At 42.8% G+C, this 136,638-nt stretch overlaps 7 protein-coding genes across 8 annotated transcripts; 2 read left to right on the plus strand and 5 right to left on the minus strand.

Moving 5' to 3' along the window:
• The first annotated feature begins 10,982 nt into the window (after window positions 1-10,982).
• LOC308144511 (uncharacterized protein) lies at window positions 10,983-27,821 on the plus strand. The gene is made up of 9 exons (XM_080515635.1): window positions 10,983-11,000; window positions 14,991-15,096; window positions 19,870-20,088; window positions 20,243-20,383; window positions 23,380-23,535; window positions 23,681-23,838; window positions 26,198-26,332; window positions 27,203-27,335; window positions 27,541-27,821. Exons 2-9 carry the CDS (start codon window positions 14,997-14,999, stop codon window positions 27,765-27,767), a joined length of 1,269 nt encoding a protein of 422 aa, XP_080371761.1. The 5' UTR covers window positions 10,983-11,000; window positions 14,991-14,996; the 3' UTR covers window positions 27,768-27,821.
• Window positions 27,822-31,315: 3,494 nt separating this feature from the next.
• Window positions 31,316-67,401, minus strand: LOC308144883 (chloride channel protein-like; the record flags this gene model as incomplete). Its single annotated transcript, XM_080516140.1, has 24 exons — window positions 31,316-34,312; window positions 36,089-36,175; window positions 37,471-37,575; window positions 38,346-38,390; window positions 41,010-41,092; window positions 42,068-42,155; window positions 42,284-42,376; window positions 44,086-44,177; window positions 44,341-44,474; window positions 44,781-44,994; window positions 46,169-46,279; window positions 48,092-48,161; window positions 53,347-53,502; window positions 56,852-56,936; window positions 57,100-57,201; window positions 57,353-57,437; window positions 58,199-58,324; window positions 59,804-59,882; window positions 60,022-60,099; window positions 60,214-60,347; window positions 60,486-60,614; window positions 60,728-60,859; window positions 61,297-61,600; window positions 67,351-67,401. The coding sequence occupies 24 exons, from the start codon at window positions 67,399-67,401 to the stop codon at window positions 33,737-33,739; spliced, it is 3,159 nt and encodes a 1,052-aa protein (XP_080372266.1). The 3' UTR covers window positions 31,316-33,736.
• Window positions 67,402-68,074: 673 nt separating this feature from the next.
• LOC308144885 (tyrosine-protein kinase STYK1-like) lies at window positions 68,075-78,137 on the plus strand. 2 transcript variants are annotated; one of them, XM_080516142.1, is made up of 10 exons: window positions 68,075-68,266; window positions 70,231-70,277; window positions 73,847-74,107; window positions 74,209-74,445; window positions 74,669-74,850; window positions 75,375-75,455; window positions 75,630-75,844; window positions 76,580-76,620; window positions 76,713-76,809; window positions 77,902-78,137. In XM_080516142.1, the coding sequence occupies exons 2-10, from the start codon at window positions 70,232-70,234 to the stop codon at window positions 78,095-78,097; spliced, it is 1,356 nt and encodes a 451-aa protein (XP_080372268.1). In that variant the 5' UTR covers window positions 68,075-68,266; window position 70,231; the 3' UTR covers window positions 78,098-78,137. The 2 variants fall into 2 exon arrangements, with proteins under 2 accessions (XP_080372268.1, XP_080372269.1); XM_080516143.1 differs by having other exon boundaries at window positions 75,378-75,455.
• Window positions 78,138-81,463: 3,326 nt separating this feature from the next.
• On the minus strand, window positions 81,464-91,239 carry LOC308144884 (polyhomeotic-like protein 1). Its single transcript, XM_080516141.1, has 15 exons — window positions 91,190-91,239; window positions 89,844-89,971; window positions 88,418-88,534; window positions 87,462-87,533; window positions 87,256-87,384; window positions 87,048-87,179; window positions 86,810-86,891; window positions 85,378-86,336; window positions 85,126-85,261; window positions 84,835-85,028; window positions 84,651-84,741; window positions 83,861-83,948; window positions 83,078-83,273; window positions 81,902-82,142; window positions 81,464-81,635 (listed from the first exon to the last, which is right to left on the minus strand). Exons 2-15 carry the CDS (start codon window positions 89,964-89,966, stop codon window positions 81,484-81,486), a joined length of 2,712 nt encoding a protein of 903 aa, XP_080372267.1. The 5' UTR covers window positions 89,967-89,971; window positions 91,190-91,239; the 3' UTR covers window positions 81,464-81,483.
• A 7,692-nt stretch (window positions 91,240-98,931) lies between these two features.
• On the minus strand, window positions 98,932-107,504 carry LOC308144666 (solute carrier family 2, facilitated glucose transporter member 1-like; the record flags this gene model as incomplete). The annotated part of the gene is made up of 11 exons (XM_080515846.1): window positions 98,932-99,270; window positions 99,904-100,107; window positions 100,964-101,062; window positions 101,171-101,275; window positions 101,365-101,552; window positions 102,477-102,639; window positions 102,975-103,215; window positions 103,916-104,076; window positions 104,571-104,672; window positions 105,371-105,483; window positions 107,309-107,504. 11 exons carry the CDS (start codon window positions 107,502-107,504, stop codon window positions 98,932-98,934), a joined length of 1,911 nt encoding a protein of 636 aa, XP_080371972.1.
• A 2,983-nt stretch (window positions 107,505-110,487) lies between these two features.
• Window positions 110,488-113,627, minus strand: LOC308144890 (cytochrome c oxidase subunit 6B1-like). The gene is made up of 4 exons (XM_080516152.1): window positions 113,534-113,627; window positions 112,434-112,557; window positions 111,478-111,578; window positions 110,488-110,648 (listed from the first exon to the last, which is right to left on the minus strand). The coding sequence occupies exons 2-4, from the start codon at window positions 112,537-112,539 to the stop codon at window positions 110,595-110,597; spliced, it is 261 nt and encodes an 86-aa protein (XP_080372278.1). The 5' UTR covers window positions 112,540-112,557; window positions 113,534-113,627; the 3' UTR covers window positions 110,488-110,594.
• Window positions 113,628-118,654: 5,027 nt separating this feature from the next.
• On the minus strand, window positions 118,655-125,477 carry LOC308144667 (uncharacterized protein; the record flags this gene model as incomplete). The annotated part of the gene is made up of 5 exons (XM_080515847.1): window positions 118,655-118,864; window positions 118,991-119,170; window positions 120,129-120,379; window positions 120,930-121,680; window positions 124,677-125,477. 5 exons carry the CDS (start codon window positions 125,475-125,477, stop codon window positions 118,655-118,657), a joined length of 2,193 nt encoding a protein of 730 aa, XP_080371973.1.
• Between the last annotated feature and the right edge of the window lie 11,161 nt (window positions 125,478-136,638).

The following is a 136,638-nucleotide window of genomic DNA, read 5'->3' on the forward strand; positions in this document are numbered from 1 at the left end:
TTTCATGTGCCAAAACAATACTGAAGTAGTTCATTTCAAACACCAAAGATCACAACACTCGCCGTCTACTGGAAACTCGGGCCAGCATCTCGAGGATCTCCGTCCGACTGAGTCAGTGACGACGGCCATGCTTTGCTTGGCGCTGCGTTACGCAGCAGCTTGTGAGCGGCACAGAGCCGGACAGCAGAGAGTAAACAGAGAGCTTGAAACGACAGCCGGAGTCTCAGAGAGCGGAGCGACAAGGACAAACTGAAACGTCCCAAATAAATGAATAAAATAAATAAACAAGTTTAATTTACCAAACAAACCTGCTAAACTTTGGCCCTGCACTTGTTATCCACAAATCTGGGGAGGGTTACAAAGTTTCCCCAGTCGATCCAAAGTTCTAACTGAGGGTGCAAAAACACACCATTATGGCTTTACAACACTGCTCCTCTGTTTATCTATGTGGCATACTTTAGCCTGACATGGCATGCAAATGTTTAGAAGATGCATGAAGCACAAAGAAGTTGCCCAACATTTATTATTTTTTATGATTTACTGACCCCGGAGATGAAGATGGAGTCACTGTGGTTCATCACCGATGAATAACAAACCAAATATATATTAAATATTAAATAAATATTCCGTTCTTGACACCCATTGAGTTAAAACAGGGTGAAGCTTAAACCTGTTATAGTTGAATGGACCATTACAGTATGCCAAAATGCCAAAAAATTTAATAATAAACGACAAAATAACTAGAAACTGCACTTAGAGAACGAGATATTGTACTTCATGTTCAGTTAACTGGATTTACCTAAAAGATGAATTATGAAATATTATGAAATAATATTTATCTCCACTTAGATGTAGTTTCAAAGTCCACACGTTTTTGCCTTCACACATGACGGAATCAAACCGTTGTTTTGACAGTGCTAACCACTTCTCCACCGTAACGCCTGACAACAGGACTTTATCCTCAGTGAATCGGTGTGGAGGTACTCTGTTGCTTTCAATAATCACTCTGGGATCGGCCTCTCTGTCCATCAGCCTGAAATATTTCAGCATCATCTCCGGCCTTCATGACTCACACCGGTTGTGCCGAAGCTTGGCACGGGTAATGAATCTAATTTTAGCTCAGTGTGTGTGTGTGTGTGTGTGTGTGTGTGTGTGTGTGTGTGTGTGTGTGTGTGTGTGTGTGTGTGTGTGTGTGTGTGAGACACTGGACAGTGTTGTCATTGCCCCCCAGTGATCCCGCTGAAGGCTGCTTCAGTGTGACACACTGTTATCTGCCTGCGTCCATCAGTGTCTGACCCTCAGTGAAACAGCTGGCTGCAGTGTGAAGTGGTGGGTATGTGGAGCAGCGCCTCCCGGTTCGGATGAGGACTCAAGAATCTGGGCTTGTAGATCAGGAAAAGCTGCAGTATTCATTAAAAAAAAAAAAAAAAAAAAAAAGAGCGCTGTGTCATGATACATGCCATGATAGACTTGAGAAGTTCAACCATCCAGAAAGTGTGGTGTTCTGGTGCGTCGTGTCCCAAAAGTGGATCACTGGTCTGTTTTCAGGGGGTTTGCTGGCAGTTGCTGGGAAATAACAGATTAAAAAAATAAAAATAAAAGAATTATTGACTTGTAGTCATATTGTCTCGTAATGTGAGACACTATTTCACCTTGTTGGAGAAAACTCACAAAGTTTGTGGTGACTGAGCATGGCGAAGTTTCAGTATATCAAGGTGACAAGTGACAAATGCATCTTTCATATTGAAACTGAGCATCAGCAGAAATTCAAAAACGCTTCTGGTTTATAAATAAAATACAATTAATTGAATATTTTCTCCTTGAAATCCCAAATTAATGCTTATTTTTTGTCCTTTGTCATTAAACCTAACCAGATCAAAAAGTTGAATATTTTCCTCGATTTGGGAGCAGCTTGTCATTATTACATTATGATGGTTTGTCCTGAAGCCAAACCTGCAGTGGTCTGTAGACATGGAAGGGATTCTTGGCTCATTATTTTGCAACCACAACCCGTTTAAGAGTGAGCTCGCATGAAGATGGATGTGTCTTCCAGCTCCTGATGATTTGTCTCTCTCTGGTTTGTAACCTGCAGATACTGTAGCACCTGATAATCGAATTATCTCAGACTCATTTTGTTTTCCCTCTCTGTCTTTTTCTCTTTGCCTCTGCAGCAGCCGACGCGGTGCCTGTACGGAAAGATGGGGATCAGGTAAAACACTATTATCTTTTTTTTTTTTTTCTTTCCTTTTATCTATTTTCCTGTTTTGTCGGAGGTCGTTGTGAAATCCATCGGTGCCCTCAGCTCTCCATTTTTTATTTACACTCTTCTATTTATACGGCTCTTGCTTTATAGGATTTTTTTTTTTATAGGTGAGGAAGAAGGGATGAAAGAGTCATCTAAACTTACACCTACACTAAAAAACAAAGTGTGATTCAACTCCAAACCTCTGCAAAGTTAAGTTTGAATTGAGTAAAGGGTGATCACAACTTTATGCAGGAGTTAAAAAATGTTGGAACATTGTGAAGTTTGTGGAGTTAGCTGGCTTAATAGTCTCCTTTAGTTGAGTTTTTCTCACTTTAAGTACATATCTGCATTAGCTGATTTGTCAGCACTGTGAGGGTCAGTCTAGTTACAGAAACTCCCTTTACACAGCAAATTTTTGAGTGAAAATGCATACCGTAATTTTTAAAAAACCACACACAAGCGTGCAGAGAACAATATACTATAAACATTAACAATGGAAGAACAGACATTCCTATGTTGCATTTTACCCCGTTTCCACGGAGACAGAATTCCACCTTGGGAGCCATTTCCCCCAAATTTGTGTTTTCAATGGCTCCGAGTAACGTTGTGTCAACACAAAAGTTTTGCATTTTCACTTGGAAACATTGCTGCTGTAAATGAGGCCTGAATGTCAAGTTACAGATACTTTATTATAAGCTTTTCATGACACTGTTTAGTTCTGTTCGTGACAATTATGTTAAAAATATCTTTTTAGTTAATGAGCTCATATCGGATGTTTATTTTAGTCAAGAGAAAATCACCAGTGGAAGAGGAATGTTTCCAACACAAAAGAACAGCTTGGGAGGTTTTTATTTAGTTTTTTTGTTCCGTGCATTAACAGCAGGGACTTCTCGACTGTGAGTCAGTTACCTGACCTCAGTTCAACTGATTATTCATTTTAACGCTAAAAAGCAGACTGAAAGAAAAGAGGAGAATAACTCTGGCAGGGTGTCTGCTGTCTCAGTCTGGAAACATCACCGGGGAGGTGAGTGAGTCACCGGCTTCAGACGGGCCCTGAAATATTAAATACTGGTGGAGTGTTTGTGGTAGCTCAGCGGTGAAGACAGAGTCTCACTACAGATTTTATATATATATATATATATATATATATCCGTTCAAATGCAGTCATTTTGTTAGGAAGGATTCATCTTTGCCAGGTCGCAGGCAGACGGGGTGTTGGGGTTGGTAAAGTGGGGCCACTTGGAGCTGCTCAGTGTGGACTCCACATGGTATACATGATCTGGTGACTCGAAGCTCATAGGGTAGTGAACGATTGCCTGCCTGCAGGTCGCAGGTGAGTGTCGAGGACACATGCTGTCCCCCACGCAGCACTGGAACGGAAAAGTTCAGGCACTAATGTGTGATGACGGTTGGAAGTCGAGTTAGTGGTGTTTCAGAGGAGTCTGGATCAGGGGTGAGCAAATCATTTTACCGATCAGGCCACATGAAAACGAGTACTTCCACTCAGTTCCACAACCACTTGTAATTTTTTCTCACACAGTGAATACAGATCACGAAATGCATGCACCGGGAAAAGACACATTCAAAATGCAAACTAAATCAGCCGTGTTGCATGTTGAATTCACGTTACTTTTCATTTAATTCATGATTTCTCTTGGACTCTAGGCCAGTCGAGCCACATGTGGGTTGTATAGTGTCAATGTCAGTCTGATGATCGTCTGGAGCTGAGGTTTCTCTCATGAGTCAAACGTTTGATAAAATCAAACCGAGACGGAAAAAAATAGCAACTTAACATTTTTTTTTTCTTCCTCCCACAATATGAAGCACAGAAATGGCCAGATGTATAACTTCCCTCAGTATGAAGATTTATGATGCAAAGCAGAACTTCATTTTACATGGTTTGTCAACTCTGAGCAATTCGACGACAAATAGTGCCTCACATCTCGTGGGAAAATAATAAAACTGAGTGAGAATTTATCAGGAGAAAAAAAAAATTGGTGTCACCCTTCAGAGGCTCACTTAAGTGAAATGTGTGTGTGTGCGTGCGCGTGTGTGTGCGTCGTGGCCGGCTGTGCCTGACTGGGTGTGAAGGTGTGTCTGTGTTGATAGTCTCTTACCAAGGCCACAGAGCTGCTCTCCCCGGGGCTCGGGCTATTACCGAGCCATGTATCACTTCTCGGTTCTGGACCCTGGAGAGCGACAGAGCAGCGGAGAGAGTCGGAGGGAGGAAGGCAAAAAACACAGACATCCATCTTATTGTTTCTCCGTCACTGGCTGCTTCTGCTGCTGCTGCTGTTGTTTTTTCCCCCCGGTGCGAGGGCTGAAAGGACGACGTGCACAAGTTTTAGCAACGATGATTAAAAACTTGTTAGTAACTATTAGTCGGATTTGTTCTGCAAAAACAACAGCTTGTTGAGGAGGGAATTTCGATGCCAGAAAGAAATATACATCCGTATGTAAACATACCTTGGTAGACTTAATCATGCATCGCTTTAGTAGTGTTATTTCATGGGTCATATTCATTCATCCACAACTTAAAAGACGATGAGAGTAATAAGAATTAACATATGGAAATGCAGAATTGGGAATCAAACCACAATCTGCTCTAAGAGCCTCAGGGATGATCTCCAGATACAAAGAGCAGAAAACTGATCTTCCTTGTGTGTTGGAAGTTTTTCAGACTCGGTGTCGACATTTGGTGGCCTCAGCATCAACAGCAAAGTTCTTTTTTTCTTTTTTAATCAAGTGCAGCTCATGCCGGGCGCCGATCCCACAGCAGCTCTCAAGCTGTTTGCTCTCACAAACACAACTCCTCTGTGTAATTTACAGACCTGCAGGGGAAGAGGGGCCGGCAGGTGGAGAGGGGATTTCAATGAATATAACACAGGGGCTCAGACGGATGACAAACAACACTGCAACACCGAAAGACAGGAAAAACACTCCTGCACGGCTCAATTACAAAATATATCGGAGAAGATAAAAAATGCATGCAAGACGAACAGCAAATCTTAAGATAAATCAACAGAAGAGGAGTTAGTAGTGTTGAGACGGAAAAAAAAAAGACTGAATCTTTTGCTTGCTTAGGTTCATCTGTTCCAAACAAGGTATTTCACGGGAAATCATCTAAACCACTTCATTTAAAACAGAACAAAAAAAACAACAATATCACCGTGGCAACGGATGAAACATCAGTGGATGACTGATTTCATGATGAAGCTCAAACTGTCTGTGTCTGTACTGTCTGTCTGGAAGCTGTTTTCAGTTTGGAGTAAAAGAATCTTCAAACACATGTCCCAATACCTCTGTGGCTGAAATCAATGCGCTAAATACAATTAATCTCATTTTAAACAGCTCGGGATTACCGGAACCTGAAGGACAGACATGGTCATCCACAAGGGTTTAAATGTGTTTATTCTCTGATGCTGAGCAGACAGAAAGTGACAGCGTAGTTGTCTTTTACACAATTGTGGCTTTGAATCTTTAATTTCACGTACTAAAGTTTCTGACTGTAATATTTTTTTCAGCACTGAGGTGGGCTACTTGTCTTTAAAGATGCTGCATGAATAAAACTGAATTGAAAACTAGTAAATGCAGAAGGCCAGAGATGAGCTCATCCTGCAGGACTCACGTGATGAAAACATCCCGGCGGCATGAGGATCAGTGAAAGGCACATTAGCTGAAACATCAACCCATTTGTGGCTACACTCAAGAGCCTGATCGATACCGAGCGCTCCAAATCAGATCTCCAGTGAGGATGTACGTCTTCAAACACACAGACGCCGCAAAGTGTGTTCGGTCAAAGGACAGAAAACACACAAAGACCCAATTTGGAGTCAACGACAGGACTTGGTTCATCATCGTGACCGTCTCCTCCTTTAAGAGTGTTCTCATTTCACAAAATCCATCTGGACTTCTCCATCTTGTTAGTATTTTTCTGTTAAACCTCCATGATCATGTGTTAAATACATAAAAAACAAATGGAGTTTTGTTGCATTTCCTCTGTTGTTATCAAGTTTGGTACTTTACAGAGTTTCTCATTGCTCAGTTCTAAAAGGTAAACTGGTGAACTTAATTGACCTGTGAAATAGAGAATGAGTGGTTGTTTCTCTGGGATGTCTGTGTTTTGAAGTGGCAATCTGTGCGGGGTGTACACTGCATTTTGCACGGGGCCTGATTTTAGCAAGACTGTATAAAGTGTGTTTAAGTGCATGTGACTGGCAGCCTGTCCAGGGTGGTTTTATACTTGATTAGTTGGTATCGGTTCCAGCAGTCCTGACCCTGAACTGGATAAAGCAGTATGAAAGATGGATGGATGATTTGCATGTTCACACAAACATATGCACATTTGGTATCTACGTATGTTTTCCGGGTGATGAGCTGGGAAATAATGAGCGGCATGACATGCAAACAGGAGTAATTATCTGAATGATTAGCAATATGTTGGATGTCGGCTGTTTGCCCACGTTCACCATGGAGTGATTGAACCGAGCGCTGAGCCTCCAGAATCAAAAAATAGAATGTGACACCATGTAGTTGCAGCTGCGGTTGAGCAGTGATCCATCAACACTACCACACCGTATGTGAAATATAGTTTCTATGCGATATTCTGTCACGATGAGTTCCTTTTCTCTTTGGTTTACGCACCATCGGTGGGTGTTTGATGTTCTGGTGTCGCTTCAGCTTGCAGTTGAAAACTTGTTTGGGTTTTTTATTTTACTACAAAAGTTGCACTTTTTTGTCCACGCTTCGATGAAGCCATGTTTATTTTTTCCTCTTTGCGAGTTTATCTTTTGAATAAATTTTTTTATTTTATTAAATTAAAATAATAAATACGGATTAAAATGAGCCGACTTCACAGTTTAGTGATCTCCTCCTCCTAAATTTATTTTTTGTATTGCATTAGAAATAATCCTAATGCAAATGTTTAAACAGGGTAGTTTTGTAACATATGAATTAGTGCATTTATATGATTTAAAGGCATTAACCTATTTTTATGACAAAAACAAATGTTATAGCCCTTAAAATCCAGAGAAAAATGTACATCGTACAAGAGAGGTAATAGGACACAAATTAAACGTGTGAGGTCGAACAAATGAACATATAATAAGTCTCACAAATGAAATTCGTGGCGAGCCAGATGAGGAAATGACCTCAACAGTTGAGCTGGTGTGCAGCTGATGTGTAATTTGATTTAATTTGTAATCCTAATTGTTCTCAGGCATTGTAAATCACGTTGCATGATGTGCATTTATTTATTAGCGTAAGCCCATTAAAGTATTTTGGAACACACACCCAGTATTCTTCATCCCTGACGGCAAACGTCTGTCACATGCAACCCTGAAGACTTCCTGTTTGAAAATTAGCTTCAACTTGTGTGTGCATGCTTTCATATGTGCAAAGCTGGATCAGGTATATAGTCCACTCAGGTCGACTCCAGCACCCTGCGACAAAACGCTTTATAAAATGCTTGCACGAACAAAGCAACCTGTGTCTGATCTAATGCATGCTGGGAAAACTTTGAGACTACTTTGACCCTGAGGAGGATGAACAGATACTGCAAAGTGACCGCCGGATAAAAGGAAGGCAGTTATTGTGTAAACGCTGGCCTTTAAATCTGTAGAAGTCGTGACTTCGGCACAAAGGGACGGAGTTAAAAAGGCTGTTCACGCTATGGCGTCTGAGTAAATGTGAGTTTTCAGCTGGCTCAGTGCTGCAGCGTCCCTCTTTAACTCGGGGAGACTGCGGGCGGAAGATCAGCTGTTCCACCCTCGGAACGGAAAACATCAGCAGGCACGTTACAGAGCGCCGGCGCCTCATTGTCCATCCTCGGATGACCACGAGCGCTCACACTCCGAGGGGAGCCTCTGAATCCAGATCTTGCGTCCGTTCACGCGGGCCGAGGTAATAATACTCACACGGTCCAAGGACGGAGATGACAGCGCCGCTACCCACTCGTCTGCTCACACACTCCGGCGTTATAAATCATGGCTGAATCCTCCTACGCTCCTCTATCGATCGGTTTGAGTGGGCGAAACACGACCTTGAACCCTGTTGTGTTTGTTTTATCAGAATAATTCAGAGGCTAACACCTACGGTTTTCAGCACCGGAGCGCAAAATGACTATAATTTATCCGCGGAAGGTGGCAAGGTCGTTGATCGATACCCTGGGCCGAGTGATTACAGGTCCAGCTGAAGAGCCTCAAGCCACAAAATGTGATACTCAAGAACGCAGGTCTGGGAATGTCATGGCTGCACATCCACTGCGATGAAATACGCTTCTGAATACATTGTGGTTCACTACTTCATTCAGGGTCGATTATGAAAACCCTCTAAAGTAGCAAGCAACATTTTGAGTTACATGAATAGGTACTGCTAAGATGAAATAACTACTGAGGACATTAACTCTTGCGTTCCTTCTAATAGTCTCTTTAGGTGAAAGCTGTTTTAATGTGCGCTGTATTATCGTGATGTGTGGTCAGTATAATGACCGATTCAGTCGTTCAACCAGTAAAATGATTCTGGCCACTTCCTAAAAGAAATGGATCCGATATATACATTTATTCATGGATGATCATGCTAATCAGTAGATGTTCCAGCTGTGTTTGTGTGTGTCATTATACATGACCTCTGTTTGTAAATTCACCCACGTCTGAAAAAAATTATCATTTAATTGAGGCGTTTGCCCTCCAGTAAACAGGAGTTTAAGGTAACTGTCAAGACTGTAGCTTCAGCTGTTGCTAAGGTAACGGCTGGTAAGACAGCGACAGCAGCTCCCCAACTTTTAATGAGACCGAAGTGACTTGCTCACTTTTAGTGATTAGGATTTATTTATTCAATCAGTTCCCGACAAATTGCTTCATTAATACTTTAAATATCATTTTCATTTTGATTGAGAGAAGCCAGAATCGTGGAGCCTGCTTCAGAATTTTAAATGAAAAGTATAGTTCAGGATAAGACGCCACAGAGTACACTGTGTTGTGACTATTTCTTATTATTTTCATTTACTCTATTAATTATTACAGATTAGCTTCACATTGTTTTACTGATTTATGTAGATTATTGAGGAAAAACTGGGTGATAAAAGTTAAGATTTTTTTTTTTCTTTTTCCCTGATCTGATTAAAATATGTTTCTTTGTCGCGGGGTCTGTCCGAATTAGTCCCGCGGAATCTCTGTGTGGCTTTGTTAAATCCCTCTGCCATGTCTTTGCTGCTTTGTTAGAGCGGGATTATTCCCCTTCCTCATTCACGGGCTTGGGAAAATAAACATCTTCAGACATGAATTTTACATCGATACTGCGGGGGGAAAGTGAAAGGAGCCAGAAGAAAGACTGAATTAATTCCAGCTTTCGGTTTTGTGGTTTCAATTTGCAGAGCGCTTCTCTTATATTTGACACCAGATGAGAAATGTTAATCAGAGCCTTTAACCAAGACGGCCCCAAATTCACATTCATGTAGATCTTGTGGTTTGAGTCTCTTTTCCCAGCAGCTGCTGATTAAATTCTGAATGGATGCAGAAGCGGAGGCCAAGCTTTTCCTCGATGTCTTATCACAGTGGCACACTCCGTTTGGTTTTTATCATGAGCTCAGTCTTTCCAACATCACTAATAACAAGGGGAGAATTTTTTTTTGTCAATATCTGAGAAATACAGTGTAAAAGCTGCACCAGATGAGATTTCTTTTATCTGTATATGTAACTGGTTACATATACATCTCAAAGTCACATTTTCAGTTTAGCTTTTTAATTTATTAGGTGCAACATACTGCATATGTCTGACGACTTCCTTCATCAACACATCCACCTCAGTGGTATCACATTTCACCTCCATTCAATCACTCCAGGCAAACACAGAAGTAAAAACGTCTCCAGCAGATGTTTCTCATGCAAACAGGGTCCAAAGCTCTCAAAACTCACATCCTATTTGTGCATTATTGTTCGAGCACAATTTGAATTATCATGCTTTTTGCAGGATCTTAGTAAATCAGGCTCTGGGAGTGCGTGTGTCTCAGTTTGGCCGCACATCAGATTTTCTGTTGCCCCTGGCAACAAGGTCACAACTGAATGGTATCCCATGGTTACCTAAACAACCTGGTTCGTGGGGCCGTGAGGATGGACAAAGACAACAGGGCAGGAGACAACGTGCAGACACAGCGACACACACACACACACACACACACACACACACACACACACACACACACACACACACACACACACACACACACACACACACACACACACACACACACACACACACACACACACACACACACACACACACACACACACACACACACACACACACACTCGATTACGCAACGTCCACGTTGCAGCTCCCGCTCCACACAAACAACTGGCCCACATGCACACCGTCTCCGAACTCATCTGCTGACTCGGCGCCTTTAAATGCAGATGAAATGTTTCCTAATCTTCGATTCGATGTTGCCATAAAAGACTCACTTTCCACAAAGTGAAAGTTTCATTTGCGTCGTCTCAAACAGAAAACGTCAAGATTAGATTTTTTTTTTTTTTTGCAAGAACAAAAAAGATTTTGCTTCAGTACTTTGAAATTAATGTGAAACTTTACATGATTCTTTAATAAAGTCCAGTTACTTTGTCCCGAAACCTCGTCATCCCCCTTTAAATCTCCACTTTTCTTCCCTCCTTCACTGCACCTCCCTTCACCGTTCTCCCCCCCTTTCTTCTCCCCCTTCCCTCAGCCTGGCTGTACCGAGTTTTCCTGGGAAGGAATCAATGTAAGTCTCCTTGTTTGAATTTATTTTTGCTCTTTCTCTCTTTTTCTCCTCCTGTCACCCCCCCGTCACTCGGGCTACCTGGACTTTATGTACGTAAGTTGACATCCCACTCGTTTATCCGTTCACCTTCTCCCGACACGCTTTCCCCCCTCTTATCTTTCCTCCCCCCTTGCTGCTTCTCTCTCTCTCTCTTTCTCTTATCCCTTTCCTTCTTTCCTCCCCTCCCTAAACTCCTCTCCCCCGTCCGTCTCCTCTCTTGGCCCTCTGCTAATCTACTGTACTGCAAGCTTCATATATACACAGAGCCGCAGATAACAGGCTGTAATAAGCTTATCTTATCCGCGGCTGAAGCCTCCGCACTAGTCCCAGTTCTTTCTTTTTTTTTTTTTTACCGGAAGGATGGAGAGCATCACGGCTCAACTGTTTCTGAACCTTCAGCAGAATTTATTTGCACAATGCACATTTTGGTTCGACTCTGAGCCGCCCGCAGGCAAAGTAATCTCGTGCAAGACACATTTCTGGTTTACGCCGCAGAGGTCTGGAAAAAAAATTATTTTATACAGAGACAATCTCTGACCTGAACACTGAGCAGATTTTAAGGATTGAAGTGAGAAACCCTGGAAGTCGGAGCCATTTGTAGCCAGTCGAAAGTGTTTACTTGGTGTCGGAGCACAAAACAAATAGATAAAAGCACACACCTTGGTATGTCTGTAAACAATCTGTGGTATGATTGTGAACTATGATCTATGAACTAAATCTGTGAACCTCCACTCAGACAGAATTTCTAATAGTCACTCGCTTTTCCATCCGTTTCCTTCATTAGGATCGCATTATTTTAAAAACTATACATTTTCAGCAAATAAGCCAAGAAAACCTTATATTGGAGTTTACAGAACTTTGGATGGCATAGACTACTTTTCTTGAAATAAACAAAAGAACAACCCAGGGTGTCAACCTAATGAGGAGCGTCAATCACATTCTTACACAAAAATTCATAGTTTCTTTACTTGTTTAAATTTGACAAAATATAAACGGCAACTGAGCCACAGATTTAAGTGTTTGCAGCTCTTCTACAGTTATATGGAGTAGAAAAGAAGATGTCAACGGAGGAACTGGGCTCCTCTGCTGTGTGTCTGAGCGCATGAGGAAAATATACTGGCAGATATGAGAGGCTGTAGAAATAAGTGTTGCAGAATCTCAAATAACAAGCCGAGTCCTGAGTTTTAGCTTATGAATGCTGAGTCAGCAAAACAAAGGGAGCTTCCAACAAAGTACCGGAACGTCGATGATCCTCTAAACTTCAACACTGCTTGCGTGGGACATGATCGGTTAAACGGTTTGATTTGTTAGTTTTCTGTGAACTTTCAGCACAGAATCATTCTAGTAATTGCAGCCTCCATCACGCTGTGGTCTCATGTTGGGAGCAAAGCCTCGACGTTGCTCCGGCTCTCTCGTTGGCCCCGTTTTAAAGCTCCACTTCGCTGACCAGCCGGTCGGTAACCCCGTCTGTCTGCTTTGTTTGGCAGAGCAGCGTGGGTTAATGTGAGCAGCGGAGAGCCGACGCTGCTGGGAGCAGTGAGACTCCACAAAGCAGTAAATGAGCCATAAAAAAGTTTAACTACGAGGGAAAGGAGGCTAAAAAAAAAAACGCCTCACAGACGAGTGTGAACAATTTAACCTGACGTTGCATCGCTTTCTTTCATTCATTCCTTGCCATTTTTATTAAAAAAAAAAAAAAAAAAATGCTGATTGATGCACCTTTTATCAGGGATGCTACTGAATATCGAAATATGTTGCTTTTGTATTATTTATGAATCTATAGGATGTTGGACAGTTTATGTGTTAAAAAAAGAAGGAAAAATGCAGTTTTCTGGATTTTTCAGGGGAGCAGATGGATAAATGTGTTGAAAAATATAAGAATAGAGGCACAATGCTTGAATTGTGCAGTGTGCACTGAAAACTGGCATGTCTGTTGTACTGAACTGCATGTATTTAAACTCAAACAATGGAGGAAGATTGGAGCAAAATGACTCTTCGGCTGTACGCAGAGAAAACGCAACACATCACATAGCACTGGGATGACACTCCACTTGCACACCGCAGAGGGATCCGATGGAATCAGTTTGACTTTACAGTGTAATTAATGTGTTTCAAGTCCAAATAGTACATCACATCTGTCTGTGTGGCTGAGTACATTAGCAGGTCTCTGTGTCTGGGTTTGTGTTGGTTTGTCACCAGTTCCTTCTAATCTGTCCGGATTAAACACTCATTTAAATATTGAGGTGGTCTGACTGTGTTTGATGCATCAGTTTAACTTTAGACTAATAAAAGGAAATAGAAACACCTGGAAACATCAGTTTCTTTTACCAATGTAATCATCTAAAGACACAAATTGAGACACTTAAAGAGTTAAAAAAATTTTCCCCACTGTAAACATGGTTTGCTTGAATTCTAGTTTTAGGATTGCAGTTTAGATTTTGTGTTTCTGATGGGATGTTTTTCTATTATGAAGTACATTTTAGATTTATTGCTGTCTTGGTTTGAGTGATTTTTAATCTACTTTCACACTTAAAAACATTCTCAAATGAAATGATCTGCAAGTTTCCATGTAAAAATGTTGTGGGTTGAATTTAGACACATTTTTGGTATCTTTTAGATTCATTCGTATAAATAACAAACACACAAATAATTTTTTTCAGGACTCCGTTTTCGACTATTTCAGTCAGATTTTCGATGAGTTTTCTAATAATTTCAGACTAGTTCTTAACTACCAACCTGATTTAAACCAAAACTGGACTTTTTGATTCGGTTTAGGTTTATTTTAGTTTTAATTGGTTCTTTTATTTAAACAGATGTTAGAATATCTTAGTTTTCCTTCCTTTTATTATTTTCAAAATAGTTTCAGGCTCATTCTTGATGGGGTTCCTCTGAGCATGAACTGTTTACAACTTGGAATTCTGAAACTTTTTTTTTTAACCTTTTTTGCTCATTTAGACAAAGTGCAAACTTTGTTTGTGACTGTACGTCAGCAGGATTTCATCATGACTGAATTTCAAACTATTTCATTATTTATTTTTTGGGAATTTTGGACTATTATCAGACAAGTATCGACATTTTTAGGATGTGTGTGTGTGTGTGTGTGTGTGTGTGTGGTTCCATAACCTGAACAATCACTCTGGTCAAAAACATTTTGGGAGAAATTACAATAATTTGACTTGATGTTTATGGATTGATTTCACTGCCTGTTTTCCACATGAAGTCTCTGTTGTTTAAAGAGATATTTCATTGTCAACGTTTCACTGAGCTGAAGAAGCAGCAGGTGGAAAAATGAAGAAACCTGAGACACTTCAGTTCTTCAGTATCAATACATTTACTTTGATTTCATTAAAAAAAGAAAGGGGGAGAAAATAAAAGAGTAACTGGGTCATTATTTGTTGGAACAATTATCTTATCTAACACACAGGAGGAAAAAAAACGTTTTCCCTCCAAACTGAACCTATACGTTTGTGTGTTCATTGTTTTCTACCCACAATTCACAGCTCTGAACTGCTGCCTCAAGTTTTTCATTATGCTAAACACCAACCTCTCCTATTTAAAACGAATCACCTCTCAAACATTTCCCCCGCATTTAAACTGCAGCTCAATTCACTCCATTTCAATCGCTGATCCCTGTTAGCCATCCACAAAGTGCTCCAATAATTAACCCTCCTTTCTTATTCCCTCCATTACAACCCCCTCTCTCTCCGTTTCCCTCAAACTGTTTCCTGAATCTTGAATCATCTGCTCCCTTCACCTCAATTTCTTTTATTCCATTTTCCCTTTCCTTCATCGACTCCTATTATGTCTTTTTACCCTGGCGCCTCACTATTTTTTTTTGTGTTCCGTTTTATCTCATCTCCACCCTCCTCCTCCTCCTTACATTTCCTGTATCCTTCATCTTTTCTCTTCTCCTCCCCTTCTCTCTCTCTCTCTCACTCTCTCTCTTCTCAGCTGTCCATGGAGGACACGACTTCCATTCTGCCTCGTCTGAAGAGGAAGCCTCCTAACACCTATGGGATCGGTGCCCTGGCTAAGTCCTCTCTGTCAGGTGTGTCAGGTGTGTGTCTGTGCTGCTAGATGGTAAAACAGCCCCCATGTTGCCTCCACATGCTCCGGAGTGGCGGAAGCGAGGGGTGAAGTTGTTGTTGAGCTCTGATGGGGGCTGTAAGTTGTTTCCCCCCCGCCCCCGACTGTGTAAAAAGATCATTTTGGTGGTTTTCTTCTCGTGTGTCACAGCAGTTTGGTTTAGTTCAATTTTAAGGTTTTTACCTTGATTACAGCACTAATGCTGTTTAGAACTAATCTTTTTATTAATGGCCACTACTGTATCTTCCATCTATTTTATTACACTGTTCAGTTCACAACCATTTTAAGTAAGTAGATGCAATTTTTTTTCAGGACTGTGCTTCAAATCTTCTACGTGTCAGTAAGTTAAAGGTAAATATTGTAGCGTTCAAGAAAGAGGACGACTTGCGGTGGCTCTCAATCCAGTGGAAACTCAGCTGCAACTTCAACGGCGACATAAATACAACATTTATATGGTTTCTTGGTTAAATATTGGAAGTTGACAAAAAGAAAAGAAGTAAAAAAGGATGCAAAGAAAAGATGCTTTTGTTGGTGTCATTGAGCCGTTTTTGTCCAGAAAGGACTCAAATGATTATGCACAATAACTCCAGCAAGTTGAAATAACTGACATAAGGACCAACACTGTGACAGGCTTCAGTCACACTGAAAAAGAGCATACTTAAAATATATATAAATATTTAAATGTGGACCTACTGTGACCCTAAAATGGTTTGATTATTCTGTTTATAAGTAATTTGTCTGAAGAACAAAACACTTTGTAGGGGACTTTTCACTCACTACAACTTTAGAAAAATACATGAAAGTGAAGAAAAGTTAACTTTTTTTATTTAAAGTCACTCTTTCTAGTGTGTTTTTTTCCCGAGTTATTGTAAGTCACAGTCAAGTATGGGAGCGCTTCTGATCAAATCTTGAGGCAAATGAAAATTTTTATTTCACAAAATGAATACTTATTTTTCTATTATGTGAGTGCAACACTTTGAGATTTGCTTGTTCCACTTCGCCGTTCAAGTTGACACACTTGAAGAGAATATAAAATGATCTTTTTAAGTTTGTCATGAGCGACAGATTTGATAAATCAAGAGCTTGTCTCAACAGACAACTTCACTCCCGAGCAGGATGAGGAGGAGGTGGAGGTGGAGGTGGAGGAGGAGCTTGGAACCAACATGGCCGCCCCTGTGGGTGCCCCCCCCCCTCCCTTATATATATCACCCCCTACGTTCCCCCCTTTCTCTCTTCCATTGATATCAACTGCAGACGTCAATGACAGACTCACTTCAGAGTCATTGACGGGAATTCAATCAGACCTTTGATTTCAGAGAAACTAAAGTAAGTGAGATTTACTTACTTTGATGAGCCACTGAAGCATCTCCACAGGCGTGTTGGGACCTGCGGTGTGTCGTACTGTCGCAGGGCTGCTGCTGCTGCTGCTGCTGCTGCTGCTGGTGATGGTGGTTTTGGTGGTGTCGTCTGGTATTTGTGGCTATTTCGTGCAACGTCGTGACCAGTGTTGTGCAAGTTAAATTTTAAAAGATCCTATCATCTTGTCTTCTTTCTCTACGAGTTACAGAAAACAACAGCTCGCGACTTGAGAAAGTTATTCTTGAACACTGCAATGTTTTGAAAACAATATCTGTTTACACAGAAACGTTGAAAACAATGTAGTTTTCATGTAGGGCCACCGGGAGGTGCTGTTGGTTGTTTTCGTAATGAAATCACACACACACGTGCTCGCAGAGCTATAAACATTAACGACGGGACGGTGATGTGATAACTTAACTTTTGGCACTTTGGTTTGTTACCAACTAAATTACAACTATGGACTTATTAGTTATCAAAGACCAATAGGCTCATTATTCATGAACAGCTGGAGAGCTGCGGTCTTTCACTTCATGCTCTCTAATTGATAAATTATATTTCATTCGAGAACTGCAAACTTGCAGATTTGACTTCAGCTGAACTTAATGAGTGAAAAAGTAATTAAACTGATTATCCATTTAACTAATCATTACAACAATATATCTATGTGGACATTACTATGAACCCGTTTACATGATGATTGGTTTTGAAACGTAAAACTTTCATTGCATCTTGCGTGTCTGTTTACACGACAACGATGGTCAGAGCCACTGAAAACACACCTTTTTGATAATGGCTCCCAAAGTAGGACTTTTTGAAAACACTCTGACTCAGTCGACTTTTAAAAAAGCGCAAACGCCACTTTCTGGAATCGCTTCGTCTCCGTTGTAGGCAGTGGAAATGCTACTGTGCATGAGCACTACGGCCGCAGTAAATACTTGTTCTGCATATTTGCGAGAAGACCGACAGAACGACGTTTCCCCCAGAGTGCAACAGTCACAACACTGGTCACGACGCCACGCGGCTGGTGCCGTCTGTGTTTCGTGCTTTGTGCTCTGTATCGTTTGACGCCTCAAAGTGTTTGTGTTCGTTTCTGTCGTGTCTGGTGCACTCGTGTAACTTTTCTCTCACTTACCAGTGAATAGAATATGTAGAATATGTATTTGAGACGAGCTGAGACCCCCAACACCCTCCTTCATCATTCATCCCTCATTCTTTCGATTTCTATTTCCATCCCCAATTAGGCTCTGCAGGGAGTGTTTGATTTTCGCATGAGATTGGCTCCCTTTGTCTGAGGGGGGGGGGGGGGGGAGACTGAGTCTATTTATAGCTCAGCCTGTAACTCGCCCCATGGACCGTGGGGGGGAACAATTTCCAAAGTGTCATCTCTGTTTGTTCATGCCTGCTTGATTTTAATTTAATTTTTTTATCGATCAGCCTCTCAGTGCCCGTTTGACTCGGTGAATATTTCCCCGCTTTGAGTCGTATATTTGCATCTTAATTGGGTGGAGACGTGCTGTTGGACAAGGACTACTTTAAACTCGTCTTTAATTATGTGAAGTTTAATGAACCTCTTTTATTGCATTTTCTGGGAGATGACGAATGGCTTTCGTGATTAGCGTGGGCTCGTCGGCGTTTCTCTGGTCCTCCTTTAAGTCGGCAAACTATCGGAGATAAAACTTCAGCTGATCTGATCACTACAGACTCGTTCTGTGGAAGAAAAAAAACCAGCAAATCTCCGGATTTATGTTACGATTTATTATAATTTTGGTAAAAGAAGCATGTTTTTAAAATAATTTATTTATCAAATCCTGTTTTTTTTCCAGACGTGATTCAAAATCAACTCTCTTAGTCAGCATATAAACACAAACGCATACAAACACCATGACAATAACCCCACAATGCACTGAGAGAAGGACTTGAACAAGGAGTTTTCTCACTGTGAGACCAGATAAGAAATAAAGTACATCTGCCAAAAAAAAAAACCAATAGTGAACATATCTGATCATTTAGTCATGTTATTACACACAGAACAAAACTGATTTTTGAGAGAAGGAGGTGTATCTTAAGCTAATTCATACATAATTCATATTAACCAAATTACTGGGTGAAGATTTAAGAGCAAAACACTTTCAGTGGGAGAGTTTAAGATTTGTTTCACCTCAAAATTACTGCGCAGTAATTCAAAGAAATAAAAAATCCATGTTTTAAATAATACGCTTCTACTTATATTGAAACCTGAAAGACTTGCTTGCGCATGAAAACAAATAAACTTGCAAGCTGTTAATGAACCTGAGGCGATTTAGATGTTCTCCAAGTCAAGTGAAACGTATCCAGCCGGGCTCAAAATCTGTATTTGTGGAAACTATTTGGATTTAATCTTCAGTGAGAGCTGCAGCTGCTGGATTAACCTGTCGCCGAGACGTCGCAGGAAGGAAGAATGCGACATGCGGCGTGAATTAGCACACACATACGGCACATAATGAGCCATTCTGAAGTTTTTATGAACGCTTGAATAGGTTCTCATCAGGAACCGGGGCGAAATCTCACACAGAGCATCCCGACACACAACTCATCATCATCCTCATCATCCTCAGCATCTGAGAAGCACGCGGCGATGTGACTGATGTGACGGGAAGATGACATGGCGGCTGCGCTCGTTTTTACATAATCGGCATGCAGTAAATAGCTGACATGAGACAAATTTAGAGAGATTTGATGAGGTTGCTGATGATGTTTACAGCAGATTTTCTACACTGCTTTCACAGAAGCCTAAAAACCGGTTGCGACTTAAAGGCTGGAGATCAGTGTAGTACTGCTGAAGTAACAGGAAACTGGTGCATAATGCATCATTGCTAATTACTAAATATCAAAGCAACTCAAAAAATAAGATTGAAAGTGAAAATAAATAGGATATAAACTTTTTTTTTTACATCAGATGACTGAATCTGATTTAAATTTGATAGCAATAAGTAAAAAGCTATGGAATAATGTAAAGTTAAAACCACAAGTGTCGGGAAGATGTGACAGTTTACAGTAAAAACAAACACTTCAAATAAAAGCCTCTGCATTTATCTTCCCAGCTGGCTATGGCTGAAGGCAGGGGGATATATACACACCTACAGGAAACTTCAAACTATTGAAAAAAAGGTGCAAGTTTGTTGTCATAACCATCAGTCTCAAAACTACCTGAATTCATCCACATGAACACATTATCTTCACTGTCAAATCCTCCGTTATGGTCTCCCGTAGTAAACAGCTCGTCTGCATCACCCACACCCTCATTATCTTTCTACTTCCTTCCCCGAGCCTCGGCAGACGTCCGTAGAGGCCAGAAGGAGTGCTGACACTGTGTGTGTGTTGCTGCGCCCCGCGTATCTCCTTGCAGGTGTGTCTCGCTCCATGAAGGACAAGGTGACCAAGCCCACCGCCATGGCCCAGGGTCGCGTCGCCCACATGATCGAGTGGCAGAGTTGGGGCAAGCCGTCCGCGGGGCCGATGGGGAGCGCCGGCCACACCAACCTGCAACGGGAAAAGGAGAGGAGGCTGGAGAACGACGCCTACAGTGACCTGAGCGACGGCGAGAAGGAGGCTCGCTTCGCCGCAGGTGAGGCCCCGGGTTCACACAGAGTGAGACTGTAAAGATTGAAAGGACCCGGTCTTCTCTTCCCGTTTCACTCTTCCCTTCCAAGTGTCTGAATAAACATGGCGTTCTAGAAGTTGTTTGCTTGCTGCTGCCTCTCATTGCTCTCCGCACGCAGGCATCATGCAGCAGTTTGCGATTTCTGAAGCAACCCTGTTTGGCTGGAACTCGATGGACGGGGAGAGCATGGGCGCCGGCTCCAACCAGGGCAGCGTCGCTCACCTGAGTGAGGTCAACCAGGAGAGCATCACCAGCAGAGGTACCGAAGCTTTACCCAGCGTCAACACACCCCGAAACCTGGGTGAAACTATTTTACTGTTGAAGAGAAATAAGTACAAATCTTTAACACAAGGACAAATCAAGCCAGCCTCCAACTGGTGGTTATGACTCCTACTATGGCGAAGGCCTGTCTCATTCTGACAACTTCTCACTGGCTGGATTAGTTTGATATGGAAAGGAACATCGATTGTTGTGTTGCTTGTGAATGTCCACTTTTTTTTATGCTTGAATGTGTTACTTTAATCGAAAAACAAGACTTTTATTCCTTTTTGTACTGCCACTGATATAGTTCACCACCATCAGTGACAAGCACAGTTAAAAAAAACCCACAAACAACAATACAGATAAATGACCAGATACTTAAAGATAAATGATAAAACGACTGAAGTACATTTTGTCAACAGGAGTACTTTAGCACAATGGCAGCCGAGAATAAAACACACACAAAAAAACAAAACTGTAGTTTTGTTTGACAACTCCAGTTAGGCTTTAAATATGAGCCAACGGCTGATGAGTCATTCATGTTTGTACAGCACAGCAAAGCCAATGTGTACGCAACACCAACACAGTTAAAGCACAGCAGAGACTGCATCCTCACGGCAGACCTGCCAGGAGCATCCGACACGCCTCGCACTCCCTCATATGTCTGTGGACCGCACAGTAAACACGCTCCGGCTCTGCATGGATGAGAAGTCCTGTTAGAAGCTAAAAACAGCCGCTCCGGCCAGCTGTAAAGGACTTTTGGAGGGCGGAGAGGCGAGAGCGGGTGCACAGCTGCACATTTGTGTCCCTCACTCCGACTGGGCACTTGCTCCAAAAACTTTCAAACGACAAATCCACACGACAGCCTGTCGTTCCTGAAATATCAGGACACGCTCTGACGGGCGTGTATATTGCAGAATGTACTCGCCATCTAAATGACAAGCTGTTATCACATGTGTGAAGGTGAAAGGACTCCACTATTTCTTTTAACTCGCATTAATGAAATAAAAACAGTTGGAAGATGAGAACTCGTATTCTGACTTGAGCCTAAGCTGGGAAACTGTTTAGTTTAAGGGCACAAAGGGTGATGAGGCAGAAAGAAGGGACAAGAGCAGTTTTCTGAGGGAAGACTAGAAAACCCCGTCTGACCTCTGTAGTGATTGGAATAAAGCATTAAGCAACACTGTTTTTGTAACACCAATGACAAGTAGTTAACTCATTATTGAAGGAGCAAATCAGGAAGTGGTTACACGATGTTTCAAGTAAAAAAAATAATTTGTTTTTGTGTTTCCATTTCAGAAAAGTTTTGCGTTTCACAACAGAAAAGCTAAAAATGAGTTATGTGGGGGACTCACTTGCAATACCTAAACTGTGTGGAACTCGTTACTTCGATGTAGAGCTGCGGTCTCTCAGCCCACTCACAATCTGTTATGTTTAGTATCAGTGTCATAGCTGATATAGTTGTTTAATTGTTAGTGAACTAACCCAGTCTTCCTGTAACATTACCACAATTAGCTGAACTCAATATATTAATTAGTCATCAGACTGACTCACAGAGCTCAATGCCGCTCGCAGCACAAGGAGCATTTCAAGTAACGTCAGAAAAACTTTCCCAAATAAGAAGTTCAGTCAATAAAACGATGTTTGCTCTTTGTTAACTTCTCCAAGCGATGAGCTGCTCGCATTTAAATCAAACTACCTTTTTAAAGAAGTGTCAATTAACTGTAATCACAAAGTAACTTGTAAATAACTTCCACCACACGACAAAAGTGAACTTTAGAGTACTTGAATATATACATATAGAGCGTGCTGGTTTTACTGAGCCATCTCCTCGCTTGGGAAATGTCTTCTTTTCCCATACTTGCTGGTGTTTAGCAGAGTGCTGTCCAAACCCCGAGGGACCCTGTAGGTTAACACAAGGACTTCGCCCTGCTCTCATTAACACCACCATATGGGCTCTGCTGTGTGCTTCATCCAGCAAGCTACATTAACAAGGTACATCACTAATATAAAACTGCTTAATACTGACATTAGGACTGAAAAGACCTTTTTTGTTACAGAGTTTGAGTATTTTATAACTTTGTGGTTGTAAAAACACTGCAGAAAGGCTTGTCAAGGTTCTATTATATTTATTCAAGGTGCCCTTGGCAACATTTCTGTGCCAGTTTGCATTTTCTCTCTAATTTAGTGTCCTCTCGTAATAAAAAAATCATGCATTTGAAGTTAATTGAGAACCACAAGTTGTGACTTTGTGTGGTTGTTTGTCTCTTTGTCTTTGTCTTTGGAGCCACTGGAAAACCGACCACAGTGGACTGCAACTAACTCGTCTCAACCTCAGTTCGATAAATGGATGAATGGCTTTATGATGCCCTACGTCAGAATGATTCCAGTTTATGTTGCTTCATAGAAGCATAATGAGTAACGTTCAGATTTCAGCAACGCGTTTTCAAAATGATGCTTGTACACCTTTAAAATCTGTGAGCAGCACAATGACATCCCATGCAGTCAGAAGGAGAACTTTATAACTCCACAGAAATAAGTCCAGAGGCAAACCCAGATGTTATCGTGAGGCATCACAGCCAACTGCTCCTCCACCATGCAGCCTCAATCCAACCTGAATGTTTTTCAAACCAAACACAGCCTGGGTTAGAATTTATGCATCTCTTTCTCATGCTAAAAAAACAACAAAGAAAAGAAACATCATCAATGCAGCTGTGCGTGTAATTATCTCTGTCAGGGAAAACAAAAGTGACGAAATTAATGTCCCCATAAAGTACTTGATTCTTGCCTTAAATCTTCACATGACTCAAACAGTCTGATGCATCTTCATCTCTGAGTGAGTCCATCTGTCTGAAGTGGAGCCGAAGAAGCTGAATTTAATAGCACACTTGGTATTTAATTTGTTTTGGTGCCACACACACATTTTTGTTTATCCACATCGCTCCAGTATCCTTCACCATCTTTCCTCCCTTGCGCCCACCGCCTCTGCAACAGACCAGGTGCTCCACCACTCCTCTGCGGACGTCTGGCCTCACACGTACGTCTCACAGGGCCTGTACTGCCTGTCGTCCTCAGACGCCTGGGACCCCATCACCAGCCAGCCCTCGGGTGTGGCCTCGCCTGCCGCAGGCTCCTACATCATGGCTACAGGTCAGCACTCAGGATACGGGTCCATTTTTACCATGGTCACTTTGAGTCTGCTGTTTAATGTCTCTCTGCATCCGCCCAGATCAGTCTTCATGCATTTATTTGATAGTCTACGCAGCTGGTGTGAGAGGTTTTCTCTCCGTTCCAGGTGGCAGCAGTGGAGCAGGCGGTACACCCGGTGAGGGGTACGAGGGGACAGTAGGAGGCTACTTCCAGCAGCATCATCTCGCCCTACAGCAGCAGACTCAACTCCAGCATCTCCAACAGCTTCATCACTACCAGCAGCAGCAGCTCCTGCAGTATCAGGTCTGCCCTACACACACCGTCTATGAGATGTGTGCTGAGGGGGGCTTTCAGATAGCCGGCATTGCCACCTCGGCTTTTACTGTAAACACACAGCAGCAGAGGAGCTGGCAAAGCCGCGAGTGGCAGTGGAGGGAGTCTGGTTGGCGGCTGCTCAGGTGAATGTGCAGGACTGCGCTGCCAGAGTTCCAGAGTGCTCCGGTATCCTTAACCAGCTGCCAAGTTCCTGTGTGTGTGTGTGTGTGTGTGTGTCTGTGTGTGTGTGTATTCATATGGCAGCTGCAAAGACAGAGTTTCAATAACCCAGACAACAAGAGGGCCTGTTTTCAGCAATGTGAAGCTCAAGTGTATTTGAACATGTGCAGTGTGTACATGTACATCCTTTTTAATTGCAGAGAATCCGTACACAATGCACCGTAACACTTCCACAGGATCCCGTTGGATGAACAGTCTGGAAATGAACATTAAATTGCATTGCAGTAAAACCATTTAAATAACAAATTATGGTAATTCCCCTTACTTTTGGCAGCACCACATTATTAAAAAAAAAATTTGTAAAGCTTTCCAGCTACTGAAGCTTGAGTAGACTCAGTATAACAATTCTGATCTAACTTATGACTACATAAGGAAAGACATCCCACTCTATGCAACATTAACATCAGCCTATATCTTCTGTGTTGGTGCTTTTTGTTATTGTTATTACGATGTAACTAAAGCTGAACAGAGCAGACAGCTTAGCTATATGAACAACAATTAGACGGGTTTCAATGAGTGGGACTGTTACGAGTAACAACAGTTTAAGTTTTCCAAGTAACACGTTTTCATTTGCAGTCACAAGTAAAAACCACTTTTGAATCAAATGTTACCTCAGAAACTTACACAACACTGTTCATTTGAAACCATTATTTGTCCTGAAGTAATGCAACACTGGCTTTGTGTTTGGTCATTCTTAGATAAAAAGCCGCCGGTGATGTATCTTTTATCTGTTTAGTGTAGCTTGATGCATCATTCGTGTCCTTATGTGAACCGATTTTCAATTTCAAACTATGATCGCCTCCAGAGGCCAAAGTGTTGTCGATGTCTTCCTGATCAAACAAACAAATTTAATGAATGTGCCATCATAAATTGCTGCAGAAAGCCTGATAACCAGCCATTCATTTGAAAGGAAATGGCAAAAACCAGCCAGGGTTCAGTTCTACCAGCCTTGCCCTTGTGAAGGCGGCATTCGTCTGTGACGTACAGCAAGAAGCAGCTCTGGCCCGTCAATTCTAAATGGGAAACCAGTGTAGCCAGGCAGAGCCTCGACTGACAACTCTGACAGCAGCAAATGGTCTCCCATTTAATCAAAAGACTACATATCTCTCCATTCTGGTCACAAAAAAGCTCAATTTTTCATGGCTTCGTGTCCTGCATGTCAAAGACGTCCTTCTGATGTAAATCAGCTGCTGAGTTTCAGCTCTCAGGCTGCTGGAAGCTTTTCTGCAAATGAAGGGAGTCATGATGAACTATGACACTCGGGGAGTTTTTTTTTTTCAGCTCCGTCGGCTGCTCTTGCATTGGTGCATTCTCAGAGCTCATTAAATAACTGAGGGTTATGAAATAATAACTTGAAAAGGTCAGGGACCGTGTCTTAGAAGAGGTGTACTGAGCCGAGACCACAATGGGAATAAGCTTGTTAGCTTTACTGCGTGTGTGTATAATATGGTTTCCTCTGAGAAGGAGACTATTGGACGTTTCACATCACATTTATTCTAAAGCCTTACCATCAGTCAGTTTTCTGAAGCATCGTACACACAAGCCTGATTCTTTTCACTGCTGTTCTCTTCAGTTTCCTCTCGAACTGATTATGTGAAGATGTATCAGGAGGAGCTGGTAAACTGAAAGACGGTAGAATTTGGGACAAACTTAAATAGTGGATGATTAAAACGCTTTGTCTTTGTTTTGTCATGATGCAGCTTTAACAACGTGCGTGTACTTGTGTGCGGTAGCTTACTGTACCATTGTTGTTCTTTATTAAGCCGCTCAAAATGTCGGGAGCTGTGGGCGTTTTAAATATTCTAGTAGGTGGCGATATTTTTGTTCCTGGAACTGCCGCCTCGCTCACGTCTCCATCCGTCAAGCAGCTAAGCTGCAGCTGACATTAATGGCTGTACAGACAAGTGTAAATGTGAGGAAAATCGGTACTAATGGAACGAGTTGTCCATTCCAATGTCAGCGTGACCTCGAGATGTCACAGCGACGAGACACTCTGAAGACATAAAGCCTTCGGATTACACCTACCACGCTTCAAGAAATGTGGCCGTTCGCCGTTTGATATCCGAGTTTCGTCTTCACTTCTCCCGTTTCTCCACTGTGTCTGCAGACGTTTGACCCCAGGCTACACAGTGCCTCCCATTCTCTCCAAGCCACCCCCAACAGCACCATCCACAGCCTCGGGCCCCCCACTCACCCCCGGCTGGCCGACCTGTGGGGAGCGGCGCAGGTTGAGGCACACCAGGTAGGGGCTCGCCTGCTGAATCCAAATAATGGGATTACTGTGGCTGTAGACGAGATGACGGTGTAATACGTTCTGACAGAACAGATATGACAGTTTGCAAGGACGCAGAGCTGCGTGACTGCATATAGAGTCAGAGGGATAGAGGCTGTCTTCAGTCACACAGTAACTGAGATTAACACGGTCACATCATGAGCATGACGGCATGTCCCTCCCGACTGTGGGAAGTTAAGGGTTTTTTTGTTTGTTTTGTTTTTTTAAATATCAATAATGCTCGCATTGAATTCTTTAGTATTCTGCACCTGAAGAGGCTTCTTTGTGTTGTACATTATGTTTTGACATTCTAATTTTTCTTCCTATGGATGTGGCTTTGTTTATATCAGCAGGCCTAATTAGCACACATCTGTAGAGCAGTGAGTGATGAGCTGCCAGGGAAGCCGGCAAGGTAGGAGACAGGGTGGAGGTCTGCATGGAGCACTGCCAAGAGTCTGCATGACAGCCTGAAGTGGGTTTGATGGAGTTTGAAAACAGACATCTGTAATACAGCCTGGTTTGTCAGAGTGGCATGGCACAAAGTCCGCAAGTTTACAGCTCGAGGCATTTGGATTCAGCATCCGTGTCTGTTGCACCAACCTGAGTGTGTGTCCTTTCTCCTTCAAGCTCCGCGGAGGGAAACCCAACCGGGTGCGGAGAGCAGAGCTCATTTTTCCGTTTGTGCATCTTTCATTCTTCTTTTCTGTTGCCTGTTATCAGGAGTGCTGGAGCTCAAGTGAAGGACTGATGATTTGAAAACGTGCAACTTTGTCGAATTCCCGTCCAGTTTGAAATCGGTGCAGAAGAGCACCGCGAGTCAGTGAACGCATCTGCTTTCAGGTGGAGATCGTCGGGCAGCTGAGTGCACAGATGGCAGACATGGCCGGAGGCGTGGTGGAGACGGTGGCCGAGCCCGAGTCCGAAGGCATCCCTGAGCAGCATGAAGAGGAAGAGGAGGAGCTGACGAAGGCGAGTTCAATCAAAACACTTTCCAGGAATTTCTATGGTTTGCTTTTTTTTTTTTCCCCCCAAGCTGAGACATACAAGATGAAAATGAAGTCTTGACTGTGTTTTAGAAACAATCTTGACTAAACTGAGCTTCTGATTTTCACAAAGCTTCACTTGCATGTGACGAGGAAGGACTTCAGTGTCTGAAACGATCCTTTCTTAACAGGTAGAAGAGGTCACATTAACCCTGGAGCCGGAGCCGTGCTCTCTGACTCCGTCGCCCCTGAAGGAAGACGCCTCCTCGACCAGAGGCTCCAGTCCAGGACTGCCAGCACAGACGGGCGAGTCCAGGGCGGAGAGAATACCGTTCGACGTCACGCCCTGCGTCGTACGGTCGTTGGAAGAGAAGGAGGAGGAGGCGGAGGATGGTCCCATCGTGGTGGTGGCCACCAATTGAACCATGCGATTATGAAAACCTCTGACAATAACGGGAAATGAATACTCCAATAATCAATCCAGTTATTATCCCAAAACCTTCCCTCTCCCAAGTATTTACAGACTCTGAGGCCCAGGAATTCCGGACGACTTGCTCAGATAGAGACGTGGGATGTAATGTACACAAACTTAATGCCAAGAAGCTCTTCTAACCCCAGATTTAGTGCAGGAGATCATGTGGAATATAACATGTGAATACGAACAAGCGACATTCAAGAGGAGAGACTTGAATTCAGTGACTGCTGAAACAAGCTGTGGGAAGACGAGACGGATTAACAAAACGTTTGGACCAAAGAAACCGGACAGGAAGTCAAACGGGCCACAGCCGTCACGGATGGATGTGAAGCTCGGAGTAACTATTTAAAAGAAAGCAAACGGTAGGACAAGGAGGAGAAGAAAGACAGGGTCTATTTTAAAAATTCATTGCAATACAACAAACATGGACACACAGAATTTGCAAATAAGTCAGAGTGTGTGGTTCAGATTGCTCACAGCGTCAGAAGAATTTCATGGAAAATTCCCGCAGGCTCAAGGATAAATACTGGATCAGATTTACAGAATTAGCGTTAAAGAGATTTGAAGGGGGCAAAATCCCAGAACTGGAGCAATCTGAAACAGACACCTGGGCTTGTTGGCAAACACATGATCTGGACACAATCAAAAGAAGTGCATGCTTTTTAACAGTGACCTAGCCCTAACAGTATAACACAGTATACAAAGTAATGGTATATCAAATTGCTTTTTATAATAAATGAAAAAAGGCCAATAAACTGATATGTATTTGTATGAATGTAAGACTGTATGTATGTATAGTATGTATGTTTGTATGAATGTAGCTCCGTTTGTGTGTAAAATATATATAGATATATATATTCTGGGAAACTAACTTCTCTCGATGCTGTTGTGTTCCAACATTGGTGAGGACGACAAACTAAGTTTAGTTACTTGCTGGGTGGCACAGTGGTTCGGTGGTCCGCCTTGTTTTAGCTATGCAAAGGTGGGATTTCAGGGGTACTTCCTCCACAAGTCCAAAGACATGGTTGTTTGATGAATTTGTGCAGCCTTATCTAATGACCACCAGGAATACTCTTAACCTTTGCTCTACAGCCTCGCATCGACTGGTGAGAGGGAAAACAAAGGCCTCGTGCACGGTCGCACAATACGAGGACGCGAACAACACTGATAAGAGTGTTTGTTGATGCGTCGATGTACATCACCGGGGCCATTGCACAGCTACACCTGTTGGCTGTGGTGCAGACTGTTTAACATCACACACACACAAACAGTTGAACCATACAAAAGTACATGAGATCACCTCGCAGACAAGCTAAGTAGTGCAAAGATGATTCCATTCTGTATGCCCGACTGGAGTTTTGTAGTGTACTTGCAGTCAACACTTGCACTGAAACCTTCTGATCCTCGTTGATTAAGCCGAGTGGAATCGAGTCGTCACTGAAATCTGAAGGCAGAAAAGTGGCCTCGTCCATTTGAGAGATATTAACTCTCTTTGGGAAGGATTTCGGTTCATTTTAGTTTGAGAAATTCAGTGCAGAGGCGTGACAAAAGTGTTGGGAAATTTGAGGTGTTACAATTGACCCTGTTTTCCTCATTGAAGATATTCTATCACTAACAAGTTAGAATTCACCTGATTCATCTTCACTCCCACGTTGGAAAAAAAGTATTATTGAAATAATCTATTTTCCCCTTTCTAGTTTTCTTACTTTCATCATTTGATCTTTTGGTGTTAATTCGCTAGAAACCAAGCGGATAACAACAGTCTGGGTTGGCCGTGAAGAGCAAAGACTGGATTAGTTGGAAGAACCAGAGACTGGAGGAGGTTCAGTTCTTCAACATTACGACATCCGTCTCCACCGTCAACCAACTGATTGTGACAAACGCGTCTCGGAATAGATCAAAACTTAATGGAGAAACAGCTCTAACACACTACAACTGGACCTTCTTAGTACGTTTTTTTTTTGTTTTGTTTTATTTTGTTAAAATATAAAGTCACAACTCTAAATAAACAAAAACTGTCAGAATCAGGTTTTTGTCAAAATTTATGAGTGATGCATTTCATTTGTTTCATGATGAACCCAGATTTCAGGATCTTCAGGTGTGTGTAGTTTTTTTTATTTATATATATACGTTATTGATATTAGCTGATGCATGTTACTGGTTTGCATCGTGTCTGGAACACACTGGCTTAAAAGAGGATGTTATATAAATGTTATGAAACATTAAAAAATCTTGAGAGGCCTTTATCATCAGGTTTCCAAAAGATGTTGAGCTGCAGTTGATGGAGGGGACGGTTTGCGCCTGTGATTGAGACCCTGATGCCCTGCTTGATCTGATAATCATCTGTCCTCTATTTGTCTTCCTGTTGTTCAGAGATATCGTCCTTTAATTCCTACAACATGCAAGACACGCATATGATCGAGGCGTTCAACAGAAGATGACACTTGGCTGATGAGGAAATTTATCAAAAACAAATTAAAGCTCCTCTTTCACAGCGGAACAGACAATACTAAAGTGTTATTTATGTAACGTTTAAGGATAAAACAAGTAGGATAGTTTGAGTTTTCTCTAAAAAAAGTGCCTTCAGACATTGTTTTTGGCATTAAATAAATTAAATAGAATTTCAACTATGTGACCACCGTCATAATATCAATACTTATTGTTATACAGTGGTCATGAAGAGTGTTTGTTGTTTTTGCGCTTACCAAATTACTCAAATCAGTTTGTGTTGTAGGTGAAAACTGTGGGAGTGCTGCTAACGCTAGCATGAGCACAATGAGGAACTCTGTTACCATTTTCCTAAACTCCTGCATCCTGGTGCAGAAGGACCTCTTTGTTTGTGGACTATTGCAAGGATGTGAGGCCAAGTTTACGCAACAGTTCATGTGAAACCGCATCGTTTTTGCAATTATGTTTCAGATGTTCAATGTTTCGTTTGAACACAACAAAGTTTTGAAAACAATGTCTGTTTCTATGGGAACAGCAAAAATGCTAAAAGAAATGTGGTTGATCTTCTCTTTTAATGAGCCGTCTGCCAGTTGGTTTCATGGCTGCTAAGATGTAATGATTGAGGGAGACAAGTAGGCAAAATATATTTGGTAAGGTATAAAACAGTTTGCAAATGTGACATGAGGCAAAAAATGTGAACGAAGGAGTAAAATTAATTAAGCAGAGCAACTGTCACAATACTATCATGAGCATGTTATCGATGCTCAACCACCGCTTCATTAGAGGAAATTCAATTTTCATTTACATATCAAAGAAATATTTTATTACTGGAGTTGTATTCTCACTTTACGCATCATCTTTGACGTTTGAGTTCCTAAGCATTTCCGTCCTACCTTGACTGACTTGAGACGAGCCTGCAGATTGAAGTTGTGCCGTTTTCCCTCCGTGCCGGTCGTCCGTTAGAACACCTGGACAAGTCAAGACCACATTTCACTTAACACTTTATTCAACTACACTATTCACAGTTTTACAAAGTTTTGAGACAGCGCTGGGCTCTAGTAAACAGAAATAAATACGGACATAATCCTCAACAAAAACACAACAAAGAAACGCTGCGCACTCAGACCTGTACAGAGCGAAACTCTCCAAACACACACGGACAGGAAGAGAGTTCTAGATCTGGAGGTTTAAAGACTTTGAAGCACCTGAGAAACTGAGTCCAGGAGATGAGAAGGAAAGAGGAAGAGGAGCGAGACGATAGATGAAGATAGAACAGCATTTCAAAATATTGAGTCATCCATCCAAAATTTGTCTTGCAGACAAAAAAGGTGCATGAAACATCAAGTGGGGATTTAACTCTAAAGCAGATTTAACGTTAAAGCTGCACTGAGTAATTTTTTTAATGATAATATTAAAACTATACAAGTTTAAATTGTAAATCATTAGGAAGAAGGTGGAATCCAAACAACTACACATATAGGATCAAATATCAGAGTAAATTTCAACATTTGCAAAAGAATAAATAAAAAAGAACTTGTGTTTTTTATTTATTTGCACACTAAACATCAAACTGTATTTTCAGTTATAAATCTTCATTAAAAGTCAATAAGATTCCCATGAGCAGCGTGGAATCATCATGGCAGGTCTGTGGTAAACAGATGTAATGATGATTGATCGTTCATTACAATAATTGTAATGTAATAATTAAGATAGAATTTAAAATGCCTCACTGTCGTCATATGTCTGTGTCTCAATTTAAGGTGTAAAGGCTTTGTGTGCAACTTGAACAGTACTACTGGTCTAATCTGGGTTGCATCGTTCCGATTATGGGGAGGGGAAAAAAAAAAAAATCTGTGGTTCTGCCGTCGTCAGTCGCCCTTAACTGCACCATCTATCAACTTAACCGTGATGAGATGAGCTCTGAGGCTGCATCCACAAGGTCAGCAGACAATTTGGAGGTCGTTGTGGGGCTCTGGCCAATCTTCCACAGTGGACTGAGCAGCTCCATTAGTCTCCTGCTACCCAGATGGTCTGCTGCCAGTTTAAAAAAAAAAAAAAAAAAAAAAATCAATAGCGCCTGTTCCCCGGCGATAAAAACCCTCTTTTAAAGACAGAAACGATCAGGTAACACCGAGGACTGAAGGGGTTCAGCGAGTTCGCGTTTACTCAGCGCAGAGGTTTTTCCATTGATTTGTGATGTTTTGCTAATAAATGCACAAAGATGGTGGAAAGCGCTGTGGACAGAAATGTAAAGGACGTGAAACTACAGTCAGTCCAGCTTCTGAACAGGTGGAATCTCAAAGAGTCATCGATAAAGAGCTGCAAACCAACACAGCTGCACAATACTGTACAACACACTGTGATGTGTTTCCATTTTTCCATTATGTTCTTTACAGGCGTTGTGGCTTTCACATTTGGTTTGCAGCTTTTGCGCCTTTTGCATTTGTGTAGTGGCTTTAGCCTTTTTGTATTTTCATTCCTGTTGGGCTTTCACGTTTGTGTTACGGCTTTTACACTACCTTTTGTGGCTTTTGCATTCATGTTTTGGCATTTGCGTTTGCTCACTGGCTTTCAGCTTGCAGTGACAGTCTGACAATATGTAGGACCAAAGACAAATGATCTAAACTTTTGAACTAAACTCGGTTGGATATTTTCAGCCTCGCCTTGTATTAAATACTTTTTAGTTTCAGATGTGGAGTCTTGCATTGAAACGAACATGAATTCACCAGTTTTTAATTGCATTATGGTGAAAGAAGAAACTGCTTCCAAATGAAGACAGAGTGAGGACTCCCATCAGCGTTGCAGCCTTGCAGGTTTTTAATTGAACTGCTCTGGCCCAGATGGTTGTCAGCGGGACGGACAGTCGGCTTATAATTGGCGCCGTGTGTGTGTGAAGAGAAGTCAGACCTCGGCTTCAAGGATCGGTAGTGAAACAAACTAACATATTGCAATACGTTGGCAGGCCTGCGACGAGACAATCAGACGGGAGGACATCATCCGTGTTTTCGACCTTCTGATGGAGACTTTTTTGAAACCAGTCACTGGGAAAAGGGTGCGTGTATTATAGTCAGTGTCTCCTCTCGCATGTGTGCAGAATGCAATGCTGTTGCAATGTCGTACACAGATCTCGCATGACTTTCTTTTCATGCCAATAATTACTAATATGATACTCCGGGAACTTTAAATACTTTGGCAACACCCTGTGGATGTGAAACATGACACAATAGAGGAAAAGTATATATAAAAAAACAAAAACAAGCTACGTATACAGAAGTTGCATGAAGGCAAGAGAGGGAGGTAGGGGTGGAGAGTGTGGAGATGGCAGAATCTCAACCACAACAGGTAAATAAGTGTCCAAAGACTGAAGCAACAAATTAAGAACAGAGAAGGAAAAAAAAAAAAATCTCACACTGTTAAAAAAGTTTTCCATTATATAAAAAAAAAACATCACCCTCATTCATGTGTAAGCTAAACCATTGGCTCATCGTCGCTGTCCTCGTCCTCCTCAAGGAGCCCCTGTAGGACCCTCAGAGTGGAGAGGGAGATGGAGGGAGAAGGAGGAGAAGGAGGAGAAGGAGGAGAAGGAGGAGGAGGAGACGGAGGAGGAGTGGTGGATGGGGAAGGGACGGGGGGAGGTGTGGATGAGGGAGGGGGGGTAAGGTTGCTGTTGTAGCTGCAGCTCGGACTGGCAGAGGCTGCCGTGCTGCCGCTTCCCACGCTGCTGCTGCAGCAGCTCGCCTCCCTGGACACGCCCTCGATCCACACCTCCGTCTCATTCAGGTAGTGGTGGTGGTGGAGGTGGTGCGGGTGGAGGTGATGGTGATGGTGGTGGTGGTGGTGGTGGGGGGGCGTGGGAGGTGGGGCCGTGGGCTCGGGAACAATTTGAGGTGAAGGAGGGGAGGTGGAGGATGCAGAGGACGGAGTGGTGGAGGACGAGGGTGGAGGTTTGGAGACGGAGTTGTGGTTGCTGATGTCACGGAAGCTGGCCAGAGGAGGGCGGAGCCGCACCCCGGAGCGCGTGGAGCCCTCGATGGCTTTCTGGAGCTGGAGTGGTGGGGTGAGAAAGGAAAAGGCTAAAGATGGAATGACGGTAAAGATGAGTGAAAGAGAAAAGACACGAGAGAAGGAGACGCCGATGGAAACGGACTGAACAACGTCGACCAAAGACAAAGGGGAACATGAAGAGAGCGCATCGATTATGTTAGGAGAATCAAAAAGCTTTGTTGGAGCCAAAAAAACTATTTCGTCAAGTTCCATTAAAAGCTGAGACAGGAAGGAGAATATTTTTTTGAGACCCATCAAAAATAGATAAATGCCAAGACTTATCTGAGTTTCAACAGTAAGTAATTCCATAATAAGAGGTCTCGATGGACTTGATAACAATTTACATAAAGTCCAGCCAGGTTATTTTTTTATTACAGGAAAATATTCTGTGTCAGTACTGAAGATAAAGATGGTTCTCGATCCACTCCGACACAGTACTGTACCAAAAATCTACATACGTGCATGTTGATATGACGCCCGCAAAAAAGGATGTATGAATCAATCGAGCAAAGAATAATTTTTTTTTCACATTTTAAAACCTTGTTGAATCAATGCTTTTAGCCAAGTATGTTTTCCTGATTTCTTACCAAAACTGTAAATTACTGTACAACCTTTACTCTTGACCACAAATGTTAGTTCCCACTGGTGAATATCCTTATTAAACATTAAATTACAGTGAAAACATTCACTGTGTGAATGTTTTTCATTCACCAGTTTATGACTTTATGACATTCAGAATGTAAAATGCATCATAAATAAAATATAAAATGATTGCTACGTAGATGGAATTTCGCAACACTTTTATTTTTATATTACTTTCATGTGTATTTCGCCGTCGCACATTACTCAAACTTTTTTGAATTCCACACAGACAAAGGTGGATCATGTGATCATATTTTCACTCAATAACTCCCGTCATGAATACACATCAGAGGCCTGCCGGGTGTCGTTTGTCAAGGTTATTTAGGAGCTCATTCTGCTCGTCAGTGCTGGTTAGTGGAGATCCACATCATGTGAAGTACCTTTCAATCAAATGACTTCGCCAACGACGGAAAAAAAAACACTGAAGGAGAGAATCGATCCACGTACAGAAACCTACAACATTATATGCAGACAATCGCACTCCCAAAAGACTTAATAAAACAGGTCACGAAATGTGGGTAATATTTGTGGGAATCACTGGATTGAAAGATTTTATGCCAATATTCTTGGTTAGTTTTTTTTTTCAGTAATGAAATTCTTATTTTTAGGTAAAGTTTATGCTTTAGTGTTCCCTTGCAGATGCTCCTGGTCTTTTGATTCAGGAAATAACAATATGCTTTCAGATTAAGGCCGCTCTTATTGTTAGGAGAGGTCAGGAGAGTGTCTAGACAGTATTTAATGTTGATAGAGTTTGTCTTTGTTGATGTGGATTTTGTGTTGATGGCAACATTTAGCTGAAGTGAAAAAAGGTATTCGAGTGGGAAAAAGTAGGGATGTTTATTAAATACCAGACTCAAATGGTAAATAACCACAATAATATGTTCAGAAGGTTAACATCCACGTTTTATCGACTTCATGTGTTTTATTTAGTCTTTTCTTACAAACAGTACAAACACAAACAATCATAGCGATCAGAAAAGAACTGCAGGCAGGTTTACTCATTGAAGCAGCCTTAATCCCAACAGAACAATCGCTCACACCTTTCCAGTGCAGCTCAACAGCCATTCACAGCGAGGCTCAAGTCAATCTGCCACCAAGTAGACCAAAAAAAAAAAAAAAAAAAAAGCATCTTACCTCTTTCAACGCCACCACCCCCACCAGTTTGCCGATACTGGTCACATAAGCGTGGCTCAGGCCCAGCAGTGAGAACAAGGTGTGGGTCTGCAGAGACAGAGAGAGAGGAGACACTCTTTAAATGACGACGCCCTTTTTGAACCGTCTCTCTTCCTTCAGAGGATTTACAGGCCCTGCGCTGCCCCGTCACCTCTGTCTAGACACGGTGTAACACCGACGGAGGGATGAAAGCGGACGGGCCTCGGAGCTGCAGGTGAACCGCCCCAATTAAAACGTCATTCAGTGCGTTTGCATGGCCCCATGTTCTGTGGGTGATCCAGCCAAGTTCACGCTCAGGATGAGCTCTCCGGGCCTCCTGGCGCATTGTATATGAAGAATGTTTAACACTACAAAAGGCACAGAAATCTAATTTATTCTGCAAATAAAAGAAAAATGGTACACAATGCTTATGAGCGTAACAGATCCATAGCAGAGTGGTTTATTCGACACTCCCAAGGTGGAGAATTCAAACAAGTGGAAACTGTTTTCAAGATTCTGTAGTTTCTCTTTCCTCACCACTACTGTTAATTTATTTGTGCTCACACAAACTTTCCTTGGTCCCATGGGAGAGTTATGGAGAAAAATGTCACAGGAATTGCAAAAAAAAAAAAAGAAAAAGTCCGATCCAGTTTGGAGCATGTGTTTACAAGGAAAGTTGTGCACAAACTCAGAAATTTTTTTTTATGGATGTGACTTTTTCAATGGTAAATATACATCCACATAAAACAGGTATGTCTGACACTTTAGCAACACGAAAAAGGTTTCACACTCTTTTTCTCTCATTTACACACACTCACGCACACTCCCACTCAATCAAGAGCAAAATGAGGTTCAGCGTCTTGTTCAAAGACGTTTGAAGGTGGGAACTGAACAGCAGATCTGCCATCTTTGAGGCGCTTGAGAGCTTTTTCTACATTTATATGTTAATCACCGTGTCCAGAAAGCTCGTTTCTACACTGACTGAGTGAAAGTCGTCATGCAGCCTCATGCATTTGAAATTGTGCCCGATGGTTATAGATCATGAAGGACAAAGAGAGTTATCCACGCAAACAACTTGAAATTAAATTGTTGGATGTTTGGCACAGAATTACAGGAGAAGGTTTTGGCAACGTTTCATCGATCCAGTTTGGAGAGCTTCAGGTAAAGCCAACAGCCCGACCTGCAAACTGAAACACTGACCATGAAACTGCATCCTCTCCCTGAAGAACATTCATAACGTGTGCTGATTGCTTCATTTTGTTTGGTTGAGTGTCACAAGTATAGTGTGCAGCCGCGTTATGGACCCCATAAAGACAGAGATAGAAGAGACACACCCACACACATACGAGCGCCCCTTTTCCAACCTTGTGTAACGACGTTCTCTCCACCAGCTGGAAAGGGGAAGGGTCCACTCGGATCTCATCGATTTCCATCGGCTTGTCCATCTCTGCCTCTTCCCACGCTTTGATCTGCGGCAGCAAATGAAAAACAATGTGGCGGAGGTGAATTCGCTGGCGGAGGTTCAGAGTCGCTCTGCTGCTGGGAAAAGGGAACATTCATCTCTCTCTCTATTCAAGTGCATTTGTGAATTCAGCCGGAGGGAAACACGGAGACTGGAGTCCTATACATATACAGCATATGATTAATTACGTCTGACAGCAGCTGTTACATAAACCATAAACCATAAACACTGGGCTCCGGGTCTGGGTGAAATTCAAGGTGTGAGTACAGTGTGTGTGTGAGGGCGGGCGACCGGCTGCAGCCGAGGAGAGATTTCAGCTGTGAAAAACCTTGAAACACAGCAATGCGTCCTTGCGTGTCACCTCTCTCCCCTCTGAGATTTAGGATGTCTGACACCTTTTAGCCTCTCGATGGATTTTTTACCTACGAGTCTCAGCCTGCCGTGACAGGGGCGGCAGTCTGCTTGAATTTACAGGGGCGATGTGACGGGGCGTTTTTGGAACAGTGCCAGAGAGAGTAAAGGCAGAGCGGAACTGGACGGAACGACACTGTTACAATGTGCTTCACACCCCAAAAAAAATATTGAAAGTTCTGCTCGTCTTCACACGGCAAATGTCACCTTGATTTCAACTGGTAAGCCGGGACTTTTTTGTCCAGTAAGGCTCTGATCAGCAGCTGTGCGAACAGCAGAAATGACAAATTTTGGTATTTCTTCACAGTGCAGCACAAAAAATAATCACGCGTCCATACAAATCATACAAATCCTTCATATCTGTACCTCTTCTGGAGTCATTGTGTCAGAGAGCAGAGGAGGCTGTGGCTCCTGGAGAAAAGACAAGAAATAATCATTTCAATTTGATTCAACACAAAACAAACGATAGCCACGTCGGTAATAAATAGTCTGACACACATATATTAAAGCTAAATAACAAATCTACATGTAAAAGTATTTATTTTATTTCTTCGAAGGGAACAAATTTATTTAGTCTGAATCTGTCAAAAAATCTCAATCGAGTGATTTGCGATTAAGCCCATAAGGCAAACTAGGAATTATTTTTTGGCCTCTGAATGTACATATGATAAAAAGACAATACTAATCACAACTCATCATAGTTTCAAAATCAGACGCCTGTCCAGGATGTAGTCAATACACTAGCTGGAATCAGCGCCGACCCCGAGGTGACCTCAAGTGGGATGAAATAAGTCTGCATTTCAATATACCTCAAGAAAAGTAAATCCTATTTTATTCTCTGATCCACTTTTTTTTTTCCACATTCATCCTTCTCACTCACTTCCTTTCCAGCAGCTTTGGATGCAGCAGCTAAAATTCAGGCCAACTCCTGCTGTGCCCTGTTTGTGTGTTTAATGGTGACACTTCCCACATTCATTCCCTCAGAATACATCATTCAGGAGCGATTTAGCAGCAAAGCTAAGCTAATCAGGACTAAAAACTCGATAAAAGGTTTGGCCGTTTATCTGGTTCAAGAACTAACAAGATGTTGACACGCTTACAGCAGCTACAAAACACTGCAAAGGTCAGTGTTTGACTGCAATCAGCAGAGAAATATCAGCTTCACAGTCGGACTTTGGCCTCAGTTTGGCTCGACTTTGAGTTATTTGCCACCGCGTGTCTATTTGATACTCGCAGCTGTACCAAGTGGAGCTGACGGACAAACAAAGCCAGTGAAGGAATATGATTGAATCCAAAAACATAATGGGAGAATCAGACTGGTAATTCCAGCCGCAGCAGTGGGCACAACAGAAATCAAGTTCTCATCTGGCGAGCGGACAAAGCATATTGCTTATTTCCATTCCTGCAGATGACATGCATTGGTTTCCCAGGGAGCCGCACAGGCCCGCTGCCAGGCGGAATATAATAACCCAACCTCCAGTATCTGGCTTCCCCATTTCCATATGAGAGAGGGGGCTGAAAGAAAGCCGCTCGACTTTGGGGAGTTTGTCGGAGGACGGCGAAGCTGTTGGGTATTCATGCGCCTCTGTCAATCAGATAAGTGTGTACGTACCTGAATAGGAAAGCAGACTGCGTAATGAAAAATCTAATAAATAAAGCTGTGTAAATATTTAAATGCGAGCGGTGCCAGTGCGAAGGTTCGGCTTCGCCAGGATGAGTTAGGCGGCTTTTGGCATTTCAGGACGTCCGCGCTGCTCAGTACACGTCCGACATCTCTAAACAGTTAGAATAAGTGGAGTGGGGTAAAGGCCACAGACGTTTACAAAGATATTAAACACACAGAAATGTTGAAACATTCAAAGATGGAACGAGATTACCAGCATGACATACAAAGCAGCGGTGCAGTCTAAGACTCTCTCTCTACGTCATTTTCAGAGGCAGCGCACTAAAAATCCAGTCTCATTGTACCATAAAGCACTCATTTGAATAAGTCCAATTTAACATTTATTCAGGTCCATTGCCCTGGGAAATCAGATGGGCCTCACCTTTGTCATCTTTTTTAATCTCTTTTGACAGCACATCTTTATGAATTTCCTTTTATTACAGTCATTTCAATTTTTATTTTCTATGTTATGTCTTTACCAATTTTGACTCTGGATTTTGTTAAGTTTTTTAAGACCTAAACACAGAGTTTAATAGATTTTATCATCACTATTGATAACAATAGTAGCAGAATTAATCTGTATTGCACTTTAAAAACAACCACAGCTGAGACGAAGTGCTGTATGACAATAGACTTTAAAACGTAAAAATATAAACTGCGAACTGTAAAAGCAAAAAAAAAGAGAGACTATGATCTATGAACTAATAGATTTTCGAAGTTCATCAGTAAACTTATTTTTATTGTGGTCATGGTTGTCAGAGCTGCTGTAGAAAATCTCGCCAGCTTCTTTCTTTAAACTCCCCAGAAATGAAGAGATCGTATTGATCAGAGATTTGTGGATTATCAACTGTTACAACTGAATAAAGTCGCGCCATCACCTAGATACTGTGAGTTACTGTGTGTTAATGCAGTACAGTAGTATATTTGTCTTCAGATGTTCACTCCTAAGAACAAACAACCAGCAGCGGCTTATAATATGTATTTGCCTTGATGATTCAAACGTGGGTTGATGGTTGATGACTCATTTTCCTGTGATGTGACGAGCTCAGGACAGAATTACCTGTACTCTCCGTGTTGACATTTTAAAGAAATGGCAAATCTCCCACAAATGACATGAGACATCTGCTTTGACCAGCTGGCCACAATAATCTATTGAATCATAAAAGTGCATCGAAATCAACCTGGACAGCAACATTCATGCCAATTGCACATAACGTAATGTTATTGAATTAAATTAGTCTCCTACTACACTGAATAGGCGCGTAGGAGGCAGGGAGGATCCCAGCGTACACACTGCAGTGAATTAGATTGCACGGCGGACACAGCTGAGGAGGTTACACACGAGTGTCTTGCAGACGTGGACACACCTGCGACGGACCCTCTGTGGGTCTCTTGGTGGAGGTGAAGAGGCTTCTGAGTGTTTTCCTCACAGACTGGAGAGGACCTTTGTCTGGGGGAGAGGTGCAGAAGGAGACGCAGCAGGTGAAGGTCAATAAATTGCACAAATGCTATTGGGGGGGTGGGGGGGGGATTTAGAGAGAAACCCTCATATAGTTGTTGCCTGGATACTGCTTGGTTGGAAGGCTGTTGTTGTTGGCTGCTGTTAAAGGTGCAAAGTTAATAATTCCAATTCTTTGACATTTTGAGGGCAGTTATGTCATGTTTGTGTGAAAAACGATACATGCTTCTAACTTTATGTTGGGTTAAACGGTTAAAGGACATTTGTACAGCCACAAAAGGCAGCCGTCTGTCAGCATCAGGTGTTTTCTAGTTTTCTCATGTTGGTGTTCAATGTAGCGCTAACATTGCTTCACATGGTCTTTCAATAATAACCATCAAATGCATTGTATAATACAGGCAGTGGAAATCGTCCCCCTCAGTCCTTTTGTAATGAGGTTGTGTTCATGTGTGTAATATAACATTGTTGCCCTTCTAATTCTCCTGTTGTACCTCATTGGTACCAGTACATTGTGTTTCTGTGCTCAGGGCCACTAATCTGCCGATATGAAAACCTGGTGAGCTTCAAACACCATCTGGGATCTGACTAAACGCCTCGTCATGTCAGGCAACATGTTTTTCCCGTGGAGAGGCAAGAACGACACGGAAAAGAATAAATCGGATTGCATCATCCTCGTGAGCGGAACTTGTCCGAGACAATCAATATGACTACGACGGGCCCTGTGAGGCTTTCTTTCTCAGCTGCGGCTCGGTGCCAGAAAAACTCCACAAGTGTAACGCAAAAGAAGGAGGGAGAGAGAGAGAGGGAGAGAGAGAGAGAGAGAGAGAGAGATTACTGTAACAATGCTTCATATTCTAAAGTGCTTCTACATTGAAATAGCTGTTAGGGTGAACCTCAAAGTCAACAAGATGTTGTGAACATTTAAACAATATGTGCAGGGACGAGCCCATCAGTCTCTGGACTCACCGGGAATGGGAGCATTGTGGTTGGAGGACGGCTCCAGAGGCTTCGGGTTGGGCAGGGGCCCGTTCCTCTCCTCCTGCACTGGAGTGCCCTGCAATGGCAAATTATTGGAGCGTCTTCCAGATCAAGATGACGATGATCTGAACCGAAGCCAAAGAACTAATGGTATTTCTAGTGGGGCAACAATAAAGAACAAATGCAACGAATCAAAGGGCACACCTTCTCATCCTCCTCTTCTCCTTCCTCATCTACGAAGGCGAAGGACTCCCAGCTGTGTTTCTGACACTGGTTCTGCTCCTGAAGGCTGCGACCCTGAACTCACATTCAAGAGGACACATTAATGCAAAGTTGTGTTTGCCTCCATGTCAGCAGCAACAGCTCCAAGCCTGTTCCTGCTGACTTGTGTGCCTGTGAACAAAAAAAATTAGACTCAGAAAGAAGTTCTATTATGTTTTTAGGTTCAGGGTCACCTACGCCTCTACAGCCAGATCCATTCCCTTTGTCTAGTCTCCCTTAATATGATCAAATTACTGTGGGAAGCAGATCTGGGTGAAACAATAGCAAAGGAACTTTGGCAGGACGCCCTCAAAAAACTGCACAAATCTTCCATTTGTACAAAACATGGGCCGATCCAGTGCAAGATTGTTCATCACCTTACTGTAAGGCTTTCCAAAATATTTAATATTTTATGTTCATGATTGTAAAAATACCAATAAACAGATTTGTTAAAAAAGAGAAGAAGAAATATCTATTTGATTACATGAAGTTGTCGGTCACAAACATGTTTTTTAATCCAGTCAGAACTGGAAGATGACACATTTTTCATGTTGAATATTTCCCACTAAATGTATTTTTTCATGTTGAAAACCGAGTGCAGCACTGAATGGGTCCCTTTTACACCATTGCGACACCCACAGTGTTTCTATGACTGCCGGCTTTTCACGCCTCCTTCCTGTGTGGTCATCAGGAACAAATACAAACACTTCTTGATGTTGTCGTCTCACATCTCACAAGCCGCTTCTGACTGACCATCAATCTGACCTCAATATAGTCCAAATTCTGAGAAAACTGTCCATTTTCATCTGTGAGCAGCCCGTTAAAGAAACCTGCTGAACCCGTGGGGGCGAGGACGCTGCACCTCATAACGCTCGGGGCACCAGGGTTATTCGATGTATGTCAGTCTGCGATCGGTTTGCTCTAAAGCCACAAAATGATTTTCCAGCAAAACCAATAAAAATCTAATCTCATTTCAGACACTTCTCCCTTGTTTTTAATCTGGGCTTATCGTGGGCTGCCTCCCCATAGCAACACCGTCAGGAGGCGCGTAGACGTCGGAGTTCAAACTAAAGAACTCGGGTTCCAAATTGAAAATGTAAAGAGAAGGAACAAATGAAGGAAAAAAGAAAAAAAGGAGTAAAGAATGGGCAAATAAGTAGGAAAAAAAATAAAGTTAAAAATGCTCAAACCACAGCAGCTATAAGTTAAATAGCTAAAATAGCTAAGATGCATAAAATAGGTCAAATCCATGTCAATAAAGGGAAGAAAATCTTGTTTAAAATAGCTACAATAGCAAAAAATATGTTACATTTTAATTGTTCCTACGAAACTTTATGAATGCAAATGTAATTTAGAAACCTGCAGGATTCTACCCGAAAGGTACTTCTGTATTGTAAATGAGTTGTTTAATACAGTTAGCTTGGTTAATATCAGGATGCACACATAAAAATATGTGTATGTGTAAAGCTCCACATTCCTGGATGCCAGAATGTCACAGTAACTTATCTCAAAATAGCTCTTTCACTCCAACAGTGCAAATCTATCAGGTAATGTTTCTAATATACATTACTATTGTTCTTATTAAATTCGATTATTTTTTTTTTTTGGGGGGGGGGGGGGGGGGTATGGCTAAATCTTTGTACAGAAAATACATTTGAGAGTTAAATAAAATAATTTATTCAACATAATTTCATGAAATTGAATTATAAGTGTTAAACAGTGTTAAAGAGGCAGGACTGTGTCACCTGCATCAGGAACCTTCTTTCAGGAGACAGCCACCAGTCACAGAGGGCCAGCAGCTCCACCCTGTCGATGCTGCCCAACAGGATCATCGAGTCTGAAACCGGGAGGAAAAAATGTCTTCAGTCTGCTTCCAATCGACTGAAATCGACAAATTCCCACAAACACACCATCAAACACTCATATTCAGTTTCATATTTTCCTCTCCTCCCTTTCCCATCCAATTTTGTTTGACGACAGATTAAAGTTGCGACTTTTACCTTTGGAGTCGACCAGCGGGATTGATTTGAGCGAGTACGAGTCCAGCAGGTGTTTGACCTCTCTGTACGTGGACTGCGAGGAAATGAACTTCACTTTCCTCACCATAATGTCCCCCACAAATATGTTGTACTGGCTGTGGGACACAGACGCAGGGGAACGGAGTGAAAGGGCTTTTTGAACACACAGAATCAGACATCGAGAAAAAAAACAACTCACACTTTGAAAAGCTGTAAAAATCTGTATTTTAATCAGTGACTTTAAATTGAGTGTAGCTGTGATGAGTGACTTTGTCTTTCTTTTCTTGTCCTGGGTCTACCCTGCGTGGTATTGGCTTCAACACAATGCAACAACGTAAACCTGATTTACCCAAAGCTGTATTGAAGAATGGGTGGATGGTCTGACCCCCCCCCCCTCCCCGACATGTAAAACTGACACAAACCTCATGTGTCCGAACCCGAGCTCCGGCAGGTACGGGAGCTTCTTGACCTGGATGATGGAGTCGTACAGGGAGGGCTGCAGGCCCTGGGCCACCATGTTGGCCAGGATCACAGCCACCATTATAGGCAGGATGTGGGAGATCTGACCCGTCAGCTCAAAGCAGATCACCGCCGTGGACACCGTGTGAGTCACGGCTCCGGTCAACGCCGCCGCCCCTGCCGGGGAAATGGGACGGAGAAATGACGGGAAGAAGAAACCGACAGAACAGATGGAGGAAAGGAAAGTAATTAAAAGAAACAGCGAAATCAGAGTGACAAAAAAGACAATAACACTGTTGACTTTTGGAAGCAGGCCAACTAACTATTTGATAGAATATTGTTCTGAATGACTTCGTTTGGACCATTTTCTTAGTTCTGCTGCTTTGGGTTTAGGCCTCTGGGAGAGCCTTATTTTCTCCAAACTCCACTTTGTTCATGTTCTCCACGTCTGTTTTTAGAGTTCCCTCAGTCGAGAAAGTTTCATATCCCCACCTCACATATGCTTGGTTGAATTATTTGGAGTTTTGTCTTCGTATTATGAAAAGATGAAATGCATTTCGATGTTGTGACTGGGGATGTATAAATTAACAAACAAGAAATAAAAGCAGAAGTGAGAGAATGATAAAAGAAAAGCCGCAGATGAAGGAAAAGTAACGTAAAGAACGAAGAGCAGCTTTCGAAGGTCAGAAAAAGAACACTGGGGGAGAAAAGGGGATCAGAGAGGGGAGATGAAAAGGGAAAGGATTATGAGTGAAGACGGAGGGATGAAGGTAGAAAAGGGAAAGCGGAGCTTCGTAGGGTGACAGGAGGAGGAGGGGGATTGAAGGAATGCCACGTTTCTGGGTCAGCGGCTGAGGTGAGGACAGCAGAGGAAACCCACAGTGACATTTCACTGCCACATGCCCTGGTGGGGGGGGGAAGAGAGAGAGAGGGAGAGAGGATGACAAAGAAGTGGACGGAGGGAGGGAGGTGAGGAAGATTAGGTGGGGAGGACAACTCCGGCTATGACTGACAAGTAGTGGGGGTTGACAGAAGGAGGACGAGAGAAGTGACAACAGAGAAGGACGAGGAGGCTTGACCACTCCTGACAAGCTCATGGCGCAAAGACGAGAGTGAAGGTGGAGGATAAGGAGGATGAGGAGGAGGACAAGGGGTGAAAAAGAAGGATATTTAAACGGCTTTAACAGTTCGACTTTAGAAATTGCTGGATGATTTGACCAAATACAATTGTAGAATCAGCTTCGTCCCTGCATGTTAATCCAGTCCTCAGGGTTAGTCGTCACACGAAGAGAGGGAAAGGTGAGAAACGCTTGTGCGAGACAATAGCTTAGAGGAGGAACAAGAGACTAACCAATGACTGCGTACCCTCCAGGGATGATGCGATAGAGGATGCCGTCAAACACGATCCCGTGAGGAAACAGAGTCGCCATGATCTCTCCGACCAGCCTGCCAAACGCAGCTCCTGCAGACAAGAGAAGCAGGCCGAAAGTCAAAACCGGTAAAAACATCCCATGAAGTGTCACTGTCACTATGGAGCTCACAAGTCACACGACTGTGTAAAAATATAAGAGCGAATAAAGGACAAAACGTTGATTCAATGCATTTATTGTAGTTCTTCTTGGTTATAATCTTGTTGGTCTGGAGAAGTTTGTGTAGTTTCTGGATCTCAGGTGACGTGGAGTAGTTCACTTTTCTATGTCTATGAATTGAATTCTCAATATCCTGCACAGCATAATCAGTTGATTAAGTCGGGGAATGTGAAAGAACAAAAAAAAACCAAAAACAAAACACTTTAATCTGCACCTGTGCTGATGTTTTGTCAGGAATCTCTTGTGGCTTCCTGGTCTATTTTGAAGATTTGTATAGAAAAGATTTGTTCATTGTGTGACTGAGCAAAGGCCACATTTTCATAGCAAAAAAGGAACTCGTGCACAAGCATAACATCTAGAACTGAATGTATTCATTTGAAGCTGCGAACAATGAATATTTTAAACTGAAGAAGCAGTAAAGGTCACGCGATGAGTGCTTAACAAAACACAAACAAGCAAAGAAGTGCACATTGTTACACATGAAAACTGATTCCGTACACGCCGATTTGAATAACCACGAATGAAGCAATGAAGTTCAACGCTTGGGGAAATATAAAGCAGCGACTGGATGTGTTGGAGAAGAACATACGTTTTGAATATGTGGGAAAAACAATTCTACACGATGTTTGTGTTACTGCTTGGTTCTTCTTTGGCAACAAAAGTAAAACCAGGATTCACACATTCCATTCTGTTCCAACTTTAAACCTGCTTGCTTCCTGCAGTCGAGTCCCCGCGGGCATTTGATGGGAAAAATACCCAGAAGTTCCAGTCACATATCACACCAGTCCTTCACTTAATCCTTTGGATGCCTGTTCCAGTCAGAATACGAGTCGAGATGGTTTCCTCCGTACCTCGAGGAACTGCTTAAGCTACTCATCAGAAGTGACTGAGTCCCCGGGACCTCATTTACCACCACAGGACACGAGGCCTCCAGCACTGCAGCTGCATAAATTCACTGAGATGATCCATGGGCATAACAGGTCTTTAAAAGAAAGATTTCAAAATCGTTACGTTCCAGAGTTTTGAATTTTGATCTACCTGTAGCACGATGAGATTTGAGAATGCACTATAAAACAGGTGTTATTAATATTATCATCAAACATGTTAGATTTCATCAAAATGTCTTGATGATTACAACCAATATGTTCCTGGCAAGAAGCTTCAGTTCCTCTCTCAGCTTGACGTCTTTCCTCCCTTTCCTGCTGCACAGTTAAATCAGTACTCGGGTAAAAGTAAGAGGATATAATGAGGCCAGAGAGTGTAGAGCGAGAGAGAAAGAGAGAGTGACACAGAGACAGGCAGAGAAATCACTGTGGCGAGAACAACAAAGGCTTTTCTCTTCAAGCAGGTTTCCCTCTATGCACATTCAGGTGCTGGAGCTTGGCTATTTTAGTTCAACTTGGTGTTTGCTGGTCCCATTTCTGCCTCAGTACCTCCTTCATTTAGCCTCCAGTGCACTTCTGTTTCTTCGTTTGGGGGGGGGTTTGGACCATGTTTACTGTATGTCTGCTTTAATTCTTTCTAAGTTGAGTCTTCTCAACTCCTGTAGTCACCCGTCACCAGTGTTTCTTTCAGTAATTAAACAAACACCACTTGATGATCGAGTTAGGACCTCATTACAATTGGCTAAATGATCATCCTTCTCACAGGATCATCTGAAATTAAGGTTTGAGTTGTTTGCTTACCCAGTATGAAGACCGGCATGAAGGCTCCGGATGGTATTGGCATTGTGGTGGCGACTGCAGACATCCAGAACTGCAGGAAGAAGAGGAAAGACGTAACACTGCGAATGAAGCTTATATTGTATTTTCTCACACTTTAATCGGTGATGAGATCCACCTTTAAAAACTCGTAGGCCACAGTTAAGTCTCAATGAGTACTTTTGTTTATCTCGAGGTTTGTGACAACATGGCCTTTTTGCAGTATGTAAACAGATCGTCAATTTGTGTACACTGTGTAAAACTGCTAAATGCCTATATTGTCATGGCAGGTTACCACGCAACCAACGCAGTGCATGAATAGTCTACAAATGTTACAAAAGTATCTTGTGCAGAAGCAGAGCGGAACAAAAATGCATAAATTCCCTTTATGCAAATGAATAAACAGCAGCAACATGCCAGACAATACATTAACAACTTTGAAAATCGGATAATACACAACCAAAACATCAAAATGGCTGACACAGGCCTAAACTAGCTGCCAATGCTGCAAATTGGTTTTGTACAAATTACGTGACAGAGCCTGAATTACAAAGCAAAGAAAATGTGCTGTGGTAAGGCGTTCAAATTAAATCAAAGCCACCCTGATTACTAGCAAAATGTCTTTAGAATAGATTAATGTTTTGCGTTTGGACTGAATACTTGGATCACAAAAACTGCCAGCAAACTTTACATTGTAGACAACACAGTGCAATCTGTGCAGAAAAACTGAAAAATGGAAAAAAGGAAAACCGGATGCTGGTGCAGGCCACTGGAACACAGACACTCAGTGACTTTCTTTTGTGAATTTTTTGTGCCGTTTGTATATTCCAAATTTTAATTCTGAATGTCAATTATCACTGTCACTGTCAGCTGAGATGAAAAGTATAACCTTGATTTTTTTTTTTTTCCCATTTTCATTTCTCATAAAAAAAAACCCTTCGTTGCTGCAGGTTACACACCTAATACTAATTAGATGGCTGCCATGACACTGCGTCGCATAGCAACAGGAGTGATGTACCGTCCCTGTGCCCTTTGAGCCCTCGTCATGTCTGCATTATAGTACAAGAAAACAGAAATCCTCCCATTATTAGACACAACGTGAGTTACAGGAGAACAATATGTTTCGTGTGTGTGGTGAAAGGAGGGGATCCAATCACCCTTGGCTGTCCTTGAGCAAGGCACTTAATCAGCAGCTCCTCCCCCCCCCTGTACGAGGCTGAATGTGCCACAACGTAGAACTGAGTGCACGAAAACTAAAGTCACCCTTCAGCTATCACTTAAACTGTTTGTGTCCAAACACGTTCTGCATTCATCAGAATGTAACTTCAAAATAGCTCCTCTAATGATACGCTTTGTTCTCAGCTGCAGAGCTCATCAACTATAATGATTACCTTCAGACGAGCTCGGGATTTTTGGCGAGAGTGTGTGTGTGTGTGTGTGTGTGTGTGTGTGTGTGTGTGTCCAGAATCTCTGCACAGACGCCACATGCTGGGCCCCCCTCATTGTTATTTGAAAGGACTCGCGGAGAAGCACTGCATTACCATTTTTCCAGTCCAGATTAGGAGTGTACACACGGTTTGTCATCATGATTTGAGGACTTAATTATTGTGGAACAAGATAAGAACTTATTAGCACGTCTCTCACAGGGGGAGCCCCCCCCCCCCCCCCCCCCCCCCCATCCCGATGACAGAGAGCACTGCAATCCGTCTTCTTCGCTCTTTGAATCCTCAAACAACTCACAAAAGCAAGCCTCAAACTAAGCAGCTCTTGTGTCACAAATCCAGAGAGGGGAATTTACACTGCAGTGACAGAGACATATGGAGAGCGAGTAGAAACGTGTCAAAAGCTGTGGTCCAAAGATTAACTCTCCTACCATCCTGCCGTTTTTTTTACACCCACAGAGCTACAGGCGATCAATACCATACGTCGTATGGTCTCATGAACCACAAAACGCATGTAAAACAACAATGTAATGCATGTCTACTGTCACATACACGAATCATCCACTATCAGACGTTGCTTTGTTGTCCTTAGCATTTTATTAAAGCCCTCTTAAGCCAAGGTATTATAATTAAGAAAATAAAACAGAAACATTGGAAGACCTTTCATCATGACGGTCATGACTTGGAGGATGACGATCACTGACTTCTGGCATTTATGACAGACGTTGGCTTGAGACATGAAGGTCGCCGACTTCCGGCATCAATGTCATGACAGTCCCAAAAGTCCAGCATAAATTCAGGGACAAATGATGATGATTTCCCATATAAGTCATGACTCGTAGTCTGACGTTGGACAATTTCTTACATAACAGTTATGAATTCCACTAACTTACAGCACGACAGTCATTAAACTTCCTTGATAACAGTTGCGAACTTCTGCTCACTTCTGCCATTAAGGCCGCCGACTACCAGCAGGAAAGTCACTGAATTCTGGCAAATAGAATTTCCCCCAGGGATTAATGAAATATCTCGGATTGTGATAACTCCTGCTGACTTCCAGCATGACAGTCATGATTTGCAGAATGATTTTCCCCACATGACAGTGTGTCTAACTTTTGACATTTAGGCTGCCGACTTCCAGCAAGACAGCGACTGAACATCAGTACGACGGTCGTTGACTTCCAACATGGCTTGTTGTCACTTCAGGTACGGCAGCGTTACACGGTAAAACCATTTATCAAATATATAATGTTTGAGATGTTTTGTCTCTTTTAAGAGAAGAAAAAAAAGGTTCTATTAATCAAAAAGTTTTGTTTACAGAGTGAATCCCCAGTGTTTTCATACTCAGACTGACTGGTTGATGCAGATCAAAAGAGGGGAGTGTGACCAGGTATGACAAAGGTGCTGAGGAGGGAAAAATAAAACCACAAAGCATAAACACCTCTGAGAGCAGCAGAACCGGAGGGTGTGTGACTTTGATGGAGAAAGTCTGACGGCAGCAGAATGTGACAGCAAATCAGTGGAAGAAAAAAAAAAACCAACTAAAAAAAAAAACGAGTGTGCTGTGAGACGAGTTTTACCAACCAGCTGCTCTCAGTTTTGGCTGAATTAAGTTTTCACTGCGGGGAGCCGCTCTGCTCAACTGTGCGTCGCCGCGACTAAACCAGTGCAGTGTGTGATGCTGAGTGACAGGTTGTAATATCCTCTTCACTAGATTAGTCTGCTTTTATGCAGTGTATAAATTCAAATAAGGCAGAAATGCTGCACAGATAAAGGGCACTCCAAAAAAAAAAGAAAAAACAACAAATTGTGTGGATGTTCCACAAGAAATGAGAGCATTTGGTTGAGTTATTTGGCAAATTTGGAAACTAGACCAAGTGTGAATGAAATCATGGTGGTTCAAAATGTAATCAATTATGTGACTAATTTAAAATATTCAGATTTTATTTAAATAATCCATTATGAGATGCACTCCGCCTACAGCAGGAAATCTGCAACAACTTCGTTTTTCTGCACAACAAATGAACAGTTTAATCACATTGGCATGCGACTGCTGTGTGGCTTTTTGGGGTATTTTTAATGAGGGAGTAATGAATTTTCACACTCGTTGTGAAGCAACAGATTTTCAGAAAACTGGAGGCAGCAACAGCTTGGTGCTCGAGAAAGCGTTGTATGTCTGACTGCACCGTCTCCAAACAAGAAGGCCCTCGGGGAGCAAATACTGTAGCTCCGCCTGGCGATAATATAATCCGGATCTCACCGAAACCAAGTCACTTCGTCCTTGTCCGATCATCTGTTAGACTGACATTTTTATTTCTTTTTGATAGAAATCAGTTCACAAGTTTTGTAATTATTCTGTTATTCTACCAACCAACCAACCAACCAACCAGCCAGGCAGGCAACTAACCAGCCAATTAACCAACTAGTCAACCGTGTTGACATTAAGCTCAAAAGTGGTAAAAATGACTTTCCTCCTCCATTAACCTGTGAAACCAACTATGTATCACAAACAGGAGACTATTTGGTCATCGGATTGTGGGCCAACGTTTCAGCTTCCTCTGCTGTGGTTCAATCACCAGACTCATTTTCAGATGCGATCAGATCCTTGTTCAGATGTCGAACTTTGCTGACTGGACATGTGATAATGTGCGATAATTGCAGATCTGTGTGACTCTGCTATTCAAAGCCAAGGTTTATGACAAAATGGTGTCAAAACTCTGTTTTTTTCCCGTTTAGATTTATTGAGTCATTTCTCTTCATCTGTGGTCTCATTCTATTCGACTTCTGTCCTCTACTTGGACACTGTCTGCATGTTAATGAAGCCACTGCTTAACCTGCACTTTGGCCTCAGACAATAAACCTTAAGATCTTTGAACAGGCTCTCATGACACCGTGTATTTGTTATCATTTGCTCACCATGCTTTGAGAAAAAGTTCACATCACAGAGATTCAACCTAAAACAGCTGATTGTGATGGCAGATTTGAGATTTTCAGGATTGTTCCTTATGTCTAAACACACCTTTATAACTGCTCCAAACTGCTTCTCAATTTAATCAGTTCAAATTTGCTCTTCGACTTTAAATGGTGAAGTGTATTTGCTTCGTGGAGACATAACACTGACACGAGTGTCCACCTGTAAGCAGCCTGCGGAATGATTTATATTGTTTTATAAAGAGATTCATGAAGCAGTTTTCTGATTTACAGTCGCCCTTGCACCTAATCTTGCTTCATAAACACCACTGGTCTCATAATATCTACATAATCAAACAGACGAGGGAACACATTTGAAGAAGATTGGGTGGATCCGCACAAGCTTTGACCTGTTCTTAATGCTGACTGGATAAATGGACGAGGTCACAGGTTAACGTCAGCATATAATCTTAGCAATGATAGTCGTGAGTGGCGAGAGGATGCATTCTGTGAGTAAGTGGGGGGGGGGGGGGGGGAACAAATAATACCAAGTGTGTGCGTGTTTTAAAGAAAGCGTAAGAAAGCTTGGACTGCTGGCAGCTCGCCAGCACTGTCGACCTTGGACAGGAAGAGAAGGGAACACACACACACACACACACACACACACACACACACACACACACACACACACACACACACACACACACACACACACACACACACACAGATGTCCCCATCACCAACACACAACAAGAGTGACCTGCAACAAATGTCCTCGGTGAAGAGGATGATGACGAAAATACTGACGTCACACGCACGCACGCACGCACGCACGCACGCACGCACGCACGCACGCACGCACGCACGCACGCACACACGCACACACACCTTCATGAGCAGGAAGAGCAGCAGGATGATGAAGACGCTGACATCGGGGTGCAGCCAGGCGGCCGAGCGGCCCAGACCAACAGGAGGAGGAGAAGCTGATATCTTTGTCCACGTGAAGTTGTCAAACAGCGAGCTGATGCACTCTCTGGGCATCAGCTGGAGAGAGCCGGGAGGTATAAATAGAATAGGGAGACACATAAATATTAATATGTTACAGGTCTGGCAGTGAAAGAAAAAAAAACAAACTGCAAAACATGAAATCTGCAGGCTTGCACTAAGACAGCTTGACTGCTCAGGCAGTTTAAATAAGACCAGATTTAATTAGTATGGTGGCTGGAGAAGTGTGTGGGGGTGAAACACTTAAAAACTGCTTGTCAACCAGGTTTATGAACATGTAGTTTTATATTCATAAAAGAAAAAGAAGAAAACTATTTTTATAATAGACTCTCACACGCGACATTGAGCATTGAGGAATTAGAGATGGAATTTAGGCGAGAACGATATAATACTGTGTGTCGACTTTATTAGGATCCTTTCACTTTGAGGAACAGATTGGTCGCCAAGAAGCATCCCCAACTTATTTATTTTAGCAGAGGATTCCTCAGTATCTGCTAAAACTCACTGCTCCCTTTTCTAATATGTTTCCCTTATGGTGAACCTTTTGGAGCACCGTAGTTTCACACTCAGAATGGAGGTATAGAAATCCTTCCTTCCTGTGGCCATAAGACTCTATACCTCTTTTTAAATAGTGCTCGTTGTGTTTCTCTGTCAATTTCATTATTTCTCTGCTTGCGTTAGTCATGGTTAAGCCTTGTACATATTGATTATTGAATTTTGATTCCATGGTATTGATATTTTAACTTTCTATTCTGTTCTTAATTAGCTTGAGGCGTCGACTTTGGATTTAACATCTGTCAGCAACTTTCTGTCAGCAGCATATCAGTCACTCTATACAACAAACTACATTCCAGAAGGTGGAAATACAAGTCGTGTTACAGAAATACAACCAGAAACTGAACGAATTCTTCCAGTGAGCAGCACAATGGAGCTTTTTTTTTTTTTTTTAAGTTTCTTTGGGGAATTTCGGAGAATTATTAGAGAGAAGTTAAAGAGAAATAAACGTGATGATGAAACAGACGGGATGTTGAGGAGGAGCCCGAGTGGAGAGAGGAAGAGCTGGAAAGAAAAGAGGCAAGAAAACGATGGATAAAGGAGGAGTTGTGAAATGTGGGGGAGTTGAAGCCAAAGAGAAAATGAAAAGAGGGAGAAAAGTCGAGTGATAGAAGAAGAATCAAGACAGGCACAAGATTAATGATGGGAGGAAACGTAAGAGAAAGAAAGGGAAGAGAAATGAGTAAAAAAACTAAAGAAATCAGAGAGGAAGAAAGTCAAGTGGGATAAAGAGGCAGGAAATCAGGCAGAAAGCTGAAAGCAGAGGGTACCGGTGGCCTTGGCCAATGACTCATTCAGCTGACTCACCAATGACTAATTCACTTCAACCATTTCGCTCCAAATTTGCATAGGAGCCTCTAGAATTTACGAGGAGGAACAAGTCGCCGTTCTTCCTCCCGCATCTGCATAACCCCGCCACAGGGGAAAAACAACACCAGCGTCATTCTGATTTTTGTTTGATTGTTTGTTTCTACTTTGGATGATCCAACTTAAGTTGTGGGTTGAAATCCCACCGTGAGAGCGGCGGCTGAGGATCTGCCTGATGAGACGCTGCTCTGCGTAAGGGCTTCGGCAGAGCCGGGCGTAATTGGCTTTTCCTCTTCCTTTTTGAAGTCGTGGGTTCATGTCTGGTTCACAACCCTTGTAGCATTTAATCTCGTCTTTTGCTTCTTTTAATGTCACTCCGCAGTGAGCCACCGGGTCGGATTCAAAAGATTTCACCCCTCAAAAGCTATAAATACACACTCTCTCTGGGGGGAAAACACAGAGAGTCAATTTTCTGCTGAGGTTGGTGTCTTTCTAAAGTGAAATGATTTAAATTCAGATCACCTCACTTCTCCGTGAACCGACGCCTCTCAGATGAGAGGTGGATTATTTTTCCTTCATAAGAAAACTTGCCCCTTGGGACGTTTGATCCTCCAGTCGACTAATCGCACGCGTCCCCTATCGTGACCCAGATCGCTCTCAGATCCAGTCTCACTCCGCGGCTGTGATTAAAACCGCCCGCGAAAGAGGTGCGAGACGTTTTACACAATGAGCGCATGGCGAAGGTGTTATTGGCTGGCATATGCATGGGTGCACGTGTAAAGCAACACACCTGGTTCGCACTAACTGGGCTATTCCAAGTGTGTGTGAAGCACATGATCAGCTGGCAGCCGTGTGCCAGCACACTTTTCACCTTGAAACTACCTTTGTGCAGACGGCGACAAGAAACGCTCCTTTCACTCATGCAGAAACATCTGCCACCAACATGAGGACACAGATGCACATCAACCAGATATTCTATATATAAATGCACAGTGTTTTTTTTTCCAGTTCACACATTAACAACAGGGCAGACAGCCGATAACCTGAATGTTAATCCAATTATTAAAAACACTGTGGCATCCTGCTTTTTATAACCTTCTGACCCACTTTGTCTGAATGAAACTTGGCTCCAGGCAAACATGTTTCCACATGTTTAAACATGAGCCATTTTTAGCTTCTTACAAACTTGTATTCACTGTTGAGCACCAATATGTCAAACGTTCCAGCTGTTTCCTCATCTGTGCTGGAGGCTAGCGTCGATTTGACAGTTTCTTAATTCCAATACATCAATTAAAGGCAACAGGCAGGTACTATGCTGAAATATTATTATGTTTTGTTAAATTGCTCTCTTTTAGGATTTACATACTCTCAGCGGCAAAAGTGTCAAGTTATGTGGTGTTTGGTTAAAAAGTTAATTGGCAAGAAGGATATTGTTTCAAAATATAAATTAAAAAGATGGAGCACAACAGCTTCAGTGACGAGCCTTTGCTGTGTGGCAGCTCGGCTCTGAATCTTAGTGCTGGCGTTTAATTTCACAGTTTTCTAAAGCATTACGCCACACCGTAAACTACATTTCAAGATATGAAAGCGATATTTATCGAAGTGACAAAAGTAATTCCAGCCTGAGGTTTTCTAAAACACAGCAGACACACCCTGATCATCGTATCTAAATCCACCCTGTAGAGATGCTGTTGAACCGACCGCAATGAAAACCCTCCGATAATGGAGAAAAGTTCTAATTCCACTGCAGAGCTATTGAGCCACCTATTGAGTAATAGAGATTGGCTTAATAGGACAGTTTCAGTGCAAAAATGATATTAGATGACATCTCACACCAATTGAAAAACTAGAAGATCAAAAAAGTCTGTGGATTTATCCAAATAATGAGGTTATTACTCATTTTTGAAAAGACGTAAATCGTCTGTATCTGTCAGCACACACAGATAAAAGTTGATTTCCATGCACATCATTCTGCTGTGTTGAGACACTGTGAGTCGAGATAGACGGACAGGAAGAAAACTCTGACCTCTCCGGCCATGAACTGCCCGAATCCCGGTGGGAAGGTCAGGGTGGCGATGACCAGCGTTACCACAGCAGGAAAAACCAGCCGGCTGGGAGAGAGAGTAGAGAACAGGACGAGTCAGACGCCCAAAAACAACTCTTGCGTCGCCCTCCATGTATAGAGAAGCTCCTGAAGCGTCGCAAGGCATTAAGGAAATCACTAAATAATGCAATTGGAGACGAGTTTTAAAGCTGTAGCACGCAGAGACTCACTGTTTAAGTAGGAAGCGGGTCATGGCATTGCGTCGCCTCATGAAGAGAACCACCTGTCGGTTGAGATAGACGAAGAACGCCCCCAGAAACCCACAGGAGATCCTGCACAGGACACATCGGATGTGTTTTCGATCATATTAACATGAGCAATGAAAGTGGAATGGAAATGGCCTACACAGGGACATGACGAAGAACCAAAGCATGTCATACATTCTCATAAAATCAGCGTGCAATCGGATAGAAAGCTGCTCACCCAATGATGGCGAAGGCCGGCAGCTCCTGGAGGTCGAACGGAAAGTCCATGCGAAAGTTTGTCCTGAACAGAGCTGTGATGGTGACTGGAAGACACAGAAAAGACACCGTGTTGAATTTTACACTCTCATAATATTTTGAAAGTAACCTGATTTGATTTTCCTTTAGTCACTTACTATGAGATTTTTAAGTTTGTAAAAAAGAAAGAAACAACTACAGATTAAAAACAGGTAAAAATATTCCTATGTTATATTAATCTGTTGAGTATTTCCTTAAATGATGGATTCGTTGTTTGGGTTCTGAATGGTCAAAAACAATATTATTATTATTCTATTGAGCAAATAATCACTGCAGGGGCACAATATATGATTTACTGTTGTTGTATTCAAATGACAAGGTTTAAGATCTGAGTTAAAAGAGCCGAAATATTTACTTTATCTGTCCACAACAAATGTCCTTGTTTCTTTACTAACTGTGCATTCAAAAAGCGTAAAGGCAAAAGGGATTTTTTTTCTAAAACAAATGTACCTTGTGCTTTACAAGAAGAAAAATCTGATCAAATGAATAAAAAAAAAAAAAAAGAATATTTCACAGCAATCCAAACAGAATGAAAGAAAGATGCATACATTAAATAAAACCTAAACGTTTTCCCATCAACTCTAATTTGGAGGACGACACCATCTAGTGGAACAATTCATGGTCAGACTGTAGTGAAACATGAAAACATGAAGCTTTACCTGGAGGAAGAGGGCAGTGTGAGAGCGCCCTCCAGCTGATGTCACAGGAACAGAAACTCACACAATTGTAACGTACATGCAGAATACTACAGTTCCTGCCCTGCTTGTACCTGCGTCTTTGTTGAACACGGACAAAACTCTGAATATGAAGGCACTAAAAGTGGCGGCGAAGTATCCTCTCCAGTAGTTTCTCACAGCAAAGTAGGTTGAGGTGACCTCAATACTGAAGAGCACCCCTGAAGGAGGGAGAGAAGTGGGTGAGACAACCAATAAGAAAGAGCGTGGAGGGGGTACCAACAGGAGAATCTGTTAGCAGAACTGCACAAAATGTTTACACTGAAATATTTTAAGATAAAATAGCTCACTGGAGGTGAAATCAACTCGGCAAAGATTAAATCTAAACTAAATCTTAATCCTTCATGCAAGTGCAGATGTTTTTCTTGATTAAAACAATTAACTTTCACAATTTTACAAATTTCATTTGTACTCTGACGTGATATAGATCACAGTTATAATTAAACAAATCTGTCTCAAAATATCACAATATTTCATAAAATCTGAAATTATTTCTGATCATAAGATCTTTATTTGCATGCGTCTCCGTGACACTGGGGTCAGTCAGTGGAGCTTCTGAAGCTTCATGAAGCCTCCATGGTCCATTTGACAACAGTCCAAAGATTTTCTGCAAGGTTCAGGTGAATCACAACTCTTATCAGTCAGATGTTTCATCTCTATGGATGGATAGAAAGTACTGCCGGAAAACACACTCGGCTTCTTTGTGCAGCTTGGATCAATGAGAAAAGGTGTTTTTTTTTTCTTCTCTTCTCACACTGCCTCTGTTTCAGTGCTTTGGCCCGATCAATGTGACCCTTCCAGTCCATTCCCTGCACGGCTGTAGTCCGTTTCCGAGATGTATCGGTGCGTTCTGGCTCAAATGTTTTTTTTGCTTGGCGACCTGCAGCTGATCGCTTCTGCTTGTGACCTTTTCCTCAAACACTTTGTCCTTCCAGTCAACTTCCCATCTATCCACAGTGATTGAAACTCTGAACCGAAGCCCCTGGAGGATGGAGCCGAGTGTTTTTCAGACGAACGTTGAGACAACATTCTTCCTCAAGACGGCATTAGTGTCAACTGAACCTCACCCACAGAAACTGATTTATTTACACTTGAATTACTGCAATACTTGAGGTCTAGCACCAGGATGTCAAACACATTTTAATTCAGGGCCCACATACAACCCGGGAAAAAAACTGCGATAATAATCTTTGAATTTAAAGTTTTTTTTTCTCTGTTGTGGTGCTGTGTGTACTTGGTAAAATTGTCTATATTTTCACACAACCAAACAATTACTACTGGTTAAATTCAATAATTTCAACATAAAGGCAATATTAATTGTACAAAATACAGTGGAATATAAAAACAAAATCCAATAGCTGTTGCATTAAGCATGTATTTACAAACTCAACCTGACATTATGGCTTTATAGCGAGATTAAAGCAATGCGGTCACTTGCATTCATGGCAGTATCACTGATATCTCTGTCTGCTCTTGCGAAATGCATTTTCTTTAACATTTTTACAATTTGCTTGGTGGTCTGGCGACCGTTTTAACCTTCTGAAATTAAAGATAGACCAAAACTATGTCCTTAACAACTCATGAGTGATAGACTGAATGAATTCAGTAGAAGATGGGTGAGAATAGAAAAGGCTGCATACCTCCAAGAGGAGTCCCAAAGCAGCAGCCCACCCCAACAGCACAGCCCACTGTCAGGATGTCCCTGTAACAGTATGAATTCTACTGATGCAGAGAGGAGGAGGGAGCAGCATTCAAACAACGGAAGAAAAAAACAAAAAACACGACATATAGATGAGGAATGTCTCACACAGTATAGCCTTCGATTTAGAAACTCAAGTGTTTCCCGACTTCAGCTTACCTGATAAACTCCTGAGAAGAAAGACATGAACCTGCTGAGAACGGCTGCACAGATGCTGGCGATGTGAACAAACGGGCCCTGAGTGCAGAGCAGAGAACGACTGCAAAACGTCATGAAACAGCAGATACCGAAGCGGCTAAATAAAAGGCAAAGAGAGCAAATATTTGTATTTTCTGTCCCGGTTTCACCCACCTCTTTACCCACAGGCATGCCGCTGCCGAGAGCTGCGGTCAGGCCGATGACTTTTGCCACAAAAGCCTTGAGTGTCAAATACTCCTTCAGCACCACACCTCTCAGGATGGTCTTTAACTCTGGGATGCCAGAACCTGGGACAGAAGGAACAACTACTGGTAAACACAAGTAAACACACACAATTGGTTGCATTTAAAATAACCCTTTAAACTCCAATGAATATCCATAAACATTCCAACATTGCAACCAGACCAAGGCGCATTGGTACAGACCAATAGCTTGAGGAGAAACCAGGTGACAGAAGACAGAGGAGAAAAGGATGAAGACCAGAGGATAGGAAACCCAGGCCAGGTACTGCAGGGGGATGTTCCCCTTCAGCTCCCTGTAAATCCATTTATAGGCTGGAAATGGAGGAATTACAGGAAGGAAAAGGGGGGGAAACAAGGGATGAAAGGTAAAGAGAGAAAACAGACCGAAAGAAAAGCAGCAGAAAATTCAAAAGAAGTTGCATTACCTTGCAGGCTCTTTGCACTGGCGTAGTCCATGGTCCAGCTGACCAGAGCCATCGTGATGCCCAGCAGGACCAAGAAGATCCAGTCCTCACCGAGCCGGGTCACGAGGAACCGCTGCACCCGAGCTATGCAATCTGATCAAACCAAACACACCACGTCCAGGAGCTGTGAGAGACGTGGATCTGAAACAACGGCTCCAGGTATAAAGGTTTGGGAGGCCAATCATTAAAATAATACTCCTAGAATGATATAAACACATTTCAATATCCTTGGGGTTTTTTTATGTCAACTTCAGTGTAAAGATATTGGGCTCCAAGTTCTGGAGTTTTTTTTTTTAAATGATATTGCACCTGAGCTGGAGCTCACACAGATAATTACATACAACTCTGCTCCGACTGTTTTTGGTGACAATTGCATTGATAACAGTCTTCAAACATTGAATGTTTCTTAAGTGTAGCGTTGATTTCTGTTGATTTTTCAAGGAATGATCCAAGTTGCAGTTGCCTTCGACACCGGGACCACACGTCACGCCACCCAAAGCATCCAGCCTGTGTTTACTTCCTGTCCTCACCTCGACACTTGGAGTAGGAGCGCTTCTTCTTCATCGAAGACGTGAGCTCGGTTTCAGCCGGCTCCTCCTCCGCGGCCTCCGTCTCCATGTCGGCCTGTTGCCTGGCCCTGTGCCGGCTGTGGTGGCCGTGCGGATGCCCGTGGCGACCGTGGAACCCGTTCTGGCCGTGGCTGCGGCGGCCGTGCCCGTGCCGTGACCTCCCGTGGTGGTGGTCGCCATGCTTTTTGATCTGTCTCTCCGTCAGCAGTCGTGTGGCCTCCCGTCTGCCGGACGCTCCTTGGTGTTCCTGGTACTCCCCATAGAGCTGTCAATCAATCAGTGCGACAGAATTTGGTCTCGTCGAAAAGGGGAAGAGAATTCATTCATCAGGTAATTCCTGAGCCAGAGAGAGTGTGGTAGTATTCTTTTGGCAGCGTGCCAGAGAAGGGCCCGGGGTAAAAATAGCCGGACCACGTGTTGACCCAAACAGCTCTAATGGAAGCGGAAACATGGGCTCTGCCTCTAGATTTATCGCCTCTGGACAGAGTCCATGAAAACTGCCAGGGACATCTGGGGAAGAGATTAATTCCCTCGCTCGCTCACCAGCACACATTCGCTGCAGGATGCCCTCTTTTCTTTGCTTTGTCCTGTTCTCACACATGTCGATCATCATAAAGCCGACACATCGTCTACCAATTGATATCGTCGGATGAAGATTGTGTTTTATATTGATAGCTCAAAGGGCCTTTCTGTGTGGAGTTTGCATGTTCATTTGTCCATCACAGGGCAAACAGATTATATTATTAAATATATATATATTTTTAAAACATATATATCTGACACACTGTATAAGTTCAGCTCACCATAAATACTCATTGTTCAATCGGCAGCAGAGAACAGCAGTCCAGGAATAAGTCATGTGTGGTGTTGACATGTTGAATATGAGTGAGCTCACCTTTCAGCAGCTTCTGAGCAGGTTTACGGACAGACGGGTTGATTGATTGATGAACATAGACAGACACATCTGTGTGTGACACCAACTGTTTCTCTTCTTTTATGACTTCCTAGGACGGCTTCAATGAGATGCTTCGTGGTCGCGCAACAACCATCAATTCAATTAGTGAAAGAAAAATTACTGGCAAAGCATTCGAATTTGGAATAAGGCCTCATGATTGTGTTTTGCTGCTACCAGTCTCCAGGTTAGGGACACCAATTAGGCCAGCGGGCAGGTCTCTGGATAACACGAGGTACCAATGTAATCCCGTTGGGAGGAGCCATGAGGTTAAATAATCAGTATCAATCCTCATATAGGCTGTGGCGTTAAACTCCACATCACTACAGCAGTCTGACGCATTGATACCACAGGCTGACTTTATTGCACTTTAGTGCATTTATTGCACATGTGATTTACATTTGCATCAGTGTTACTGTGTTTTTTCAATTTAATTTTCTACAGAGAGACATCTTTAGTCATCTTTGAAATGATAAGTGTAAAAGCTATCCAACAATCTGACTGAGCCAGCCAGGCTCAGCTGAGGGAAAGTGCACCTCGGGGTTTGCCATGTCGGAAATCTAAAGACCCCACGCTGTCCCTACTTTACCTCTTTCCTGTTTTCCCTCTGCGCTGATGTAACCCGAGCCGGCACTAATCACCTGAACTCCTTTGCCCCCTTCCTTCACTGCACCGTGCTCTTATTCCTTTCTTTCCCTCGCTCACGCTTTGCTGTTGAAACACTACTCGGGGCTAAATTTAGGGCCAGTGTGATCCAATATTCCTCATTACACTTCCCACACCTCTCTCACCATCAGCTTTCATTTCAATGTTTTATCACAGCCCTCCGTTTCTCCAACGTTGCCGTTTACTCTCGCTCGTCGCGGTCAGCCCTGAGCGCATGGAGACGCGAATTAGAAAACGGTAAAACTAAAAAAAAGCTACATTTCCAAAGTTTTAGTTCAGCAATGGTTTATTATGATGCATTAAGATATTTTATTCGATTCCACGGGGTCTTAAGACATCTGTGAAAGAATTAGTCACACTGTGGAGACCAGAGAAAGCATTTAGGATGCAAATGACTCACAGCATCACTGTGAACCAGAGCACAACGCCGTCGCACAAAACCCTGAACTCCTGAACCCGTCAACTCTTTCAGGATGAACTCAAACAGACACCGTGAGCCCAGGCTCCTTTGTCCAACATCAGCGTGTATCTCAGTCATCACAGTTTTCTCAAAAGAGTGGACGAATGTACAGCTGTATAGAATGAGGCAATGACAGCTGAAGTTTACCTCAAGGTACATGGGCGTACAAGTAATTTTACTTCAGAGGCCACATACAAAGTGCTCTCAAGTGGGCCGCACCAGTAAATAATAGGATTACAATATATAAATAGCTAGAACTTTAAACCTCTGTCTTTGCTTTAGTGCAACACAGTATTAATACATTATTAAGTTCATATTTATTTATACTTTCTTTAACAACACACAACTGACCTGAAATTTAAATAAAATAATTGCAGTTTTAACGGTACGATGACACCGTTCACCATTTGTTTAACAACTTAATGATCACAGTGGCTTTTTATTAAACTATTTACTTCTTCAAAGGCATAAAACCTTTGGCCACATGCAGCTGGAACACAAAAATAAAGTAGGCTAGTTCATGTCATGCTCAGAATAACTTGCCAAATTATAGAAATTATCTTTAATGTAGACCGATTTCTACATCTGTGTAGAACTCCTGATCATCTCACCTCACCACACAATACAGACTAAAGCTAATTTACCAATGCTATTAACTCTTTAGACCTCTTAGCAGTTGGAAAGCAAAGAAATGACATATGTATTTGTTGATATGACCCGCCACATTTAAGAATATATTTCACACAATGCACACACTTTTCTTTGTCTTTCTATCTCTCTAAAAAAAAAAAGCACCTCACTTGCCATGTGACTGAAGTATTGTGGTCCTACAATCTTGATCATTTGTCTGATCATTGATCATGTTCTATTTTGTTGTACTGAGCTGTAAGTCGAGCCAGGGAAACTTTCATCACAAGTCACACACATACACACACAAGTGGCAGCGCACCTTTCAACAGATCTGGAAGATGATATAACAGCTCAGCCTATAATTGTTCCCGGTCTGTCTTCAGCGGGTGTGAGGCCTTCCTGTTGGAGCAGGTAACGTAAGGTTGGCCAAGCATGTATTTGTTTTACAGTCATCACATTGCTTGAGTTTCCAGGGAGTCGCGTTTCCATGTCTTGCCAGGTCGCAACAGTCATGTCAAACAACAAGCTTATAATTTGAACACATATACTAAAAAGGATTTATCTTAACATGTCTACTTCTTATTCTAAAGCCGTTTATTAGCACCCAGCAGGAGTACCAGTAGCTTTTCACGTTTTATAGCTCCACTCATTACAACTGAAAATTGGCTCTACTGGTGGATAACAAAAAGCCAACAGCTCGATTTCCTGTCCTTTAACAGTTCTTTCAATGCCGGTCGTCCGACTGTTTCTATACTGTGGAAACAATGTCATTGAAAAGCCCTCTGATGTCCGCATACCGTTGTACATGTGTACAGATGAATGCGACTGCGTGCCGTTATAAGCCGCCATTTGAAGTCAAACCTAATGCATATGAAGGTCTTCTAAAATAGAGAAGGGTTTAACTCTATACATTCTCTACATGACTGTCGACTCCCAGCCACGGAGCCAGTCTTTGTAAGAGTCAGGCAGGGGTTAATATTATAATTGCTCAAAAAAAAAAAAAAAAAAAAAAAATTTAGAAGAAGAAATAAAGAAAAATGTAAAACAGTGATGCCGCGGTTGTGTTTCTAATCTCGGCCTCATGGGTTACAGTGTAAACAGAAGTGTTAGCACAGCCTGCGTACACTCGCAGGTTAGATGTCTTTGCCCTCACAGGTCTCGTCATCGGCGTACGACTTCAGCAGCTATTAAATTCTATAGGTCTCCATGTTCAGCAGCCTTCGCATTCCAGCCAATCAACACTCCGCGGCCTATCCAGCTGTATGCTTTATCTCAGAGGACACCGTGAAATAGACCTAAATTGCAGAATGATTCACGGCAAGCAGAGTGCTTCAGGGTTTGAGCATTTCTTTTCCTAATATCTCTAAAATCAACTTCAACAGGCTGTAAAATGAGTATTAAAGAAGGTTGAGACATTAAACCATATCGCTGAGATTGTAACACATTATAATACAATATAAATATAGTCATTATAACACACTACAAGATTCACAATTATAAGAGGCAAGAAAGATTTCTTTCAGGAAATAAATTATATTCAATTTGTATTTATTTTTTAGTCTTTAAAGCATCAGAAAATGCTCGAAATTCTTTTTATATGCATAGAAATAGATTGTAAAATGTCCTCAAACACAAACTAAACGCATTGAATGTATCAATATGCCTCATGGAAGAGAAATATAATCAAAGAAAAGTTCACATGGATAACATATCTGTGAAAGAGATTCAACAATTAAAACTTTTGTAAAATACCTGATGAATTAATCAACCAATCATAACATACGTGGAGGAAAGCATTTAATTCTGTCCACACAGACTTCATCCATGTTTCATACCACGTTATCCAGCTTGGGGTTGCAGTCACACATACAGTATATGCCCTCGAGCAATACAGTGACAAAACAGGCCTAAATAAATGTTTTTGGACTGTGGGAGGAAACCAAAGTACCGAGAGAAAACATAGAAACTCCACCAAGAAATGACGCTGAAGCCCAGATTTCATCTGGGATGTTCTCACTGTGAGCCCACTGCACCACCATGCAGCCTCAATACAGAGCTCTCTCACATATAAAAAAAGAAACCCTCATAATGATGATAATCATGTTCACTAACATATAAACCTAAAAGGAAACTAAAGCTGCAATTGTCCATTTTTTGGTTGGTTGACAAAATATTGACATCCAGCTTCAGGAAACACAGACAACTGATAAATGCATCAAGAAGATAAATATTTCTAATACATTTCAGCTGCAGCCATGTAACGTGGCATCAGAATCGCACTGAAACTCTTCCAGATGTTCGTACACATCCTCCCCCCCGCTGCATTGTCTCTTTAAGATAGAGAGCATCCGCATGAATGGAGAAGATTAGCACCATTTCTAATACATGATCAGGTTTCCCACTCTTTGAAAGACACATGGTCAGTCGCCCTGCACACACGTGTATACTCATCAGCCGTTTTATAAAAGGTACGACGACTCTCTGCCTGCAGGAAGGTGACTATGATCACTTTTGATCCAGATCAGAGGTTTTAATTTAGATTTATGCTCATTTTTTCAGGTTTGTAGTTTCAAGGTTGAGCAAAGTTCGACTCCATCGGCAACGCCCTTTGCGCATTTAGGTGTACCTCATGAAGTGCATGTTCCCACACTCGGGTTTAAGTACCAAAGCAGTCGTGCAGAACCGCAAACGCACACCGACACGCACGACAGGAAGCAAACACACACATTCAAATGAGTAAGCAGTCGGCGATTCACATGTCACAGAAGTCCCTCCTGCATGTGTTAAGACCAACCGCGGCTAAAGGAACGAGGCGTCGAGAGGGCAGCAAACAGGTGGCCGGTGGAGAAAGCAGGAAACGGCGAGAGTGTCCCGCGGCAAAAGCCTGTGTGTGCGTGTGTGCGTGCGTGCGCGCGAGCGTGCACGTGTGTGGCCATGCCAAGATCAGGGGTGAAGGAGGTGCACGGTGTCTAAGCACCTGTTGCATTGGCCATGTGTGTGACCCTGTTGTTAAACATCAGCTAATTGCTTTTCGCCATGTCTACAAATCTATCACACACACGCAGACAGCAAAGGGGTTATTCAGAAACACACACATGCACATGTGAACTCAGACACGCACCATCCGTGCACATGTAGTTTGCAGTGCTCGTACAGGTGCGTCATGCAACACAGAGACAAGTGATATAGGCAAATTCACGCGGCAGAAGGACGTAAACATGACAGACGGAGGCTGACGCGCGGACACACGGATGAAGAGAGTGGAAAGAAGAGAGAGGAAAATGGAGAAACGGAGTGGGACACTGACCAGCGTCTGCTTGTATCTCAGAGCCTTCCTTTCCGATGCATCTGCGGCCATTGACACACTGTCACTGACCCAAAAATAAACCCACCCGCTCACCGTCTGTCTCAGCATTACCGGGACCGCTCTGGACGCCCAGCCAGGACGCTCATTCACACACACACACACACGCGCACACACACACACACACACACACACAGATACACACACTTACATATATAGAAAGCTATGGATTCTCACAGTAACACATAGACTTCGACAAACCATGCAGTCTTTCTGGTTTACCACCTGCACGATGTAGGTAGCAACCATTACCATGTACTTCAATACCTGAGAAAATAGCAGTAGTCACACTCTGCGTGACTAAAATGTTTTTTTTTTTTTTAAAGGGTGCATTTAATGTTGTAATTTTGTAATAGAGAACAGTCATTGCATATTAATCCCCAAAATATAATTCGGCTGGAACTCATTTAATCGTCTTGTGTGTGTGTTCGTTTATGAATGAAATTATTTTGGAAACTCACACACACGAGACGTGGGACATGCAAATACACGCAGAGAGCAAACACAATAGTGGCTGCCAGCCATGTTGAGGTGATGAGGGTGACAGGAGAAACGTGTTGGGTGGCGATGGGGGGGGGGGGTGTGGCCAACCTGACAGCGAGCAGGAGAAACGAGGAAAGACGCCAGTGACACGACACACCATGGTGCTGACGGCAAACCAGAAAGAGCCGCTCTAGCATCCGCAGCGTTGGCAGGGGGAATTATGTAAACCGCAAACTCAACGGGACAACATGAAAACTGTGAAGGAGGATCAGAATTTGTCGTATCAACATTTTTAATGGCACACGGGAGAGCGAGCTTGATGCTTCGGATATGAAGGACACAAAGTTTGACACCTGAACATCACAGAGCTGCACAAGTAAGAATCAAAAACACAACCGCGGTTGAGATGCGAGTGCATGGACAGGGTGCAGGTTTAATGTGTTTTGACACAGGAGGTTGTTTTCACGAGTGTTAACACACACACGTCTGTGTGTCTTTAACATGTTTTTGGTGTCTGTCCTCAGTGTAGGTGTGTGTTGCCAAATGGGTCTGTCTTTTGTTGTGTGTTTATTCGACTGTGAGAGGAGAATGCAGACAAAGCAGTTCAGTGACATCTATTACAACATCAAACATCAAAGAATGGCGGCCAGGTGTGTGTGTGTGTGTGTGTTTCCAACCATGCTCACTACATACCTGTGTGCCTTTGTAAGGGTGTGTGTGCATGAGGTGTCACCAAACCAAACATCAAAAGCTTTTCCAAATACAACTGGAGGATTTGGGTGTGAGCAGCGTTTCACAAGAGCTCACAGTAGTGGAGGAGGGGAAATTAAAAGTTACAAAATCTATGAAATCGTATATAAACTTTTGAGTATCGTTTCTTATTTGTTCCACAAACATCATAGTGAGTTGCTGTTTTTAGAGCTGAAAATGTTTTATGATCCGTCATCCTCGATATGCTGGGGCATTTATACAACCGTATTTCACATTGTCGATGTATTAAAAAGGAAGAAGTCCTTTAGTTTCTACTAACCAAACTGGAACATCTCCAGTAAATTCAGCTTTGTTATTAGTAGAGTTTAACCGAAAACAGGCATGTTTTTCTTCACTTTTATAGAACTTTATTTACTGTAATTTAGCTCGAATCTATTAAAAAAAAAAAAAAAACATCAATCTTGTGTACTGCTTTATGTAACTTGGGTTCATGTTTCATGATTTGGGGCAAAGGGAAAGTGCACTGTGGTTTGCTAATCTTAATGGGATTAACAGTAAATGCACATTTTTGGCATTACACACCAACAGGGAGAACATGCAAACTCCCAAACCAGATTATTTTCTACTGTGAGGCTAACCATCCACTTCACCACCACCACTGTGCAGCATCTACTTTACGTGAAAACATATCGGATCCATTAGAAAAATGTATTTTACTTTTGATATTCAAGCTTTGCACCCTAGTGTTTGTCATTTTTTCTCAATACCTTGATTTTAAAGTGCATTGGTTCCAAGTACTGTAACTGGATTTAATGTGGATGTTGTGTTTATTTCGCTGCTTGTAAAACAAGGCTGATACTCTACCGATCACTCGAGTATCACACAAACGGTTTCTGACATTGTTTTGAATTTGGCTAACAAATGAGCACCGCCGCACACGACCTTCTACCTGTACACACCTGGCAGGCAGCCCATGAGCATCGGTTTTTCCATTCCGACATCACAGTTTCAATGTTTCATCTACAAGTTTGTTTTGAAAAAAAAAATTATAAAAAAAAAAAGTTATGTAGGCACAAACACACAGGACAGAAGGAACTCAGTGGATTTTTGCAGCAACACTCATATATTCATACATGACCTGTTTGTCAGCTGTATTTACATGTTTTTCCACTTCCCCGGTCGACTTCCACATGCACGTGATTGCGTGACGTTAACGTTTGAAATGAAGCAAAGCATCATAGCTTTGAGGGGCTTTTCTTTTCGAGAAGACTGTGACAGTAAAGGTTTTATCAGCTGCTAAATTTCAGGTCATCCATTTTTCTCTTGAAAGATTGAAAAGATTAGATCAACTTTGTGGATCAATTCCATTCCTGTGTATGCAAGACATAGACAACAGGCTTAATTGAAAGACAACCATGTAGCTTAACTAAGTAGCACATATACAATATAACGTGTGTGTGAGTGTGCGTGTGTAACGCAGTGAAAACCTGAACCCCGGCTGCTTCAGTTATTAAAGAGGCAGGACTATCTCAGCTTAGAGGACTTAGAGTTGCTGCTGAGCAGAGGAAATGTTGATCTCTTCCTCCAGCTGATAGTAACAGTGATCCCCGTTTCCCTCTTTCTCTCCAGCATGTCATCCAACTCCACGGAGTGCGCGTCGGACGACAGACTGTGCAGTAAGGACCCACACCCCACCGATCATCACCACCGTCCCATTTCCTCTCTGTACCCACTAAAACCATTCACAGAGGCCGTGTTTACATGTGGAGTTCTTGAGTCCAGACTATGATGTTGCTGGACAGGTTTGCGATGAAAATTACAGAGTGTAGACGTGGGATGTCGTCGTGTTTTGCACCGTTTCAATGCAGGTATCACAGTGCCGTCCCACCAGAGTTCATATTAAAGGAACCAAACCCGCAGAGTGTGAATCCGCCCTCGCTTTACTCAACAAACGTCACGTCACTTCTCTCATTGAAAGCCAAATGTGTCAGTTTGTGACACTGAAAAGTAACACTATTATCTTGCAATAATACTTTAGTCTTCTCCTTTTGTCTATCTGCCAGTAAGCTGCACATATTTCCTCCCGATTGGACTAAAATAACTGTCGTGGCTCAACTATGAAATTATTTGTTTCTCGAAAAAAGTGTGTAACAGTGGGGCTATCTTGTATTTCGCCTCAGAAACAGGAGGAACATGTTGGACACGGTGACATGGTGAGCCAGCTCCGGGTGCTACACCTTGTTAAAAAGCCATTCAAAGGCTATTAAATGCTGCATCTCAAATACTTTGGACGTTCGGCGAAACATGCCTCCAAAATACAACCCTTTTAAAACCAGTTGTTATATATTGTGATTACTGTAGAGATTTTAACACCATTTTATTTATTTTCACGCACGAGTGCGACTGTTCCCAGCATACCGCTGAAGGAGAGTCATCAGACAACAATGTGGTTTCATGGTACAATAAATGTAGTTTCAGCTTGAAAAAAAATGTGTGATGGAAGCACGGATAAGATCTTTGTTGGGTGTCAAATATGGCGTCATTGACATGAGAAGTATAAAATAAATAAATAAGAAAAAATATGCGAGTCTTGGGGCTGGGCGATTTGGCCTTAAAAAAAAAAGTATGAATTTTTAAAGAAAAATTCGAGTTTTGGTTGGATTTGTTTCTCAATGCACTTATAAATGTCTGCAGATATATTAGCAAAAGTGCTACTTTATTGCTGTGATTGTGATATGAAAAATTTGGATAAACTGTGTAATTCAATCAAAAGGTCATCATTAATTTGGACCAATAAGATGCATGTAGTAACAGAACTCTTAAAGTCTTGTGAAATTTCTTGCCCCCTCTATCTGGCCACTCATTTTGTGGGATTTTATTTAACAATCTGGCTTTTCTATTATTTTTTTTTGCTCTGCACCTTTCAGTTCTATCACACAATCTGAAACTTATTGAACAAAACCACATCAATGCTCTACAATGAGGTGATATCATCTATGTAAGCAGCTATTGACAATACCAACATAAGTCTGTCGTTCCACCTGTTTAGTATTTACAGTGCAAAGTACAATGACTCCGCAAAACAAAATCCTGCCTCACCTGATGTACTGAAACTTTACTTTACACGCAGTCATGACCGCTGACTCACTCACATGGCTGTGAAATCACTTTGACTTTTGAACCAGGACACGACTTTACAGGTGGAATTGACTAATGTCTTCTGGCTACTGATGTTCAGGAAATAGTTTTTGTGAATTGTGAAACAGAACAATGTGTATGACAAAAAGCTTGTTTTTGAGTCATATGTTGCAATCAAAGTGTTCTTCGATTGGCTGAAACTTTTCCGAAATCACAAACACAGGCTGAAACCACACATCATATAAAACTGCTTGCAACAGGTTGAAAGCCTCTTTGTCGAGCTGTAATTGATCCAAAGCCACACAAAGAAGGAGCCCATTAAGATGAACAGCGGCCACGTGCACAAGGTAATCCAGACGGCTTTAAAAAGTCAAGTTTCAACTTGTTCTCAACAATGACAGTATTTGGGGAAGGCAGTTCAAACCGAACCTTCAGTAAATATGACAACAGATGATTTATTCGATCCTGAAGAGTGAAGTCTCACCCCGCATGAGAATGTGCTGCGGCCAGAGTTTCTGCACACAACACAAGCAGTTTCACCATCCAGTTTCTCCCATTAAACATTGACTACTTCCAACAAAAGAAGGCGTGTAAACATGTCAGTTGTAGTAACGTTGTGTAAAAAAAACAAACAAGGGAGCACATATACATTATAGATATAATTCAAAGTCGAAAAAACAAGCAATCATGATAATACAGTTCCTCCATTTTTAGGGACGGTAATTAAGGAATAAACCAGTATTAAAGATAGAAAAGGCATGAAAAGCCTAATTGAAAGTAAGAGCTGCTTGTGGAATTGACTGAGCTCAAACTTAATATACAACAAAAACTATTTATAGCATCATCTCGCTGTATGTCAACATATCAGTACTGCTGTAAGTGGAGGATGATGTCAGGTGGAGAAAGAATATCCTGTCGCAGGAGGCGCAACCTGTTTGACAGCCAGCATGCTCGTCCTGTTTAAATGCCTGCAGCGCTGCGCTGAAACCAAACCTGTTCCTTATTTTTCAAACCCCAGGTCCAATCAGGGTCGACCGACACTGATTTCATGCTCAAAGGGTCAAACTCAAGTTGCACAAGGTCAACTTTAATGTGAATGGCGGCACAAATAAAGTTAGTACGTCGATAGAAGTGTTTTTAAATACGCAGCCATGCGGTGAATGGCTGAGGAGCTCCAGACCGGGGCGAAAGTGAGGCCGCCACTGATGAGGGCGCGTGTTGTACTTGTCAACATTACAAGGCTGTTGAGCCAAAGCATTCAGTCACAACTCCAGACACTCAAAACACAACAGATTAAAAACCATGACCATCATTTGTGAACTGGAACGGTGTTTGGTGAGTGGAGTGGCGGCGCATTGACCTTTGGGAACACAATTCAAAATGCCTCGCTTACTTGTGAACTGTGAACACAGAAAGACAATCACACACACACTTATGAGCAATATAAAGTCGCTGATTAACCCCAAACACTCCAACTGGAGGATCCAGAGAAAACCCACACAAGTGCGCAAGTCTGGACTCAGAATATTCTTGCTGTGAAGCGACGGTACTAACCACTAAGTGCCCTGGCACTTCAAAATGTCATTTGGATAAATACGTTTAAAAAGAAATGAAAAACAAAAACATGTGGGTAATATGGAGAAGGTGGACAACAGCAAAGAATCTTCAGGACGATTCAGCTTCGTCCTTTCACTTCTTACATATTCACATCCCTGTATGAATCCTCCACATCCAGACTGTTTTCAACCGAAACAGATGATAACCCATAACAACCTTTACGTATCAAACGCTGCAGTTTATGTGCAACAACAATGTGATTTGTTTGATAATCAGAAATAGAAACCACAGTAGTGATAGTGAAGAACGTGTCAGGAAAAGATTTGGAAAAGTCCACCAAAACGGGTGAAGACCAGTAGAATTGAATAAAGTTGAACCAATAATCCGACTTCCAGCCACTTCAAAGATATACACTTGTACATGTGAGACTATTATGTAGACGGTACTGTCCATCGCATAAGTCGAGAACACCAACCATCATTACCAGCTGTTTAAAATGTGTTTTTCCGTGTGGACATCACGTCTAAGACATGATCTTTCCCCCCAACAGTAACGAGGGAGCATCAACTGGCCGTGATCATCGTCCCCGTGCTGCTCACCGTGGCCACCCTCATCACTTTACTGATCATCTTCATCCTGCTGTATTGTCCCGGCCAAAAGCAGAGGCGGGCCACATCCCCACAGCGCTACCACAGCTCGACACACAGAGACAGAGACGGCGACCACCGTCACCGCAATCAGCAACAAAACCAGCATCCCCACCACCACAACCGCAGCCACCACAGACGTCATGATCTACATGGCATCGACGGTACACAAACGAACGCCGACGTGTCATTCCAATACTGGACTCTACAACCTATAAGTGTAATTCTGCTCTGACGTGGCCGCCGTGTGCGTTTCTCTCGACAGCGCCTCCCGGGATCAACCCCCTGGAACACGAGGAGGTGCCGATGTCCGTTCAACAAGTGCAGCAGAACGTCCGGCCGACTCTGCCTGCAGCGCCGCGGACGCCCACAGAGAGGCAGCATGGATCCTTCGGCCAGGTCACCACACTGCCTCACTCCTTCTCCATCAGGCCAGACGACACGGTCAGTCTCTACAGAGCCCGCATGGAAAACAAGAACGTGGTCCTGAGGGTGCTCAAAGGTAAACTGAACCCAGACAAACAAGCTCAAGTTCCCGCTGCAGGGCAACCTTCTCTGTATGCAACAACAAGTAATGGACTCTCATTAGATGTGCTTTTCAAAGACATATTTACTAGACTGAAGGCCCTGTGCTTATTTCTCTAGGTTAATTCTCTCGCACTGTAAATGTGAAGCTAATCTCCTGAAGAGAAATTAAATTCTACAATTCTCCTCTACCTCTACAGAAACAGCCAGCAGCAGAGAGAAACGCCACTTTCTGGACTTTGCGTCCTTTGTGGCCGGACTGGGCCCGCACCCCTCCCTGCCCGCTCTGCTGGGCATCGTTTCAGAGCGGCCGCCATTAATGATGGTGGTGGAGGAGCAGCAGCACAGAGACCTGCTCGGGTTTCTTTGGAGATGTAGACAGGTACAGACAGTATTTATCAATGGCCAAACAGTGCAGATCAAGCACGTTTATAACAGGTGTGGTGAGCACGGTACACTGCACTCACTTCAAAGGTCTATTTCAAGACACTTAAGTCAGTAGGTGCAAGATTGTGCTTCATTATTGGTTTAGTAACCTATCAATGTGTTACTTAAACACCTTCAATTGACTCAGTTCTCCATCAAAATCTAACAAAATTAAGTGTATAAGCTTCATTCAGTGAATAAATACTGAGATCCACCACTGTGAGGCAGTAGATTGTCTTTGCTTTAGTTGTATAGATTACAATCAGTAGAGGCAATAATCTAACAAATCTCTACAAAAGTGTTTCTTCAACAGTCTGTATTATTGTTTAGCCCATACAAAGGCAGATTTTCTTTGAGGACATATAATATAATATTAGCCTGAGATAACAAAGGAGACAAAACTGTGAATTTCACTTCATAACTCAAATTGTAGAGAGTCTCCACACAATTCCGTATTTTCATTTTTCTCTCTCCTCGAAGCAGAACTCTGGTTCAGATCCTTCTTGTAACTTGACAGAGAAGAGGATCTTCACCATGGCTGGACAGGTGGCCTCGGCCCTGGTAGGTTTATGAGCTCTCTGTGTCGAACTCTGTCTGATTCCACTTAGAAAACTGGTTTAAAATTCTGTGTCTTGTGTGAATTTTGTCCTGAGAAATCAGATCTCGAGTCTTACTCATGCACACTCACAGTGTGACCGCTCACGTTCTCCGGTTCTCTTACGACACGTCCTCCAGAGCTACCTGCACAGTCAAGACTGCATCCACGGCAACATGGGAGCTCACAGCATCCTGGTCGCCCGAGATCTGTCAGCTAAGCTGTGGGGATTGGGCCCGGCTTACCGCAGGAGGGCAGAAGCGGGCTCGCCGGGGGAAGTGGAGGACACGGAGCTGAAGAAGTGGCAGGCGCCTGAAGTGCTGGCCAGGAGACTCGTCAGTCAGAGCAGTGACGTGTGAGTGTCATGGGTTCTCTGCAGGAACATCAGCGACATTAGAGAAGGGCATAAGACGAGGAGGAGATGAGAAAAGAAGTAGAAATACATATTAAACACAAGTACAGTGGAAACAGATGCACTTCTTTGTAGGTTGATTGGTCCGATGGTCAGTTGGGGGGTGAGTAGGTAGTTGTGTTATCGAGTATGTCAGTCGGTCAGTGGATACACTCTCGATTCCAAATGTGTCCCGCAAACACACTTTTACAGATTAAAAACCAAAGTTAAATTAATTTAAAACCACAACTTTAGCAAAATACGCTGAAAAGCGAAATCAACCTATCTGCCAAATGCACACAAGTTAAATGACAGAGAAAACCCACCAGTGCAGGTAATAAAATGCATTAAAGTTCATTATTTTATACACTATTGAATATAATTTTATCCAAATCCCCCCCCCCCCCCATCCCCCATCTCACACACTAACTGGAGGCTGTCCCCTTATCCGTGTCGTCACTTTGTCTACTTTTGTCTTGTCCTTGTGTTGTGTGACTCACTGTAAACCAAGTCTACCCACGGGTACAAATAAAAGTAACCTAACCAAATAAAAACAAACTTTTACAGTGTCTGATTACAGTCTGTGTTGTGTGTGTTTTCTGTGATCGTCCTGCCTGCCTTCCCTCCTCCTTCCTAACAGTCTGATCGATCTGTGTCGTTCAATCTGAGATCAACGTGAATTAATTTGTTTTTTGACAGATGGTCTTTTGGTATCCTCCTTTATGAAATGGTCACACTGGGTGAGTCATTTAAATCCACGAACCCCCCCTAATGATTCACAGAATGATCAATGTTTTTGTAAATCACCTCAAACTTGTGACGATGTGTGCAGGTGATCCGCCCTTCGCTCAGCTCATGGCAACTGAACTTCTTCAGCACCTCCAAAGAGGATATCACCTCACGCAACCAGCGACCTGCTCCAACTCCCTGTAAGAACAGCAGGAACACTTTCACTAATGCTTTTCTTTTTTTACCGCCAGCTTGGAAATTCCTCTTCTTCCAAAAGACACACTGGTCGCCGACTGAATTATTATTATTATTATATTTCCACCAGCATGACATGTGCAAAAATGAAACTGTGTCTGATTGAAATTGGGACAAAAAAAAAAAGGAAAGGGCATGGTTATTTGAAAATACTAAACCCAAAACACAAAGAGAACAGCGTCATCAACATCACGATCCCAGTGTCCATCACATTTTTAGCTTATATCTCAATTTCTATCTGTAAATAACTATTTACTTACAATAATTATGATTGTCACAAGGTCCTTGGAGCATTCAGCTGTAGAAAAAGTTTTGCATGAACACTTTGACTTTTTTGCAGTTTGAGGACCACAAAAGTTTTGTGTTTGGCTTCCCTGGAAGCCACAAGGTCATTTTTCTATTTTTTACCCATCAGATGAATCGGAGCCATTTGGCTCTTCTCTAAATCTGTCTAAAAAAATCTCACCCTGCTAACCTTACCAGCCTTCAACCATCCCTCCCTCTCCTGTCGCTCACTGCACACCCCCTCATAGGAAATGTCATAGTAAATAAGTTAAATGTATTTAATTTATTGACTGTTTGTCGTGTTTTTACCTTACGTTTAAAGGCTGTGGGTGGACATTATACTTTCAAACAGCTGCTCATTCTAAACAACCCCTGGTTAATATAACTGATCAGATTATTTGATCAGGTTAGTTGACGATCGCCTCGAACTCCACCTGACCGGGATCCCGGATGACTCGGGTTGGAATCCATCTTGCGACGGAAAGAGCAATCAAGAGTTAAAAAAAAACAATTTATTGAGCAAATTGTAAGAACTTCCTGAAGTGCAAAAAAGTAGACAGTATGACACCTGAATCCAACTGCGCCAAAGCACACGTGACATTCAAATCTATCAAATTAACTTGGCCTTTCGTAAGGCCTGCCATGCTGCAAACTTTTCTTCATAGTTGTCGCGAGAATGAATCCATCTTACACACTGACAGATCGTTGATCTCGCATTGTGGCCGAGTTTCATCACCGTTTACCTCCTGCAGGTTCTCCATCATCAGGTCCTGCTGCCGCTTCAACTCACCCCACCGCCTCTCCACTTCCGACCTCATCAAGAAGCTCCAGTCAGGAGAGAAATCAGCCAATGGGAGGACAGTTCTCAGAGCACCTGGACCAATCAACTTCGAGAACTACCTGCGGGAGGCGGGCTATGGAGAGGCCTACAACTACGCTGTGCTCTGATTGGCTGAACAGTCCTGGCAGAATGAACTCTATCCACAATGTGTACATTAAGACGAAGTTCTCTAATATATTATTTTTATGTGATTGCTACTTGTTTATATTGCCGATATTCGTTAGATGATTACTAAGCACAACCACTTTATATTTAAAAATTAATAAAATATTGGTGACAAATATGCAATGTCTGCGTAAACCTCAGGACAGGAACAATGAAGTATTTAAATGAAGAGTACTTTGAAAAAAAACTAAAACCCTCCATGTAGTCATAAGGCAAACTGTTAGGGTCAGGAACACTTTTAACACTCAAACTCAATTTCACTCATTCCGTCCAATTTCATCTCGAGTGGCCCGGACCAGTAAAGTAGTGCCATAACCTTTAGAATTAACTTTGCTTTTCTTTGTTGTGGTACAGAGTATATGTGAAATGTCTATCTTTAAGCACAAACCAAGCAATTACTACCATAAATTACTAGTCTCAACATAAAGCCAGTTTTAATTAAACCTTTTGGTGCAAAATACAGTGAAACGTCCAACAAATTTCTTCTATAGCTTTCGCATTATGCATGTTTTTACAAACTGAACTTGGAAGCATGGCTTTGGGGCAAGTTTAACAGAAACAAGGTCCCATCACTCATGTCTCAGTGTTGTTTTGTGTTGGCTACTCTTAAGAAGTTATTCTTTTTGTTAAATCAATGTTTTCTTTGAAATCTGCATGGTGGTTTGTCGGGTCAGATTGAAACCCCCATGTGTGTTGGTTTTTGCTCACGGATGGATGACCTGGACCGAGCTCCAGTTCTAAATAAGAAAAATCACTACACAGCTGGACTAACAATACTTTTCCAGGTTAGTTCATCTCCATCACACGAATAAAGCCGCAGGACTCAGAGCAGCTCAAAACAGTTCCTTGATTATTTATTTGCATGATAGTATCAACCTCTCCTCAACAAAACCAGCCTCTCCCAAGATTTTGCAGTGATCCCGATTATTGCAAACTTTCGGTTTAAATTTTTGTTTAATGGAAAAAGCCTTCAGCTGCTATCTTGTGATAAAAGTGCTACTTTTGAAGAGTGAAGATCAAATGATCCACGCTGTGATTCTCTGCTTGTTAAATAACACACCAGCAGAAGTGAAGGCTTCAGTTATCTTTTTTTTTTTCTTTCTTCGACATCATAATGAATGGAGAGACCTGCTTGATTGAAAGACTCCAAAATCCTGGTGAGGCTGAGAAATAAAAACACACAGCTATAATTTTTTTTCTTTCGAAAGAAAAAAAAAAAGCTGTAATAGCACAGTCACTAACAATAAAGCCAAAGATAGCTAGCTAGAAAGGTAAATACTGTTGGTAGTAACACGCTATGTGACAGAGCTATGAGGAAGACAGCAAGTTTCCTTCATCAAGGTTGCTACTATTTTTGGGGGGAAAAGCAACAAATGTCATTGCTTGAAAGAAACAATTATTCCAAAAAAAATAAATAAATAGGTAAGCACTAATATAAAAGAAGGAATGGTATGAAAAGCAGTTAGAAAAACAGACTATCCTCTTCTTAACCTAAGACTAGTGAGAAAAGGCCACGAGGTTCACAAAGAGAAAGAACATGAAAAAACTCCTACAGTAAAAAGCTCAAACAAGGCAAACAAATGTGCATTTAAATATAAAGGCAAAATTTTACACTTATTACAGTATAGCTTACGATTTTCTCATTCACACAGTCGTTCAGGTACGATTCCCTTCCCCGCCCTCCGCCCTCCACTAACGTAGGTCCTCGGACGTTTTACATTTTAAAGACAAAAGATGAAAAACCGATTCTCACATCGGCTTCTGACATCGAAAAACAACCATCTTATGAACGGATAAATAATCAGTCAGTAAGTCTCTGTGGTAAAAAGCTTATAAAGACTTCAAAACAAAACCGTTTGGAGTTAAACTGGTTTCACTGTAGAGTTTTTGCCAACTGTTGATGTGCTCGGTCTACAAAAATAAGATAAAGAGATGGAAACATTTTTTTTTTTTTTGCCCCCCGTGATGTGTGAAACTGCACTGTGAAGGGATTTATTGAGAGTCTGGTGTTTCTGGAGGAGGTACCCTGTATGTTCACTGTACCCTGTAGGCCACGAAATAAAACCTATTTTTATACATGTTGACGCCTCGTCTTGGTCAATACTTATAATGCAGAAAATATTAATAAAACACTACAGATGCAGATTGTTTTCGTAGCAAAATATATAGAACACAATTTTTTTTTTTTTTTTACAATGCTGATCTGGAGCTTTAAGCTCTTGAAGAGAATTTCCATGAACTTTTCACTGAACAGATCAAATCCAGTGACGTAACAAAGACATCACAGCATTGCATTTTAATTTAGCTTCTTGACAAAATTATAAAAAAAATAAAATTGTAAGAGTAAAGTAAATGTGAAAATAAATGAAAATATTTGCATTCTCATTATAAAGTGCTAATGCCAAAAAAAAGAGCAAAGAAGAAAAAAAAACTATATTATTTTGTTCAAACAATATAAATTATGAAAAATGTTGATTTGGACCAACATTCAAAAGTTCACGGCTAAATTCAAAAGGTTGACGAATAAAGAAAAATGTCAGAATTATAGGAAAACTTATCAAAAATAGATGTTAGAAAAGTCCAAGAAGAAATTTTATAAGAAAGAAACAATTGAATTGTTTCGAATATTTTTTTTAAATATTGAGTTGTTTTGTCATGGAAGGCTCAATAAATCAGAATGAAGCAGAAATAATAATAAATAAGACAAAATATAATGTTGAGAATGAAGTGAATCAACATGAGTGGAAAAAGATTAAATAATGCGTCGGTTGAAAAAAAGAGTGAAATGCCGAACGACACATGTTTTGAGAACAAAACAAGAAACAAAATGGTATGAAGTGGAAAAATACCAAAAGTTGAAGTCAAAGTTATTCCTTCCCAGCGCAGTTAAAGTGAACTGAAACGATTAAAGAAAATGTTTTGTCATCACAGCGGCGGTCGATAAGGAGAGCGGCCCGGTCTGGTGTCACCTGGAAAATGTGTAAATCTTGTGCGAGAGGTTTAAAAGAGTGAACGTCAACTACATTCAAAACCTTTTTCTTTGCATTTTTTTAGACTGGTATGATGTGTTTTTTGTTGTTGTTTGTTTTCCGTCATTTGGTGGCAGAACAACCATTTCTGGAGAATCTTCATGGGAAAGGGAAAAAAAAAATTAAGTTTGTCATGTTTTTGCAACTCGCACCTCGGAGGAAAAGAAGAAACAGGTGAAGCCCCCGTTTGGGAGGAAGAACCTTGGCTTTGTGTGGAAGTCCTGCTCCATACATTCACCTGCAGGACTCAGGGGTGGTGGTGGTGGGGGGGTTGGGGGGCTCTCCATGGAAACTCTGAATCAGTCCTTCAGATTGTTAATGTGAGCGCAGATCTTGAGGGCGGGGCCGAGTTTGATGTTCATGGTGGACATGAGATGCTCCTCCTTCAGCAGGAGCAGCGCCTGGCCGTCAATTTCCTGCGACAGAAACTGGGAGGCGAGGTCCTCGCAGCCTGAGAGGAGGAGGAAGAAAACAATGGAAGGAAAGTGAAATAAAGACAACAAGTAGGTGGAAGCCGAAGCGAAAAAAGGAGCAGATACAGGATTTTACAGAATAGAATACGGTTATAACCAAGAAGCATTCTTACAATCACAGAAATGACTTAACCATAGAATGTTTGTGATTGCTCTAGTAGAAATTCAACAGAACAACAAACATAATTTGTCCAACATGGACAATACGACCCTACGAGGAGGTGAAAAGTCAGATTTTTCCAACCTTGTAGTGAGGAAATAAACTGCGACACGTCCTCCACGCTCCACTGGGCGGGGCTCCCCGGCAGGCCGCCGGGGGCCGAGCTCTCCTCCGTCGGGAGCGTCGGAGGAGGAGGAGGGGGAGGGGCCGGCGGGGCGGGGGGCTGGTGGCAGGAGGCCGAGGAGGCGGGCGAGAGGGACATGGCGTCGTCTTCGTCATCCTCTCCGCTGGACTCCTCTTCTGAATGGCTGGACTCTGAATGGCACTGCGGGGGACAGAGCCGGAGGAGCTCAAATGCACCAGTTTGAACCAAAACACAAAAAAGTGAACCAGTAAATGGAAGTTAAAGTGCTGCAAACTGGAGACTTGAGAAGAATCCCGAGTTAAAAGTTAGTGAGGTCTTTAAACACTTTGTAACAAAAACAAACACCTGGAGCTGGATGCCCATCGCTGATGTGATCAGCCACTATAATAGCACACACTTGACAGTCATCAGCATAATACCAGAGGCTGATTAGAAATATAAGAGGACCCCCCCCCCCCCCCCCCCCAAAAAAAAAAACAAACTTCAATAATGAAGCTTGTTGGTTTTTTTTAACAACCAACATGATATCATGTTGGTTGTTCTTGCTCTGCTATAACAAAGTGCAAACACCTCGGTTGTGTAAAATAAGTAGTCTATATCATTGGCTCTTTTTATTTTTTTTTTAAATTGACATTTCAGAATTAAAGAGGAATTTTTCATTCGTTATTGAATTTTACACTAAATGTGATTCATGTCATAAAATTAGACAATTAATCGCATTTAACCCTTCAGAGGCCAATTAATGAAATAGAGGATTCTAAAACTACTTTTTTACTATTTGTATGGCTAATCTTAGAGCACAACTTCAGTGCTATTTTTATTGGGGTGCAAACTGATCGAAATGAAATTATATGCAACATCTTACAGTGAAGAAAGAGGAAATTTCATCTTCATCATAAATTACCAGCAAAAAAATATTTTCAATGGAATATTGACGTGTTCTGTGATCGCTGCTAATTAAAACAAAAACAAGCGGCTGAACATTTTTCAAATATGGTTATTTGTCCCATAAAAGGAATTAAAGTTTTAAACATCACCCAACACTATTTGTATTCAAACCGTCTATTAAACACTTGAAAACACAGTTTAATCATTCACGTCCTGCTCCGTCCCACCTTGGCAGGCACGGGTCTCCCCGCTATCTTGGCGCTGGCGATCTCCGAGCTGGTCCTGCGCGGCACCCGCCTCCGGGCGATCCCGCCCTCCTCGTCCGAGTTGGAGAGGTGACCCTGGCCTCGGTCCTGATCCGGAGCGTGATCCTGACCTTGGCGCTGACGCACGCAGAAGTGCTGCCTGAAGCTGACGTTGTACCTGGGGAACCAATACATACTGTATCGTAGACAAAGAGTGACATATACGGTACTGAAGCCAAGGCGAGCAACACACACAGTTTTTGTCGCTTCGCGCCATACGAGCAGCACAAAGCAGCACGTAGTGGGCAAAGGGACAGAGGCAAAGCAAGAGCAGATGTAAATATCATATGTTGGCGACAACATATTCTTACAAACAATGCAGGCAGTGCATTGTTTACATTGTGGAACATAAGATACATTGAATACATTTTTATTTACTGGACTGAATGTGACAAGACAGAACTTTACATGCTGCTTGTTAACATAGTGAAAATGTGAATGAAATGACTTTCATCGTGTTCAAACAACAAAAACAACACACACACATGCTGTGAAATGTACGGGTGTAGCCATCTGAGAAAGGGCCTGGACGTCCAGTCACACCTTCAATAGCAGGGTTGTTATTGAAGTACTTAATCAATCAGTAGGCTGGAGTCAGTTTGTGGTGACTGAGGTGCGAGAACTTTCAGTTCACCGTCTTTTTTTTCTTTTCTCAGATGGCCTCCGCTTGTGTAGTTTGTGTATGTTCATGCATTTGGAAAGTACCTCTTGGCACAAGACATGGAGCAGAACCGCTTGGTGCCTCTGAACTGGCTGGCCGGAGCAAAGTTTTTACAGTACTCACACTTCAGCACTGAGGGGAAAGTTCAGAAAGACAACAGAGGAATTGGTGAAGACGTCTCAACGGGGACGACATGTGACACTACAAATAAGACCAAAATTGCTTTATAATAATAATAATAATGCCGAGCCATGCCGCCCCCCAAAAAGAACATATTACAGTATGGATACAGCCCATTATTTCAATAAAGCCTTTTTCGCTGCACTTCCAGAATTCAGTGCATGTAATTTAACACCAGACTCATATAAATCTGTCAGGTCGTTGTCATTCCAGTCAAAAATGAGGTTCACTGGAGTCTAAAAATGGGAAGTTTGCCTCACTGTAGCTCTTTCATACGACACTCAAAGTATATATGTATGAGCAGAAATGGTTTTCCCATGTCGACACAAAACAAGCTTTCAGCAGGAGCGTCGTTCTGCCTTGTTATTGAAGTCAGAGATGGGAAATTTCCCAGTTTGAAACTTGTCATTAAAATGTTTCTGCAGCCCGGCTCAAACAAACAAAAGCCAAACGGGGACAAACTTGCGAGAGTTAACCAGTTAATTGCTACTGAAAAGCTGCCGATGGTGCACATTTAGGTCTTCACTCGTAAAAGTAAACAACTGCGTTGATGGATTTTGGTCGTCTGTTTTGCTGAAAGTGTAAACATTGGCAGATTTATTAGAAGAGTTCGATGTACTGCAGTAAACCCAGTGGGTAACATCTCACTGCTACCTGTTGCTGTTGTGACCGTCTCTGATTGGTTGGTGTCCGGGCTGTCGTTGGTCAGATCCTCATCAGCCGAGTCCTTCAGTGGGCCGCACACCTGTCAATCAAACACAGAGAACAAAAGAAAGCTCAGTGACCAGCAGACAGTCGTTTCTGTCTTAAAGTGGGTCCACCAATCCTGTGCACTCACAGGGAAAGGCTCCGCCCCTTCCTGGATGACGAAGCCCTCGATGAGGTGTGTGAGAACCTGCGGTTTGACCACAGCTTGAGGGGGCGGGGCTCTCTCGCCCTGAGCGCAGGCGCCACGGGACACCGACAGCACCGGGGAGGCAGAGGAAGAGGAGGCAGGAGGAGGAGGAGGAGGAGGAGGAGGAGCTGCAGAGCCTGGAGAAATGTTCAAGAGGAATACGTGTTTTTTACTGATGTTATGCTTTTAATAATGGCAACAAAAAAAAAAAAAAACATTTTTCTGTGTTTTTACCTGCATCGATGGGATTGGCTGGAAGCACAGGAGCATGGTCTCTGATTGGCTGGAGCCGTGGGGGTGAGGGGCCATCTTCATCATTGGCCGAGTTGGAGTCAGACTTTCTTTTTAGGGAGCCAGTCGCCTGCTTCCCCTACAAAAATATAAAAACATCATATTGTATTGATACAGCACCATTTCAAATATTCACCCTTCCTTATTCAGCAATGAATAAAGAAAAAAGACTTAAAGCAGCAGTGATGACGTCACCTGCGGTGTATGACCTCCTGATGAGTCTCCATTGGTGGTCACGGTGGCCGACGCCCCCCTCTGCTCCTCGGTGACCAGCGGGAGGGAGAGCGAGGAGCGGGACCGCGAGCCCGACGGCGTGGAAACAGTGGTGGACTGGGAGGAGGCGGGGCTTGAAGCCAGAGGGCCATTCTGACTCGGATTGGCCTGCGGGTGCACCTGCGACACCTGAGCCATAGGGGAGACCTCCTGCGGTGACTGGAGTGTTTTAAGCCCCACCCCTCGGCCTACGACCCCGCCCTCCCGGGAAGCGATGGACGCCACCATCGTGAGCAGGCTGGACGAACTGCTTAGGACGGCGGCGCCGTCCTGGCTGCAGCTGCCCCGGGCCAGGGCGAGAGCCTGGGCGTTCCCCAGCGTGCTCTGCCGGGCCCCCACTATCTGAACCGGGATGTGCGGCGGCTGGGGAGGCGGAGCCAAGCTGCTGCCGGGCGCCGGGGCGGGCAGGATGGGAGGAGGGTTCCTGGAGGGCAGCTGGAGGGGCAGGCGGAGCCCCTGCAGGGTTTTGGGTTGGATGGGGATGGGGCCGTTTCCGTGACTGGACTTCTCCGTGCCGAGCGATGTCTTCTGCAGAGGCTGCACCACCAGCGTCTGGGCGTTGACCGCCGGCTTGATGGTGGCCGTGCCCACCGGGTAACCGTGGGCCTGAGTTGTGGCGTTGGACGTGAGCACCAGGGTGTGCGCCGCCGTGGTGCCCGTCGTCAGAGTTCGAGTCCCGTGGAGCAGGAGCTGAGAGAGCGGGATGGAGGAGGTGGAAGAGGACGACGAGGCGCCAGAGGAGGAGGAGGAGGAGGAGGAGGTGGGGTGGGCTTTCAGGTTGGTGGGCTGGGGGTACGTCGGGATTTTGATGTGGGGCGGCTGATGCTGAGGCTGGCTCGGTTTATTGGCGGACTGGTGTGAGGACTGGACCAGGGAGTAGGCTGCAGCACAGAAAGAGGAAACAGCTGAATTAATTAAGCCTTTAAATCCAGATGACATGAGTGCTGGACTCAGAACTGCAGTTACTTATAATTACCATGCACCACATGTTTGACACAACGTCTAATGGCCTAAAAATGTGCAAATGTGAGAGTTTCTGACAATTTCTCAACACATTTGACCATGCTTTATAATTGCACTCAAGACACAAACCGTTTCTCGGTGCATGTGAGAAAGTTCCTTCAGTACTTAGCATACCTACAGTCCGACACGCTTTAGTGATCCTAGACTTTTGTTGGGTTGCAGTGCGTTTAAAAATGTCACTTGTCACAGTTCCTTCTGATTGGCATGAATTATTGATTCAAAATGTGTTTGAATCAAATGTTGCTTTATGCATCAAACATTCAAAATCCCGCTAAATCAGGTGACAGCAGTGTATTGTTTTCATGAGCATGCAATCTCTCGTTCTCCGTACCCGAGTCATTCCTGTCTGGAGCTTCCGTCTTCACACCCACGCATTTGGGACTGGACACTCCTCGCAGGGCGAGATTCTGCACCTGAAGACGGGAACACAATCGAGTGAAAACGGCGAAAACATTGCGTCACTATGAAGATAGCTCCCAATCCCCCCCCAAAAAAAAAAAGCCAGTGTGGTAACACAAGATTAATTCAATTCAACTTTATTTATAGAGCATAGCGTATCTGCCCCAGACCTGATCATTGTCCGACTGGCTGCTGGAGGAGGAGGTGGGAGTCACTTCCTGTTGCTGCGGTTGCTGGGTGACCGTTGCACCGGGCATGAAGATGAGCTGCGAGGAGATGGGGGCCCTCAGGGAGCGGTTGACCTGCGGGATGAATGGCTCAGCATGTAAATGCCCAGAAACCAGGCCGCTTTATAAGCGAGGATTTAATGAGACTCACTCTCAGGTACATCTGGCCCTGGCCCCCCGCCGTCCCGCTCAGCAGAACCGACTGGCTGATGGTGGACGTCGCTGAAGCCCCCAACGGACGGCTGCTGGTTGTTGATCCGGATCCAGACGTGACGGTGGCCTGGAGGAGAAGGACAACTTGAACACGCGTCGGATTGGGTGCAGACGGCAGAGGTTATGGAGAACAGGAGTTCGTACGGCTGTGGTGCTGGTGGTCTGAGATGAGCTGCTGCTGGAGGGACTCGACTGGCGACTGGCAGCCAGAGTGGCCTGAACAAACAGAACCAAGGAAAACAAGAAGAGTTTTACGTTTCAACTACTAACAAATTAAAATGCGACCTTTTCATGTGGCCGAGGCAAATTGTAGTGCTTTGTTGTGATCCCTCATCCAACTGCACTTCCAGCACCTCCTCCACCCACTTTCACATGTTTTTTTTGTGTGATTTTCATGGAAAAGTATTCATTTCTGGGCTAAATGATTTTATTTTGGGCATCTTAAGGATTTTACGATGAGTTCAATATGGATATTTCCAAGTAGCGATTAACAAACTCAAGTCTGTTAATCGTGGCCATAAACCCATTGAATCTTCATGCGCTCGAGCTTCCCGGCACAGAGAGGAGCCGTTACAGTAACTGAGGCCACAGACCTCAACTTCCCTCCATCCACAGCCGGTGGGAGGTGGCGCCATAAACAATAAACCACCATGGAACTAAACACAGAATGCTTCATACCGTTAAAAAAAAAAAAAAAGTCACCATGTAAAAAACAATACTTCATCATCCTCCAGTCCAAGCAGATGTTCGCTGAACAGAGGTGGATTATTTTAGCCAATGGAGGACTGCTTGTTGCGCCATTCAGGACTATTGTGTTTGGGGTTTTTTGTAATAGTTTTTTACTATTATGTGTGGTATATTGTGGATTTATGGAGATCATGGTGAACAATATCTCACCATCATGGACACGTTAATGCACTCTGCTCTTACCCGACTTCTCCATTGTTTTCCTGTGGATCTCAATAGCAGCATGTGATTTCCCAACGTTCAGCACATTATTATCTTGTTAAGCTCGTCATTTCCCCAAAAGTACACTCCAAAGTACAGCAAATGCATCAGTTTAAACGCACTGAAAATCAGTGAGGAGTTGCCTGACGCACCTTCACCTGCTGCACCGCGGCCAGGTTCTGCAGCTGGGCGTTGTTGATCTGCTGCTGCAGCATCAGCTGCTGGAAGTACTGAGCTGCGTTGGGCTGCCTCTGCAGCGCCTGCAGGGCCTGGTGGGGGGGAGGGGGGGCGTTCAAACACATTAAAGAACCACAATTAATAACAGCCGACATATGAAGTGCTTAGGTAATCTTCTTTTGTTTGAGAGGTTCAATTCCAAACTTGATCTCTTTCCATTTTAAGTCTGCATGTTCTCCCTGTGCATGCAGTGACCTTTCAGCCTGACCCTTGTCCTTCCATTGATGGATGATGTGTAGTAATGAACAAGTGTCTTTTTCTCGGAGATCACACAACAGTTGTAGTTTGGCCTCCTTTTTTTTTTTTTTAACGATGGGAGTAGGAGCAGAGCGGCCGGCGTGAGAGAACCGAGCAGCAGAGAGGCGGCGATCCTGCGGCGGCTCCTCCCGCCAGCCGTCTGACGTACGAGCGGCGGCTCAGACGCTCATAACGCTGAGGGAAGGAAAGCGGACGCGGCGCAGTGGATCAGCGTGCGCCGGGTGACAAAGACAGATGGCGCGCGGGGCGACAAAAGCCTGAGAAATTAACACCCGGCCTCAATCTCTCTCCTTCACCTCAACCACACAGCCGCCGTTCGTCACGTTCTGCCCGTCGGCTCGCACATAAATCAAACCTTATGAAGATAAACACGCCGGCTGCCGTTTCGCCCCCCGCCGACAGACAAACAGGCCGACGCCACAATTCAAATAGCAAAACACAAGCACCGTCCACAGTTAAACTGCAGAATACAAACAATCGGGGAAGTGTATGTACCTTTAATCAGTATTTTACAGAAAGCTGGTTTAATGAGCTGCCTGTGAAAGACGACATCAGTGCGAGCAGCAGACTGAGGTTTTCTCTCTCAGATATGCTGTGGGAGCACAAATAAATCAGCAGCCGACCAGATTCGATCTTGGCTTTTTAATTCTCAGGCAGATTTTTTTCTGCCGAAACACGTCGAGTCGCAGACACAAATAATAAGTCGCGTTGCACGTCAGATCTTGGGAGGTTGTTTAAATCGTCTGGGTTTTTTTTAAACAGTAAACAAACTCCAGTCTGTTCAACGTAGTTTGAACTTCCGAATTTAAAGGAAACCCAGACAAAAAGCCCCGCTGGGTCCTATTTTTAACGTCGAGTCCTCAGTCTACACCTGCATACATGCAGGCTAATCCCCCGACACGCAGCCTACTTTCACTCCGACAGGCTGCACGTGTGCAAAGTTACAAAATTCCAGGCGGAGAATAAGAGGCGCGGATTTGCTGCAGGGCAGAGAACAACAAAGACGCCTCAGAAAGACATCTGAACGGGCCGGGTTTACAGAGGCTCTCGGTGACCTTTGACCTTTGCGTCGCGTCGACCTACCTGCACGGCCTGCCTCTCATACAGAGACATGGAGTTCATGGGCGAAGGGCGGGAGCTCGTCCCGGACGAGGCGCTCCCATTGGTGGAGGCCCCCTGCTGCTTCTGCTCTCCGTCCGTCTCCATGGCTGCTGCGGAGACACACCAGACGTCCATCAATCAAATGCAGTAAGACGTCGCTTCGGCGGGGAGGGAGGGAGGGAGGGAGCCCGGCCGACGGGAAATAAAAACTACACCCGTCACCGTTCCTGACAAACGCCGTTTCTCACGCGAGTCGAGACGAGGGGTGACTCGCGACTCCATATTTTAGTGTGAGTGATGTCGACGCTGCTCACACACACACACACACACACACACACACACTGAATTTTAAACATGACAGCAAATCGGGACTTTAAAAAGGAGGAATCGCAAAGTAAACCAAGCAACAATTCCAGAGGTTGCATGTCCTACTTGCATGTGAAGGAGTTCCCTCCCACAGTTCAAAGACAAGCTGTATGATTGTTGATGTGAAAAACAGAGTATGAGAACGGTATGGGATACACCCAATACAGAGGGAGGGATGGACAATGTGTAATACAAAAGAAATATTTTAAATAAGTATTCAAAGCCACACAGAGGCATTTCAAGATTTACCTGATCAGTAAATAAAAGCGAAACACAAGTGGCTCATTAAATGTTTAATTTTGTAATAAGAGATTTATTGCATGATGTCTTCATAATCCTACATTATAAAGTGTATGAAGTTTTGTTTGGATCAGACAGAATTTCGTTTTCATCTCATCTTAAACATATTTTTGCATTAAAGTGTAATTTTGATGCAAAAATGTCTGGATTTATTCCACTTTTTTTGGACAGATTTCTTAAACAATGTGGGATTTCTGGCTTTTTTTGGGGGGGGATACTGCAGGAGATGCATCTGAAAGCACCTCCTCCTCCTTCTCCTCCTCTTCATGCACACACACCTGAAAGCACCTCCTACTCCTCCTCCTCCTCCTCCTCCTCCACATGCACACACCTGAAAGCACCTCCTTCACTGCCTTCACCTCCACCTCCTCATATCATCCTGTCCCAGATCCTCATGAAAACACCTCCTCCCCCTCCTCCTCCTTCTCCTGCACACACACACACCATCCTGTCCCAGATCAGCCTGAAAGCACTTCCTCCTTCTCCTCCTCTTCATCATCATCATCATCATCATCATCATCATCTTCCTCCTCCTCCAGAAGCAGATAATAGAAGCTAACCAGGCTAGCTGGTAGCTTCCCTCCGTGTTGTCTCCCCCTAGCATCCCGCTAGTCGTCGCCGCCGTCTGGCTCCTCCAGCGGGAGCTGCGGCTCGGTGCTTACCGTCAGCGGCGCTCCTCCGTCGGCCTCGTGCTGCCCCGGGGCGGGTGTCCGGCCTGCCGGTGCCGGGCGGTGTGTGTCGGTGTGTGCGCGCGCTGTGCCCGGGGCCGTGCTCGCTCTCTGCGGCCCCCTGCAGCACGGAGCCTCCGCTCTGCATAAATTAGCAGCTGATGTGTTTTGTCGGGAGGGGAACGCCTCCCTTTTTCACCTCCTGCACCTCCTTTTCCGGCGCGACGGGATGACGGAGGAGGGGGGAAGAGTGGGAAGGGGGAGGATGGAGGGAGGGTCCCCCCCCATTCTCCCCCGGTGGTCCCACAACATAGTACCAGGCTGCAAACATCATAACAACCTCCATTTATTCATGAAGCCTCTGCGCTGAACTGCTTTACATTTATTAAAATAAGTACAGAAATACACTTGTCTATTAAATCAAAAGGCATGCATTGGATAATCCCGACATTGAAATGCATTCAAATATTATATTGCTTTTTAATATTGAAATATTTAAAACTACAATTGCAATCGATATTGGGCCATAAGGGTCTTCTGCGGAAACAAAACAAAAAAAAGGATATATTTGTGGGCCTGTGACTGAGAGTTTTGTCACTTTCGTTGCCGATAACAAAATTCAATTCACGATTACATAACATTACATTGAACAACTTAATTCCCCCAAAGGGCAATTCTGTTACAATCACCAGTCACTTAAAGAAAGAAAGAAAATCAAACAAAACTTATTTGTTATTAGTTTTTATAGCTGTAAAACACCTTGTGATCTTTAGTATGTGAAAGCTGCTGTATGAATAAAAGTTGTTTATTGATATACACTGAAGTCCAAGTAGTTGTAATGAAACCATTTCATGAAAGGAGACAAGATGCTGCTCTGACTGGAGGATCCAGCCCGGTGCAGTGGAGATGCTTTGTTATCTGAGAACTGGACCAGATGGCTGCTCTCTGGAGAGACCTGCAGCGTTCTGTGTGCACAATAAAGAGCGAAGGAGAAAAGTGCACGGCCCTGGTGAGAAACCTGAGTCCGGTGGGATGGTGTTTGACAGGAGAACAATCACAGATACATTCTGACTTCTGCTCTGAATTCAACAAGAAAATCTGAGCTGGGAAACAGAAGATCCAGGTACTATGTTATGATACGAAGACCTTAAAAAAAAAAAAAAAAAAAAAACTCCACATTTGATTGAGAAAAAAATAAGCTTTTACCTTCTTGTAAAGGAAAAATCTTTATCTTCACTAAATTGTTTCCCATAATGCAATGTGTCAGCCATTCTTATGTAAATGTCTAGCATAACTGAGGAATCATCTTTTCAGAAACGTACTCAAAAACAGTGACAAAGAGCTCCCATAAAGACCGATTCCTATATTTTGGAGGTATTATAGAAGCAGAGCTGCACGTCTTTCTTAAGAGTGAATGAAGATGTTCTTTCATAGTAATTTCTGCAGCATTTTGACATCATGAGATTTTGTTGGGAGCTCATTTGTATCTGATTACTCCCCCCCGAAAAACACTTTCCCCCCACTTTTATGTCTGTAATATCTCTCTGACTTGAGCATTGAATAACAACCACTCACACTGTGTGTGGTTACATGATGAATATTTTATTTAACAACATTATATCAAGTATGTACTGTACAAACAGAAACAGCAGGGGTGCATCACTGGTGTGGCACAGAGAAATGTAAAAAAAAAAAAAAAAAAAAAAAAAAATGAAGCTAAATGTCCCTTTATGGCATCCACTGACATGGCAAAAGCATGTAGATGGCGGCTGTTAGATGTTTTAAATCACTCCAGTAATTCACTTTAATCACAGCAGACACGTCGAGGATGTAAGATTAATGCACTATGGAGCCCTCAAAGTTCATTTGCCCACTGTTTTACTGTCACATCTGGAGAGAGAAAATAATACGGAACCTTCAGCCTGAATTAACACGTCTCACAGGTAAACACACCGAGTAACAGTCTGAGAACACGTGTGAGGTACAGAGAGGCACAAAGAGCCGACTTACAGTACGCGGTAGTACCCGAACATTAAATCACAAAGCAACGACACACGAGAGTCAGGAGCAAACAAACAACAGAAACACACACAAACTGATACAAACAGCAGCCAAAGCTCAACGAGGATTACTTTCACCTTGGATTTAAATCTGTGATGCAACAAACCCCAGAAGACTCACATGACTGAAACGGACAGAATAAATGAATACACAATTTGATTAATGTGTCCGAAATACTGCTCAAAATTGTACGTTCAATAATTGATGAACCTAAACCCTTTTCATCCAAATTAATTCGTTGGATGAAAAGGACTGTTTGGATAAACAGGGAGAATAAAAAGGTAAAATCACAGGTTGAATTATTATTTCATTGCCACTAAGAGGTGAAGGTACAGTGAGTATGAAGGTCGCTGTGTTGAGTGATGTTACATTTTCTCACAATTTTATTTTAATTAACAACGAAAGTGAGGAAAAAAATTTCCCAAGAGAAAACACAAGGAAAAAGAACAGATTTTCAAATTTTCTTGAGGGATGTTCACATTTTCAAATTAAAGTTCTCGAAATTCCCAGTTTGATGGACTTACTATACTTTCACAACTTCACATGGGAACTTTCCCACCTCCCAGTTTCTCATGAACAGTTACCCACAATCCATCAGCCTCAAACTCCAAACAATTATATATCATGATATAAAATAAGAATTGTATCTATTTCTTTGGCAGTTTCTTTAGATTTCCATGACCTTCAAGTTGATGCCAGAGGTGAAAATATTGATTGTTGTCGGGTAAAAATTAAAAGGTTTTGGAATCTCCTGGAATTCTCTCCTGGCCTGTTGTGAGGCAAGAGTCAGTGATAACCAACATTTTGGAATCAGGATTGTGTCGCCGTGGAAACGGCAAGAGTTGTTTGTTTTTCCCGGAGCAGAAACCGTAACTGACAAAAAAAACCCAAAAAAACTGAATAAAAAGTCCAAACAGAAAGACAAACGAGCGGAGACGGATGCACAAAGACGAAACTTTCTAAAAGATCCATTCCGTACGACAGATGACGACAGTGAGCACCCCGGAAACTGAATACAAACATGTCAGAGCGTGCAGGTCAACATAGAAACAGTACTCTTTTAAAAAATACATATTTACAGAGGAATACTTATAATCTCGTATCTTTGTACAGCAACTGGAGAGTTTTAGAGTTTATACAAGTGCATAAGGTAGCTGGCTATGGTTCGGAGGAGAGTGCACCTGGGTCCACGCTTTTCTTTTAAATCCTTTCACCTGCTTCTCTCACAGATGTCATCTGGAGTGCAGACACAACCAAAGATTTGCCCTTTTTATTAATCGGTTTCGACTTGTTCAAACTGCGACGACGTCACACCTGGAGCAGGTGTTTAAAGTGTTTAGGACTGATCATTTTTGGATTTGCTTTGTCCTTTAAGTAAGTACTAATGTCAATCCATCCAAAACGTGAGCAAAATGTTAGCGAGCCTCTCTTTCAGCGTCACAGATTTAAAAAATATTGAGTGAGGGTTTTTTTTATTATCCATAATTGATAAAAGATAAGAAAACATGTGGTTTATGAAGAATCGGAATGAGAAAGATTTCATTGCCTATAAAAAAAAGTACATAATAACGTAAATAAAACAAAACGTCTATCACTATAACTTTTTAAATACCGTAGATATATTTTACAAACTCAATACATCAATAATGGAGATCAATTCTTGAAAAATGCAAAAATTCAGCCAGGTCTGTTTTAAAGTAGTGACTTTTTGAGGAGTGCTCCTTTTCAAACCTCCATACATGAGAAACTAAAAGAGCCACAAACTGACATTTTGCACACCGATTCTACAGTGTTTTGACTTGTATAAGATATGGTGCAAATCCAAGATTGTCGGGAGGCTGAGTTACTTAAAATCTCCATCGAGGCTGCCGGCGAGTGCGGGGGTTTCATGTCACGGTCCCTGATTCACCTGGAAACGGGCAGTTTTACCAACTTTAGTCAACCTGTTCCACAATCATATGAAACAGAAGAACCACGGCACATTGTTAAATTTTGACCTGTCTTTGAGGTGACAGGTCAAAATCACCTACATCCTCATTAAAAGTCAGTTATTCTAAACATTTCTTTAATTAGAGCCCAGTACTCAGAGAAAAAGAAGAGAACTTCTACATGTTTTTTGAGTGTAATATCGCTAAGAGGCAAAGTTAGTGTCACAGAAAGTAATTAAAATCCACGTTGGACTCAGGTTTTTGGTAAAGTTTGGTGTTAGTGCCATATCAAAACGTACAGTCACGGACAGAAGAGACCGAATACGACATCGAACACAAATCAGAGACGCGTCCGCCAGTGCAAAACACTTCACATCACGATCAGCCACAAACAGCAAGACACAGCGAAGCCGCGACTCCTAAAACAAGATTCATTGCAACAGGCTTTTTCACATCAGTGACAATAAATCAGTGCTTTGATTTCAATGTAACACTCGTCTGGATAATCATTTTTCCAGTGTACCCCAAAAAATATAAAGAAAAGAAACTTGGTGAATAATTGTGTTCTCAAGGTGCATCATGGGGAAAAAAATAGTTTTTCAAGAAAATATAGGAATTAGCACAGTCACAACAGAATATAGAAAATAATCTCTGTGTATTACACACACACGCTGTACAAACGTTACAATACATACGCTGACACGTGCTACACAACTTTTCGGACAAAGTGTTGCGAACATCCTGCAGAAAGCCGCCTGAACAAAAAGCACAATGTGAGATTTTTTACTGAAGAACCAGGTTCCATATGAAGGACTGAAATAGCAGGAATTCAAACAAACAACTAAGAAAATGACCAATAAACTAATTTTATGAATGCATTGTAAAGAATGCAAACAAATATCTGTGAACAATATTAATTGATAACATTGGGATTTTTTTTTTTCATCTACAGTTTTTTTAAGTAAATTGGAGATTTAGTTTACTTCTCAATGAAGTGAAATAAGAACAGCTCCAGATGTAAATACAAAATATAATTGGAAAATAAAAAGGGTATGATAAATACATGAAATGTGAAAATAAAACGGTAGAAAAGTACAAATGAAAATAATAATTTAAGTTCTCCCTACATTTACTGTTTTAAAATGAGAACTTTTGGGAAAATTGTGAAGAAATGAAAATGAGACATTATAAAATACATCAATGGAAAAGCATCCTTCAGGAAGAAGAGAAAAAAATTCAAGATAGAGTTCATAGCTCAAGTCACATTTTATCAAATCTTTAAGTCTACATGATTTTAAATTAAATGAATTAAATTTAAATTAAAACATTTATACATTTTGAACCATTTCATCTATTCTTTTTTTAATTACTGGTTTGTTTCTTCTAATTTTGGTACTTTCTGTCTGCCATACGCTTCCACATGTAAAAGAAAAATCACATTAATCCCGTGTAATGATATAATAGTGTGTTTACTTTAATGTCCAGTACAGCTTTGAAAGGATTTTAAAGCATATGAAACCAGGAACCAGGTTAAGTTCAGGTTAAGTTAACGACACACAACATAACACTGTCTGATCAGAGCAGCTCTGATCGGTCACTCAGGAATACCTTTCCCTTTCTTAAATTATGTTTCACCTAAAATAAATAACTACTTACATTAAATAATAAAAAAAAAAAAGACACAGCGCTTAAGTATTTAAAAATAGTGAATATGTGATTTTGGCAGAGCACCGTTTTGACTGAAATCTTTACATTTTAAAAGGGACCTGCTGCAGCACTTCAATATACACCGTTCTAAAAAAATAATCAAACTCCCGTCTTACTCGACTTTAAATCACTTTAGTGCACCTGTGACGTGCAGCATCGAGTGGTTGTAATTTGGCACCAGCCTCTTGGTCAGCTGGTTCAATCCTCAAGGTTTCGTGTCATAGGAAACCCAGAATATTTGTGAAAGAAAATGTGAAAACGTAAGACAGGTCCTCTTTAAAATCATCAATTTAAACAGAGATTGCTCCCTTTAAAAAAAAAAAACAACAACAACAAAACAAAGCTACAATAGTGTTTAGTGCATCCAGTGTGTCCTTCGTCAATCCCCATTTACCCTCCGTCAGCTCAGTATTAGCACTTCCCTTTTCAGTTGCCTCGACCCTGATCTGCTCCTCCACCGTTTAGGCGACAACAATTGCACATTTTCTACGACTTCTATCGACGACAGCGCCTCCTCGTGTGCGCTTAGGGTAAATACACTTGGGATTATTGGCTTGAAATAAAGCGCAGCTGTGCTAAGCGACTCCTACGTTCCTATGCCGCGGCTCGAAAGCTCACATCGCCGCTCGGTTGACGTTTAAAGTGCACATAACCCGAGACTCCATCCAAATCTTCAACCCTGCACTTCAAACAACACGCCTCGCTTCTCAGGAACCCGGACTGGAAAGCACTGCTGCGATTCTGTTATATACTCCATACAAAAATCAATATTTAAGGAAATAAATACTATCATATTTTTTTTCTTTTTCGACAAAAATAATATACATTGCACGCTACCCTACAGCAATCTACCCATCTGCATGTTTGCAGACACATTTGTGTAGAATTAATGAGCTACAATCAAGAGTTTCAAGATTGTAAAAGCCTCGAGTGAAGCAGTAATCCACAAGGATGCATAAAGAGCAAATGTCTGATTGCTTTCTTTATTTGAATAATCAATAAAATATACTAGAAATCTACTTTTAGAGCTGTTTGCATATGAAAATCACAAGATATCGCCTAATTCACGTCAAAAAGTCAATTTTAATCATTACAATAGCCATTTTTGACACAAATTTTAACTCTATTTGACCTATATTTAGCAGAAGTGATGTGAAATATTCACCATAGAGAGCCTAAAAGAAGCATGGCGGGTTTACGGAACAGTTGCCATTGTCGCAGTTTAAAAAGTTCTTGTTTCCTTGTGGATTACAGCTCCAGCTGCTGCCATCTTTCAGGATCAGTAACTTTAAAAATGCTGCTGCTTATTCCGCGGACGTGGTTCAACAACTAGAGGAACCACTTTCGAGGGTCTATTCGTAGTTTACCGTCGGTGCTTTGGCGTCGCTCAGAAGCTCTCCAATCTGCTGACAGTTAACAGCAGATGGAGTGATATTTTGGGGGGAAAAAAAGCATATTTCAAGACCTGTGGTTTGAGATAGCTTTCAAAAAAAAAAAACACGACAGCGGTGAATAAAACGGATACTACAGCTACAAGTCGTACACCGATTTCCAATACCGAGACATCTAAGACAGGAATGTGTGAATTGAAAATGACTGAACTAATGAACTAAGTGAACTGTTGCTATCTAATGTCACCTCGCCGGCACTACCTTGGACCCGGAGGTTATGAAGACACCTGTACATGTTCGCCGTCAGCGCACGTCGCTTCAGACTACCGAAGATCGCGTCGTCCCGCCTTGGACGACTCGCCACGCGCGCCGGGTAGCGGCTGAATTCCTGGGAATGTGCAGTAAATTCAATCTGTTTGTACACTGACCGCCTCCCTTCAAGCTGAGGGAGGAGAGGGTTTAAAGGGAGGAAGAAAAGTCCGGAGAGAGTGACCACGAGAGCAGAAATCACGACTTTATAAAAGGCCACGGCTGACAACTCCTCGATGCTTCCTGCTGGTTTGTTCTAAAACTCGAGGAACAATGTTGGTGACATTTGGTTGATGATTCTTCCTTCTTTTAAAGCCTCCCTCACCTGTAACGTCTGCGCCTACACCTGCTCTGTCGTCTCTCCCGTGCCGCCGGCTTTATTATCCAGGGGCGTGCTTTCGGTGGCCGCTGCAGCCGGCGCCGGCGTGTCTGCCGCCGGCGCCGCCTCCACCAGGGGAACCTTCTCCTTCACGGGGGAGGCCGGCAGCGTCACGGCGGTGCTGGCGCTGGCCGGGGGGTCCTCGATGGACGAGGACGTGGCGGGCGGGTCGCCGCCGAAGGTGCGCGCGATCTCGTCGAAGGTCTTGCCCTTCGTCTCCGGTACTTTGATGAAGGTGAAGATGAAGAAGAGGACGAGGAAGACGACGAAGATGAGGAAGACCCAAGGCCCACACACTTCCTGCGAGGGAAGGAAACTCAATTTATCTTCCAGTCTCAGTTAGGACATGTTAGTAGTTTGTGTTAACAATAATGAATGTTCAAATAAAACGAGTAACAAAGGCTCCGTGTGTCTAGTACATTTAGGATATTTTTTTAAAGCTACAAGAATCTTTGATAATAAGTAGAGAATCTTCAAATAAATGTACTCCAGAAATGAACAAGAAATTATGGAATATGGATCATTCTTGATCATTCTTTCACTTTCAAACAGATTTATGGTACATAAACAGGGCAAAATGTTTATTTATTGTGACTTTAATGTTTTGATGTATTTAAAAAAATCTTTCAACATCTGAATGTTTAAATTCGCAAATATTACAACGAGTTATTAAAAACAAGCTGATGTGATTTAATCCAAAGATTTTAGTCGGTAATGAAAAAGAAGTCTAATAAACCTGATTGACACCTGACCCATGTTTTTGTCCTGAACATTTTTTTTTTTCACCATTTAAAGAAATACATGGATGAATAAAAGCAGGTTCAAATCAGACTAAAAATGTGAATCAAACAAAAATAACATGATAAACATTAATGATTAATCAAAAGGTACAACCATGTCAAACCCCGAACGACACCGTCACTGTTTTCTTACCACAAGTTTGGGGAAGCTCATTCCAACCAGGAAGTTGGCGGTCCAGTTGCAGCAGCCGGCCACGGCCATGGCGGCCGGCCGCGGCCCCTGGGAGAAGAGCTCGGCCACGATGAACCAGGGGATGGGGCCGGGGCCCAGCTCGAACATCGCCACAAACAGCATGACGGCCAGGATGGCCACGTAGCTCATGGCGGGGATGCTCTTCTGCTCGGAGAGAGGAAGACGTGGTTCAGTCTCCAGCGTGAGACGCATCCGACGAGGCTTTTAGAGGATTTTATAATGATGTTATTGAATCAAAATCAGCCGAATGCAGAGGAGTGAGAAAGTAAGTGTAAGATGATGAAGATCCATAGCAAGGATCTTGTGGTCCGCTTACAGGTTTATTTTAAGTTCTGTATTAATTAAACTGGGAAAAATTCACATCTTTATGATTGAACACCCAGAATTGCTTGTTTATATGAAGCCTGTAAATGTTATCTGTTTATCTTACATTAATATTTGAATTATATGAGCAAATCTTTAATTTACATTCAAGTTTTTTTTTTTAATTTATTGGCAAAACATTTCACTCTGTAAACCTGATTAGTAAATGTTTGATGTAAATGACAATATTATTTCACATTTATGTGGATTTTTAATCCATATTATATTCAATCCAAACCCAACTGAAACTTTCAAAACTTCAATAATAATTCAAAATGCTGTTGCAAGGTAGTCGCTATCATCTCCAATGTTTGTTATAATCGCAACTTTTTCACAATTAATTTTAACATGCATGTGAATTGCTTTCATGAAAACCCCAGATAGTACATTTTTGACACTAGTTGGTATTAAAGCACATTTTGAACTGATGGCTTGCCTGTTTAATTTACATGGAGAAAATATTAAGCGGTAACGATGTTGCACTGAGCTGCTTTTACATGTAATGTTCAGGAAGAAGAAAACAACAGGAGAAAGATAAAACTTTACAGCAAGTGACTTTCTACACTCATCATTGTAGATTCTTTAAAAACATAGATGTCAAACGAAGTTTCCGTTGAAACAATTACACCAAACTCACCAGCAGAAGGGAGATTGTCATGAGCAGAGCGCTGACCGCCATGCCGCCCAGTCCCAGGAGGTGTAGAGTCCTCCGCCCCGCCTTCTCCACCAGGAAGAGCTGCGAGTCACAGACAGGAAGAAGAGTAAAAAGTGCTGCCGAGAGCGCAGCGGCATGTGTGAGAGGAAGGTGGCAGGACGCGGGGGGTGGGTGGGGGGGACGACTCACGGAGACGACGGTGAAGATGGTGTTGACGATGCCGGCGCCGATGGTGGCGTAGATGGGCTGCTTCACGCCAGCCGAGGCAAAGATCCCCGTGGAGTAGTAAAACACCTGAGGGGAGGCAGAGTCGTGAGACGAGTCGTGTCTCGTAAATTGTTTCTTGCGGGAGTTTGGGGGGGAAAACCGTAACTGCGACTCACAGCGTTGATCCCCGACAGCTGCTGGGAGAGCTGCAGCATGACGGCGATGAGCAGCGGCTGACGGTACGCCGCCGAGCGGAACAGCTCCGGGATGGTCACCTTCTTCTCCATGGCCATCTTGGCGCTCTCCTCCTTCATCTCCTGCAGGTCTTTGCTCACGTCCTCGGTGCCGCGCAGACGCACCAGAGCTGTTAGCGGCGCAGAGAGAGAGGAGAGACGAGGTCAAACTGAGGCCACAGCCTGATGCTGAGCGATCACGTTTATTATGAGAAAGTTTACATTTAGTTTAATGTGTTTTTACAAAACGGGAACAACTTGACAATTGTAGAATTCTTCAAAAGGCTAGAAACGGAGCATTTTTTTAAATTTTTTTATATCATAGTGGATATTGCTACTTGGTCAATAACATATCTGTCAAACTTTTAAAGCTTCAACACTCATATATGCCTATTAAATCGATCCATTTATAATTTATAAACTCCAAACTTTGCTTTGGAAGAATTCCAGTGAGAGCTTATTATGTCATTTGTACATACGCGTTGTCGCCGAGGAAAGTTCCCCTTCATGATTCCCGACCGTTTGCATATAAAATAGTGAGAGCAGTACAAACGGTATCCAGCCGCTAGTGGAAGTGGATTAGTTTCACAGACTGCTAGCCTGCTGCCGGTTGTTTGTGTTTGATGCAAGGTGTGAGGGAAAGTGGGACAGAGCCTCCGAGTCGACCCGGCGAGCTGAACAGATGCCAAAACCTTCTGTTTGTTCAAGGACTCTTTTCTCTCCCCGGCTCACCTGACCTGACCTCAGAGTCTCAGTAACCACGGACACTGTATCTGCTTCCCTCCATCGGTGCTACCATCACATCCTTTCTCTCTTTTTTCTCTGCCTTTTGTATGTTGCACAATTTATAAGCCCCCCCCCCCAAAAAAAGCGGGAATATGATCTTGTTTTTGTAACAATCACAGTGGTATTAGGTGTAGGCGTAGTGTTGTTTGGTGCAGTAGAGTTAGGAGAAGAACAGGAGCTTCTGGTGTTGCAGTAGTATAGAAGTCGTGTTAATAGAGATTGTGTGGCAGCGGTCTTGTTTTGGTGGTTTTTAAAGTTGCGCTTCGTACCTTTGCGCGCCTCCTCCTCCTGCTTCAGGTTGATGAGCAGAAAGCGGGGGCTCTCGGGGCAGAAAGGCAGCAGGATGCACTGCAGCACAGCGGGCACCACAGTGAGGGCCAGCAGCAGGGGCCACAGCTTCTGGGAACCCAGCAGAGCCTCCAGACCGAAGACCTGAAGAGCAGAGCACCTGATTTTACTCTTCACTTTATATCAAACCTTTGTTGAAATTCCACCACAAATGATTGTTATTGCCTGTGTCACAAGTAAGTTGGGAATTGAGTTCACAGTTTATTTCTTGTTCAAACAAGAATGGGGGTACTTGATTAAGTCACTAGCAACATGTGACGGCCACTCGTACATGACTTTCATTAGTCCGTCTCAGTTAAGCCTGTCTTATATGCGACTGTTCCACGACTGTTATGTGACGTTACTGGGCTTTACTTCCTAAAGTGTACTCGTCATTCTTCTCCTTAACGCATTCATTCTCCTCTATAAGGGTCTCGAACCTGAGCAATCAGGATTCCCACGACCACCCCGAGCTGGTGCAGCGTGCCGAAGGCCCCCCGGAGCGGCGTGGGCGACACCTCCCCCACATACATGGGGGTCAGGCCGGTGAAGAGGCCGCAGAACAAACCGATGACCAGGCGGCCGGCGATCACCATCTCGTAGGAGGAGCAGATGGTGCAGAAGCCCATGAGGAGGCCCCCGATTATCGCCAGAGAGTTGACCAGGAACATGGAGCGACGCCTGGAGAGAGAGAGAGAGAGAGAGAGAGAGAGAGAGAGAGAGAGAGAGAGAGAGAGAGAGAAGAGACATAAAAACTGTAACATTAAAGGTCCGTACATCAGTGCTGACTGATTTCCAAATACGTTTCCGTTGTTAAAGTGCTTTAGCAGCATGTTTCTACATGTGAAAGCGTATTTCGACTCAAATATGTTGCTATAAACATTTGACATACTTAGTATGTTTAGTATTTTAAAATGTTGATTCATTATTAAAAAGAGTGTATTGACTGATTGATTCATTCATTCATCAAAGGTTTTTCTTTTAATCCTGAAATTGCTCATAAAAGAAACATAACTTCATATATTTATTTGCCTGATGTCACTGGAAGACAAAAAATGTAAAAAAAGAATTAAGTGTGTTGTGACTGTGCAAAAGCAGAAAGGAGGCAGCGACTCTGGGGAACATTAGCCAGCTGAGCTGAAGACGAAACCACGCTTCGTGAGCTCCATTAAGAGTAATGGGCTGTGACGGTTCAGCTGAACCACAGAGGACGTCCATTGCAGGAGAGAAGAAGCACCCAAAAGTCACAGTGGAGAAAAAGAAAACCCAGAAACAATTCAACCTCAACAAACAAGCTTTGGGTTCTTAATCAAGACGACCGTCGCAAGAGAGACAAATGTTTGAACCACAGTCGACTGAAAAGTGACACTCGGTGCCGTACCTGCCGAAGCGGTTGGCCATGACGCCCACGCTGAAGGAGCCCACCATGCCGCCCACGCTGAAGATGGAGACAGTGACACTCCAGACGATGGTGCAAACCCCCGAGTCGATGGGCTTCCCGTAACGCTCCATCCAGGTGTCATTGAAGAACGTCAGCAGTTTCTGATGGAGGAAGAGACGCAGACATCGCTGAGGCTCTTCTTTTCATCCAAAACACATTTGGAATATGGAACGTCCACTAACACGGTCAAAATGTGGAAAGTAGAACCGGAAAAAGAAAAGGACACTGTTGATAGCATGTGTGCAGGTATCAATAGGATACATCTGGATCGAGCTGCAATTTAAGTGTTATTGTTGCGAATAGAAAGCGAGTTGCTGCAATACAGGGAGAATTCAGGAATCAGTTCTGACTGAAGTGTGCTGAAAGAATATAGAACCTGGAAGTACAACATGATCATTTCTTCTCCTTATATGTGTAGAAAATCTGTGAAAACTGAAACAGATAACTCAAAATTAAAACCAAAAGCAGCTTCGCATATGAAGCCAGGTTCCGCTGGAGAGTTGCCACCTAACATGTACTTAGTTATTGAGACCAACTGTTCACATCTCAGACTCTTATGCGGCGGATTTTCACGCAGGGTCGCATGTTGACTGACCTTCTCCGGAGCGTTGATGACTCCCGTGTTGTAGCCGAACTGCAGGGAGCCGATGACGGCAGTGGCCAAAGAGAAGAGGAGATAACCTGTAACCTGCTTTTCCTGGAGGCAGACGGGGGGGGGGGGGGGGGGGGGGTAAAGGTTGACATGTGTTAAGGGTGGAGGCGGCAGACTCGGAGACACAGTAGTAATAAATTTGAAATCTGAGCTCCTAATGGGATTAAATCACTGCGACACACGGGCAAATGCGGTAAAGTGGCGACGCCGACGTCAGGCAGGCCGAGTCGCACACATACACACGGAGAATATTCACAGACCAATTTTCACCCAACATGCAGAGAAACCATGTCAAGAATAAAAGTACAGTGAGCTTGGTCCTAAAGATTAACATTTTTTGCATTTACAAAGTAGGAAGATCCAAAGTGCCATAGAACCTTTTGTAACACCAACAATGACTTATTTGTGTATTTATTTATAGTGTTTGTGATTGTGATGTGGGTTTTTTTAAAAGTGCCAACAATACGCCGCCGTAGAAATACAACTCATGAACATTCTACCATGTTATATCTTCTTGTGTTTAATGTACGTACTGCGATATAAAGCTGATTGAGTGTCCCTGCCTATGGAAATCTATTATACAAATACACTTTGATGGCGAATCTATATGTTAGACCTCATCTAGGCCCGACCAGAGGTCGGCGGAGGTCGGGCTGATTATCCGCCTTCTTTACACTCGGTCGATCCCTCACAGGAGATTCGGGTCACGCCGGGTCACGGCGGCAGAAATTAGGCCACTGTGCCTTTTCGCTGAAGTTTTTGAGCTGCGGCTCTCGGAGACTCGCTGCTGACGCTGCAGAGCCGCCGGCTGTCATGCGAGCCGCTGCGGGGAAGCAGCCTCGGGTGATCCGCCGCCCTTGGTGCAACAATATCAGAGCGAGGTCAGGTAATATTAGTGAAGGCTGCAAATCTCGGGATTCGCTTGGAGCCTGAGGGGGCGTCGGCCAAAGGGGGCCAATCAGGAAGAGCGAGCGAGAGCAGCAGCGGCGCACAGGAAATGATGTGAAGGTGATTTCTCTTTTATTTGATTTCATCCTGAGGAGCTGCAGGACGTCTGGTCTGCAAACAAGCAGCAAATAAAATTTGCTTTAGCATTATTAGACTGTATATATATATATATACATATATATATATATATATATATATATATACATATATATATATATATAGAGTCTCTCAACACTTCAGATAATGTAAATAATATAGATTTATTCATATACATATATATATATATATATATATATATATATATATATATACATACAACATCATTGATTCTTCATTCTTCTATTGGATGAATTAAGTCTGCAGAAACAATAAATATTGCTAATTTAGTAATTTGGGTGTATCAACATGCAGGGTTCAGATTTCATGGTTTTTCTTCATGTGTGTTTCTACCCAGCAACATCCAGCACGTTTGGTGTAGAAAATGACTTTTCCTGATTGAATCTCCTTCGGAGGTTCATGAAACCTGCTCCTTTCAGCCTCTGAAGGATCATGAATTCCCTCTGGCTTTCAGGGACATTTAAAAAGAGGATCAATAACCTTGTGAGGCCATGCAGACTGAAATGTTTCTCTAAATGAAACAGGGAGGACGTATTCGATGAGGCGTTCAGCGCATCATACAGCAAATAAGAGATCACTTCTGTAAAATTAAGGGAGAAAAAGCTTCTTTAAATCATATCTGTGCTTTTTTGTCTCAAAAATTATGTTATATAGTTATCTTATCGAAAATGTCATCTTTCAAAGTTACTACATAACAAAACATCACACACACACACACACACACACACACACACACACACACACACACACACACACACACACACACACACACACACACACACACACACACACACACACACACACACACACACACACACACACACCTTCCTCTCCGTCTCCATGTCTGGGTTGTTTTGTCGAGTCACGGTGACTCAGCAGTCAGATTTCGGGTCACATGACAACACCCAAAAAAGTCTCACTTTGAGATCAATGTGAAGGTCAAACATCATCAAACAAGATCAAAAAAAATTGTGCTGAGAAACTGAACAAATTCTTTATTTGAGAACTTCTTCTCTTTACCTTTTAGACAATTTAAACAATCTCTAAATGTCTTACCTGAAAATTTTGATTCTCTTTCAATTCAAAACTTGCCCTATAAATACTAATCTCATGAATACAGGATTTATTTTCATTCCATTGCAGCCGACATGATGATGATTTGCACACATCAGCCGTGACGTCATCACATCATGTGCAGAAGAAAAACCAGAGGCGAGCACCAGACAAACTTCCGTCTCTGTGGTATAGCCTTTCACTGTGCAGATGCTGAGTTACCATGGCGACGGGAGTCGTGAGGACAGCATCAGACCACGGTGTCCTCACACACACACAAGCTCAACACACCCGTGCAGCTTTAATGTAAAGTTATTGTTAATGTCAAATGTCCCATCTCTCCCTTCTTTTCCTCCATTCGTCCGACAATATCCAAATCCCTCCCTCCCTCATCCTCCTCCGTCTCCACGGCAACAGCCGAGAGGTGACAGCTTCATTGACAGCCGCTGAAGCGGGACCGCCGAGCTGCAACACATGCAACAGGCGCCCGCAAAAATCAAAGCCACTGCAGCGATGCATGCACGAGGGCGTGGACTCGCACGCTCAGACCTCGTCTGACCTACATCTGCACGAGAGTCGATCAACCAGCGGCATCGGGTTGTTGACAGGGTTGCGTTCAAGAGCGACTGCTTGCCGCGTTTTCGTGTACGTCTGTGTTGTTGTCTTGTTGACACGCTGATCCGCATCGGCGCTAAAGAGAAGCAGCGGGAGGAGATCACGGTGCGACGGCTCGCCCTTCACACACTCACAGGCCACCATTTGTCATTTGGACATTTTTGTGAAAGATGACACAGCATTACCGTAAATACATTTTGGTGAATGTATGTTCACATTTCACACCATGGCGGAAACTAAAGTGGTGAATTGTATTTTTGTGGCATAATACAGAAGCAAAACTTTCAACACAGCTTCTTTCAAAACTTTTTTTTAATGAATTCCTGCTTAATGTGTCTAAATGTAGTGTAGCTCTTATTTTCTTCTAAACCTGATATTGTTTTCGAATTTGTTGTTGTGAAATGTAGATAACAGTTAAAAATGTAAAATCTGTTGGTGACAAATGTGTTTAGGAATCCCTGAATAATAAATCGAACATTTCCCTTTCTTGTTTGGTATTTAATGTAAATATAAAACAGATTTTAAAAGATCTAGTTTTCTTTCAAATATAACATTTTAACTTTTGTGCTGTTCTTCCATCAATGATGCAATCTATTCAGAAACGTTTAAACAAAACAATTAGTAATTATTGTGAATGTTATAAATATTGCAAATAACACACATTTTATTGAGAAAGAAAAGCCAAAAACAGTTTACCTTCATTAATTTGAATCGGGTAAATTCAGAATTGCACTGTAACTTGTAAAAACTTGTTTCTTTGATGAAGACCTTGTCATTTTATCTAAACTTAAGTGAAAGCGTCATTAAAGACTACAAACTATTACATGGAACCTCCTTCAGGTTGTTTTTATTTACCCTGGGTATTGATTCCCTTAATTTCCCAGAGGATTTGTGTCCCTGTGTTACTTTACTGTGTACGTGCTGACATACACATGCAGCTGCAAAGAGAAAGACAGACGTACTGTCATGAGAGCTAATACCTTTAATCTTTACGTGAGTTCACTCTAAATGTTGTAGATTAATATTTTATGGTTCTAAAAGCCTCACAGGAAGTGTTTTGAACGTCTAAACGTGATGTAATTTCACTTCTATTCAGATTCAGTGAAACACAATGCAGCAAGTAAAAAATAAACACACATTGGATTGTCCTTCTTCGTGTCTTCGGTCGTGAAGATCTTTACTTAAACATGCAGGACAAACGTGACTCACAGAGAAGCTGCATATGAATGTCCCCACTCACACCATTAGACCCAGTACAGGCCTGCGGGCATGATGGGGGGGGGGGGGGGGGGGGGGGGGGAACCACAGCCTGCATTCGCAAACAAATCCAGAAGATAACAGGAAATCGAGCACAACGATGTTCTGATGGGTGAGTCAGTGAGGTTTTATAGCACTCAGCCTCAAAACGCCTCAAAACGCCTCAAAACGCCCACACAGCTCTGCTCAGACACTCACTTCTTGTAGAACCAGCCTGGATTGATCATTAAATGAATGAGATGAAATAGAACTCCACTCGCCTGTCCTTCCATCGTCTCGGATGTGGCTGCAGATGGTCAAGATGTCGAGAGGGAGGGAGAGAGAGAGAGAGAGGAGCTTCAGGTGGTGGTTGAGACGCTGACTCAAGACCCGCCCGCCGGCGCTGACAGCTGCGGGAAAAGAAACGGACCCGAGCGTGAGGAGCTGTCCATGGTGCTGAGGGGGGCCACGCGCGCCTCCATCGCCGGGGCAGCAACACCGACGGCTCGTTTTCTACTCAACACATCCGGCTGGAATGAAGTACAGGAAATAACGACGCGAACCGCTTTTTCTTTTTTTTTTTTTTTTACCTCCGTAGGTCAAACTGGAGCAGGTATGCGAGTTTAACCCCTTCCGCGACGCCGAAAAATATAACAAATAGAGCTTGAAATGGTTGCCCATCAGGGGCGTGAAGGACACTCACCTGTCGGGGTGAAGGTGGGCTGCGGCCGTTACTCTCCTCCGCTCATATGAACCGTCTCCGGAGGCGCAGCGAGGAGGACCGCACGTAGCCGTGGATGGACGTTGTTTCCCCGGTCAGCCAATGAGAAACGGCGACGCTCGGATGTCGTGACGTGGCCACGCCCCTTTGTTTCATTAATTTTTTATTTTTTTTTACGTGCAAGGGGGTTGCGTGACTCGTCCGCATCATCACCGCATCCCGCGAGGCGAGGCGAGGCGGCGTCGACGTCTCCTATTATGGATGCGTAAAAGAAAAGTGGCGCATGCGCAGGGAGGGGAATGAAAGGGGTGGTCGTGCTGGGACGAGCGTGCGCTTCCCTCTCCTCATCTTCCCATGATGCCCCTCTCTCTCTCTCTCTCTCTCGCGACCTTGACAGGAGCGCGCAGTGACGGACGCCGCTGATGCTGCAGATGCTGATGCAACGCGGCCGGTCACCAGGGCAACGAGTCACGAGATGCGGCTCGGCTCAGAGGATGGTGATGATGATGATGATGACGATGATGATGATGGAGAAACTTCTGGGACGACACAAGAGTACACAAACAAAAGCATCGACAGGATGAAAGTGAAATGTGGTGTCAAATGAACGCAGGCTTCAGTTCCCTGCCTCGTGATTTGCTCGTGACCAAAATAAAAAAATAAATAAAAAAAAAGTCAGGTGAAAACCTACATCAGAGTTTGTGTGAAAGGATGACTCACCACCTTCAATAGTTTAACTCCAACTATCTTCACGTATGGAGAGAAACGGTGCATTTACAATATGCATGCTTCCTTTGTTTTCCTTTAGAAATAACCTTTATTTTTCTTGTAGCGGATGATGACAGTTCATAGTCAAAGCCAAGCTGTAAAAACACATAATGCAATAGTTATAGAAGTTCTGGGGGGAAATGTCAGTGTATTTTACACCAGAATGTTTCAGCAAAAATTGGCTTTACGTTGTCATTTTCAGCAATTGTTACGTTTTGCAAAAACAAAGCCATTTTATTCACGTATAGCCTGCACCACAGCAAAGAGAAACTTTACATTTAAAGATCATTAAAGCTCTATTTCACCAGTTTGACTGCCCTGGGTTAAGGCTGTCATTGTCTTGTTTTGTTGTTCCCGATGTTGTTTGAGAGGTTAGCGTAAAGAACAAAGCACAGTTCACGGTTCACAGTCTCATTAAATAATTTATTCAGTTGCTTCTGTACAGAAATATGAGCATGTTTCACATTAATGTAATTAGGAGGAGGCAAGAACAGGTCAAGTCTGAACACTCAGATCTTCCCGGGGAAGTTTCCGTCGGCCAGCTGATCGTCCCATTTCTGGACCTGCAGGACAGAGCGAGAAAGATTAGCAGTGTGTTTCAGCTGTTTGGGCCACTGTAGCTAAATATTTATGTTCTGAATGTTTGTTTTCATCTCAGTAATCATCGTACCGGAAAAACATAAACATAAACCCCGAGAAGCAGCCGTCGTGTTTTCAAAATCACAGTAGAAACGGCAGAAGCGAACCATCAGTATGAGTTCGTGCAGTTATGACACACCAGCGTTTGAAATTCCACATTAACAGAAGACCCACGTATTGATCACGTATTGAAGAGCCAGAAATATTTTGTCAATCACGCCGACGCTGGAGTGAAATCAACGGAGAGGTTTCAACTCGAGTTGTTTTTGACAATTTTGACGAAACATTCTGGGTTTTTTTTTTTTACAAACTTAACCCTTGACAGCAGGATTTTGAGGCTGATGCTAACCAACATCCATATCTCAGCTTGAGTCTCAGTGTTGGCAATGCTAAAGAAATGTGTAAAAAAAATTCATTACAATTTCCAAGAAATGTTTACAACTTGTTTGGGGGTTTATTGGGCCGGATTGGAGCGTCTTGCGGGTCATTTATGACTCAAAACCCTCATTTTAGTAATTCTTAAAATGTTATTAAAAATTAAATAGTAAAACAGTTAAATCCAGTTAAATGTCCTGCTCAGAAATATAAATGCTGTCCAAATGAGAGTTTAACCTTTCTAAAAATGTCTAACATTAACTTTTTGTACTTACTTCATTCTACTACTATGAACTTAAATTTCTTTCCCATTACATGATATGTGTTTTTTTTTTTCTTTTAATCTATGAACTTGAGTGATCTGGTAGCCTGACGTACCCAGCTGAGAGGGCAGAGGCTCTTGTAGACCCTCTGGTACCAGTCGCAGGGAGCCGTGTCCTGGTCTTTAGCCGACAGAGCTTTGTTACATCTGTGGTAGTCTGTAGTAAATAAAATAAAATTAAACATAGCAGATTTATCCGACATCTTCATGCTGCGTAAACGACACGGAATGAAACATCAGTTAAACCTCCAAGTAAAGAAACAGCTGATCGGTTTATCTGGACTGAGCTGCTGCTTTTGTCCAACATCAATCAGCACAGATTCCCAGCAGGACGCATGTGAGGCCTCAGCGCGACGGCGGGTTGATGACAGGCTGATCGTTGATTAAATGAGGGAAACGTTGCGTACAAGCGAGTTATCGGTTGATTCAGAGGAACTGGCAGTGGAGACCCCAGACCGGAAATACACCCGACCTGAAAAACCGCCGCCACTCTAAATGTGTAAAATACTTCAGTCACAGATTGTTTCAATGGAATTACAAATCTAATTACAATTAAAAAAGTGGATTTGAAGAAGGAGGGATGAGAAAACTAGACTTTTCCCTTCGCTGCTCATCAGCTGATGCAACGTTGCACCGAGGCGTAGCAGAGCCACTGCAGCGGTTTGTTTTCATTATAAAATAAAGCAGGACCGATCACATCACAGATTGGAGGCGCTCATCTCAGTATAACAAATGCTTTTGTGTGATTAGATTAAGGGAATAAAATGTCAGCTGATGGCCTTCAGAGAGCGACTCGATCTGGTTTCAGTGTGACCTTTACAGCGATGCGGCGCAGCCGGAGCTTTTAAAATGTTTCTCCGAGGCACATGTGACCTGCCGCCATCTTTACCTGCTTTATGTTAAAAGTTGAGCGAGGACACTGGCCTGTGCTGGCCTGACGCGAGGAAACACGTCGGGAGTTAAGACGAGAAAGCGCACGAAACACGCAATAAACGAGGCGATTTCTTTTTACCCAGGAAGTTCTGGTAGCAGTTGCGGGTCTGGTTGGTGTTGGGGAACCGGGCGTCAAAAGGAGCCGTCCTGTAGTTCTTGATCTTCTCCTCGATTTGGTCGGACATCTTTCAGCGGAGGCAGATCTACGAAGAGTCAGAAACAATGTGAGCATCTCTCCCAATACTCTCTACTTACACATCATTGCACGCACAAAATGAAGTTACAAGGTGATTAGAAAGCAACAGGATCAGAGATCTAGAGGCTCATACGAGTTTTATACGTGTGTGTATTTAGCACAATTGTGTTAATGAGGTAACTTGACTCGTGTATTGTGAACACTTAGCTGTGAGGCAGTAGTAAAGGATCAGAGCAGACTTAAGCATAAGTTGTAACCTGCTCATAATAATAAAATATATATTTACAGGTGTAGTTGGTGACAAATAAGAGCTGCCACACCTCAAATCTAAGCCTCCATTTTATTAAATAATTCCCAAATAGTTTAAAAAATATATCAAGCTTAAGTAAAGACATTTTAAGTTTTTTTTTGTTTTTGTTTTTTTAGTTCCGTTGATATCTTCAAAATAAACAATATTTTATAAGTATTTGTGGATGTACATTAATGTAAATATTTATACAAACCAAACAAACAGAAACTAACAAACCAAAACAGGGCCGAATATACCAAGTAGATACGCTGAGTATCTTAGAATGATTGTTATGGTTTACGAGTTATATCTTTAACAAAACAAGAGGAAAATGTATATAAAAAAATATTTTTCAAACGGAGTTTGGAACGTGGGACAATAAACAGCATAGTGTGATATAAAGCAGGTGCAATACTCAGTTTCCGAAGCGCCTGGTTCACCTAAAAATCGCATTAATATGAGACGAAAGCAACATTTATGTTATACTTGTGTATATCTCGGCTTTCCTGCGTTAATCATCTGCGTTAAAAATAGTAAATAACAGTTAAGTCTCCTCAGATGTCACTGAATGTGTCCGTAGGGTGAAACACGACGTCAGAATCATAGATTTAACATGAACGAACATGATATCAGCAAATAAATCTCAAACAAATAAGCGGAAATCAGCGTTTTCAGTGATTTTTTTCTTTGTTACCTTTAAGAGGGGAAAAAGTCAGATTTGCCACAGATCTTCGTCCTTTACGATCCTGAAGGGCTACAGGCGCAATGGATGATGGGAAAGTAATGGAGGCTAAACCAGCACTGGTTTGATTTAACAAGGTGACATTACCCTCTGCTGGAGGGAGGGGGGAGGTGCAGCTGCATGCTGACGCTCCCTGCTGGATGGACGAAGGAGGTGCAGCCACAGGCTGATGCCCCCTGCTGGACGGAGGCGGGAGGTGCACCTGCAGGCTGAAGCCAACAAAAATGTCACCTCACAATCAACAAATATTCGTCGGGTTTAATTGATTTAGTTGCCATACGGGTAGTCACACAATGTTTACAAATGACCCTTTCTTGGCTCTTCACTGAAATACTTGGAAATTGACAAAAAAAAAGAAAAGTATTTGACCAACTATTTATGAAAACCATTTAACCTTCACTGACGATTTGCATTGTTTCCATGTAGGATTGACCAATCGAGGAAAGAAAATTGTTTAAGAATCAAAATATTTCATAAAGTCTAAAATATACTAGAAAGTTAACACAGCAAGAATTTCTTAAAAAAAACAAAAAACTTGAATGGTTCAAATAGGTTCGGCTGCAGGAGCCGAAGTGAGTGAAAGAAATGCAAATAATTCTCAGAATTAGCATTCACACAATGAAATGTATAGAATTACCTGCGTGAAATTCAGTGAAAGAGCACGTTGAAGCATCTGTTTGCATTTAAAGGCTTGTTGGTGTATATTCACAATTCAAGACTTCCTGGGGTTTTTTTTTCCAGGATTCTAATTGGCTTTCATAACTTCAAGCTTATTCCTACATCGCCCCCTACAGGTGTGGCATGCTCATAGCAGCTCTGAACCACCTTTATATGTCGGTCAGCATAAATTAAGATTTTTTATTTAAACATGGAGAGGGAAGATATAAGTTTTGTTTTTGTTTTTTTAAAACTTTGAACATGCAAACTTTTTAGGATCCAAGCACAAAACCCACTAAACACGCTCAAATGATCATCAAATTTGACAAGCTCATCATGCCTGGCGAAATATTTAAGGAAATGTAAAAATGAACCCCCAGAGTGTCAAAATGTGCTATTTAGCGCCACGTAGAAACTCCACCACGGCCCGTAGGAATGGCGTAGGGAGATCAAACCAAAACTCAATTGTTCGTCCCATCAAGACCTCAAAATCCCTTGTCGATACCCCTGACATAAATTCAACAGGACATCTACAATTTGCCTTTCAAAGTAAGATTTTCACCCAAAAGAGGCCCTTTCAAGCTCAGTCCCTAAATACAATTTCCTATACATCGATCAGGTTTGGGGCTTTTCAGGTTAAGTTTTATTCAGATAAAGTAATTTTCATGTATTCTTAACTCATAATGTATTGTGTGTAATGTCAAAAATAAACAAAGTTGCTCACGATCCACATTCATGATGTTGACAGCTTTCTTCTTCAGAGGTCACCACTGTCGACCTTCTACCTCCTTTAAAGAAACACCAAACTGTCTCTACTTTGTTTCACTATTCCAAACCAACCTTGGCTGGCTTTCCAATCTGCTCATCTTAAATTATGTTTATCGCTAGTCACTTGCATCTCAGCCATATTTTAGACATTTCCAGATTGACCTCTCACAATTTATAGGTTTCATCACTGTTTAGTAAACCTGCCCTTTCACTTATGCTTGACATGTCAATTCCTCCATCTCTAAATATGAGTAGTGATGGCAAAACATTAGAAACAACTATAATCCTATGACCGATGCCTTAAAAATAATGGTTTTTCTACCGAGATAACTAATATATTTATAGCACTGGTGAGGACTTAAACCCTTGAAATAAATCTCAAACCTCAGTCATGGATTAAAAAAAAAAAAAGATTTCCATCATTTCATTGAATTCTCTCTGAATTCCATGTGTGTTATTATTGCATGCATCAGCGTGAGCTGACCAGTGATCCGGAATCATGGGATCAAGTTGTGAGAGGCTTTAGGTAAAGAGATCTCGTTTGTCCCCCTTCAACCTTACTCCTCTTCCTCCTCCTCCTCCTCCTCCTCCTCCTACTTGCTCCCTGTGGTCTCCACCAGGAGCCCTCACTCCTCCACCAGTCAGTCTCCCTGCATGGATCACACTCTGTAGAGAAAAGAAGAAATGTGGCAGAAAATGTCACTATAAAGTCAAGAAATATTTCAATTTCATCCCATTTGCAAGGTGAAGGATTGAGGACACAAACTATGCAAAGTGTATTTTACTTTTGTTAGACGTGAAAAACAAAACCTCAGATGACCCTGAGCAAACGTCTCCAGATCTCACAGAGGTCTTCAATCTATTCTTAACTTCTGCCCCTGATGTGTGTGTGTGTGTGTGTGTGTGTTCACGCACGCCAAAAACGTGTCTCCTAACAGCCAATATATCAGGAAGAGTGTCTCAAATGTTTACAACCGGAGAGACACAGGATATATCATCAGCGAAGTTCCGTGCAGGAAGCTGACTTCACTACCTGAGGAGATTTAAAGGCTGAGGCACTTTCCACTGGTGACGTGTGTAATGTCACGAGTCAAATCTTCACACAAAAAAATGTGTGAAGTTAATAAATACATCAAGAAAGTGACAGGACAACAGCAGGTGCACAGCGCTGGAGCTCTTGAATGTGATCACAGCGCCCCCCAGTGGTCCACAAAGGGTCTGAGAGGGAAATAAAAACACTAACAAGAGAAAAGATGTGGTTGAAGAAGCATCATATCCTCAAAAAAAAAAAAAAAAAACAACCCAAAAAAACATCTGCTTGCATCAAAAGTGACCTTTTTGCAGCACAAATGCCGAGTCGGGGTCAACGTTCTGCAGCGGAATGGAACTTTTCAGCTGTAAAAACATTAAAATATGGTTGTTTCTGCCCTTTGCACGCATGAAACATCAACTCAAAAGCTGTCATGAAGTTTTGTTCGCAGTATTTTCAAGCAAAAATGTAAAACTTTCCTTGAAATAACTGAAGATCCTTTTCATTCATCTACTTGGGGGAACTTAAGGATACACTGCGGTGGTTTCACCAGTTCATCACAGGACACACACACACACACACACACACACACACACACACACACACACACACACACACACACACACACACACACACACACACACACACACACACACACACACACACACACACACACACACACACACACACACACACACACACACACACACACACACACACACACACACACAGGTGCAAGTATACACTGAGAGTTACTAGTAAAGTAATTCCACTTCACACTGGTTACTAGTTACATGTGTAATTTGTGACATCGGTACGCCCGTGTCTCAAAATAAAGCAGTTGTGAATTCATCAAATATTTTTAAGTAGTTTTATTCAAAATCCTGCAGAATTTACAAACATTTGACAGCGTTTATAGTGCATGTTTAAATAGTACTCTTTCAAGTTTTACATGTCGGTTTATAGTTTTGGCTTAAACACGAGGGAGGGACTGTTGAACGGACTCACTGTGACTCTTTGTACATTTACGGCCAAAGACAGGAGAAGAACAGACATGAACAAAACCCTATGATACATGAACATGTACACAAAAGGCGATTATAAGCAAGGTTTTTTTTTTTTTTTTTCTGTCAGCGATGCATAAAAGTGATAGTCGTACATTGAGCTCGGGGAAAAACTACACAGTCGGGTGTGATGGGAGGAGGATAACGAATACTTCGCTTGCATTTGGCCCACGATGCTGAGAGGAGAACAGGTTTCAAAGTGCTGCTCGTCTTGGCATTACAGGATATTTACAGCTGAGTCTGGCAACATCGTGGTCCTGATGCAGGGATATTTCATCGCCATGGCAACAACAGCTTCCCCACTTACAAAAAGAAAACTATCAACACGTCTGAAACGGGAACCATCCAAGTTTCACTCAGAGGGGGGGGGTGTCAAAAAATGCAAATACATAGCAACGATGTGTTTACAAACAAACACTGGGTAACGTTTAAAGGTTTAGAAAGTGCTATGTACTTATTTACAATGTAAGGAATACCATAATAAACTCCTTAAATGAATAGAAACACCGTATGCGATGTCATTTACATGTACAAAAAAAAAAAAAGAAAAAAAAAACCTGTTATAAAAAAAGTGCAGCTACGAACGGTTTCTCTTCCACACTTTCCCAGTCTGTGTGTGTGTGTGTGTGTGTGTGTGTGTGTGTGTGTGTGTGTGTGTGTGTGTGTGTGTGTGTGTGTGTGTGTGTGTGTGTGTGTGTGTGTGTGTGTGTGTGTGTGTGTGTGTGTGTGTGTGTGTGTGTGTGTCCGTCCATGTGGATTGAGCCGGTCGGAAATAGGCAGGATCACGGGTAAATCCTGAGGAGACGTCAGCATTAGCGCGGTGACACGTTGAGGGCCGGTTCAGTGGCGTGGCGGCCGTCAGGCGGCTTCACGGCTGTAACGTGTCGCGTCTTGACATTGAGGTGTGTCGCTCTTGCGTAACCGAGAAAAGTTCCCAACTGCACCCAGAACACATAACGCTGCTTGTACTTTTTTTTTTTTTTTTTTTTTTTTTTTTGCCACAAAAGCACTTCCTTTCTACAAAAAAAAAAAAAAGCCTGTAGTAAAGTTTTCAATATGAAATACTAATATAAAACATCTCATTGTGCAAAATCCACATCATTACATTGGGCTAACACTCTGCCAAATCCCACTTTAACAGCGCTCAGGTGTCCGTCTGTGAGCGCTCAGTCACCCGCTGCCACGTCGGCGTTGCTCACACACCGAGCAAAACGGGCGAGTTAATGGAAACCAGCAACCTTTAGACCTGTTCTGATGGGAAGGAAATCCTATTACGTGAGCTGGGAGCGGCCGCCAGTCGTGACCACGCAGCCGGTAAATCCAAAGGCCGGCGCCGGAGACCGAGGGTGTGGGCGGGAAAGGCAGAATAATCGGAGAGGAATGGCAAAATTAAACTTATAGAAAAGCAACGGAACTCCTCGGAGTCTGCAGTATAAAGATCCCGGGGGGGGATTAAATACACTACAGCTCCGGTGATCTTCCGCCGCCGGATTTGACACGGGCCTGCGGAAATTAGACTGGAACGTGGCGGTCCCACGGCGTGTTGTCCGTCTTTTAGTGGCAGGGTTCGAACGGCAGCTCGCTGAGCCCGCCGTGGAGCTCCACCGACTCCTCCGACCAGGACATGACGTCCCCGACCAGGTGTCCGCCGCACGTCGCCTGGCCGTAGATCTCGGAGGGCGTCAGCACCCGGGACCAGAAGTGCAGGTCCGACAGCTCGCCCATGAAGGACTGGGTGACGTCGAAGCGTCCGCCCAGAGTGTCCTGAGGAGACATCGAGGGTGTTTTACACGTGTCACACATTGGCGAGTTTGCAAATCGCGCAAACTCCACAGAACCTTCCCCCCCCCCCGTCAGTGTGTTTTCTGTCTGGCGTGCCGCATGTTCTACCTGCTCTTGACCCAGGATGAAGATCCCTCCGGGCTTGATGGGGTGCCAGGCCGACAGGTTCTGCCCCGAGCCTTTCTTCACGCCGTCCTGGTACGCCTCCCAGGTGCCGTCGCGCGTCGCCCACGTCACGCACACGTGGTGCCACTTGTCGTCCGTCAGGGCGATCGGCAACGTCACGGCCTGCGGCACGGGAAGCGGAGACGCACAGGGTGAGGGCCACAGAGATCAATAGCAAGTGTGTTTTCATTCGGGAGACGTGTGAAAAGCGTCTTCGGGACTGAGCAGTGAGCGACAAAGAGAATGAATACAAATGCTGCGACGTGTGTATAAAAACGGTAGCATGAAGGTCTCCATATGTGGCACGGCTGGAGAAGCTTCAAATAAAATCTGTAATATGAAAACGAAAGCTGAAGCTTTAATGCCAACGCCATATTCTAAATGCATAAAGCTGCAGCGTGATAACAAAAGCTTAACTATATTCCTCGAGCAGGTTTTAATTGTCGCACCGACGTGTTGAAGGAGAACCGCTGATCGCCTGGTAATTTCAGCATCAAGCTCCACATGCGAGCGCTCACTAAGCAGCAGATTATGATAATATGAGAATCTCCACCCAATTCATCCTCAGCCACTCTGAGGAATTAATCAAAGCCCGGAAATCATTTGCCTTGTGAGGAGCATTTAGCTGTCATTGATCAGTCTGACGACTGCCAAGTGTGTCACTCGGAGAAAAACAACAAACAGCCCTCCCTGCATTGTGGCTCCTGCAGACAATTAGGCCAATCAGCTACAATAATCAGATTAATTGCTTTGTTGATTTGTTGAGCCGGCGGCACACAGTGCCGGGGGAAAGGAAGGCCAAAAGAACAAACATCTGTCTTCCTCCCACTAAGGAGGAAACGAATCAGCCTTTCGGAGAATTAAAGATTAGGGCGGATCAGAGAGTAATTGAATAATTTGCGCGTCGACAATCATCGCACGGTCTCGTTAGCGTCGCTCAGAGTGACACGCCGGGACTCGTTTACTGCGAGAAACAAACGGAATCTGAGGAAAATCCTACATGGAAGTTTATAACGGGCCTCCAAAATCAAGCCAAGGCAGCCGCTCCATCCCCACAAGTGACAGGACGCGGTGCTTCTACCTTGTCGTTGATCAGCAGCTCCATGGGGTTGTTGCCCCACTCCATCAGCACCAGCTCGTTGGCTTGGCCCGGCACGGCGTAGGAGAACGGCGTGCCGAGGCCCGGACCAGTCCCGGCCTTCAGCCGCAGGCAGATGGTCATGGCGAAGATCTCGCTGACCACGGAGCGCTTCATCCTGGCGTACATGTAGTTGGTCCTCATGGGGAAGTCCAGCATGAAGGCGCTCGGGCTTTTCAGCTTCTTGTGGTTCCCTTTAGAGACACAGGAGGAGTTTGTTTGTTATTCAAACCCAAAACGATATCCGACGTGAGGCAAAAGGAAACTGGAGTCGCATCGCGATGAAGGAGTTCACTGGATTTCAACCGTTTTATATATTGTACTTTGACACGTTACTTTTCTGAGCTTATTCAAGGTTATTGAAAGAAAATGTCAAATTGCCAAAAGTAAAAGTAGCTTAAACTTGAAAATGAAACACCGTCGTCCTTCCATGTCTTTGACTGAGTTACAGTGACAGTAAAACTCAAATGTTGCTCGTCAGTTTTACATCGCCATGTTTACTGTATTAGAGCTACTTTCCCATAATCCTTTGCCATTTACTTTTTTTGTTTTGTTACAGTGTTAGTTGCACATTGCACGGTAAAACACAAATCATAGGTACTAGAGAACTGCTAGAGAATCATGAGTGGTGTGTGTGTGTGTGTGTGTGTGTGTGTGTGTGTGTGTGTGTGTGTGTGTGTGTGTGTGTGTGTGTGTGTGTGTGTGTGTGTGTGTGTGTGTGTGTGTGTGTGTGTGTGTGTGTACCGTGGTCACTGTGGTGCAGCTGGCTGAGCACCGTCTCCAGCTTGCTGTGTCCGGTGTCTTTGCCGCTGAAAGGCAGCCTCCGCGGATGGTGGTCGTCGTAGTGGGGCTCGTAGCCGTGGTGGTCGTCATGGTGACCGTCATCGTGGTGGTCATCGTGGCGTTCATATCCGTGGTGATAATCGTGGCGGTCGTCATGGCGGTCGCTACCGTGGTGATCGTCGTGGTGATCGTCGTGGTGATCGCTGTGGTCGTCATGGTGATCATTATGGTGGTCATTACGATGATCATCGTGACGTCCGCGGTGGTCATTGTGGTCGTCGTGGTGGTAGGTGCTGTGATGGTTGCCGTGGTAACCCTGGCTCCTGCCACGGTGCCCGTCATAATGGTGGTCGCGGTGGCGGTCGGGATGGCGACTGTGGTACCCGCTGTGATGGTTGTACCTGTGGTTGCCATGGTAGTTGCTATGGTAGCCACTGCTGTGGTGGTCATCATGGCGGCTGTTGTCATGGTGGTCGTCGTGGTGATTGTTGCCACGATGGTTGTCCTCATGGTGGTCGTCGTGGTGGCTGCTGCCGTGGTGGTCGTCGTGGTGGTCTTCGTGGTGGTCGTCATGGTGGTCGTCGTGGCGATCTCCGTGATGGTCGTCACGGTGATCTCTGTAGTAGCTGTTCAGTTGATCCTCCAGAGCGTTGATCTTCCTCTGGAGGAGCTCTCGCAGGGAGCTGGAGTAAGAGCTGGACGAGTTCCTGGCCTGTGGAAAGAAAAGTAACACGTGAAATACATTTTATATTTTCATAAACCCTCCTGAAATAGTTTACATCATGGGCACTCCTCTCTTACTCTATATCAGTACAATAGCATGGATTTAAAGATAAAGTGGGTTTCCAATATGGATGGAATCATGTCCAAACCTTGAACATTTATCAGACAAGTGACCGTATTTGGTCAACTGGTCAATTACAACACCTTTTAGAGACGCTTTGTGGTAAATTCATCCTTTTTGACGATTGCTATCAGTTTGATGTACTGAAGTATTTGTCCTTTTGTTCACTTTCTGACACATTTTATAATGCAAAAATGGCCTAAAAAAGGTTATAAAAAGAAGACTAAAACGTGAAATATCCTTCAGCTGCTTGTCTGCCGAGAACTGAAGTTGTATGAGGGTTGTTGAATAGTTTCCAGCCCTTCCTTCATGTCCTCCTCCTTCCTCTTCCCCCGCTCATCCTCGTCTTCCTCACACACAAATCCGGCTTTGTTCCCTGCCAGCACACGCCACGATTAATAGCCTCGTCAGGGAGGATGAAGCTAATTGGAGGCGAGGCCGGCTCGCGCCCTTCGGTGCGTGGCCAGAGGCCGGCGGCACCGACATCCTGTCGCAGGCGGGAGCGACGGGGGATAAATCCTCGGCTCCGATGCTGTTTTGTTTCGCACCTCGAGGGATTGAAGGGGATTTCTGGCAACACCTTCCCGGTGCGCTGCCCCGAGACCACCTGCACCCGTAATCAGGCTTTCACAGGTCGGCGGGCAGCTGGATGTTCGCCGTGCGCTGTGACACCAGGATCATGAAAGTGTTTCCAACACAACCCGCCTGGCTTAAAGCGTCGACACTCCAGCGACAGGAAACTATGTGCGGTTTTAAAGATGTTAAGTAGAAATTCAGGTTAAACCGGAGCGTCTCCACTTATTGTGCCCTGAGGGGGGGGCCTTTATAGAAATACAGAATAAACAGGGAATTCACTTCTAATTAAATACATTTTCACCATTTGAATTAGTAATTCCTGTTTCTGCAGGGTGACAAATCAAAACATAAAATATGAGTTTTTTCAGGAACTTTGAGAGATTTGAAAAAGCAAACAACATAGACCACCATTTTTCTCATGGAGAATCGGATTTAGTAGCAATATTAACTATAAACAGATGATTTAATTGTGAGGCTGAGAACAAAAGCACCACATTTACACATGTAACTGACTTTATTTCCTTTTAAAATGTTTTTGAAAATAACATTGAGATCTTTAGACAACTAACTATTTATTGATGTGCATGTTGTACATTAACTTCAAAGCCATTATGAGTCTTTGTATACAGCGTCACAGCATCACAGCCTATTTTGATTTACCTTTGTTACATTTATTCTACTCATTTGGATGGAAGCTTTCAGGCCTGTTTCAATTTTCATTTAAATAAGAAAAAAACCAGAGATACATTTCCATCAAAAAAATGTGAGGATGAGGTTACAAGAACTATCATGACGACTCAAGACTTTTTCTGTGAAAGAAGCACCGAGACACATCATGAAATATTGTTTAGTCTACAACAAACGGATTTAAAGTGAAATATCACATTTGTTGCGCAATCTAAATTTGCTTCTCGTCTATTGTATTCTGACTATTTCGTTTTCTGCTTCCGTCTTCACGTGGAAAGTTTGTTTCATGTCAGCCCATCATGTGCTACACACTCTCTCTCTCTCTCTCTCTATTTCACACACACACCCACACACACAAGGTTGTTTAAGTTAAAAGGTTAGAGCTAATCAATTTAAAGCATTTTCCGGTTTGAGCTCAGCCACTGACATCCAGGAGAAGGATCAAGAGGCGGAACAACTCAGCAAGGACATTGAACGTACATGGCTCGGAGGAAACAGCCAAACAGCTTTGCTACTGCAGGCTGTGTGTGTGTGTGTGTGTGTGTGTGTGTGTGTGTGTGTGTGTGTGTGTGTGTGTGTGTGTGTGTGTGTGTGTGTGTGTGTGTGTGTGTGTGTGTGTGTGTGTGTGTGTGTGTGTGTGTGTGTGTGTGTGTGTGTGTGTGTGTGTGTGTGTGTGTGTGTAATGGCGACTGGTGGGTGGATTGTGCGAGACGTGGTGCCTCCGACTTTTAGCAGTTTTAATAATAAAACTGGACCTGCACCAGAAGAGACACATCCTGAATGTGTGTCGTTCATGATAAAAAAAAATGTCCTCCTCCAGCGTTGAGCACGGACGCGTAGTGCGGCCAGACCACGTCCCTCTGAAATCTGCCCCTCGTCTTGGCTGCAGACTTCACAAGCAGCTGATTCGGTGGCGGAGCCTCTGACCCTCAGTGACGCAACAATTGACCCCAATTAAGTCAAACCTTTGATAGGCTTCCGCCTGTTCGCAGCCTCTCTCTCCGCACACACATCAGAGTGTTTAAACAGGTTCGATTGTGCAGAAAATCCACCTGCTCCTTGTTTTGTTTTGTTTTATTTCTAACAGAAAAAAAACTGAAGCCTTTCTCTCAAAACCTGCACAAGTGATCCTTTTTGTGTCTCATCAATGTCTCACTGGAAAATATCAATTTGTGAACGTTTCTTGAAATCCAACGTTCTGCTTCATCCCTTTCTCCATCAGATCACATTATATACTTGGATGCCACTCAAATACGGCTTCTTAAAAATAATCCACCATAGTACAATAAAATCCGTCCAGTTCGAGCGTCAAGGAAGTTTGTGTCACTTTTTCTGACTGCAGAAGTTGATTTAACCTGATTGAGCCCTTGGTGTCTTTAAGGCCAGCTTTGGTTTTCATTACAGCTGTAAGAAGCATTGTCTCAGGGTGGCCAAAAGTGATAAAAAACAACAACAAATAAACAGAACACGAGGTGAAAAAGGAAAACTTGTGTTGTGTTTTGGTTGTAGTGTGCTTGGTGCCACTGAAAATGCAACTTTTTGAAAAGTAAAGAGGCAATTATTCAAATCTTTTGCAAAAAACCCCCTAAATTTGTTCCTACCTGCAGGTTCTCCAGCCTCTCCTTCAGCGTCTGCAGGGTTTTGCCCGTCTGCTCCGGGGAGAAGGAGCTGTGCTTGCTGTACGACGAGCCCTTCCTGTGGTGGGGGTCCGGCCTGTGGCCGCCGTGGGAGTAGTGGTGGTCGCTGCTGTGAAACCCCGAAGGCCCGTGGTGCGTCGGCGGCGCGTGGTGGCCGCCGTGATTTCCGTTGTGGTTGTCGTGGTGGTCGTCGTGGTGGCTGTTGTGGCCGTCGTGGCTGCTGTCGTGATGGCCGTCGAGGTGGTTGTTGTGGTGGTTGCTGTTGCTGTCGTGGTGACCGCCGTGGCGGCCGTCGTGATGGCCGACGCCGTGGTGACCCCCGAAGCCCTCGCACAAGGTGAGCTTGGCCGTCAGCTCCCTGATGGTCTCCCGCTGGTCCAGGATGGTTTCCTTCTGCCTCACCAGGCTCTCCCGCAGGTGCAGGATGGTGGCTTTGGCCTCGTCGGACATGGCGCCGCGCCAGCTGCCGCCGGCGTGGTCGTTACTGTGGCTGCTGCTGCCGCCGCCCGGTCCGTGGGGCACACCGGGTGTGGAGAAGCAGCTGGGGTCTGCGTCCGGGGGGATGGGGGTACAAACAAACTTGGGGCTAATTCCATAGTCATATTCTATCCCCGGGGAACTTCCTACTGCAGCGGCACATGACAGGAAGTAATAGAAAATGAGAGAGCGCAGTGGGAAGAGGGGGAAGCCCGTGGAGGCTCTGACTATTTGCTGATGCCTCGCAGACAAAAGCATGAGGCTCAGAGGACCGACGTCTCTGGCCATGTTTGTACGGTGTCCAGGTTCTTCCTCGACAATCGACGCTCCTCACAGGCTTTAGCGTTGTTCTGACCAACACCATGAATGGAATTCTTTTGCATTTGGTTGTAAAGAGTCTGGGCAGAGCATGTCAACCAAAAGACAAACACTATTTCTTCCCAGACAACATCAAATCCTGGGGTCGTACTCCAAACGCAGGCAAACTCTCTGCTGGCCTTTGGCTGAATCACACAAGCTTTCTTGGTTCCATGCTGTGCTAACAGGCTGCGGAGGTCGAGCAGATGTATCCTGATCGCTTGTTTCCCCGTCTCAAGGGAGAGGTGTTGGGCCAACGCCAGGCAGGTGATCCCTCTTGGCTCCAAGGACCTCCTGTGCTCGACAGCCCAGAGTAATCCTTTTAACTCTGGCTTCTAACCATCCATCAAACCCCAGAGAGCTTTCACCTGCTGGAGAGACGGAGGGGAAAGAAAATATAAAGAAACAAGTCAGAGATCGGAGCCGTGATCAAGACTAATGATTCACTGCAGCTTTTTATTCACTCAATCGGTCAGACGCAGCAGTGATTTCTGTGGCATTTCTGAAGCATGCCTATTGAAATCAATTACAAAAACAAAACAACAAGTATACCTCATGAGAAATCAATCATTGTCAACACAATGATTCAACAAAAAGTTTTGTTTTCCTTATTTATACGTTGTGCATTATGTCGAAAGGAGTCATGCTGATAATAATCCAGACTAATAAATATCCATTTGCATTTTACAAGATTTCAATAGAGAGATATGTTTCTTGTTAAATATCTGTAAAAGGTCCACAATCCTGGTGCATTGTTCTACTGAGCTAGCAAATGTAGTGTCCCCGTTTTCCAAAAAATTGCTTTACCAAAGCACAAAAACAAATCCCATCAGTATTTCTGTGATTGTGAGTGTAAATCAGATGTTGTGTCCTCCATTTTCCACCAATGTACATAAACCAAAACAATGCATTTGTGTCTGTTTGGGGGGAAAAACAGGAAGAAATGGCCAAATAAGGTGACATTCTTAAGAAATGGTTAAAAATAAAGGTAGCACTTGAATCCGCATTTAAATGGAGAGTTGAATAAAGATATATTAAATAGTTGTGCAAATGACTCCGATTTATGGCTCGAAATACGTCTAAATTTTTCTGAAAATGCTGAAAAATCTACCGTAAAAATATAACAGAAAATAAAACCAAATATGTCAATACCAAAAAAGTGGTAGCAATGTTTGTATTATATTTAATTCAAATGTATTTGGTCATTTCTTTTCATCATGCTAAGATGTACTGTATTGGTCATCCGTAATGACTTGTGACTGCATTCAATTGTTATTCTATAAATGAGCACAGAAAGATTCAAACTTGTGATCTTCATGTTGTTATGCGAGGCTGCAGATGTCAGGAGAAGCACAGAGATCTGGGCCGATGGAGAGAGAGAGAGCGAGAGAGAGAGAGAGAGAGAGAGAGAGGGCGATCCCAGGGAGGGTCTTTGAGGCTACAGTGTAATGAGATTACAGACAATTAATCTGCCCCCTCACCTACTACACCAGAGGTTCACATATTGAAAGTCAGGACTTTCCATCGAGGCGTGGGCGTGACCGTGGGGGGGCGCTGGCTCTCACCGAGGCCTCGTGGAGGGAGTCCGTGGAGAGCGCCCGCCCGCAGCCTCGCTTCGGTATTTAAAGGCAGAATCACTCGCAAACGTATTTAATGAGACATGATAAAAAAAAAAGTTTTGTCTGCCTCAGCTCATTCCAGTCGGATCAGACACAAAGTTTAGACGACGTCACGTCACGTGAGAAGTTTGCATGTTGTCCCCGTGTTTGAGATCGAGTTTTCTCTGATTATTCCTGTTTCCTTCCACATTTGAGGTTAATCGGTGACCCTAAAAACCAATCGTAACTACTCGTTTTGTCTTTTCGTCACACTTCAAAGGAACATTTTAAGCCATTTAATCCGACTGAAAGGTGATGTACAACAAAACATTTGCTTAGTTAACAGACTTTACTGATCGTTTAATAAACTAAGGAAAATATTTAAAAAATTTTAATTAAGCCAAATGTGAAATTGTAAACTCCCTTTCTCATGCCACAAATGATGCCTGTTTAACATCATTTTTGGATCAATACTGAACTCTGTTGGGATTTCAATGGATATAATCTCCTGAGATAAACCGGTTACTGAGGGCGTTGGGAGTGTCGTGGGGTTCAATTTCTTGTCCCTTTTTAAACACAACTGTGCTACTTGAAAGAAAAATCGACATCTGCCACGAGCATGTCTGCAGTAAAAGCAAAGATCTGCATGATTTCTTCGCTTGATAAACAGAACAGCCTTCTCCGTGCGCAGGTTTCTGCAGGAGGCGTCCTCGGTGTGCAGTCAGTGGAACACGTTTCAGATTTCGGAAACATGATGTGCAACAGGGAGGAATCAAGTTTTACAGCACACAGGAAGTTTCCTCTGAGCGCCTTGCGATTCTCTTTATAGCCTCTCAGCAGCTAAAGCACACAGTGAACACGAAGCTGCAGCCGGCTTAGACAAATACTCCAAACAGCCTCGTTTCTTTCCACAACCTTCTACTCGTTATGCTCAAATCATACAAATGTCGAAAACAAATGGAAAGATTTAGGTGTCTGTTGGCTAATTAAGGCGGTTTTATTATAACTAAATGACCTTTATATGAATTTAGCAGGAGTCGTATGAAGTTAGTGATCATTAATAAGTTTTCCATCACTGCTGGAGATGTGTGAATATTAACATTGAAACATAATTTCTCTGAAATAGTCCAGGAGTTTGAATCGCACCCTCTCTAAAAAGTGACCTTTAGGTCATTTTCAAACATTAGGTTTTTTTTTTATTGTTTCAAAGCCACGGAAAGTCCCAGAAAAACCTGATAAAGGTGCGATTTTTGTCAAAGTCAGAACGTAGAGTGCTTTTTAATGAGGTGTTTGGAGAAGTGATGTCACCCAGAGACAAGTACCTTAATCCGACAGTGAGCCCTGCTGTCTGATACTTAAAGACAACATTAGGAGAGATTTAAGGATATGATACCTCGCTGCCACACGTGGCAACACACACGAGCATCAGTTGATGTCCAGCTTCGCAAAGGGCGATGATTTTTGATCGAACGACAGAATGTCAACAAAACCTTGCAGGGCAAATTGCTCACACTGAGACACAATAACATAAACCTGTACTTTGTACAAGCTACAATAATTCCCATCAAAGTAAACTATTATTGGCTACAAGTGTACAAACTAACAGGGAACATTAATTATTATTAATATCACTCGCGTCTAGTTTAAACTAATGTTCACAGGCAAACACGCGTCACTTCATTAAAGAAGAATAGAAGTTGATTTGTGTTCAGCAGAGTGAACTTTAACAGAGGAGGAATACATGAAGCTGGTCTGACTCATCGCAGTGCAGTCAAAAGCCAAGTATTTCATTTTTTTTGTGAGAGAAAAGGAGATTTTAGTATATTTCTAAAATGTGAGCAATATAGTTACTAAATAACATACATTTATAAATGTGATCAAAAATGTGAATTTGATGTAATTTCTTTCTTCATGATTAACTGACTTGTGAGTGTGAGGTGACGTTTTCTTGACCCATGTCAGTCATCAACTAACATTTAAACCTCATATGACCATTAATTTGGGCATGAACACAAAGAAAACTACACATTTAAATCTAGATTAGACAGTATAAATGGATCACGGTACTTTTTAAAAGGAAAGAAAAGGGTTATAGTTCCTTTCCACATATAAAGCCTACTTTAGGATTAATAGAATACTGTACGTCCAAATGTGGAGAAGCTTTTTCTTTTGTCCATTTCACAGAATATTCAAGTGGCCAGCTCAAATCTCAGTCGATTTACATTTCCTGAAGCGACGTCGTTTCTCCCCTCCATCTTTCAGTAGTTTCATTGCCGAGAACAAAGTGACTCATACTGTCAGTGATCCATCAGTCTGCTCCGAACATCTGATCTGCTCATGTTTCCCTCAGAGGAGCAGTACCAGTCGATACAGCCCCCTCCTCCCCCTCCTCCTCCTCCTCCTCCTCCGCCTCCTCCTCCTCCGCCTCCTCCTCCTCCTCCTCCTCCGCCTCCTCCTCCTCCTCCGCCTCCGCCTCCGCCTCCTCCTCCAGGGTGACAAACTAATAGGATTGGCTGGATTTAATGCCATTTAACGAGGGATTGGCTGCAGGGTCCGACCACTGCCAGAGGATCTGGACCCACAACATAAAGTCAAGCCATTGTTGTCACACGTGTCACTGCAGCAGAATGACATGTGCGCGACACGCAGTCAACAAACTGCTATTTTTCTACGACAAACGGACGGTGGCTTTTGAAATTTTACAGCACTCAAGACTGAATTTGTCCAGGAGAAAAGTTAACGAGGGAGAGTTTAATTTATGGCAACAATAAGAGCCAACAGTCACAGAGAGTTAACTTTAAAAAAAAAAAAAAAAAAGTGGTGAAAATATATATATAATTTAAGAAAGCACTAATAAATCTCAGGGTTTCTTTGCTCATATTTACAAACACACACATTTTGTATTGCTTGGCTTTTCAAGCCACCAAGCCACTTGCAGCCCCCTTGCACGGGTCACTTTAAGTCGCACCGGGCGGCTTCGACGACCCTGCAAGCTTAACCCGGGGCCCCTCCCCCTCCCCCTCCTCCTCTCCTCTCCGTCTGTGCACAGCAGACCCCGACCTGAGGTCGGTGGCCGCAGCACGAGTCAGACGCTTCTGTCACGGCCTGAACTGGACGCCGGGGTGAGTACGCTCTGCGTGAACGTGACCGTCGTCATCCACACCGCCGAAGGAAGCGCTGGGAAATCATGTGCGCGCCTTCAGATTACAGCCACGAGTTACAGCTTCTGAAAAGAGTGCAGCTGCTTTACTAGTTACTGAACAACAAAAAAAACCAAACAAACTTTGTTACACTTATTTTCTGTCTGTTATGTGCACATATTTGTATTGTTTTAGTGATGCTGTCAGCAGTGGGTGGGTCAGTCTCATTAAGCTGAAGTAACATAGTGGGAGGAAGATGCTCTAAAGACTTTTAGCATTTATATCCTAAAGACAATTGGTTTGTGGAGATGAATGCTAATGTTACTTTTGACACAAATAACAAGCCGAATAAAACTTTCATAACTGGATGTTGTGTTAATGAATGTGTGATCATCATCACTTACCAGCATGAGAAATGTATTTACACGTGATTTATGAATAAATCCACACAGTAAAGCATTAAATATCACTTCACCGCTTTCTCCAGCGGCTGAGTAAAACATTCAAATTCAAAAATTTTCAGGGATATGTGTGATTTAGTCCCAGAAAAATCAGTGACACAGTATCTAATCAGAGCTCACAGTTTTTCTGGTTCCATTTAGCAATTTAGAACCTAAAAAAAAAACTAAATCTTGTCTGCCACTAACAATCAGATGCAGGGGTTTGAGGAGAAAATTAATCCTGTAGAGGTAAACAAAAAAAATACAAAATTAAATGAGCTCCATTTAGTTTATAAGCTTTTTTTTTTTAACTTGAGTTTTCATTTAAAATTACATTTCAGCACCAGAAACACTTTTCATTATTTTTGTGTGCAACATGGTTAAACTGACAATACAAACTCGTAATCTCCGTTTACACTCCTGCTTGCACAAAGACCACGTCTCCAAAGCGTCGTCGGTTAGAATTAAGACTTCCAATGCAAAATTATTTTGTGATGTGTGCATTATGGAGCAGAAACACCCCCGGGCGCATTAGCGTGCAAGTCTGAGTCATAAAAGTGATAATAGAAATACGCAGGGTGTCAGTCTTTAATGTCCTCTCAGCGGTCTTTTAATCCGTCTGCACGTCCCGATAAAACGCTCCCATCTGTCTCCCTGCATCATAAACAACCTGAGTGTTGTGAGCCTGTTTCTCACAACGCAAACACGTCTGCAGACATACACTTTTAGTCACCGCCACATTTTTCTTGTGAGATCTTTCCTGAGTATGGCGAAGGTTTGTATGTACTATGATGTGTATTATTTTCACATAAATGTCTTACATGATTGGACATTGGTTGTGGTGTCCCACAGGGTTTAGTATTGGGTTCCAAACTTTTTCTACTTTACATATATTATATTTGATTATGATATGCAGTGAAAACAATTGATAATATGCAACTCCAGTGTTTTAGTTGAGTTTTACTGAAGTGAATTGAAAGCAGGTGGAAAAAAAACCAAACTGAAGTGAAAACAAATGTATCCTTAAAAATCATTTGCTCTGTTCATCCCGATACAGAAGCTGCATTATTGCATGCTGTGCTTTTCTCTCTGTAGCTAGACTTTTCCAAAAGATATGAGCAATAAAAATACTAAGTGATTTTTTTCAACCTGTTCATTCAAACCAAACTTTGGTCTTATACTTACACTATTTACCATCTGATGATTCTACAACAGCATATATCTAGGAAAAAACACGACATATTATCAAAGAAACATATGTTAAAACATACTGTAAAATATTACTGAATAAACTCACATAACCAAGATGTAGAATAAAAAAAAACAGGAGATGGTTATATTCAACCTAACCATACTGTTATTACATTTATTATTATAACATTCTTATTTGCACAGGCTTTCGAATAGACAATACATTTTACTTACTTTATGAAATGTATCTTAATAAATCTCTTACCTTATTTATTCATCCAACTTTTTATGCCGTTTTTAAAACCTATGGCGTATTTATTTTATTTACATATTTCTTATGTCTTTGTAAAGCTTTTCTGTATGTCCATAATTCCCTTCATTTCTTTGTGAAGCACTGTGAATTGCCCTGTTAGAATGGTGCCCTATAAATAAATTTGCCTTGCCTTGGCTTACAGGAGCGGCACTGTGGTGCAGTGATGAGCTTTCTCACCTCACAGCAGGATTATTCAGGTTTGAGTCTGGACCTGAGCTTGCATCGTCTCCTTTGAGGATCAATAGAGTAGAATAGAACTATATTCACATCGCACTTTTCACAGATGTGTGTCACAAGGTGCGAAATAGCAATAAAAACAGAAAAAAAGAGTGATATGATAAATATATATATGATAATGAGTTTATCAAAAGTATCGAAGCAAGAAAAAGTAGTTATACAAAAAAGAAAAATTGGGCAGCTATAGGTTAAAGGCAGGCAGGCCGCCTGAACCAAAATGTGTTTAACTGCTTTATAACTATACCACAGGAGTCAACACATCTCAGCTGAAGTGGAAGAGCTTCAAATGTACAATCACCCCGGGTTCGGAGCTCGGTGTGTGGGACTGCAAGCAGCATTTGTTGGCCAGACCTGAGCGCTCTATTTGGGGCGTACGGGTGAAGGAGGTTGGAATTATAAAACGGTGTTTGGCCGTGCAACGCTTTAAAAGGTCAGCGCTAGTATTTTAAAACGAAACAGGGAAAGTGGTCGGGAGCCAGCGGAGGGAGGAGAGGACGGAGTGATGCGGGCTCTCCGGGTTAGTTCCTAGTTAAAAGACGAGCAGCTGCATTTTGGACGGTTTGACGGCGGCGTAGAGATGAACTGATTTCAAACTGGTAAAAAGGGCGTGGCAGTAGTCCAAACGCAAAGAGGTAAAAGAGATAAAAGTATGTAAAAATCATCTCCAAAAATCATCTTGGATACCAGTCCTTTTAGTTTGGCGATGTTACGCAGGTGGAAAAAGCAGGACGGTGTCAACAGGCTGTTAAACAGCTCAATTCTACTCAGCTCTTACTTGCATGAAGCAGGCGTAAAAAAAAAAATCAATGTGTCGATGGATATGTTTTATTTTAATCTGTCTCTCCACTTAACCTTGGAATTTTCCTATAAAACATCTGTGTGTGTGTGTGTGTGTGTGTGTGTGTGTGTGTGCTGACAGTTACAACCACACATCCAGCACTGCACTGGAAACCTGCTCACTCAGCTGAAACGGACCAGAAAAAAAAAAAAAAAAAAAGGAGCCACAGACGTACTTTTCCAACCAGAATTCAGCCTCACGTTCAAACGGCAGCGTGCGATTACCGACCGGAGCCGGCCGGGTCGACGGCCCTCAGCCAACACCGGGCTGCCGAGAGGCTTTCATGCGCCGCTGTGCAATTTCCCAATGTCTGTGTTTTAGTTTTGGTTATTTTATTTATGAGTGCTGTGTTTTTTTTTTCTTTCTAGGATTTATCTGCAGTGGACCAGAAATAAACAAGGAAAAAAATAAATATATATATCAGGGTTGTTTGCACTTGAGATGTGATTCGCCTGCAAAAAATTGATAATAAAGTAAATAGTGGGGTTTATTCATGAAAGTATTGACATTTTTAAAGATAAAAAAAACATTCTTTTTTTTGGGCTTTTTTGTTGCACTTTGAAATTTATGTTTTTGTTTTTCCAACATGTGTAAAAAAAAAAAGAGAAAAGGTTGTTTATTTAAAGTAAATATTAGTTAAAGATTTTTGTACAAATATCTTTAGACTCATCAACACTTCGATAAAATAATAAATTCCAGCTCTCATTCAGGATTAGTTACCTGGTAAATTGAGCCCAGTGGGAACCACACGATAAAAAATGCATTGAAATAATGAATTTGTTAATGGTTTTAAAAAGAGAAGGATTGTGTTGCGCTGGTAAGTAAACTGTAGGAAATACTTTGGGTTATTTATTTTTGATTTAATGCCGTCTAATCTCGCCATCTTGCATAATATTGCTTTTGTTTTGATATTACCTTAATACAATAAGTGTCTTCATTGAAAATAGGCGAAACGTTTATAGAAATTTGACCGAAGCATCCAGAAAGAAGAGTGATTGAAACAATATTTTTTCTCCGCAGAGCTCCAGACTGATCCTCAAGCACAGAATGCAAAGTTCTGAACACAAACTTTCACCAGGTTTCCTGCTTTGCTTTTCATTGCGTCATTCGGTGGAGCACATTGTGACTGCGTCTGAAAAAGCACTTCATGTGAAGTTGAGGACCAGCCGGTGACTCTGAGTCACTCTGCTGATGATGATGATGATGATGATGATGAACACAACGCCATGAAGGATTTTCATCGGAATAATGACAAGTTTAAGAACACAATGGACTTTTATTTCTCAATAACAAGGCACATTTATTCGACAAAAACTTTTCAGTTGCAGTTTTCTGAATAAGTTGGATCAATTTATAATTAAACTTTGCGAAATGTACTTTTTTTTTTAATTATCAAGAACATATATATGAAGAGAACTGTTTTTTTTCTTTGATTGAATGAAATTAGTTGATTTTTAATGTATATTCATGCATTTTATCCTAAACTTTTTGGGGAATTTTATTGTTATATTACTAAGATACAATTTTGCAAATAAACGGTTGAGCTTATTCTTGTAGATCTATATGTTGTTTTTCTTTTCTTCTGAATTAACAAGATAAAATCGTAAGGTTTTTATGAACAAAAAAAAAGTTATTCTGAATTATGACAATCCAGCTCAAAAAAATTCACCAAAACTTGAATACTTTTTCTAGTGTGTAAAAAAAAGACAATATATTGTAATTGTAAAGACAATGACACAAGATTGATCAGAAGTTTCAATGCTTGTCTCACTAATGTTGATAAACATTGATTCAAAGATGTTTTGGGGCTCCGTCTAGTTAGTGATAATATTGAGATTTTAGTAGAATACTGCAAGTATTACAGTATTAACTGCAAACAAAAAGGGCATCTCATATAGTGAAAACTACAGATTATCTCATATAAATTGAAATAATATGAGATGGCAATGGAAAACAATAATAGGATCCAATATTGTGATTAGAATCTTGAGAGTGAGGCTTCAAGTTTGTCGGACGGATTTCTGATGTGGAGGCGTGACGATGGTTCGCCCTCACATTTCGTTTGGCATCTTTAAGCCGTCCTCTGGCGGCAGCTGATGAAGGCGAGTCAAGCGAAGGTCTCAGATGCCGCACGTGGACTCAAGCCCATCAGCGCCACACAGATCAGGACAAAGAGTCATTGGGACGCACGAGGAGGGCAGAGGGGAGGCGTCGGGCCACCAAACACCTGTGTGTTTGTTTGTGCAGGTAATCTTCATGAACATTTTAACCTCAATTTACCAAAGTCACACCTGGCACAGTTCAAAGTCCCACAGAAAACGGCGGCGGCAAGTCGAGGTGTCAAACGTGTCAAGATTTCGGCTGCACGTGAACCCGATCTCGTCAAAACCACACCAATTATTACAAGTCCCACGCTCAGATGGTGACCAGGAGGCCTGGTGTTGCAAAGACATCCACTTCAAACTGGCCAAAAACAAGCTGAAAACACCCGTCAAGTGAAATCCTCCACATTTCTTGTCTTTTTTTTTTAATGTCATATGCATATCAGCTACAAAATCAACAACAGATGCATGGAAAACGACAACAAGCTTCAGGTTTCTCACGTCAATATGTGTGTAGAAATATGCCTTTTCATGAAACCCTGTCGATTTCACTGTGTCAACTATCACAACGAGTTTGTATTGACATTTACTCAACAAGTGGCATAACACCCATGTCTCACTCCCTTCAGCGCTGTGCAGCACATGCATGACATTCATGCAGCACAATAGCACCAACTTTAACTTAACATGCTCGAGTCAAATGCTGGAGTTGACTGGGAAAAAGAAAAATTGTTTACAAAATCTATTTTGCCAACAATCTGCTAAATCTGCACTTAAACAAGCAAGCTAAAACAAGCACACAAAAACCCCCAATATGACTATTTCTGTGAGGTTAATATCTGTTTTTCTTTTAACCCAATGCCCGTTCAAGGTGAAATTCCTGGTATTTTGAAGCATTTCCTTAAATCACAGATAAGCAGCTCAGGTACATTACAGGAACATAAACTGATGGGAAACTTGACATCACTCTGTGGGATTGCGTTCAGCTTGTGTCTTTATGCAAATCTGCTTTCAAGACCGTTACTGTATCAGCGTCAGGTCATTTAGTTTAATGCGCTTGTTTGGACCTTTTCAGTGTCACAGAGCTGCAAATCAAATGAATTAGAAACTACCGGCAATGACAATAAAATCGTCCTTTATTCAAATTTTCCATCATGTCACCTGGCAAATTCCTAGATTGTTCAATTTAGAATAATGATGCTTTCTTCACAAATGAGATCATTGCCCTTCGGG

The sequence above is a fragment of the Blennius ocellaris genome (genome assembly GCF_963422515.1).
Source record: "Blennius ocellaris genome assembly, chromosome: 20".
Lineage (NCBI taxonomy): Eukaryota > Metazoa > Chordata > Actinopteri > Blenniiformes > Blenniidae > Blennius > Blennius ocellaris.

Coding starts and splice junctions, on each gene's coding strand:
- LOC308144511 (XM_080515635.1), top strand. CDS start 14,997: ATGGAGGACACGACTTCCATTCTGCCTCGTCTGAAGAGGAAGCCTCCT. Junction 23,536..23,680: donor CTCCTACATCATGGCTACAG/GTCAGCACTCAG, acceptor TCTCCGTTCCAG/GTGGCAGCAGTGGAGCAGGC. Junction 27,336..27,540: donor GGAGGAGCTGACGAAGGCGA/GTTCAATCAAAA, acceptor CTTAACAGGTAG/AAGAGGTCACATTAACCCTG.
- LOC308144885 (XM_080516142.1), top strand. CDS start 70,232: ATGTCATCCAACTCCACGGAGTGCGCGTCGGACGACAGACTGTGCA. Junction 74,446..74,668: donor GGTCCTGAGGGTGCTCAAAG/GTAAACTGAACC, acceptor CTACCTCTACAG/AAACAGCCAGCAGCAGAGAG. Junction 75,456..75,629: donor GACAGGTGGCCTCGGCCCTG/GTAGGTTTATGA, acceptor CACGTCCTCCAG/AGCTACCTGCACAGTCAAGA.
- LOC308144890 (XM_080516152.1), bottom strand. CDS start 112,539: ATGTCCGACCAAATCGAGGAGAAGATCAAGAACTACAGGACGGCTCCT. Junction 111,579..112,433: donor CTGCTACCAGAACTTCCTGG/GTAAAAAGAAAT, acceptor TATTTACTACAG/ACTACCACAGATGTAACAAA. Junction 110,649..111,477: donor GCCTCTGCCCTCTCAGCTGG/GTACGTCAGGCT, acceptor TCTGTCCTGCAG/GTCCAGAAATGGGACGATCA.
- LOC308144884 (XM_080516141.1), bottom strand. CDS start 89,966: ATGGAGACGGACGGAGAGCAGAAGCAGCAGGGGGCCTCCACCAATGGG. Junction 88,535..89,843: donor ATGAGAGGCAGGCCGTGCAG/GTAGGTCGACGC, acceptor CCCCCCCACCAG/GCCCTGCAGGCGCTGCAGAG. Junction 87,180..87,255: donor AGGGCCAGATGTACCTGAGA/GTGAGTCTCATT, acceptor TTCATCCCGCAG/GTCAACCGCTCCCTGAGGGC.